We start from the raw sequence: 144,065 nt of genomic DNA on the forward strand, positions 1-144,065 counted from the left end.
CGAAAACCGGGTCACCTTGCCCAATTGACACCCCTATGCTAGTCTAGATTTTCTTTAATCACCAAGAAAGTAAAAGATGAGAGAATTGATTTTTTAGGTGAGTTATAATTTTTTTTATGAGAGATTTTTATTTTTACACAATAGAGGTCTTTGTTTTATACATAAAATATCTAAAAAGACTATTTTCTTCTGATTCATTTTTTAAATGACCAAGACGAAAAAAAAAGGATAGAGGTTTTGAAAACTAAAATAGAGACACCTTTGAGTTGAGTCAACCGATGCAATATTTTTAAGACAAAACATGTGGCAAAATTAATTCCATCCACAAACATAATCTATACTGAACAACATAGCTAAAGGAGGTTTATGATATCACATGTTGATATATATATATATATATATATATATATATATATACATACATACATACATACATAAATTCAAAATGCATCAAAATATTAAATCTGAACATACCTTTAATTATGATTGATAAGTGTCATAGACAATCACCTTTGATCTAGCAACAAATTGTAATCCTGAAAAAAAAAGGTTAAAACCCTAGTATCTTCTAGTATATGCCTTATCACAAAAGGGAGGACGAACTTATAGAGTTAGAAGTGTATTTATAGGTAGGCTAAAAACTCTTCATAAAAAATTTAACCCTAGGGATCATTTCTCCATAAAATATGATTTCCTTAGGGACTCCTAAAATAAAATGTACCTTCCATCAAGAAAACTTTTGGATATTTTTTGCCTTATCATATAATATGTCTAATTTTTACTTAATGTAGAGATAAAGTAATTAAATAATTACTCAATATATCAACCAAGATTGAAATTCAATTAAAACATTTCTTATCAAGTATTTTCTTATACGAAATATGTATGAATTCTTAATACTTAGAACTTTAAAATCTATTTTTAAAAATTCCTTTTTTGGATTGTCTAAGAGGATTATAATTAATTCTTATCCTAATTTTATTGTTAGAACTTTAAATTCAATTAAGATTTTTTCTTTCATCTAAAATATAATTATAATAGAACATGTTAGAGAGAACAATTATTTTGTAACTTTGTCACAATCCAAATCCGGGTGTGATGACAATTATCCTTTTCCACCGGATAAGTCAGCCTAACACCCAATATTTTAAGAAAATAATGCAGAAATAATTTAAATAGATAGATAAATATACAAAACAGGAAGTCTTTCATCCACAATACTCCCAAAGGACTTGTTGTCACATGTACAAGCCTCTAATACAATAGAAATGAAAATAAGTGCAAGTCTCAAAGTCTTTGTCACTCAAATAAAATAAAAACATAATAAAAAGGGACAAGGAGATTGCCGAAATCGAAAAACTACCTCTCAAGTCTCCTCACACGGCCTCGGATGAAGGAATGAAAGCAAGTAATTTTTTGGGCTTGGGACCTACACAAGTGTAGATAGCAAGGAGTGAGTATCAAAAAACACAGTACTCAGCAAGCCAACTAATAAAGCCAAAAATCTAATAGATACTAGAACTCCTTTCCTGCCAACTAATAAAGCCAAGTAAATCTAATAGATAATAGAACTTCTTTCCTCCCAACCGAACCTCCTCAACTACAACCTGAACAAAAATCAACCCAATCTACTCTACACAATTCATATAGCATATAAGACATCAATAGTTCAACAGTATCACCGAATAAGTCATATTAGTTCCTATAGATCAATCACAAAAATACAAGGGGCATATACACAACTTCACGATGATAGATAAGATATAATTCAATGCAATGTGATGTCACATAGAATAATCATTGTCTATCCTAATGATACACATCTGTTGTATAACAGACCAAAATCCATGAGGGCCACACAAGGACCATGTATCTACCACGGACGTGTGGCCTAATCCCTATTTTCTCTCAATATGAATCCTTCGCAACCATTTCTCATCGATATCATTATCAATCTACTGGAACCATTTCCCATCGGTATAAGTGTCAATCGAGTCTCATCATAGTGTTTCAAAATCAATGCAAATAAGTATGTTCGCACAAATAATGAGGGAATGATAGTGTTCACAGTCACAACGCAATTCATAACAATGCAATTCAACATTTTATTACCCCTTTATCACATTTAGAATCAATCGGTGAGCAAGTATATCCAAGTCAATTCCCATAATCAATAATGAGCACAAGACAATTTCATCAATTCATAATCACATTTAGGCTATCATAGCATTTCATCAAGTTCATGCCAATTTCAAGTCATGGAGTTCACATTTTCGATCAACGCCATAGCAAGCATAGTTGTTTTTACTACTCTGACCTTTTATTAGGCATAATTCACATGATTATCATCCCAAAACCTTGTTCCCATTACACCATAACACATAGACGAAAGAAAGTTCAAGTAATCTTCAAGATTTACAAGGTTTTAGAAGTTCACTTGCCTTAATAAATATCTGATCAATCAATTATTCGAGCCTTTCCATTTCAAATAGCCTTCAACTCACCACAATTTAGCCAAAATGAAATTAATGACGCTAAAATCATAAAATTTGGGTAAGAGAGTCAAAATGTCTCAAAAATCCGATTTCAAAATTGGAATTTAAATCCAAGAATTTTTGGAAGAAAATAATCCTCAAAGCATTAGAAATCCATTAGAGAAAACCATTTCAAAAAATAGAATTCAAGATAGCCCATAATCACCATTTTAAGAAATTCAAAGTTTTTGAAGAAAATCCCCAAAATTTGAGATCCAAAACCCTTAAATTGGAAGTCAAAATCATGATATAATAATGGGTAATGTATATTTTTGGCTAATAACACTTACCCAATTGGATAGCCTCAAAAAAAATAATTCACAAATCGCATATACGATCCCCTAAAGTCTGAAAATGGAGAATAAGGCTAAAACCCCAGCTATAAACCACTCAGGTCTCTGTTTCTTGAATCACGAGTCACTTTTGCAGGCTTCACGATCGCAAACCACTGTTCTCTAAAGTGAACCCCAATAAAAATTTCCCCTTCGAGAAAGCGACAGGCCCATCGCAATTGCGATTGCACTAGAACTCATTAGTCAAAAATTCCACAAAGTCAAAGTCTCGAATCGATCCTCGGGATTCATTCGGAATTCCGTACACACAAATTATATATTCTACCATATAAATTCGATGTTCCAGACTTAATGAAATTATCGAAATTCGAATTCGAGGTCTCTTTGATCCGAAATCCAACAAGTCGCAACCAAACTAACTCTAAGCCTCAAAAAGACCAAAACGCCCAGGGAACCTCCAAAGAATACACAGGAACTCTCCCTAGGCCTAAAATCATCCCTTGAATCCAATAGAATCATTGAAATTCAATTTTGAGAATCCAAACTCCAAATATTGACCAAAGTTAACTTAAACTCATAAACTCAATCATTTCCAACTTAGGACCTCAAATCCTCGATATAACCCCAAATTTGATTCTATCAACTCTCTTAGACCAAATTCCACATTATGGAGCTGATGGAATCGACAGAATTCCATTCCGAAACTTGAAACTTCAAATGACACCTAATACCACTATTTCACAATTTAAGCTTTCAAAACTCAAATCTTTCAAAAAATCTCAACTTGTAACAGAATTTCACAAACTGACTTTTAATACTGATCAAACATGACTCAGGACAACTACCTGGTGGGTAAAATGGTCATTTGCAAAAATTACCAAAATAACCTTCAGGGTCATTATGTCATCCACCACTAAAAATCATGTTCGTCCTCAAATATAAAATAAAAGAATGAACCCGAAACCTTGAAAATATGAACATATCGGTACACTTGTCATCCTCTGACTTCCAAGTTGCCTTTCTGACTTAATGGTGTCTCCATTGTACCTTCACTAAATAAATCACCATGGTCCTAAGCTTATGGACCTATATATCCAGAATAGCTATGAGCTCCTCCTCAATTGTCAAATCTAGATCCAATTCTACCGAATCAAAGGAGATCATATGAGACTCACCCGGAATGTACTTTCGGAGCATGAAAACATGAAAAACAGGATATACCGCTGATAAGCTAGGTGGCAAGGCTAATCCATAAGACACTTCTCCCACTTGTCCTAAAATATCAAATAGGCCAATTAACCAAGGGATAAGCTTACCCTTCTTCCCAAACCAAATCACGCCCTTCATAGGTGACACTCGAACCCAAACATGATCGTTCTCCATGAACTCTAATAGTCGAACTCTTCTGTCTCCATAGCTCTTTTGCCTAATCAGGACTGTCAAGAGCCTACACTGAATCATGTAAACCTGCTCCATGGAACCTCTAAACAAGTTCATGTCTAAAGAGTCCATCTTTGTTGAATCAAACCACCCAATAGGAGATCGACACTAGTTACCATATAATGCCTCAAAAGGGGTCATCTGAATACTAGAGTGATAACTGTTGTTGCAGCGAAACTCCACTAAGGGAAAATGCTAATCCCACCTAGCACCAAAATCAATAACATAGGCTCAAAACATATCCTCCAACACCTGAATCATCTGTTCGGATTGTCCATCAGTCCATGAGTGAAAAGTTGTACTCATATCAAGTCTAGTACCCAAACCATTTTGCAATGCCCTCCAAAAATGCAAAGTAAACAATGAAACCCGGTCAAAAACAATAAATATAGGCACTATAAAGCCGGACAATCTGACTAATTTACAACTAGGCTACCTTCTCTATCGTATACTTCACGCGAACTGAAATAAAATGGGCAAACTTGGTCAATATATCAACGACTATACAAATGGAATCATAACCATCCACGATAGTAGGCAAACCCACAAAAAAGTCCATGGTGATCTGATCCCACTTTCAAGTAGGAATGGACATCTTATGAGTCACACCTCTAGGTCGCTGGTGCTCACACTTGACATGTTGACAAGTCAAACACTTGGACACAAAATCTATGATGTTCCTCTTCATCCCACACCACTAATAATGCTGGCTAAGGTCATGATACATCTTTGCTGCATCCGAATGAATAGAATGACGAGAACAATGAGCCTCCTCTAGAATCAATCTGATCAAATCACCCACCTTGCCTCCTCTGGAATCAATATGATCAAATCACCCACCTTAGGAACACAAATCCTACCCGCAATTCTCAAAACACCATCAAAATCAAGTCTAGCCTCCTTGGCTTCACCCCTCAACACCTTGTCTCTAATGAGACATAACTTCTCATCATCAAACCGTCACTCCCAAATCTATTTGTAACTTCTCATCATCAATTGTCGCTCCCGAATCTGCTCAAATAATGAAGAGCAAGACTCAATGAAAGCAATAAAACCTCCACTCTCCTTAGACACCCATAATCGAATGAAGCTATTGGCTAGCCTCAGGACATCCCTAGCCAAGGGCCTCTTATCAACACTAATTGTAGTGAGACTCCCCATACTAGGAGTCTTCCTACTCAAAGCATCGGCCACCATATTGGCCTTCCACAGATGATGTCATAGTCCTTCAGTAGCTCAAGCAACCTACATTACCTCAAGTTCAGATCCTTTTTACTGAAATGTACTGAGACTCCGGTGGTCGGTGAAAACCTTACAACGCACACCGTACAAGTAATAATGCGATATCTTCAATACAAAAACCACCGCTACTAACTCCAAATCGTGAGTAGGGTAGTTCGTCATGAGGTTTCAACTGTCTAGAAGCATAAGCAACTACCTTCCCCTTCTGCATCAACACTCCACCTAAACTGTAACAACCCATTAAGTCATTTTGAGTATTAGAGCTTCTTATTTCATAAAAAACTCGTCCCATAAATTTTTAATGGGTATTTTAGACTATTAGTTAAGGAGTAACTTTAGATAATTAATTTACTTGGTGGGATAAATTGATAATTTGTTTAATATTCTATACCTTTTGTTTTATATTTATTAAAATAAATTAATAGAATTTGTCACTTTTAGTACATAAGAGATATAGAAAAGAAAAGAAAAAAAAAGAACTCACTTCGACGCTGACAAAGAGCAGCCGAAACTGCTTCAGGTAAACAAATTGACAATTGGGCTTTAGTCATTTTATATACAAATGGATGGTTGCAGGGATGTACTAGTAATATTATTAATATTATATAGGGTAGAAGTGATTGGAATTGCAATTTAAATTGGCAATTTGATTGCTGCACTACAGCAATTACATTTACTAATATTATAGTGCTATTGATGGCTAATGATTAGGAAATTATAAGCTAATCATTGGAGGGATGGATAAAATATGGGTAATTGGCAGAATGGGTTTCTTACTATCCTCTTTTACGAGCTGATTCACTGGTTTGGTATAATTTGGGTCGATTTTGGATTTTTTTTTTATAGTTATCACATTATAATTCAAGTTTTGATATATTGAGATTGGTAATTAAATCATAGATGTATTTTATTATACGACTATCATTAGCTTTATGTTATTGGAAGAAATTGAGGTTTAACACTAGGCTCAAGATTGAGGAAATTAATTATAGAGTTATGTGAGTTTTTAGGTCTGAGATAAACATATAGTAATATGGGTGTCTATGGACTCGTTTACTTACAAATATTGTACATTTGATAGGTTGGAAATGCTCTAGGACATTGAAGAAAGGAAATGCATAAGCGACATAGCTTGATTAACTCCAGTCCTTCGGTTGAGGTAGATTATGATTTATTTTATATCATAAATAGACTCTTAATAATGATTCGTAGTCATTGAGTAATGTGTGAAGTTTACTATTTATTTTATTTTTGTGGTTGCATGATTGATATGTTGTGGTGATTGTTCTATAATCCCAAGACCGTGAAATCTATAATCTTTAATTAGCTCTATACCTCGGACTGAGCTTACCTCGTGGATGCATCCTCCAAAACAAACATGTTTCCCTAATTGACTACATGGCCGGTAATGACTAGTGACCAACATGGCCCATTTTGGATCGTGACAAACTTGGTATTAGAGCTTAGGTTTGGTGATCTCATCACACTCGGACAATTCTAGTAGAGTTTTGCGAAATGGTACAAAAATACATTTACTTTTCTTCGAGAGGCTATAGGAATTTAGAAAAACTCCATTCCTTCTTTATTTTATGCTATTACTTAAATCCAGTTGGTATCTAGGTGATACAAATTGGTATATGACCTTTTTTACTCTTTTTTAGCAAATTGTCAGAACTAGAGCAAAAATTGCGCCTGAGCCATCCATTGGGGCTATAGCCAGAAGGGAAGTAGCAACGAGAGGCCGTGATAGAGGTCGCGGGAGAAAGCCCACCAGGGGAGGAAGTCATACGGCATAGGGAAAGAGTAGCAACCAATCCATTTACCAATGAGGTAGCTAGAGAGGATGTTAAGGTGGAGGATGAGCAAATTTATGAGAAGGAAGCACCACCCCAGCCTACTTCTGAGATGATCCACCAGGTCCTCACCTATCTCAATGGGTTATCCAAGCAGGGCCAAGCACCCCCTGCACCTTAGATTCATGGAGTACAACATAATGGCCATAACGGATCTAGAAAGTTGTCTTGGGAATATTTGATAGCTTAATCCTCAACTGATGGTACCCAGATCTCAAGTCAACCTTAAAGAACAAAGCCTCCCCCTAAATCTAATCAAACACATAATCAATATGGGAAAGAGGATACTTGTTCTTGATAGTCACCTTATTCCACTGTCTATAATCAATGCAGATCTTCATAAACCCATCCTTCTTCTTCACGAATAGAACCGGTGCACACCAAGGTGGCATACTAGGGTGAATGAACCCTTTACTCAACAAATCATGCAATTGGTCCTTTAATTCATTTAGCTTAACTGGAGCCATGCAATATAGAAGAATAGAAATAGGTTTAGTCCCTGACTCCAAGTCAATAGCAAAACCAATATCCCTATGCGGAGGAACACCAGTAGTACCCTTCCACTCTATCCTCGGGACACCAGGTATCACTAAGGTAACAGTCTTAGCATAACAATTAAGAATAGCATGATAAGGAGAAAGCCAATCCATACCCAATATCATATCAAATTCTATTCCTAGAATAATCATGTCTACCCAAGTATCATATTCGGCTAAAGAAACAAGACAGGATATATACACTACATCCACCACTAAGGGCTCACCCACGAGTGTAGAAACATAAATTGGCATGGGTATGCAATCACAGGTCAAATCAAATTCATATGCAAAATAGGTAGACACATAGGAGAATGTAGATCCAAGATCAAATAACACAGATGCATGTTGATGGAAAACTCAGACGATACCAATAATAACTGCATTGGAAGCCTCAACCTCAGGTCTCCACAAAAAAGCATAGCACTAAACTCCCCTACCACCACCAGCTTGTACCATACCTCTATCTCGCGGAACCACATCACCACTACCAAAGACTCTACCATCTCTACCTGACTGAGCCCTACCCCAAACCTTAGTGGGAGGTGTCAAATCTCTCTCTAGAGCCACTGAATAAGTGCACTGGGGCTATGAATGAGTCTAAGAAGGCACTGTCTCATTAGATGAATCAAATCCCCACAACTATAACAAGATCTCGAGTAGGAGAACTGTGCCATAAACTTGACGAAAGATCATAACCACCTCTTCCCAAACACTTGGATCCTCAAACTACTTTCGGCCGCTGGCATAGAAGCATAAATGAGTCTAAAGTGCTAAATTGAACTTCTGCCTCTGTTTGAACCTCTGCCTCCAGATGAGGTGTGTGAAAATTGACCACTAGAACAAGCCCTCTTGAGGTCCTCAAACTCCTCTCTGACCATTAACTCTGCCTTTTTTGTGGTGCTCTCTATGGGCCAGAAGGAAGCCCTCTCGCGGGCCAATCAGAACACATATGATCGAATAGAGAAAGCCAATCATCTCACAAACATGCGGACCCTATCTGCCTCATCTGGGATCAATGCCATGGCATGTCTAGACAATTGGCAAAATTGTGCCTCATACTTTACAACAGACATATCACCCTGGGTCATACCCTCAAATCTCAACCTGCTCTTCTCACATATGTTCCATGGAATGAAGCGATCCTCAAAAGCACTATCAAAATCACCCCACTCTACTATAGGAGATCCCACTGGTCTAAACCTCATATATGTCCTCCACTACTGTCTAGCTGACCCACAGAGCTAGAGTGCAACAAAACAAACACCTTGGGCATCAACCGTTTTCACTGCCTTAAGCATCTCGTGGCACAACATCAAAAGCTCATGAGCATCCTCGCTTCTACCACCCTGAAATTGGGTGGTTTTATCTTTTGAAACCTCTTATAACATTGTTGATCGACTACTGTCATGACTATATCTGGACCAACTGGTACATCGATAGTTGGTGTGGGAACCAATGATGAATGACCCATTTAATCTTGAACAACTGGGACTTGATGCTTCTCTGAGGTATATGCCCTGACTCTAGTCTGTGAGCCCTATGGCGTACCTGCAGCATCTTGAGTAAAACTCTCCAACATACCCAGCATCCTCAACAAGGTCTCTTGAAACAATGGTGCCGCAAATCCTGGAGGAGCCTGGTCCTCACCAACCTCAACACGTGGCTCTTGGAAGTCTCTCTAGTACGTCCTCGGGCATGTCCTCTACCTACAACCACTCCACGACCACAGCCTCTAGCTCGGCCCTACCTCTACCCCTAGCCAGGGTCTCAACAACTACCTCGGGGACTACCTCCCCTCTACTAATAGTTGTAGCTCTGGTCCTCGACAGCTTCCAAAATAACATGAGACACTCAGCACTAATTCCAATAGCCACGCATGATAAGAAAGAATAAATAAAAGATGTTTCCTAATAGTCTTCATAGCCTCTCAAAGATAAGTATAAACGTCTCCGTACCAATTCTCGAGACTCTACTTAGACTTGGCTTGTACACGTGAGATTTATGAACCTGGAGCTTTGATACCATTTTGTCACAATCCGAATTCGGGTGTGGTGACACTCATCCTTTTCCACCAGACAAGTCATCCTAAACTCAATATTTGCAGAAAATAAAGTGAAAACAGTTTAAATAGATAGATAAATATACAAAGCAAAAGTCTTAGTCATCTACAATACTCCCAAAGAGTGGTTATCGCATGTACAAGCCTCTAATGCAATAAAAATAAAAGTAAGTACAAGTCTCAATATCTTTGTCACTCGAATAAAACAAAACATAATGAAAAGGGACAAGGAAATCACCGGCATCGAACAACTACCTCTCAAGTTTCCTCACACGACCTTAGATAAAGGAATAAAAGCAAGTCACTGTCCGTCTAGGGACCTACACAAGTGTAGATAGCAAGAATTGAGTATCAAACAGCATGGTACTCAGCACGCCAACTAATAAAGCCAAGTAAATCTAACAAATGCTAGAACTTCTTTTCTCTCAACCGAACCTCTTCAACTACAACCTACACATAAATTAACCCAATCTACTCTACACAGTTCATATAGTGTTGACACCCAATTTTTGCTCTATATGCTCAAAATTAACGTCTTCAAACTTCTTGATCGTTAAAGAACAAAAATTATTATTTTTACACATTTTTTAGTTTTTTTTAAAATTATTAATAAGTATCCTTATTTTAGGATTTTCATGAATTTATTCTCATTTTTTTCCTTTTAATAATTTATGGATGTGCTTTTCTTAGTTTCATAAATAATAGGATTCTTATCCATTTGTTGTCATTGTAAATTTTAATAGTCACAATATTTTTACAGTCATCAAGAAACGTACACAATATAACATTGTAATTTATTCTTTACAACATAGTATATCATTCAAAATATAGATTGTTTTATATATATATCGATACATATTATTTTTACATTAATTATACTTTTAGCACAGTCCACAAATATAGAAAGTCGGAATAGTTGACACCAAATTTTGGCTTGATATTTTTAAAATTCATATTTTTAAGTATTTTATTTGTTAAATAGTTCAAAAGTGCATTTTTATCAGTTTATTTTATTTAGTTTCAATTATAGCTATAATTTATAACAGTTCATTAATTTACATTTTTACATGTCATCTATTATATTTGTTCATATTCATTTTAGTATATTTAGCATAGTCTAGGAATATATTAAAATATAGATAAATATTAAATTTCCCCCCGAATTATAATTACCCTCTAATCACACAAATTTTCCACAATTATACATACCCCACAAATCACACAAAATTTCCACAAAATTTTACCTTCCCCACTAATCACATAAATGTTTCTCACAATTTTACCTACTCCACTAATCACACAAAATTTTTCACACAAATCACCATTTTAAAACTCTCTCTCTCCTCTCTTATTCTTTTTTTTTTAAAAAGCACCACCCATCAACAACTACAACAAAAGTCCAATACCTATACACTATAATTTTCTATACTTATATAACCATTTTCAAACTCTCTCTCCTCTCTTATTCTCCTGAAAAAACACCCATCAACAACTACAACAAAAGTCCAACATATATACACTAATTTTTTACACCTATATATCCATTTTCATACTCTCTCTCTCCTCTCTTATTCTTTTTAAAAAAATACACTCATCAACAACTACAACAAAAATCCAACACTTATACACTATAATTTTTTATACCTATATAATTATTTTCAAACTCTTTCACTCTCCTCTCTTATTCTTCCTAAAAAAACACATCCATTAACAACTACAACAAAAGTTCAACACTTATACACTATAATTTCTTACATCTACACAACTATTTTCAAACTATTTCTCTCTCATCTCTAATTCTTCCTAATAAAACACTCCCATAATATTTATTCTTGCTCTCCACCCTCTCCCTCACTCTCACTATAAATAATAGCAATTTTAACTTTTCTTCACTACTTTATCTATCTCCTTAACATTTCTCCATTAAAACCAACCAACAACCACCAAACCCACCAAAATCTTCTTCTTTTCCAGCCAAACACACTTTATTTTAGGTGAGGTTTGAGCTTTCACTTTCAAATCTAACTAGACATAAATGTTGCTTCACTTTGTTTTTGTTGTTCTTATTGCTATGTTTTGTTGTATTTTCACGTATATTTTGTTCCATTTTTTTTAATTTTTTTAACGGGAACAGACCCTACACGAGGCTCCCACCTCTCGTGCACAGTCAGGGGTTGAGCAGCACCCTCAAGCCTTAACATACATAAAAAATAAAAATATATACGGAGGGGGACATACACCTTACCTCCGAACTTAGAACGGTTCATAAGTCGGCTAACCTAATAAGGTCGGCCAACTCATCCCCGATACTAGAAGGTGCTAAAAAGCGATAAACCTATGGGAGGACTCCTCTCGATACAATGCGACTAAGAAAAACGTAAATGAGAGAGACTCTCCCCTATCATGTAAATACAAGAAATAAACCTACACTAGTCCTATTCAACTAAGCTATATTCAATACATAGCTAAATTGAAGAAGAGCAAGTATACGAAACTTCTAATTTCCATTGATCGAGATCGTTTATGTCATCTTTGTCCTTCTTAATCTTTTCATATCGAGTTTGTCCATGAGATGTGAGTGCATCATATAGAGAAAGTAAGTACATGGTGCTGCAGATTTGGCCATATATAGAGGTATAACACAATGATGAACCTTAAGTCGGCTAACTTTTTCAAGGTCGCTCGACTAACGTCCCCAATTATCCATTTAGGTTGTAACTTCTTGGGCTGTGCAGGTGTTGGAATTCCTACAACCAGCAACTTTTGGAATGGTGTTGCAGGCTGCAGGATACTGAGTGGTGTTGATTGTTGGTTGTTGTGTTTTGCATTTATCAACTGTTGCTGCTGTAAGCCAGTTACTGCAGGTGTTGTTGATTGCTGATTTGTAGGAAGTTGTTGGTGGCTATTGGAGTTGCTCCAGGGTCAGCTGCTGTAGATTCAACACAAGACTTCAAGTTGTTGTAATTTCAACTTCAATTTTGTAGCTCCTTAGTGTACCTGTACAAACAAGTAAACCAGAAGAAACTTCCAAGAGTGTTGTACCTTTCAGTAAATATAGCCTGCTGCAGCTCTGTAGGTTGCTGCAATTCCAAAAACATGTATGGCTGCAGCCTTTGATAATATTTGTAGTTTGCAGCTTATTGCAGCTCTTGATGTGGTTGCATTGTGTTGGATGGATCAAATGTTGTTGTTGCTTAGTAAGGCTAACTGCAACATCTTTCCTTCCTACTGTTGCTACTTTCATGTAGCTGCTACATGAGTTGTTTTGAGGTGTTGTAGGTCTATATGTATTTGCTGGTTCAAGCTATCCAAGATCAGCTGCTGCAACTCCATCACAAGGCTAAAAGTTGCAGGATACCTACACAAAGAGACATACAACAAGGAACAAAAATAGAACACAAGTTTCCTTTTTGATGGTTGCTGAATAAAGTTCCAAGTGTTAGATGTTGTGTTGCTGGTCTGGATTATTGTTCCTGTAGGGTCCTATATATTGTTGTAAGTTGGAGTTCTTGTTCTTTGAAGTTGCAGCTGTGTATAGTACCTTGTTGTCCTTTGCAACTGATGTGCCAAGAAATAATTCTGAGATGGCTTGCAACTGATGGTTGATATTTCCCAGATCTGCAACTACCTACACATCCAAAAAGAAGAAGAAAATGACTATGTGTAACACCCCGAAAATGTTTTTTGCAAAGACTCGAACATTTCTTCACGTGTGTGTATTTTAAGTGTTTTAGATGTGTTTAGGGGTCATAAGGGATCTCTAACACCAAGTCGAGTCCAAAGAATTCCAATCGATTAGGTTTTTGGAGGAGTTAGTATAAGGGTCAACTTCAAACGAACATATCTCTTTGAATATAATGAACTGGGTGGCCCACGACCTACCAAATTAAAGGTCTTTGAGACTTATTTTCAAATCCACCAAGATTGCAATTTTTGGAGTTCGGAGTCAAAAGTTATAACCATTTTACTACAGACTAGTACTGCAGAAATTTCAGGCCTGGGCGACCACTACAAGAATTTTAGGCCTGGCGCTCTAGTGGCGCTCGGCACCACTATAGCGTCAGAAAATAGCCTTAGTAGTTTGTCCCTTGGCGAGATGTGCCACTACTAGATGTGCAGGGTTTTAAGCCTATTTTGGCTTGGCGCTGCAGTGGCGCAACGCGCCACTATAGCGCCAGCAAGATTGTTTGCCCAGTTTTTCAGATTTTGAAGAGAGGCAACTTGGACATTTTCCCTAAACATATATACACTAACATAGGACATTTTAGGCTCATTTTTTTCAACCTCCTCACCTCCAAAGAAACCCTAAACTTCACCCCCTTCTCTCAAATCATCTCCAACAAGATTTTTCCTCAAAAATTCAATGATTCAAGCTTCCCATTGAAGACCCAACAACAAGGTTTCTTCAAAATCTACTCCAAGGTATGTAAGGCTAACCTAAAATATGGATTGAGTTCTTCCATATACCCCATAGATGTGTTGGATAAAAATGGTGAAAAGCTTGAACCTCCCATGGAGGTTTTCTTGAATTTTTCCCAAAATTATAGAAAGATTTTCTTTTTACTATTAATTGATTGATGATTTTCATGACTTGATATACTAAATAATTATCTTTCATATTATTGACTACAAGTGAATTTTTGTATATAAATTCATATGTATTGATGGTGTTCTTGAATTGAGTTTTGTTGAGAATATGGAATCATGTATTCATTTATATGAACCCAAGATTAGATTTCTTTTGTCATAATTGTCTTGAGATTGAGATTGATGGTTTTTGTGTATATGTATTGATTGAAATGAAAAGAATGAATTGGGATAGTTATGAATGTGAATGGTATAAAAATAAATGAAAACTATGGTAGAGCTAGAATGTCATTTTTGTTTCTATGAATGGAGTATAAAATTAAATAAAATTTTTGGAGCGAGGTGTTTGATAATGATGTGAACGATGATTGTGTGAATAATGATGTGAATGGTGGTTATTTAACATATGTAGAATGATTGATGAAGATGTTATGTTGATGGGGATGTTGTGTGATGAAGTGGATTGGGGTCTAATGTGATTATGTGATATGTGAATTGCGTAATTTGATTTGATTGGAGTCTGTGAACATTTTGAAAATAAATGATTTGTGAACATTTTTCATAAACTATTTATACACTATTTTTGAGTTTAAAGAAAGATTATTTTCATCTATGATTTAAAAATAGTTTAAGCATGAGTTGAGTTTTCATCTATTATTTTTGAACATGAGTATTTTGAGTATAAACGAGTTGAGTATTTTTATATAAAAATGTCTATTTTGAGTTTGAGTTGAGGAGTTGAAATTATGTTTTAAATGCATCTAATATTTGCTGCATTCATTGAGTTGAGATGGTATCGAATTCAGAAAGAAGAGTTTGATGATTGAAATGAGTTGTTTGGGAAAGAAGGTCCAATGAGACCAGATGGATTGAGTTTTGAAAAGAGTCCAATGAGACTAAATGAGTTGATTTGAAACTAAGTCCTAAGAGACTAAATGAGTATTTTGAATATTTTACTCACTTGATGGATATGTGAATATTGAGTCTTGGGAGGAGTATCAAGCACCGAATTGGGTAAGAGTATAGTCCATACTCGAACCCCATAAACTACGCCGCCAACGTAAGAAGGGATTGAATCGTTAAAGTCGGATGCTTCCCATGGGATTGAACCGTTAAAGTTGGATGTTTTCCATTATATTGTCCTAAAATGATAGGACTTGACTGATCGATGGAACCCATGATTGGTTGATTCGTTCATGCCCTGTCAAGGCATGAACGGATATGGCAACGACGTGGCTCGTTGTGCATCACCTACTTATAGGTGGTGGGATTGTTGTCGGTTAGAGAAACTCCCAAATTTGAGTGGATTGTGCATGATTTGATTGATCTTGTTGATATTTGAGTTGGATTATATAACATTACATAATTTAATTTGCATATCTATTGAACTGAGTCCTTTGACTTTATGGAGGAGTTGATTGCATATGATTGGATTAGATGATATGTGGTTGGGTTGATTAGAATGGTATGTGATTAAATTTGGACCGGATTGTACCTGATTGAATGGGATCGAATTGTAAATGATTTGATTGAACTGTATTGTACATAATTGGATTGGATTGTATGGTATATGATTGTTCTTTGTCTAAAAATGCATTCTTACTTTAGACTTACGATACTTTGATTGAGTCTCTCGTATCCCATGATTCGAGATATTTGAACCGGTATTATTCTACCTTGAGGTATGTTTCATTCTGCCATATTACATACTCGTATATTCCATGTACTGACATCCATTTGGACCTGCATCATTTCATGATGCAGAGACAGGTTTAAGAGATCGTCAATAGGAGCACCATTGAGGATATATACACACTCAGTATATTGGTGAGTCCTCCTCTACATTCGGAGGACACCGCTTATGTTATTCTTGTGTCGAGTTAGCCCTTTTCATTTTGATTTGAGGTAGCAATGAACATGTCATTGGCACCAATTAGGTAGTAGTGATAGAGGCTTCATGGACTAGATAGTGATGGGTCGATTGAGTATTTTCTTTCCTTGAATTATTCTTGTCAAACTATTTTAATGACAAAGATCGGAGTTTGATTTGTTGGTCCATGGCCTTTCTTTCTTGAGTTAGAATCGTTGATTTGGATTGCTCACTAAATTAGTTCTTTATTTCAAACTTTCCACTGATTGATTGATATTTAATGGATGTGTGATTAGACCTAGTGGTTCACTTGGGGACCAAAAATGGTCTTCGAGTGCCGGCCACGTCTAGGGTACCCTCCCGGGGCATGACAAAATGGTATCAGAGCACAGCGTTCAAGAGTCCTAGGGAGTCTATAAAGCCGTGTCTAGTAGAGTCCTTGTTATTGGTGTGAAGCGCGCCACATCCATAATGGGAAGGCTATATGACATTAGGAAGTGCTGACCTTCTTTTGGTATTCTATTTCGTGCTTTAGAGTTTTAACTCTGTATAATCACTTCTAACTCGTGTGTTTACGCGGTGTTATCAGACCATGCCTTCAAAACACACAGTGAGCCTGAGAGAGGCCGCCAGCACTGAGATTTCCTCTCCAAGCATCCCCTCACAATTTGGAATAGAGTCTATATGTTGTGCTTTATCTAACCTCGATAAAAATAAGGCATAACATATAGCACATAGAAAATCAATAGCTCAATAGTATCACTGAATAAGTCATATTAGTTCCAAATAGATCAATTATAGAAACACTAGGGGCATATACACAACTTCACGATAACAGATAAGATGCAATGCAATGCAATGTGATGTCATATAGAATGATGCATGTCTGTCCTAATAATACACATCTATTGTATAATAGATTGTAACCCATGGGGGCTGTACAAGGACCATGTATCCTCCATAGACGTGTGGCCCGATCCCATTTCTCTAATAGATAACTCCGCCATGGAAGTGTGGCCCGATCCCTATTTCCTCACAATATGAATCCGCCAGAACTATTTTTCATCGGCATAATTATCAATCTGCTAGAGCCATGTCTCATGGGAATAAGTATCAATCGAGTCTCATCACATTATTCCATAACCAATACAAATAAGCATGTTAACACAAATAACGAGAGAATGATATTGTTTTCATTCAGAAGTCACATTATCAATAATATCAACATCAACAAGTACATTATTTACATCATATTAGTCATCAAATCTCCATTTCATTACTCTTTTATTATATTTAGGATCAATCAGTGAGCAAGTATATCCAAGTCAATTTCCATGATCTACAATGAGAAAATGAAAATTTCAACAATTCATACTCACATTTAGGATATCATAGCATTTTATCAAGTTCATGTCAATTTCAAGTCAAGGAGTTCACATTTCTGATCAACATCATAGCACACATAGTTCTTTTTATTACCCTGACCTTTCATTAAGCACAGTTCACATGATTGTCATCGCAAAACCTTATTCTCATTACACCCCACCACATATATGAAAGAAGGTTCAAGTAATCTACAAGATTTATGGGTTTTAGAAGTTCACTTGTCTTAATAAATATCCGATTAATCAAGTACTTAAGCCTTTTCCTTTCGAATAGCCTCCAATTTACCACAATCTAGAAAAATTATGATTCACAATCAAGATATGAAACTAATGACACCAAAATCATGAAATTCGGGAAAAAGGGTCTAAATAGCTCAAAAATCTGATTCCGAAAATAGGGTTTAAATTCGGAATTTTTTGAATGAAACTGATCCTAAAAGAATTAGAAATCCATTAGAGAAAATCATTTCAAAAACAGAGTTCAAAACAACCCATAGTTACCAGTTTAAAAAATTCAAAGTTCTTGAAGAAAATCTCTAAATTTTGGGATCCAAAACCCTTACTTCTAAGTCCAAAAAAAATGGGTAATGTAGATTTTAGGCTAAGAACACTTACCCAAAAACAATTCTTCAAAAATCAATTCACAAATCGCCTATACGAGCTCCCAAAGTCTGAAAATAGGGAATAAGGCTAAAATCAAGACCGTAAATTCCTCAGGCCTCACTTTCGCGAATAACAGGTCGCTTTCGCGGGCTTCGCGATTGTGACCCAGTGTTTGCTTAAGTGAACCCCAATAAAATGTTTCCCTTCGTGAAAGTGAGGGACCTCTGCTAAAGAGGATATCTCGAAAGCGACAGGCCCTTCGCTATCGCGATCACACCAGAACTCAACAGTCAAAAATTCTACAATTCAAAAAATCTCATAATCGACCCTCGGGATTCGTTCGGAATTCCGTACACATAAATTATATATGCTACTATATTAAATTCGCTGTTTTTGACTCAATGGAACCATCAGAATTCGAATTCAAGGTCTTCTTAATCCAAAATTCAACAAGTCGTAACCAAACTAACTCTATGCCTCAAAAAAACCAAAATGCCCTCGGAGCCTCCGAAAAATACACAGGAACTCTCCTTAGGCCTAAAATCATCCCCTGAATTCAAGAGAGTCGTCAAAATTAAATTTCGAGCATCCGAACTCTAAATGTTGACCAAAGTCAACTCTAAACTCAATTATTTCCAACTTAGGACCTCAAATCCTTGATATGACCCCTGATTCCGTCAACTCTCCTAGACCAAATTCCACATTATAGAGTCGATGGAATTGACAAAATTCTATTTCGATACTCGAAACTTTAAATGACACCGAATACCACCATTTCACAACTTAAGCTTTCAAAACTCAAATCTTTCCAAATTTCTCAACTTTTCACAAAATTTCACAAAAACAACTTCAAGTACTGATCAAACATGACTCGGGACAATTACCAAAAGGGATAAAATGATCAATTTTCAAAAATTACCAAAAATAACCTTCAGAATCATTACCAATTTGATCACCATTAAACTCCCTTTAAAAATAAGAAAGGTTACGTTTTGGGAAAGTATTGTGCACTTTTTTAAAATCCTTTTACAATGAACTTTTTCCCACTAACAAAATAGTTATTAATTAGTTTCATAATATTTAGGGCATTGACATCAAATAAATATTTCTTATTATGTCTCCCCGTATACAAAGTATGTATGAATTTATAATACTTAGGACCGTAAAAATTATTTTAAAAATCCTTATTTGGATTGTGGGATAGAAATACAATACCTTCTGATCCTCATTTTATTATCAGAACGTTAAATTCAATTAAGATTTACCCTATTTACTAAATTATAATTATAATAGAACATGTTAGAAAAGAAAATTCTTTTGTAATTTGATCACCATTAAACTTATATTTAAGTAACACCTTTTAATGATCAAAGCATTAATTCTTTTTTGCGTAACAAATTTTATTATTCTAATTCCGAGTTAAGCCTTTTCCCAACATTTGTTGTGATCTTTATTTTTTTGCGCTTTCTTTACTTCTTTCGTTAGAACTTTTTAATCACATAATGCATGAAATTATAATATGATTGATGAAAAAGTCAAATCTGTTGAATTTGAATACACATGTAAATATTATTTTTGACTAATTTCTTTGTGCATGTCTCCTGTCCAAGCTAAGGGTGATACGCCTGCTACATCTGAAGCACCTCCTTTGGTGGAAGTTGTAAATAATTATTTGTATGCTACTCATTATGCTGACATGGAGGTAAGGAAGTATGGCAAGCAAAATAAAGCATGGACTTTTAGGGTATATGGGTTGGCTTTCCCACCTAGCTTATCGGTAGTGTATCCTGTGTTTCATATTTTCATCTTTCGGAAGTATATTCTAGATGAGTTTCATGTGATTTTGTTTGATTACGTGGAGTTGGGTCCAGATTTAATATTCGAGGAGGAGCCCATAGTCCTTCAAGATAGGTAGATATGTAAGCTTAGGACCAAGGAACTAGCTTCAGTGAAGGTACAGTGGAAGAGTCATTCAGTCGGAAAGGCCACTTGGGAGACAGAGGCTAACATGCGTGCCCAATATCTACAACTTTTTGAGGTTTTAGGTACTTTTCTTTACTTTATGTTCGAGGACGACCATCGTATTTAGTAGTGGATAATGTAATGACCCCGTTGGTCATTTTCAAAAATTTGCGTGAAATTATCATTTTACTCCTCCCGATAGTTGCGTCGAGTCATATTTGATAAGTTTATGATGTTGTTTTTGGCCGAGTTTCCTAATTAAATTTAATGGGATAATTTCTTAACTTCATATGTATATAATCGAAAGTCATTTGGCTATTGATTAAATTGCAATCTTAGCCAATTTTAACATTCCACGTACTGACGTCCATTTGGGCTTGCATTATTTCATGATGCAGAGACAGGTACTAGAGATCATCAACAGGCCCATCGTTGAGGATTTATTCGATTCCAGCTAGTTGGTGAGTCCTCCCTGTATTCGGAGGATGCCGCAATTATCTTTTCAACTTTAAGATAGCTTTTCTTTATTTGATTTGTGGTAGCTATGAACCTGTCATTGACACCTCTTAGATTGTTGATAGAAGTTTCATAGATTAGAGTGTTGATGATGTTGATTTATTTCGTTTAGTTTCATTCTTATTAGTTGTTGATTGGATAGATGGTTGTCCCTTGACCTTATTTATGAGTAGTATTCTTGTGGGTTGAGTATTTCATTGATAGAATGTGATTGAATGAACATGTGATTGGATCACGTGGTTTGCTTGAAGACTAGCAATGGTCTTCGAGTGTCGGCCATATCTAGGGTACCCTCCCGGAGTGTGACAGTTTGGTTCGTGTAATGTATCCTCTAAGGAGTAGGAAAAATGTGTAAAAAGTATAGGAAAAGTGTACCCTAAAAATATAACATAAGAGGGTATATATAGAAACCTAAATCTAATCCTAAATGAACTAGGAAACCACCTTGGTTTTGGACTCAGATGGTGCTGGACGGGAGCCACCACGACTAGTGGTCGGTACCACGGTTCGTAGTGGCCTTCCTTGGTCATTTCCTTAGCCTTTTATGGATGTCCATCCCACCATGGGACTCACCACGGCAAGTGGTGAGGACCGAGGCTCGTGGTGAGGCCCTTGGTGGCTACCTTGTCCATGTTGCTCCTTGCTTTGGCTCTTGGTGCTTCCCTTTTCCTTGTCACTTCTTGCCTTGGAATTTTGACGAGTGGAAACACTACCACAGTGCCCACCACGGCTATTGGTGAGGACCACGACTTGTGGTGAGACTTTCTTTGTGTGAGCCTTAGCAAATTTCTTGGCAGCCTTCTTGGGAGCCTTCTTCATGGATGGGGGAGCTTCTTCATGACCAGTATTGAACACCACGGTTTGTGGTGGCTGTGTTGGTGTGCATACTTGTTCAAAACATGGTTATTACACCACCACATGTCCATTATAATGTTTCTCAAGGCCCAGTGAAGTTCGTTCTTTGAGTTCTCCTTTCAAGTTGTCGTGAAACCTTACCAAACTCAAGTCAACCTAGAACTTCTTGCATATTTTGCTTTCCTTTTGACCTCACCTCAACACCAAGCTACGAACATCTTTCAAGATCAATCAAATTTCCACATGAACCATGCCAAATAGCATCAACCCAAATGTGCTTCAATTTTTCTGAAAACTAACTAAAAACACATATCAAACTAACAAAATGTGCTTGAGAACTTACAATAACTCCTTGTTTTGGGCATCGTAAATGTCATATTTTGGCGACACATCAACACCCTCAACTTAGAATTGTTGCTTGTCCTTAAGAAATAACAAAACATAAACCAAGCGATGCACAACTACAAGAACTCATAGGAAACATATAGCATCCCCGCAACATAAAACTCATGTCCAAATACATTCATGGAATGCATTCATGCTCTAACCAACTCGCGAGGATTACTTCATGATATTATACTATCCATAGATTAACCAAATCGATGCAAATAGTGATAGACCAGTCAATGTATCAACAAAACAACACAATCACTGTGCCCTCACTACAAAGACGTCTCTCACACAGTGTATATAAGCAAAATAGAGACTAAAACAAGATTACTCACACTCTCAAAAGAAGTTCAACAATGCACAAGTAAAGACTATAGGCGTGCCCTTATTTTTAACACTTCAACTCTTGAATAACCTTTTTACGATCACAATAGAACTTTTTAGGCTTGTAACATAGGCTAGGGCTCAGGTAGGGTGCATTTATAATAAAAGTGACTACTTTTCCCTTTCAAATGCTACTCTGACTTAGCTACTTGTCTTTAACCCCCCAAACTTTTGTCGTTCCCTTATTTCCTCACTCTTTCTTCTCGGGTGTGGTTTCCACTTTTGTTCAATCTTTTTATTTCTTTATGACTCATTTTTGCACTTATTGTTTTTCATTTACGGCTACAACCTATGCTTTTCTTTTCTTCTCTTCCCACCATTCTTTTCATACCCTAACTTTTCTTCTTTTCTTATGGTAGCCACCCTCAACTTAGGCTTTTAGTCTGTATTGAAGTACATAATCACCTAGGAGGGACCAGGCCAAGATAAAGGTTCACAAAACTGATTCTCATTATAGTAGCCTCCCTCAACTTAGGCTTTTGTCCTAAGTTGAGGTACACATTATCCTTGGAGGTACCAGGGCCAAAATATAGATTCACATACAGTAAGGGAAGGGGAATTTTGGTTAATCAAAGAAAAGGTTCATTAAAGCTCAAACTTTTGGTTCAAAGGGTATAATTTCATTTGGTTGGTTAAATTTAGGCTAAGTGACTCATTATCAACAAAGGCCTATGATCCTTTCCTAATTCAGCTATCCAATTATTTTAGTGAGACTAACCAGACAAGTTCTAAATTACAAATACATCAATCAAACTACCCAAATTTAGCCCACATACACATAGAGCTGATCTTATGCTATTTAACACTAATCAACACAATCATAACTAGAAAATCATCATGTACCATTTTACAAAGATCCTAGAAAATCAGTTATCACATTTGAGATTCAATCCAACAATTATTCACAAATTTTTGAATAGGGGTCATTTTCTTTTTCTTTACTTTGACGGGCTTACTACAAACTCATATAGACACTTGTATTCACACAAATAACCTAAGCATGACAGTTCTACTAGATAATACACCTTCAGATAAAAGAAGCATGGCAAGAAAAACTCCAAAGGGTTTCAGGATGCCCCACTCCCCACTAAAATTTGTGCATTGTCTCCAATGCACTCAAAAACTCCAAAATTGAAATCAAGGGAAGTGATCATACCTGCAATGCCTTAGGCATCAATAGTAGGTTACTTGACTACTCATACTTCATCAAGTATCCACATGGGTTGCCTCCCTGTAAGTACCTGATTTAGTGTCGCGGCACGACGTAATGTACTTAATTACTCAGACTTCATCAAGTTTCCACATGAGCTCTGTAGTAACCACAAATAAAAACAAAAATAAACTATAGAACTAGGAAGTAGAACTACAAATCGAAATAACAACTAATAGATTATTTCAAAGTCGTATTCCCCGGCAACGACGCCATTTTGAAAATACTCAATTAGACCTCTCGAAAGAGATATAGACAATCGTTAGCAGTATATTTTACCCAACTAAGAGTGGGGATCGAACCCACAGGAAATAGGTTGAAACAAGTTCTATTAGCTTTCACTATTCAGTCGTAGTTGCTACTTCTCAAAAATAAACTTGCATAAAGTAAAGAGGGGGGGTTGGTTGTTTTTTAGAAATAAAATAATAATGTGATGACAAATAAATAAGATTGAAGTTGTAAACTATATGAATAATAGACTAGGATTGTGTTCCCTATGACTTGTAAGTTAATAGGCTAATCGTATTCATGATATCGTTCATTGTATTTCATGCAAAATCTAGCGAGTTAGGTAATATCTAATTCACCCCCCGGTCCTTCTTAGATGTATCTCATTCATCTCCTTCTGTCTCAGAATGTATATTTTAATAACCCTCGCCCTGGATGTCAGAGTACTATCTCCTCCCGATCTCAAGTAACTTAGACGAAGTTTATCCATTCTTTCGAAGCCAGACTCTTTGAATTACTGTTGTGATAGTATTTTCCTAATCACTACCTCCCTCCCAGGAAACCAATGAGTACAGGAAAGTTTTTAATGCGTTCACTCACTAAAAAAGACTTTTGAATAAATAAATCACAATACATACAAAAACAATTCACAAATATCAATCCTACATTTGCCTATTCTAGTTAAGTCGTCATGGTTCCCACAACCCTAGTTTTAGGTTTAGCCTTGCATAATTATGATGAATAACTCAATAATAAATGAATAAATCATGTATTAGAAGGCTTAAAAATAAAAATGAATCAAACTTATAATTGAATAAGAAGACTTAGATTCAAATCACAAAACTAGAACTCAAAGAATTCGAGTTGTGTGTTCTTTCTCCCAAATTTGTCCATGTTCGTGTAGTTGATGAAAAGTCCTTTACCAATGGAGTTTGGTTCATGTAATGTATCCTATAAACAGTAGAAAAAACGTGTAAAAGATATAGGAAAAGTGTACCCTAAAAATATAACACAAGAGGGTATTTATAGAAACCTAAAACTAATCCTAAACGAACTATGAAACCAACTTGGTTTGGGACTCGGATGGTACTGGACAGGAGCCACCATGGCCAGTGGTAGGAACCACAGATCGTGGTGGCTTTCCTTCATCATTTCCTTAGCCTTTTATGGCTGGCCATCCCACCACGAGACTCACCACGGCCAGTGGTGAGGCCCAAGACTCGCGGTGAGGCCCTTGGTGGCTGCCTTGGCCATGTTGCTCCTTGCTTTGGATCTTGGTGGTTGCCTTGTCCTTGCCATTTCTTGCCTTGGATTTTTGATGACTGGAGACACCACCACGTCCATTGGTGAGGACCACGGCTCGTGGTGAGGCTTTCTTGGTGTGAGCCGTAGCTAATTTCTTGGCAGCCTTCTTGGGACCCTTCTTCAAGAATGGAGGAGCTTCTTCATGACCAATATTACACACCATGGCCCATGGTGGCTGTCTTGGTGTGCATACTTTGTCAAAACATGGTTCTTCCACCCCCCCCCCCCCCCCATATCCAGTACAATGTTCCTCAAGGCCCGGTGAAGTTCATTCTTTGAGTTCTCCTTTCACATTGTCGCAAAACCTTTTCAAAATCAAGTAGACCTAGAAATTCTTTCATATTTTGCTTTTCTTTTGACCTCACCTCAACACCAAGCTACCAACATTCTTCAAGATCAATTAAACTTCCACATGAATTAAACCAAATACCATCAAGCCAAGTGTGCTTCAATTTTCCTGAAAACTAACAAAATGCGCTTGAGAACTTACAATAACTCCTTGATATAGGTGTCGTAAATGTCATATTTTGGCGACACATCACTTAGTTTCCTGCAAAATAAGCACAACTACCATCAAATATGCTAACAAATACTAAAAAGACATGCACATTCTTCAGTTTAAAGCATTAAAAGTACTGTAAATCGATGGTACATCAGTACCCCATCTCCCCCTTAAAAAAACCTTAATGGATTTTTCGGCAACCGACTTCTTTAATTCAACCAAAATAGGATCATGGTCTTGTATGGCCTTAATATCTGTCACAAGAGACGATTATGAACAATTATGGTCAAGAACACCCCCATCATTTGAATCAACCAACCGCACACCTAAATGTGCCAATATATGGACATCCCTTATCAACTTCTTCTTACCTTCCTTAACATGTTCAACACTATCCATGGTCAATTGACTAAGAGCATCAGCTACAAAATTTGCCTTACCCGAATGGTACAACACAATCATATCATAGTCCTTTAGGAGTTCATGTTACGTCCTCTTCCTAAGGTTCAAGTTCATTTGGATAAACATATATTGCAAGATTTTGTGGTCAGTAAACACATCAACATGCACCCTATAAAAATAATGACGCCAAATTTTCAATGCAAACACAACTGCCGCAAGTTCAACATCATGGGTGTGATAGTTCCATTCATGCACTTTAAATTGCCTAGAGGTATATACTATAACCTTACCATGTTACATCAAGACACAACCCAAACCAATATGTGAGGCATAAAAATAAACAACAAACCTCTCTACACCTTTGGGAAACATCAAAATAGGAGCCAACGTAAGATGATCTTTCAATATTTGAAAACTCTACTCACAATCATCCGACCATTGAAACCTCACCTTCTTTTGGGTCAAACTAGTTAAAGGCGAAGCAATAGAGGAAAATCCTTTAACAAACCTTCTATAGTATCTGACCAAGCCCAAAAAGCTTCTAATATCCAAAGGAGACAATGGTCTAGGTCAATTCTTTACCGCCTCCATTTTTCTTGGATTAACCTTAATCCCATCATCGGACAACACATGGACGAGAAATGCAACTTCCCTTAGCCAAAATTTGCACTTACTAAACTTGGAAAATAGTTGTTTATCTTTCAATGTTTGCAACACAATCCTTAAGTGACTCATATGATCTTTCTCATTTCAAGAGTAAATCAAAATATCATCAATAAACACCACTACAAACATGTCCAAGTATGACTTGAAAATACGATTCATCAAATCCATGAAAATAGCAGAAGAATTAGTTAACCCTAATGACATAACTACAAATTCAAAATAACCATACCTTATCCGAAATGCCATGTTGGGAATATCACACTCCCTTAATCTTAGTTGATGATAACCGAAGCGGAGATCAATCTTTGAGAAGTAACTTGCTCCTTACAATTGATCAAACAAATCATATATCCTCCAAATTGGATACTTGTTCTTTACGGTGACTTATTCAATTATCGATAATCTATACACATTCAGAGCAACCCATCTTTCTTCCTAACAAACAACACGAGTGCACCCAATGGTGAAATACTTGTCCTTATAAAGCCCTTATCCAACAAATCCTTCAATTGTTCTTCAACTCCTTAAGTTTTGCTGGAGCCACACGATAAGGAGGAATAAAAATAGTTTGAGTATCGAGAAGAAGATCAATGCCAAAGTCAATTTTCCTTTTTGGAGGAACACTAGGCAAGTCATCGAGAAACACATCGGAAAACTTCTTAACTATAGGGACCGACTCAAGAGTAGGAGTTTCGAAATCAACATCCCTAACTTGCACTATATAATAAAAATACCCTTTGGAAATTATTTTTGGGGACTTAAGACACTAAATCATTACCCTTCTATTCAAGAATGAGCTTATCTGGAAATTAAAATTTGACCTTACGGGTTATACATTCAATAGATGCGTAAGAGGCATGTAACTAATACATATCAAGAATAATGTCAAAATCAGTCATATCTAATTCAACAAGATCACAAGGAATAACTCGATGAAAAATTGACATGGGACAATCTCTATAAACTCTCTTGGCTAACATTGAATCACTGACGGGAGTATAAATTAAAAAAGGCTCTAACAACACTTTGGGGCACATTAAATCTCATAGCAAGGTAAGGAGTAACAAAAGATAAGTTGGCACCCGGATCAAGCAATGCATAAATATCAAAGTTAAAGACCCGAAACATACTCGTGACCACATCGGGAGTCTCATCCATATCTCTCCTAGCATGAAGGCATAGAATTGGTTGTTGTGTTGGCCACATTTAAGTTGAGCTTGAGTACCTTGTTGCACTTGGCCTCTTTGAGAACGACCTTCTACACCGTTGTTGGCAATATAAGGGCACTCTGATTGCTTATGGCCCATCTTGCCACATCCATAACAAGCACCCTTTTCCATCAAACATCTACCTCCACGATTCTTTCCACATTTAGCATATTTGGGAAATAAAAGAATACTAGCATTCACACCTCCTCCTTGAACTTTAGGATATGGCACTCTATCTCTAACAAACTTCTTTGAACCTTGGCCTTATTGAGAATGGACACTACCACCTCCACCGGTCCTAATATTAAAGAACCCACCTTCATACCGGGCCCTCTAGAATCCCCTATTCTCATCTCTTTGAGTTTCTTTCCCTTAATTTATTTGGATAAAGTCATGATCCGAGATATGTCCATTTCCTTAACAAGCATAATGGTACGACACTCCTTTGCAACTAAGTCATACACCCCAATATAAATTGACTTATTCGGGCACGTGGATCGGCAACTAATGAAGAAGCATACTTTGATAGTTTAGTAAACTTAAGGGGAATAGTCCCTCATACCCATGTTTCCTTGTCGAATATTGATGAACTCCAATACCTTTGCCTCCCTTAGCTCAGGAGGAAAGAAGCGTTCAAGGAAAGCAAACTTGAAGGCTTCCCAATCAATAGGCCTTTCATCCACTCTCTCTATCTTCCATTGAATATCCAAACTTGAGAAACACTCTTGAGTTGGTAGGCCAACAACTCCGCATTTTCTTTCAAAGCCACAACCTCTTGATTGGCCACTACTTGGGCTAGTATGGTAAAAACGGTCTGAAACTCTGTATTAGTCACTTGGTCGATAAAGGACCATTGTCTTCAGGGACCAGAGGAACTTGGTCCTCAATAGCATTGATCCCTCTTTGCATAGGTGCTCTTCTTGGGAGCATTTTCTGAAAATCTCAAAGGACAATCGTTAGGGAAAAGAAAGTCTTAGAGTAAACTCTATAGCATGACATAGATAATGAAAGAAGTGAGAATTTCCTAGAATGCCTTATAGCCTCCTATTCATAGATATGGTGTGTTTCACACCCATGAATAAGACTCTACTTGATGCGGCATGTTGGATACCCTAGGATATCTTAAACCTTGTACTCTGATACCAAATTTTTTATGACCCGACGTAGGTCCTAAAAAGGTAATGTAAATGAGGAAATGTAAATGAGGAAATGTAAATTTTTTATGACCCGACCAAGTCTCTTGACATATCATTAAGCATACATAAGGTAATGTAAATGAGGAAATAACATAAGAAAAGTCTAAACATGATTTATAAATGATAAGAGTTCGACAACATTAATTCTACATAGCTTATCCAATAATGCCTTTAATAAATAGAAGGGTAGGGGATAAGACATTTTCCTATCTCACCCTCAACATGAATATAACCAAAAGTCTTTGAAAGAAAGTAATAACCCATAACTAGTCCTCGATGGATGAGGACTCACCAAAACTCTGCCGAAATAGAAGCTCAACTAGTCATGCGTGATAGGAGCGCAATCCTCAACCCCTACATTATAAGACAATGTAGGTAATAATATGCGTTAGTATGTTTAAAGGTACTGAATATGGGGCATGACATGCAAAGAAAGACATATAATGCAATGATCAAATATCATGTGTGATGAAAGAGAATAAGTAAGTCATGAGGAAATACCATTTGATCAAAGCCTTTAAAGACAGTAGAAATCATAAATAGACATAAAGAGCATATACCTATGGGGGATATGAACCATAACCGATAATAAGACCATGCAAGCTATAACATGAAATCCCATTGTCTCTCCACACAATGAAGAAAAGGGGAATCTACTTGCTAAGGTAGACTCTAACCTTCTAGGTGGCTCATGTACATACACTATATGTGGATCCGCTAGCTAGGACATAAAGGTAAATACTACAGTGGCATGTAGCTCTAAGACAAGAGACTTTATATAAGGACCCCGTAGGTCGATCTCCCACTTCAAGTCATCATTCAATGCTAGGTCAAATCCCACAAAATACATAACATAATAATCATATTTAGCATAAATCATAAACTTGTTCATAAACTTCATAATTCAGAGAATAACTCATTATCATGTCATATTTGCAATGTGAGTATTATCCTTTCAACATTACAATTTCATACCTGCATAATTTATGTCATTAGGTTTCTAGGTCACCACGTAGGGTCCTAGTCACCTTTCTTCATAACTTGCATGAAATTCATAACTTGAACATACTTGTAATCCATGATCATAATTCATACTTGAATTTAGAATAAAACTCATATACATAATCGATTTAGATAAGAACCATGATAATAGTTGAAAATCATTGAGCCTTGATAATCATACTTCATATATATTATCATAGAAAATAGCCTCATGCTTGGGAATTCATAATTTAACTTGAAACAATGCAACTAATATAGAAACATACTTATAATGATCATTGATAATGATTAAAAATGTAATTGAATCAGCCCAACACAATTCATCAATATTAGAGTTTAAAGGTAATGAAATTTCATAAGATTTTTAAGTAAAACCTTGGGACTCCATGGGTGAAAAGAACCCTTGGATCAATACCCACATACCTTGGTAAAATCTACTTAGAATTGAAGAGGAACCTTGATAAATTTGAAACCCTAGATTGAAGACTGAAGAAGAAGCCTTTAGAGGATCTCTTAGTATTGCCTTAGGGAAAATTTAAAGAATGAATTGAATAGGAGGGAAATTTGAAGACTTGAATATATATAGACATTGAACTTGGCTATAAAAGTGTCTAGGTACATTGAACCAAACTTTGGAGAAATATAAGATTAATTCTCATTAAATCTTAATTTTGAACCTACGACTAAGATCCTACGAGTCGTCTTCAAGTCTATGACTCGTAGACTTGAGTCGACATGTAGGTACTGAGAGGACCCTGACATTTAGGCCCTCTGATTTTTTTTGAGTCGTTGTTATGACTTGTGAACTTCATTATAACTCGTCTAAGCCATTCGTCCTGTAGGTTTTCAAAGCTTGCAAATTAAAGGTCTCTGAAGTTTTTAAATGACTCATCCTTACAACTCGTCATTTTTCCTACGAGTCGTCAATTGACTCATCAACCTTGATCCTACCTTAGTCAAATTTCCATCCCTGAGCTCACGTCCACGACTTATTTCTACGACTTGTAAAAGTCTTCATGAGTTGTATACCAACTCATAAACTTGGGGTTAGTTCTAAAATTTAAGAATTTTCTCTTTGGTTCTAACTTTTCGATTTCTGGTGTCTTACATCTAAGAATAAAGAAATCTTGAAGAAGAGACCTGGTCCCAATATTAAAATGAGAAAGAAAAATTTGTCATTCTAGACTAAGAAAGCACTGATTACACCTTTGTATGATTTTTGGGAGCTCAAGCTTAAATAGGTTCCCAAGGCTAACTAGTGATCCTTTATACAGGTGAAGTCTAAATGAAGCAGTCAGTGCTGGTTCATGGACAGTGGATACTCCAAACACATGGCTGAAAGGGCTAAAAATTTCATCTCTCTCAAAGAACTTCAAGGTAGGAGTGTCTCATTTGAAAATGGGAAAATGGGATATATTCTTTTTGTTGGAAGAATTGAAAAATTATTGGAACATTTTATTGAAGATGTGTACTATGTGAATGGTTTAAATATAGCCTACTCAATGTCTTACAAATTTGTGACAAAGGAAATATAGTTAGATTTATGTCTAACAAATGTATTGTTACAAATTTGTTATCTCAAGAAGTAATGTTGATTGTAAGAAAATGTAAAAACATGTATGTAGCTGATTTGGATATTGCTTAGGGAGATAATTTAATATGTCTCAGTGCTTAAGGTGAAAATGCTGACCTTTGGTATCGAAGACTTGGTCATGTTAGTGCCTCTCTCCTAAAAAAACTTCTGACAAAGGACCTTGGTACGTAAGCTGCCAATGATAAAATTTGAAGATGACAAAGCGTGTGATGCGTGTGTCAGAGAAAAGAAGATTAGATCATTTAAACAGAAAAAATAGGTAAGAACTACCAAACCACTTGAAGTAATTCATATGGATTTTTGTGGGCCTTTAAATCTTCAAAGTAGAGGAGGAAAGAAATACATATTTTCATCGTTGATGATTTCTCAAGGGAAATTTAAACAATGTTTCTCAGGTCCAAAGATGAAACTGCTGATATGTTAATAATTTTTTCCAAGATGATCCAGACGAAACTAAATTGTAAGATAGTAGGGATCAGGTCGGACCATGGAACTGAGTTTAAAAATGCTAGAGTTGAAAATTTTGGTGTTGAACATGGAATACATCATAACTTTTCAGATCCTAGAACTCCTCAACAAAATAGTGTGGTAGAGAGGAATATTAAAACCTTGGGTGACATTGCTAGAACCATGCTAATAGATTTTGATCTCCAAAAGAATTTTTGGCATGAAAAAGTGAACATTGCATATTATGTCACCAATCAATTCCTAACAAAACTCCCTATGAGCTATTAAATAATCGAAACCCAAATTGAGCTTATCTTAAAGCTTTTAGTTGCAAATGCTTTGTTCTCAACAATGGAAAGGACGACCTTGGAAAATTAGATTTCAAGAGTAATGAAGGAGTGTATGCAGGTTACTCATCTACCAACAAAGGCTACAAAGTTAATAACGAAAGAACAATGTGCATTGAAAAAAATATCCATGTTATCTTTGATAAATCTAGAAGAACTGAGAATATAAAAGATAGGGATGATTCAAAAATTGAAGAGTTGCTTCAAATTCAGAGGGATAAAATCATTGAAAATGTGGCTAGTAATACTCTGACTTAGGACACTGATGATGTTAAAAAGGCTGATGAAGATAAGGAACCAAATGAAGGACATAGTCAGTTTTACAATGTTAAAAAAAATGATCAAGCTCAACCCGTAGATATAGATTCTGGTGATGAGGCTGATGAGACTTAGTAACACACAAGAAATTCAAGATGGAAGAACAAGTCTTGGATAATCTTATTTCTGCTTTGGATTATAGAATGCACACCAGATCTAAAATAAGAAATTTGGTTGCATTTTTAGTTTCCTATCAACAATTGAGCCCAAAAATGTGAAGAAGGCCCTAAAGGATGTTGACTGGGTAAACTCTATGCAAGAATAATAGCACTAATTTGAGTGTAGTAAGATATGGCACCTGGTCCCAAATCCTCTAACAGAACTATCATAGTAACCAAGTGAGTGTATAGAAACAAGCTGGATGAACATGGTGTTATCACAAAAAATAAATCAAGGTTAGTGGTTCAAAGATATAATCAAGAAGAGGGGATTTATTATGATGAAACTTTTGCCCTCGTAGAAAGGATGGAGGACATTAGAATACTAATTTTATTTATTGCTTACATGGGTTTCAAGCTATTTCAAATGGATGTAAAAAGTGCATTTTTGAATGGGTATCTGAAGGAAAAAGTATATGTCAAACAGCCTCTTGGTTTGAAGATGTTGATCAACCAAATCATGTGCTCAAGTTGGACAAAGGTCTTTATGGACTAAAACATGCTCTTAGAGCTTAATGTGAAATATCATCCAAATTTCTTCTTGATAATGGGTTCAAAAGAAAGAAAATTAACAAAACTTTGTTCTAGAAGTCACGAGGAAAGGACTTGATCATTGTTCAAGTATATGTAGATGACATCATCTTTGGAACAACATCTGATTCTCTTTGCAAAGAGTTTGCTACCCTCATAAGAAGTGAATTTGAGATGAGTATGATGGGTGAACTAAGTTTCTTTTGGGGTTACAGATAAAGCATTCACTACATGGGACCTCCATTTGCCAAGAAAAGTCTATCAAATAGCTTTTGAATAAATTCCATATACTCGATACAAAGCCAATAACTACTCCAATGGGACTAATTCTAAGCTTGATGCCGATGAACCTGGTTAGAAAGTAAATGAAATTATGTACGGGGGAATTATTGGGTCTCTGTTGTATTTGACAGCAAGTAGGCCTAATATTGTGTTTAGTGTTGGGATGTGTTCAAAGTATCAAGCATGTCCTAAAGAGTCTCATTAAAAATCCAAAAAGAACTTTGAGAGACCTAGTCCTATACTATCCTTCTATAGATTCTTTCAACTTAGTTGGATAAACTGATGCAGACTATGTAAGATACCTAGTTGATAGAAAAAACACTTCAGGAATGGCTCATTTTCTTGGTTCATCTCTGATCTCTTGGGGTACAAAGAAGCAAAACTCAGTTACTCTATGCAGAGAGTAGAATATGTGGTTGATGCATCTTATTGTGCTTAGATCTTCTGGATTAAACAACAATTGGAAGATTTAGGAGTTCTCACTGATACCATTTCTCTCTTATGTGACAATACAAGTACTCTCAACACTGTTAAGAATCTAGTTCAACACAAATGGACTAACTATATAGATGTGAAACATCACCTTCTAAGATATTATAATGTTGAGAAGGGAAACATCTATATGCACTTCTTCAAAATGGCGAATCAGATAACTGACATTTTTACGAAGGCTCCAAGCAGGGATCAGTTTGAGAAAAACCACTTGACGTTGGGAATGATCAAACTCAACTAGCTGACTCAACTTGATATATTCAACATTTTTATTAGCTAAAAATACGGAGTAGGTATTCATATTTTATTATGTATCTGTGATCTACATTCATTCCTATACCTTCAATAGGTATACATAGGTGGTAGAATTGCTGAAGCAAAAGAAGAGAGCATGAGAGATCTGAGCAAATGACATTCAACATCCTGAAAGGGACCTAGTCCCTCCTCAAAGATTATCGTTCTTATCAGTGTTTCTGAATTACTTATAAGAACTATTGAGATTTCCATTTGTCACTCATTTATTTTCTAAATTATTGTCTTATCAAATCAATAAACGAAAAAGACGCCTCTCTTCAGGGACCAGACACATTGTTTCATTCTAACTAATACTTAACCGTCTCTCATCTCTCTCTTCATCTCTTCTTACTTTCTAAAATACAAACCAAACATCTCTCTCTCTATCTCTCTTGTTTCCTCTTCTATCTCTTCTCTCAATTGAACGAAATCATGTTTCAAACCCCCACTTCCTCCGAAAAAATTACCAACACTGATATTGGAACTTCAGTTTCCCCCAAAATAGACACTTCTCCTTCTACCCCTCTTCATTCTCCTCGTGTTCCTCAGAATATGAAAACCCCAAATACTGAGGTTTTTATTTCTTCTAGTCACGATCCAATACCGGCTTAAATTTACACAACCCCTCCATCCTCTCCTCTAAAGGATGTATACCAGTTTGCTCTCTAACTCTTGCTTTTGCTCACTCACAAGGGTCTTCACTAAATGCCTCTACTCATTCGCGGGACAATTCTGTGCTTCACCTTATTAATATTGAACCCTCAATCGACCATGCATCTAATTTTCAACCTGGTCCAGTTTCATCTACCATGTCTGAGAGATATTTTGATGGAGATCTAACTAAAGAGCGAGTAATTGGGTCGAATATTCTAGAAATAGGGGATGAGTAGGTTGTAGATATTCTAACTGGGATGAAAGAAGATGGTATTAGGCCACCATGTTTTGATTTGTAGGATACGTCACTATATTCTCCTATTGTATAGTCAAAACCCATCTTTGACCAGACCCCTAGAACTGAGTTAACTTAGGTTCATATTGAGGATGAAGATGAAGTTCCTTTGGTGTTGAGAATCAAGAGAAGTGATAAGGTAAAAGAAGTTGCTACTGGTAAGGGAAAGGAAGTTTTCACTAAGTCCTCTAATATTATCAAATGTTATTCTACATGAGTACTCAAAAGAAACTATTGAGTGATGCCATGACTGCAAACAGACGAAAATAGTGAAGAAAAGGAAGCAAGGAACCAAAGCAGTAATGGATGAAGAGTTCATTCCTCAAGAAAAATTGATTGATGTTTCTAATAAAGGAGATGCAAGTGAAACTGAGTCCGGCGACATTGTGGTGCAGTTGTTAAAAGAAGGAATGTGGCACTAAGCAAAATTTCATGACCCAAGCCTAGGGCTTAGATGTGATGCGGCGATTGACAATCCAAAAGATCTCAACCAAGCCATCTTAGCATACATCGCATACATAGGGTGATTAAAACATAATGAAATATGTGGAAGAAGCAACTCAACATAGGTGTCAAGAGAGAAAGAAAACTCAACTCAATGTCCTAACCTCTAACTCTATACTTGATAAGGGCTTAGAACAAGCTCCTAGCTCACTCGAATCATTAGATAAAGTCAAAGGAATCAACATAAAAGAAAGTCTTTTCCTGATCAATGATGACTCACCAATGACAACTTAAGAGTGCTAAGTCAACTCTAGCCACGAGTAGGATGGACATGGTCGTCGGCCCCTACATTATGAGATAATGTAGGCAAAATATGCATTAGTACATAAAAGGTACTAAGTATGTGAGGTATGCATGAAAAGGTAATAGGACATAAAAACTATGGCATAAGTGCATGACCAAACATAAAAGAACATGAAATAAGCTTCAAGGCATTAAGAAGCATATGAAAACTTATGGTCAATGCATGATAAAACTTCATAGTAAAACTTACATCTTTGTATATAACTTTTGTGGGATAATACCTTTAACCGACATCTAAGCCCAAGAAAGTTATAATATGGAATCTGATGTAACTCCCACATAGAAGAGAGAGAGGCTACTTGCTAAGGTAGACTCCATGCAAACAACTTTAACTTTGTATCTATATATGGATCCACTAGCTAAGCCATAAGGAAACCTATGGTGGAAACGTAGTTTGGGACTTTAGGTTGCTACTAGGATTTCCTTGGGTAACTTAGTACGTTACCAGATTGAACCCTACCTACAAGTCCTCTCAGTGGTTAGTCAATATTCCAATGGAATTCATTAAAAATGTAGAAACATCATCATTAACTTCAACATGAAAACAATCATTTAAGTAGCTCATTTAACTTTAGTGATTCATAGAAATCCTTAACTTTAGTGAGAATTGTCCTTATCATCATCTTAAATCATCATTTGTGTGAGAATTGTCTGTATCACACCACAATAACTTTCTTGGATCACCATTGATCATCATTATAACTTGCATCACTCCAATCATAAATTTCAACTTTTTCATAAAAGCTTTCTTTTGAAAATCATTGAACTTCATAATCAAAATTCATGTAACTCATCTTTGAACTTCATGATCATGATTGAAAAAATTTAATGCATGTGAATTCATAATTGAACTTGAAATCATGCAATTAATGCAAATACATTCTTAGAATGATCATTGACAACAATTAAAAATGTAATTGAAATATTCCAATGCAATTCATCAAAAATAGGGTTAAAAGTAATTGAAATTCAAGAGATCTTTTGAGGTAAACTTGGGACTCCATGGATGAAAGGAACCCATGGATCAATCCTTACATAACTTGGTGAAATCGACCCTAAAATTGAAGAAGAGCCTTGATGAATTTGAAACCCTAACTTGAAATTTGGAGAGGAGCTTGAGAGAACCTTGAGGGAATTTGATTGATCTTGCCTTAGAGATGTTTAAAATAATGAATTAGAATAGAGGGAATTTTGAAGACTTGGGTAGTTATAGGCTTGAACTTGGCCATAATAGTGTCTTGGTTCATTGAACCAAAGTTGAAAAAAGAAATGAATACCCTTTATTAAAACCCAAAACTTGACCCTATAGAATTGGTTCAATGACTCGTAATGAGTCTTACAAGTAGTCCTACAGGTTTTGAGAAGACCCTAATTTTAGGGTCTCTAATCTTTTTCCACAAGTTGTTTCTATGACTCATCCTTTTTTCTACAAGTCATAAACTTCACTTGTACTGCAGGTTCTTGAAAACCTGCGGAATACTGAACCTCTGAACTTTTACTACGAGTGGTCCTTACAACTTGTCATCAAGACTACGAGTTGTAATGTTGAATCTAGGACTTCTCCTGGGAATGGTCCTGAACACGTTTAAGGAATCACCTTTTGACTCATTCCTACGAGTCGTATAATGACTCGTGGACTTGAAGTCAATCCACATTTTTGAGAAATTCATCATTGGTTCCAACTTTGTGACTTCCAAGGTCTTACAATATCTCCCCCTTGAAAATATTCATCCTCGAATAAGATTCAACTAGCATAGAAAAGACACGAAATGAGGACTAGCAACCCAATCATGCATACAATGACACCTTAACATGCATTGAACATGATATTTTCAACTTAACGTAAAACATGACTTAAAATCAATCTTCATGAAAACTCATGCATATGAATAATATAGGTGGAATTGAATACTTAAAAGTTAAATAATTTTGAATAGGAACAACTTACCATCTTAGGCTTGAGTAGAGGAAAAGATATACAGATAACGCTTTATCATGTCCGTTTCCACTTCCCATGTAATATTTTCCAATTATTGATTTCTCCACGACACATTGACGGATGCGACCTCTTTGTTCCTTAACCTCTTCACTTACCGATATAAGATTTCCATCAGAACCTTCTCATAAGTCAATTTCTCTTCAAATATTTATATTCTCTAATGGTACAATAGAGTTTGGATCACCCACAAACTTTCTTAACATGGACACATGAAATATCGGATGAACCATAGCCAACTCAAATGGTAAATCTAACTCATAAGCCACCTTGCCAATATGCCTCAATATCTTATAAGGTCCAACATACCTTGGACTCAACTTCCCTTTCTTACCAAAACGTATTACACTCTTTAGTGTGAAACCTTCAAATAGAACCAATCATCCACATCAAATTCAAGCTCTCTCTTTCTAAGAGCCGAATAGGACCTTTGATGACTTTGGGCCGTCTTCAATCTCTCTCTTTTAAACCCTACCTTTTCCATAGAATCTACCGCCAGATCGGGACTAATCAAGGTCATCTCACCTACTTCAAACCACCCCACCGAGACCTACATCTTCTCCTATAAAATGCTTCAAAATGAGCCATTTAGATGTTATAGTGATAAATATTATTGTAGGAAAACTTAATCAATGGTAGATGCTCGTCCCAACTTCCTTTAAAATCAATAACACATTACCTCGACATATCTTTTAAGGTTTGGATCAAACTTTTGGCTTAACCGTCGGTTTGAGGATGGAAGGTAGTACTTAGCTTAACTTTCGTACCAACACCCTTTTGAAAGGACTTCCAAAAGTGTGAAGTGAATTGAGTATCTCGATCCGATATAATGGTAAATGGAACACCATACAATCTTACCAACTCACTAACATACAACTTAGCATAATCTTCAACTCCATAAGAAGTCTTAACTGGTAGAAAGTGAGCTGACTTAGTCATTCGATCTACAACAACCCAAATAGAATCGTGTTGTTTCTTAGTACGAGGCAAAGCCATTATAAAGTCCATATTCACATCTTCCCACTTCCAAGTAGGAATCCCAATGTCTTGAGCTAAGCCTCCCGGTTTTTGATGTTCAATCTTAACTTGTTGACAATTAGGACACCTTGCCACATATTCTGCTATGTATTTTTTCATGTCATTCCACCAATACACCTTCCTCAAATCGCGATACATCTTGGTGGATATCGGATGAATTGAATATCGTGAACTATGGGCCTCCTCTAATATCAACTCTCTCAAACCATCAACATTAGGCACACACAACCAGCTTTGATAATGAAGCACACTATCTCCCTCTTGGGAGAAAGACTTAATGGCATTTTGGGCAACAGGCTTCTTCAACTCAATCAACATCAGATCATTATCTTACTTAAAATTGACATCCGCTACAAGGGACAATTCCGAACTATTGTGAACAAGAATACTTCCATGATTTGAATCAACCAAACGAACACCTAAATGAGCCAACCTATGAATATCCTTAACTAATTCTTTCTTACCTTCCTCGACATTTGTCAGACTATTCATGGACAATCTACTAAGTGCATCGACGACCACATTAGATTTGCCCAAATGGTACAACACACTCATATTATAATCCTTCAACAATTCAAGCCATCTTCATTGTCGAAGATTCAAGTCCTTTTTCTTAAACACATATTGTCAACTCATGTGATTAGTGAACACATCAACATAGACACTATAAAGATATTGTCTCCAAATCTTCAAAGCAAACACCACCGCCGCTAGTTCCAAGTCATGATTTGGATAATTATTTGGATACACCTTAAGTTACCTAGAAACATAAGCTATAACCTTACCATGTTGAATTAAAACACAACCAAATCCAACCCTTGAGGTATCACAATATACAACAAAACTATCAGACCATTCCGATAAGGTCAAAATAGGAGCGGTAGTAAGAGGATCTTTCAACTCTTGAATACTCTTCTCACAAGCTTCCGACCATTGAAACTTCACCTTCTTTTGAGTCAGCTTAGTCAAAAGAGATAAAATCGAGGAAAATCCTTCCACAAACCTTCTTTAATATTCGACTAGTCCCAAGAAACTTCTAATATCCGATGGAGACAATGGTGTAGGCCAATTCTTAACCACTTCGATTTTCTTAGGATCAAACATAATTCCTTCACTAGAAACAATTGACCAAGAAAAGCAACCTCTCTTAGCCAAAACTCACACTTATTGAACCTGGTAAATAATTGTTTGTCCCTTAGAGTTTGCAACACAATCCTCAAATGATCTACATGTTTTTCCTTATTCCAAGAGTAAACCAAAATATCATTAATAAACACAATCAAAAGCATGTCCAAATATTGCTTGAACACCCTATTCGTCAAGTCCATGAATGTCACGAGAGCATTGGTCAATCCAAATAACATAACTACAAATTCATAATGGCCATAACTTGTACGAAATGCCATTGTGGGAATATCACACTCCCTCACCCTTAGTTGGTGATAACCGGAATGGAGGTCAATTTTAGAAAAGCAACTTTCCCCTTGCAATTGGTCAAACAGATCATCTATCCTCGAAATTAGATATTTATTCTTGATGGTTACTTTGTTCAATTGGCAGTAGTAAATGCACATACGAAGTGAACCATCCTTTTTTCTTATAAAAAAAATGGGAGCACCCTATGGGGATATACTTGGTCAAATGAAACCTTTGTCTAACAAGTCTTTTAATCGATCCTTTAACTCCTTTAGTTCCATCGGATCCATTCGGTAGTGAGGGATAAAAATGGGTTGAGTACCAAAAAAAGGCCTATGTCAAAGTCAATTTCCCTTTTGAGAGGAATACTGGGTAGATCATGGGGAAACTCCTTCGGAAACTCGTTAACTATAGGGACCAACTCTAGAGTAGGGGTCTCAGAATTTGTATCCCTAACCCTCACAAGATGATAGATTCAACCCTTGGAAATTATTTTCCAAGCTTTAAGGCACAAAATGAATTGACCTTTGAACATTAAATTACTACCATTCCATTCTAGGACTGGCTTATTAGGGAATTGAAACTTAACCACTCGAGTTCTACAATCAATAAAAGTATAGCATGCATATAGCCAATACATACCAAGGATAACATAAAAATCAATCATATCAAGCTCAACTAGATCACATAGAGTAACTTTATGGAAAAATAAAATCGGACAATTCCTATAGACCATCTTACCCATAACTGGCTCACCTACGGGAGTATAAATGGAAAAAGGCTCTAACAATATCTCAGTGCTAACGTCAAATCTCATGGCCAAATAAGGAGTAACAAAAGATGAATTTGCACCCGAATCAAGTAAGACATAAACATCATAGTAAAAGACCCGCAACATATCAATAACAACATCGGGAGCCTCTTTCACCTTTTGCCTACCATGAAGAGCATAAAATCGATTGTTACATTTGCCACCCTTTGGTTGAGCTTGGGCACCTTGTTGCACTTGGCCTTCATGAGCAACTTGGCCTTGAGGACGACTATATTTAACCCTACACTCCTTAGCATGGTGACCCGACTTGCCACATCGATAGCACATATTCAAACCCTCTAGACACTCGCCCTAGTGGTTTTTTCCATATTTCTTGCATGCGAGGGAAACTTGGCCAATTAGGGCACCTCCTTGAGGCTTAGGGTTGGGCACCCTATCATTGTCAAACCTTGGAGTAGTGGAATTCAAAAAACCTTGATGGAATACCTTTGACAAAAATGAGGATGCCCACCACTTCCGGACCTAGCCTGAGAGGAATCACCACCATCGATCCTTGCCCTTTAGGACTCCCTAGTTTTCTCCCTTAGCTTTTCATCCTCTATTTTCTCCGCATGGGTCATAAGTCTAGAGATGTCCATCTTCCGAATCAATATGGCCATCTTACATTACTTGGAAACCAAATCTGACACACCCAACACAAACTTACTCATACGAGCTCTTAGGTCAGCGACCATAAATGGAGCATATTTTTAAAGTAGGGTGAACTTGAGGGCATACTCCCTCACACTCATACCTCCTTGCTTAAGATTGATAAACTCTTGTATTTTGGCCTCCCTCCATTCCAATGGGAAATATAGATCAAGAAATGCTCTATTGAATTCTTCCCAAGTCACGAAATTTTCCTCTCTAGGCCTCTCACTCTTCCATTGATCAAACCAAATTCTAGCATCACCTTACGTAGCCAACTCTACTCTTTCAACCGGGATAGTCCCCATAACCTCTAAAATCTTGTGAATACTATCAACAAACTCTTGCGGATCCTCTTCCACCTTAGAACCCCAAAACTCCAGAGGATTTATCCTCATGAAGTCATAAACCCTTGTTGTCGTCGTACCCATACTTGGTTTACGGGAGAAATTACCTCACGATTGGCTTGTGTCATCACAGCTTGAGCAACTTGAAAGGCTGCTCAGAATTTGACATTAGTCACTTGGTAATTAACGGGATCATTAGGAGCTTGTTGCTCTTCTTCAACCATATTTCTTAGAGCAGGGTATCTTCTGGAGGAATTTTCTGAAAATTACAATGAAAAGCGTTAGAGGGAAAGACTTAGAGTACCACTCTACCACACGATACAGATCATGAAAGAAGTGAGATTTTTCCTAAGATATTTTATAGCCTCCTATTCATAGATGTGGCGCGCTTCACACCAATGAATAAGACTCTACTTCACACGGCATGTTAGACTCTCTAGGACACTCCTAAATCTTGTACTCTGATACTAAGTTTGTCACGACTTTAGCCTAGGGCCTAGACGTGACACGATGATCGAGTACCCAAAGGATCCCAACCAAACTATCTTAGCATATATCACATACATAGGGTGATTTAAACATAATGAAATACGCGAAAGAAGCAACTCAACATAGGTGTCAAGAGAGGAAGCAAACTCAACTCAGTGTCCAAATTAAACTAAGCTACAACCCTTTTATCATCTAAAACATACCTCTAAGTCTATACTTAATGGGGGCTTAGGACAAGCTCCTAGCTTACCCAAATCATAAGAGAAAGTCAAAGAAATCAACATAAAATAAAGTCCCTTCCTCGATCTATGAGGACCCGCCAATGACAACTTGAGAGTGCTAAGTCAACTCTTGCCACAAGTAGGATGTTGTTGGCCCCTATATTACGAGATAAGGTAGGCAAAATAAGCATAATACATAAAAGGTACTACGTATGTGAAGTATTCATAAATAAGTAATAGGACATGAGCAATATGGCATAAGATGGATGATCAAACATAAATGAGCATAAAATAAGCTTAAAGGCATTTAGAAGCATATGAAAATATATGGTCATTGCATCATAAAACTTCATAGTAAAACTTACAATTTTGCATATAACTTGTGTGGGATAAGACCTTTAACCGACATCTAAGATCATGCGAGCTATAACATGGAATTCGATGTAACTCCCGCTGTGAGAAGAGAAAGGCTACTTGCCAAGGTAGACTCCATGCGAACAATTTTAAAGCCGTGAGCTATGTGGATCCACTACCTAAGCCATATGGCAACCTATGGTGGCAATGTAGTTTGATACTTTAGGTTGCTAGTAGGATTCCCATGGGTAACTTAGTACGTTACCTAATCGAACCCCACATACAAGTCCTTTCGGTCTTCGTAAATATCCCAAAAGAATTTATTGAAAACATAGAAATGTCATCATGAAAATAATCATTTGACTAGCTCATTAACTTTAGTCATTCATAGGAATTCATAACTTTGGTGATAATTATCCTTATCACCATCTTAAATCATCATTTGTGTGAGAATTGTCTTATCACACCACAATAACTTTCTTGGATTATCATTGATCTTCATTATAAATTTCATCATTTAGATCATAAATCTCAACTCTTTCATAAAAGCTTTATTTTGAAAATCATTGAACTTCATAATCAAAATCCATGTAACTCATATTTGAACTTCACGATCATGATTGAAAGTGCTTAATACATGGGCATTCATAATTCAAATTCAAATCATACAATTAATGCAAATACATGCTTAGAATGATCATTGAAAACAACTAAAACCCTAATTGAAACAGCTCAATGCAATTAATCAAAAATAGGGTTAAAAGTAATAGAAATTCAAAAGATCTTTGGAGGAAAACTTGGGACTGCATGGATGAAAGGAACCCATGGATTAATCTCAACATACCTTGGTGAAATCGACCCTAAAATTGAAGAAGATCCTTGATGAATTTGAAACCCTAACTTGAAATTTGGAGAGCAGCTTGAGAGAACCTTGAGGGAATTTGATTGATCTTGCCTAAGAGATTTGTAAAATAATGAATTAGAATAGAGGGAATTTCTAAGAGTTGGGTAGTTATAGGCTTGAAATTGGGCATAATAGTGTCTAGGTTCATTGAATCGAACATGGGAAAATACATGAATAGCCTTCATTAAAACCCAAAACTTGACCCTATGGAATGGGTTCAACGACTCGTAATGAGTCCTACGAGTCATCTTCAAGAGTCATCATGCAGGTTTTGAGAAGATCTTGATTTCACGGTCTCTGATCTTTTCCCACGAGTCGTGTCTATGACTCGCCCTTTTTTCTACGAGTCATAAACTTCACTCGGCCTACAGGTTCTTGAAAACTTGCAAAATATTGAGCCTCTGAACTTTTCCTACGAGTGGTCCTTATGAATCGTCATCAAGACTATGAGCCATTATGTTGAGTCGTAGGACTTTTCTTGGTAATGGTCCTGAACAGTTTCAAGGACTCACCCTATGAGTCGTAGAAAGCACTACGAGTCATATAATGACTCGTGGACTTGAATGTCATGCCCCAGGATGGTACCCTAGACGTAGCCGGCACTCGAAAGCCATTTCTGACCTTCAAGCAAACCACTTGGTCTAGTCACGCTTTCATTCAATCACATTCTATCGACGGAAGACTCTATTATAAGAATACTATTCATAATTTTAGGGCCAAAGGCCAAACAAATACCCAATCAGTAACTAACTAAAATAAAACTAGTCAAAACGGACAATTCAACACTTTCACACTCTAGTCTATGAAGCCTCCATCAATAATCCAGGAGGTGCCAATGACAAGTCCATGGCTACCAACATACAAATAAACGACATAAAACAAAACTATAAGGATAATCTCGATATCCTTCGAAAACTGGGAGGACTCACCAACTAGATGGAAGTGAGAAGATCTTCAATGGTGCGTCAGTTGATGATCTCTAGTACCTGTCTCTACATCATGAAATGATGCAGGGCAAATGACGTCAGTACATGAAATGTACGAGTATGTAAAATGGCCGAATAAAACAAACATCAAGGAAGAATCAAATCAACTCGAAATCTCAACTCAAGAGAAAGAACAACTCAATCAAGTGTCCTAAGCCTAAACATGAATACGATTTAGAAGGGACCATTCACATACAATTCAACCCAATCCGACTCAGAGTACTATCAAGACCTCTATGGGAGTTTCTCTTATCCGACAACCATCACTTATGAACCAGTGATAGTACAACAAACCGACGTTGTTGCTGTGTCCGTTCATACTTTGCCAGGGTATGAATGAATCAACCAATCATGGATCCAATCCAACCAAGTCCTATAATGTCATGATAATAATTTTGAGGAAGCATCCGACTTTAACGGTCCAATCCCCTCCTATGTTTGGCGACGTAGTTATTGGATTCGAGTTATTACTTACTCTTACCCAATTCGGTGCTCGATACTCCTCCCAAAACTCAACGCTCATAAAACTCCATCCAATTAACTCAATCAAATCATATCGACAAGTCTTATTTAGAACCTTGTCAACTCATCAACTCTATCACAATCAAACCTCTCCCAATCATACTATCCGATCAACCCCAATCATATCTTTCAAGAGTAGATTAAATATGCATTTATAACAACATACAAACCTATCCAATCGTTCCCCTATTTATTTAACAAATCTTTTGGGACTCATCACAACTCCAAGGTTTTAAATCAACAATTCAAGATAAGCAACATATTTAAGAAAATTAACATTCTTTATCATAATCAACATAGTTAGGAAATTAACAATATATGTTCGACCTCTCATCTCATTCAACTCATACCAACATGTAGCACATCACTTTCTTGACCCCACAACATCAACATAATAGAAATTAGGGTAATAGATGAAAAGGACCTATTTGGACCTAACTCTATCAATAACTTCATTCTTATGAACAATAAATCTCAAAGAAGACGTAGGGCACATGGGTGGACTCAACCCATGCTTTGAGTAGCCTTACATACCTTGGTGATGAATTTGAAGAAACCTTGATGTTAGGTCTTCAATGGAAGGCTTGAATCTTTGAAGTTCTTGAAGGCAATCTTTGTTGGAGAAAGATTTGAAGGAAAAGAGAGGGAATTTCTAGGGCTTTTAGAGAGAGAGTGGAACTCAAAAATGGTCCAAAAACATCTAATATATAATTTGGGAAATGCCCAATTTGCTCTTTCTTCGAAAATCTAGAAAAAACGGGCTAAACTCCTCTTGGCGCGATAGTGGCGTGTCACGCCACTGCGGCGCCAAGTCGATTATAGGCTTAAAAGCTGCACATCTGATAGTGGCGCGCCGCGCCAGGGAATAAACAACTGAGGGTTGTTCCTGGCGCGATAGTGGCGCATCGCGCCACTGCGGTGCCAAGCCCAGGTTTCCAACAGTTGTCATCCAGGCCTGAAATTCATGCAGTACTAGTCCGTCTTAGGATAGTTATAACTTTTGACTCCGAACTCCAAAAATTACAATCTTGGCGGAGTTGAAAAGAAGACACGAAGACCTTTAATTTAATAGGTAATAGGCCACCCAAATCGTCATATTTCAAAAGGTATGGTTGTTAGAAGTCGACCCTTTATACGGACTCATTCTAAAACTTAGCCAACACGAATTCTTTGGACTTAGCTTAGTTCTAGGAATCCTTTGTGACCCAACATCACCTCTAACACTTTTTAATTACTTGGAAACTCATCCTAACTCATGCATACACTTCACAAAAGTCGGGTTTGATCCTACACGTATACGAAGAAGGGTCCAAATCTTAGTGAAGAATTTTTTGGGGGGGAGGTATTACTTTATCTCCCCCTTGGGATCATTCGTCTTCGAATGAGAGTAAACCAAAGATGGACTCGGGGTACAAATCACAATTAGAATAAAGTCATTCAACCAATCAAATTCTCAAAATAATTACTATCCAAACTCAAAATGCACAAACGAATTCAAGTCAAGAAAATGGACATTACCTTCAACATTCTCATCGGTGGGCACGAATAGATGCGGATATTTAGCTTTCATATCTTTCTCCGCTTCCCATATGGCTTCCTCGACAAATTGATTTCTCCACAAGACTTTGACTAAGGCAATCTCTTTGTTCCTCAATTTGCGAATTTGGCGATCAAGGATTTGGATCGGAACCTCTTCATAGGACAAGCTATCCTTAACTCCAATACTATAAATGGGGACTACCAATGAGTGATCGCCCAAGCATTTCTTCAACATCGAAATATGAAATACCGAATAAATGGCAGCTAGCTCCGAGGGTAACTCCAATTCATAAGCGACACTCCCTATCCTCCGCACAACCTGGTAAGGACCAATGTATCAAGGACTAAGCTTTCCCTTCCTTCCAAACCTCATGACTCCCTTCATGGGTGACACTTTCAAGTACACCCAATCATCCACCTCAAAATCCAAGTCTCTCCTCCTCACATCGGTGTAAGATTTTTGATGGCTTTTGACTGTCTTTAGCCTATCTTGAATAACTCTCACCTTCTCCATAGCTTGGTGAATCAATCAAGCCCAATCAACTCAGCTTCACCAACTTCAAACCACCCAATTGGTGATCTACACCTCCTCCCATACAAAGCTTCATAAGGAGCCATTTGAATGCTTGCATGATAGCTATTATTATATGCAAACTCTATGAGAGGTAAGTTATCATCCCAATTTCCTTTGAAGTCAAGTACACATGCCCTCAACATATCCTCCAATGCCTGGATAGTGCGCTCTGCTTGCCATCTACCTGGGGGTGAAAGGTCGTACTAAGATTCACTTTTGAACCCAGTCCCTTCTTGAAGGATTTCCAAAATTAGGAAGTGAACTGAGCTCCTCTATCTAAAATGATAGACAAGGGAACCCTATGCAATTTGACGATCTCCTGAATGTATAATTTTGCATAATCTTTTGCGGTGTCAGTAGTCTTAAATGCCAAGAAGTGAGCTGATTTCGTCATTCTATCAACAATCACCCAAATCGAATTATGTTGCTTTTAGGACCTCGGCAAACCCATGATAAAGTCCATGTTGATCATTTCCTACTTTCATTACGGAATCTCTATATTTTGAGCTAACCCACATGGCCTTTGATGCTCAACTTTAACCTGTTGGCAATTCGGGCACTTGGAAACAAATTCCGTGATATCTCTCTTCATTCCACTCCACCAATAAACTTTCCTCAAGTCATGGTACATCTTTGTAGAGCCAGGATGAATAGAATATCTGGAACTATGTGCTTCAGCCATAATCTTTTCTCGAACATCATCGACGTCTGGTACACACAATCTATTTTGGTACCTCAACACACCATCTCCCCCTTTGGTAAAAACCATCACCTCTTGCTTGTGAACAACTTCCTTCAACTGGAGAAGGACGGGATCTTGGTCTTGCTTCTCTTTTACCTCTTCCACGAGTGAGGATGTAGACCCATCCTGAACATTAACTGCACCTTCATTGTTCTCTTCAAGATGAACTCCCAATCGAGCTAACCTATGTACTTCCTTCGCCAATTCTTTCCTTCCCTCCTCTATATGGGCAGTGCTACCCATAGACAACCTGCTAAGGGCATCAGCAACAATGTTAACTTTACCTGAATGGTAGAGGATGCTCATATCATAGTCTTTGAGTAGCTCGAGCCATCTCCTTTGCCTCAGATTGAGTTTTTTCTGGCTGAAGACGTATTGTAAACTCTTATGATCGGTGAACACGTCAACATGCACTCCATACAAATAGTGGCGCCAAATTTTAAGAGCAAATACCACAGCTGCCAGCTCAAGGTCATGAGTTGGGTAATTTCTCTCATGAATCTTAAGATGTCTTGAAGCATAGGCTATCACATTTCCCCTCTGCATCAACACACATCCCAAACCAACTCTAGACGCATCACAATAGATCACAAAATCCTCTGTTCCCTCAGGCAAAGTTAGAACAGGAGCAGTGGTTAGCTTGGACTTCAAATTCTGGAAACTCTCCTCACAAGCATTGGACCATTAAAACTTAGCCTTCTTTTGGGTCAGCTTGGTCAATGGTGATGATATGGATGAGAATCCCTCTACAAACCTTCGATAATAGTCAGCCAAACCCAAGAAGCTTCTTATATCTGTTGGGGATGTGGGTCTGGGCCAATTTCTCGCTGCCTCAATCTTCTGAGCATCAACCTGAATACCATTTCTAGATATAATGTGGCCTAGAAAAGCCATTGATGCAAGCCAAAATTCACATTTGGAGAACTTTGCATGCAATACCTGGTCTTTTAAAGTTTCCAAGATGACTCTAAGATGATAGGCGTGTTCCTCCTTATTCTTGAAGTAAACCAAAATATCCTCTATGAATACAATCACAAACATATCAAGATATGGTTTAAATACTCGGTTTATAAGATCCATAAAAGCTGTGGGGGCATTGTCAACCCAAAGGACATAACCAAGAACTCAAAATGGCCATAACGGGTCTGAAATGCTATCCTTGGGATGTCACACTCCCTCCCCTTCAACTGATGGTAACCCGATCTCAGGTCTATCTTTGAGAAACAAGTGGCACCCTGAAGTTGATCAAATAAGTCATCTATTCTGGGGAGAGGGTATTTGTTCTTTATGGTGACCTTGTTTAGCTGTCTGTAATCAATACACATTTTAAGGGACCTATCTTTGTTTCGCACGAATAGGACGGGAGAACCCCATGGTGAGACACTCGGCCTAATAAATCCCTTATCTAACAAGTCTTTCAACTGTTCTTTCAACTCTTTCAACTCAGCCGGAGCCATTCTATATGGAGGGATAGAGATAGGTTGGGTATCAGGAAGAACATCAATCCCAAAGTCGATCTCCCTATCAGGAGGGACTCCGGGCAGGTCTTGAGGAAAAACTTTGGGAAACTCATTGACAATCGGAACCGACTCAAGGGATGGGGACTCAACATTGTCATCTTTCACTCGGACGATGTGATAAATACACCCTTTCAAGATTAGTTTTCTGGCCCTAAGTTAGGAAATAAACTTACCCTTAGGCATGATAGGACTACCCTTCCACTCTATGACAACCTCATTTGAGAATTTAAACTTGACAATCTGAGTCCTACAATCAATAGAGGCATAACAGACATAAAGCCAGTTCATGCCAAGGATCACATCAAAGTCAACCATGTCCAACTCAACTAAGTCAGCCAAGGTATTCTTATGATGGATTGACACAGTGCAATCTCTATAGACTTTCTCAGCTAAAACAGAATCACCGACAGGAGTAGCTACGCAGAAAGGCTCACAAAGACATTCAGGAATTCTATTGAATTTACTTGCCACGTAAGGAGTCATAAAAGACAGTGTGGCACCCGGATCCATCAAAATATAACAGTCAAGAGAAAAGACTCGAACCATACCTGTCACGACGTTTGGGGAGTCCTCCTGATCTTGGCGACTACCCATGGCATATAGAAGGTTTGTACCTCCGCTCGTACCTGAAGTAGTGCCCCTCTGATTACCTCTAACTGGTGGTGTGGTGGTAGAATAGTGGGCTCTGTTCCCCAATGTTGGACACTCCTTCTGAAAATGGTCCATTTGGCCACATTTATAACAACCAACCCTTCCCACTCTGTACTCTCCCAAGTGGAGCTTACCGCACTTGCCGCATAGTGGCTTCCCTTGCGAACCTTGAACCACGCTAGCCTGGGATTAAGAACATTAGAGTTTGAAATTCTGGTGACTCTATCCCTACCGATCGTACCTGTTCTGCGGCATAGGTGCACTGGCGGTAGATGAGGCATAGTTGGAAGACCTCTTCTGGAAGAAAGACCTGTTGCCCTTGTTTTGCCTCTGTTCATTCTCATGCCTCGATGATTTTGCCTTCTTACTCAGATGCTCCTTTCTATCTTTCCTCTTCTCATCCTCCACCTGTTGAGCGTACACTATTAATCTTGAAATATCCATGTTGGAGATTAACAATGCCGCTTTGCACTACTTCTTCACATGTCTTTCCAAACCGGAGACAAATTTCCTCATCTTCGACCTCATATCTGGGATCATCTCTGGAGCATATCTGGACAGTTGGATGAACTTTAGACTATACTCCTTAACGGTCATACTTTCTTGTTTCAGATTCACAAACTCTTCCACCTTCGCTTCCCTCAATTCTCTGGGAAAGAAATGATCGAGAAAGGCTCCCTCAAATTCATCCCACATAGAAGGTTCAGCATCCTCACCTCTACCTTATTCCCATTGGTTATACCAAATATTTGCCACATCTTTGAGTTGATAAAACACCAATTCAACCCCCTTGATCTCTGTAGCATGCATAGCTTTTAGGATCTTCCACAGCTCATCAATAAAATTCTGGGGGTCTTCATCAACCTTAGAACCCGTGAATGCCAGCGGATTCATTCTCAGAAAATCTCTAATTCTGGTGGCAGCAAACGGCTCTTGGGAACTAGAGCTAAGAATTGGCGAACTCTGGTTACCATTTCGAGCAGCCACTAGTTGAGTGAGCATAGCGATCGCTCCTCAAAAATCTGCTTCCGAAGTTGGTGTAGGCGGAGTAGTAGGCACTTGAGGTGCCTCGGCATACCTAGCAGGTCGTCCCCTAGCCCTCGATGGGCGTACCTCTGACTGTGGCATCTCTACGTCATCAGCATTCCTCTGGCTAGCAGTATGTTTAGGAGGCATTATTTGTAACGTATAAACGCACGAATTAGAAAGGAAGTTTTATAGAGTTTAACTATATCGCACGAATTCAGAGTATGAAAGAAGTGAAACAATTCTTAATGTCTTATAGCCTCCTGATTATAAGGGTGGTGCACAACACACCCATAAGCAAGACTCTACTAGACACGACTTCATAGACTCCCTAGGACTCTTGAACTTTGTGCTCTGATACCATGTTTGTCATGTCCCGAGAGGGTACCCTAAACGTGGCCGGCACTCGAAAGTCATTTCTAGCCTTCAAGAAAACCACTTACTCCAGTCACACTTTCATTCAATCACATTCTATCGACGGAAGACTCTATTATAAGAATACTATTCATAATTTTAGGGCCAAAGGCCAAACAAATACCCAATCAGTAACTAATTAGAATAAAACTAGTCAAAACGGATAATTCAACACTCTACACTCTAGTCTATGAAGTCTCCATCAACAATCCAAGAGGTGTCAATGACAAGTCCATAGCTACCAATAATCAAATAAACGACATTAAACAAAACTACAAGAATAATCTCGGTATCCTCCGGAAACTAGGAGGACTCACCAACTAGTTGGAAGTGAGAAGATCTTCAACAGTTCGTTGGTTGATGATCTCTAGTACCTATCTCTGCATCATGAAATGATGCAGGCCAAATGGCGTCAGTACATAGAATGTACGAGTATGTAAAATGGCCGAATGAAACAAACATCAAGGAAGAATCAAATCAACTCGAAATCTCAACTCAAGAGAAAGAACAACTCAATCAAGTGTCCTAAGCCTAAACATGAATACGATTTAGACGGGATCATTCACATACAATTCAACCCAATCCGACTCAGAGTAATATCAAGACCTCTATGGGAGTTTCTCTTATCCGACAACCATCACTTATGAGCCAGTGATAGTACAACAAACCGACGTTGTTGCCGCATCTGTTCATACTTTGCCAGGGTATGAACGAATCAACCAATCATGGATCCAATCCAACCAAGTCCTATAATGTCATGACAATAATTTTGAGGAAGCATCCGACTTTAACGGTTCAATTCCCTTTTATATTTGGTGACGTAGTTATTGGATTCGAGTTATTACTTACTCTTACCCAATTCAGTGCTCGATACTCCTCCTAAGACTCAACGCTCATAAAACTCCATCCAATCAACTCAATCAAATCATATCGACAAGTCTCACTTAGAACCTTGTCAACTCATCAACTCTATCACAATCAAACCTCTCCCAATCATACTATCTGATCAACCTCAATCATATCTTTCAAGAGTAGATTAAATATGCATTTATAAAAACATACAAACCTATCCAATCGTTCCCCCATTCATTTAACAAATCTTTTGGGACTCATCACAACTCCAAGGTTTTAAATCAACAATTCAAGATAAGCAACATATTTAAGAAAATTAACATTCTTTATCATAATCAACATAGTTAGGAAATTAACAATATATGTTCGACCTCTCATCTCAATCAACTCATACCAACATGTAGCACATCACTTTCTTGACTCCACAACATCAACATAATAGAAATTAGGGTAATAGATGAAAAGGACTTATTTGGACCTAACTCTATCAATAACTTCATTCTTATGAACAATAAATCTCAAAGAAGACGTAGGGCACATGGGTGAACTCAACCCATGCTTTGAGTAGCCTTACATACCTTGGTGATGACTTTGAAGAAACCTTGATGTTAGGTCTTCAATGGAAAGCTTGACTCTTTGAAGTTCTTGAAGGCAATCTTTGTTGGAGAAAGATTTGAAGGAGAAGAGAGGGAATTTCTAAGGCTTTTAGAGAGAGAGTGGAACTCAAAAATGGTCCAAAAATGTCCAAGGCTAGTGTGTAGATATAATTTGGGAAATGCCCAATTTGCCCTTTCTTCGAAAATCTGGAAAAACGGGCTAAAATCCTCCTGACGCGATAGTAGCGCATCGCGCCACTGCGGCGCCAAGTCGAATATAGGCTTAAAACCTGCACATCTGATAGTGGCGCGCCGCGCCAGGGACCAAACTACTGAGGCTTGTTCCTGGTGCGATAGTGGCGCGTCGTGCCACTGCGGTGCCAAGCCCAGATTTCCAGCAGTTGTCACTCAGGTCTGAAATTCCTGCAGTACTAGTCCGTCTTAGGATAGTTATAACTTTTGACTCCAAACTTCAAAAATTACAATCTTGGCGGCGTTGGATAGAAGACTCGAAGATCTTTAATTTAATAGGTCATGGGCCACCCAAATCGTCATATTTCAAAAGGTATGGTCATTAGAAGTCGACCCTTTATACGGACTCATTCTAAAACTTAGCCAAGACGAATTCTTTGGACTTAGCTTGGTTCTAGGGATCCTTTGTGACCCCACATCACCTCTAACACTTTTCAATTACTTGGGAACTCATCTTAACTCATGCATACACTTCACAAAAGTCGGGTTCGATCCTACATGTATACGAAGAAGGGTCCGAATCTTAGTGAAGAATTTTTGGGGGGTGTTACATTGAAGACAGATCATATTTTTGAGAAATTCATCGTTGGTTCCAACTCTCCGACTTCTGGGTCTTACACAAAAAGTCTGTGAAAGGGAAAAGAAAGGAAAAACCAAGGATTGAAAAGAAGTAAAAAAACAAAGTGGTAAAAGAAAAAGGCAGTAACTGTTGAACCTATTCCATTTTCTAATGTGGACTAGGTCCAGTTTCTAAGAAAGGGAAATTTGATAAGGCGTTGAGTAAAGATGAAAGTGTACAAGCTCTGAAAACCCAAAAGGTTCTCATTGAAAAAGTGTTCTACCTTGGTACCAGAGCAAAACTAGGTATGAAGGACTGGTTGATATGGTCAAAATTCAAGGTTGGACTCACCTTTTTGAGTGGCATGTTGCCATTCTTCATGAGATGGAAATGTGTAAATTCTATTATAACATTGATTTCACTTAGGATGGTATTTTGACCACTAAAGTGGGTGGGATTATGTTTCATTTGAGTGGGCAGATCATGGGGGAGATTCTAAGGGTGCCTCGAGAAGGAATTGCCTCTGTTAATAAATCATCTCAAATTCATCTTGGAAGCAGGTAAACTTTCTGACCTAAACTGTGATGATATTCCAAAGAAGTTCCTAAAAGGTCAATACCAGTTACACTTTGAATTCATCAACAAAGTACTTCTGCCAAGGTCGAAAAAGAGGACATTGGCTTCATCTGCAGACATGTTCCACATGGAGTTGTTATGTCCGGAAACGACAGTTTAAAATTGATTTTAACTTTTTTTAAAAAAAATTAATTTTAAAAAAGAAGTCGCCACTTAATTTTTTAAAGAAATTAAGAAAACATAATTTAAAAGACCCTAACAAATTTACGTCTAAAAAAATTTAAAAAAAAGGATAAAAATTCAAATTTTCACTTTGAGTAGATGTTAGCATTCAAAACAACCGCTAACATGTGGTTGTCCGATGATTTGAAAAACTAATTAACTAACTTCAAGAAAAATTTATTAAGATAAAAGAAAGGCATTTTGAGTTACTTGAAAAAAGGGAAATTTTGGACAATTGAAAACGGTTGAAAATGAGATAAACTTAGCCAAATGACTAATTGAGTAAAAATTATTTGATTAATAAAATCATTAAATCATCACAAAACAAAATTGGTTCATCTTTAGGGGAATCTAATTTAAGTTAAACCAAAGCTAAAGTTAGAATTTAACAAATAACAATTAAATAAATTAAGAAATAAATATCTAAATTTAACAAATGTCCAAAGTGGACTATTTTGGGCCCAAAAGTCAGGTTCTATTCTCCTGGATTGAGTTAGGCCTTTCAGCTGCTAATCATTTTGGGCTTTGGTCCATTTTCCTCCTTGTATCACTATGTATACAATCACTATATATCATGTATATTGTTGTATGTAATGTATATCCAATGTATACTGAGGTATAAAACTCAATTCTTGCCTCCCAAAACCTGTCATTTGGCTTCCTTTGCATGCATATCAGCTTCCTTTTGCTTCGGATGATTGATGAGCCTGGCTCGATGAAAAAGTGTTGATTTTCAACCCAACAAAATGCAAAGAGGAAGTCCTGAATAGACTTGGATTGATGTCACATGTAGCAGAGGAAAAAGATAAGAATTAATATATATATAAAAGACTCTTTGAATGATTAAACAAAAATGAGACAGTAAGCTTAGATCATTTAGAGAAAACAAGTTAATTACATATAAAAGAAGCATTGCCATGATGAAATGAAATTAGCCAAACAAGGATGATAGACCAGTCCATAAGTTCATTGCATTTATAAAACAAAATCACCAGCAATTATGCCATAGTTGTGGTAGAACAATAAATCAGAATCATTTGAAAAAAGAATACATTCCAAATTTTCACATTAATTCATAATCAAAGTAAAAGCTCGATCATGAAACAAGCAGAGCATGTATACGAAGTGAACTTAAACACTCGCATATCTGTACCAAGGAAATTTTTTAAAGAAGTTGTTCATGCTTCTCAAATTCAATCCTTGAGTTGACCAAAATAAAGACATGTTTAAATAAATGGACAAGGAACTTGAGCACTAAAACACACTACAGGAAAAGTAACAAAACAAAACAATTATCTCCAAGATGACATCAATAATTAAGTTATTAAGATGAGCTTAAAGAACGAAACAGTTAGAAAAGGATGGCTTGGATTTAAATTGGGGACATGACCCTAAAATAACACTTCAGAGAGCAAACTACAAGAGCTCAACACTGAAAAAATTTCTCTTTTCAATACATGAAGCAATGCTTGGATTTAAATTGAGGACTTGAATCCTAAATAACACTTCAGAGAGCAAACTTGAGCTACAAGAGCTCACACTGAAAATCAAACTCTTTTCAACATATGAAGCAATGAATTTCACGGGATTGAACCAAACACAAAACGAAAAAATAAAAAAACTAAAATAAACTTTGGGCATGAAGACATGTTAAGCAGTGAATAAACATATGCAGTAGGGGTATGTAATATGAAGCAAATTGGTTCAAACAAATGAATAACCGCTTTCTAAATCAAGGTTTAACAAATAAATAGGACTCGTATTCATCAAATTTAGAAGACAAATAGGTCAGTAGCTATTCTAGTAGACAAAGCTTTAAACTTCGAAAGTTTGAATAAAGTAGGAAAAATCTAACTACTTTTCTCAAAGGATTAACATCTAGACAATCCCAAAATACTTACAGGGAAAAACTAAAGCACGTGAATAGATTCCAAACAAACACTACAACGTATTTTCGAGCAAAATAAACAGAGAATCGTATACATAACCTGAAATCTAGTCTAGATAAAGGAGATAAATCAAGTAAACTAATGTTCCACTGTAAAGAAATCTGGAATATACGATATAACAAGATGCATAGCTACTCAACTAAATGCTGAATCAGCCCATAAATGAAGGAAGAAAGGAGAAAAGGTTACCTTTTTCGGAGCAGTGACACTGGATGACGACGAGCTTGGAAGCCTTCCACCATTGTGAGCCAAATTTAATGAGCTCCGGCGATCAATCAAAAGAGATTTGAATTCAAGGAAAAGAAATAGAAAACTACTCTGTTTTAGAGAATGAATCCTTGTATTTCGGATGAGAAAATCCTATTTTTTAGGTGATGGAACCGTGTGCCCTTAAAGAGTCCTCCAGCTGTCCCCAAAATAGTGAATACAGGGGAATTTATATGGGAAAATTAGGTCAAAATTGGAGGGGAAATCTGATAAAAATTCAAAATTCAAATTCGAACCAAGGAATATGCCGAATCGAGTTCCAATTGGAACAAATTCTTAATGGATTTGAGAATGGGATCCATCAATTTCAAGATGAAGGGAGAGCGAAGTAGGAGATTGCAACATCTGGACACCTTCGAGAACCATCCTACGGAGGATAAGGGATGGAAGAGAGAAGAGGAACACGCTAGCTGCTAGGGCTCGTTGGGTTTGTTCTGGATGAAGACAAGTACGGGGTGTGCTGGTCGTATACTCGGAGGTGTACGCGTATGATGAGTGTACATGGTGAATTATTTTGTTTGGGAGGAAGATGGGTAAAGGGTTGCTGGGTCAGTGGGTCGGTGTTGTTGTTGTATTTGTTAAAAAAGGGAAATGGGTTTTTGGGTGTTGTTCGTAGTAAATTTTACCTAAATTTTATAGTCATGCGCATAGCGGAAGCTTAATTGCATTGGACTGCCATTTTTTTATTCCTCTTGATTACACTTTATTTCTACTCTTTTAAAAGTTACACAAATTTCCTTTTTTGGATACAACATGTACATCCTGATACATCACATGAAGTGATGTATTCGACCAATACATCATGTAAAGTGATGTATCCGACATCTCTATATATCACAAAAATGATGTATCCAACATCTCTATATATCACGAAAATGATGTATCCATGTAACGACCTACTTTTGTCGTTACGGATAAGCCAATAAGAAAGGAATTTGACCCAGAAAAGCTTGGGTAGTGATTTCGAAAAACTAGAGCCTAGGCTAGACATGGATGAATACTGAGTCAAGGAAAGTCTAGGGTGTTATGGATTTGGATGGGGGATTACCCTTTAATTTGATTAGGTCACTTGATAACCAAGTTGATTTGGAGCCTGAACGGCTTTACAGAATTGCATTCGGGTGAGTAAACCTCCCGAAATCGATCTTAGCGTGAAAGGTATATTTTAAGGCATCTTGAGAAGAGAGTGTGTTGTAAAAGGTGGATCTTGGAGACTCTTTACGAGCTCTCTCTCTTCGCCTATCCCACCAGGGCTGGGCCGCCAGAGAGAGATGGTCATGCTGTGGTGGGATAGGGGTGACTAAAAGTCGGGATAAAGTCCCAAAACAGCTTTTAGTCATTCTATTTCGTTCTTAAGAGACCAGAAGCAACCTATGGTGAATTCTTGCTGGTTTCCACCACAATTAGTGCCAAAGGTAAGTTAATTACTCCCTAAATTTATAATTTGTTTCTTAGAACCCATAATCTATGGTGGGTATTGGGGAGGGTTTTGAACGAAAACTAATAGTGGGAAATAGTCCTAGATGGGGGTTAGGGTCATGGGTTGGTATAACAGGGGAATTATGTTATAATTCATGTAAATTAGGCCATTATATTGACCTTTTGTATGTATTTACTGTCTTTAGATCAAGAACAAGCTGAACGAACCAGGAAAGGGAAAGCTCATGCACTTAAGAGTTACCAAATTTTGATTTCGAGGTAGGTGATGGTTTGTTTCCTGTATGTTATTCATGTACTTGCTAAAGTACTCCACTATATGCATATGTATATATGAATAAAGAAGCATGCAATAATCTGTGTGGAACGATTACTTACGGGCTAAGATGTGTAATGAACTTGTTCTTGATAGCCATGATATTTTGTCTATTCATTGTGATTGTGGTTAAATTGTATGCTTGGATTGGATGTCATGTTCTGACATGCATTTGGATTAGGTTTCAGTTTTGACACATATTTAGATCGGGTGTCATATTCCAACACAACCTTGGATCGGGTGCCACATTCCAACACATAGACTTGTGATTGCAAGTCCCATGAGAGGACCTTTATGTGAATTTACATGATATTAAGAATGATGAATTGTGATAATGCTAAGTACTAGTTGGGAGATGATATAGGTTGGGTCTGTTTTGTATATATGTGCTTATGGTGCAGTATTTACTTGTCCATGACTCACTTACTAGCTAGTCGCGTGATCCTACTAGTACACTCTTGATTTTGTATACTGATATTACACTTGCTCTGCCTTTGTTGAGTGCAGGGCATATTCAGACGGCTGCTGAGAGATAGAATAGAAGACTGTTAGTTGCCAGAGTCTAAAGTGAGAAAATTCCTTCAGATTGTCGTGGACTCTTCCTACTCTAGTCCTTCTTCTAGGACTTGTTTTTAAACATTGTTTATTTTATGACTTATTGGGATTGCATCCCCTTCCTAAACTTGATATTTTTCTAGAGTTTTGGTACATTCAACTTTCAATTCCTATGAGTTAATTCCATATAATTGAGGTTGATAACTAGATATTTCTGAGTTTATGGGAACTCAACCATTTATTTATTATAAACCTGCTTCCGCATCTTTAAATGTCTCATGTCTTGCGAGTGTGGTTAGTTTAGGGATTTAATAATGGCTCTCCCACCAGAGGGTTAGTAGGGGTGCGAATGACAACAGGTCAGGGTTATGACATAGTTGGTATCACAGCCTTAGGTTCGATGATCTCGTTGCACTAAAATGAGTCTAGTAAAGTCTTACAGAACTATACAGAGATGTATGTGCTTTTATTCGAGAGGCTACAGGACTTTAGGAAAATTTCTCTATCTTCTTTTCCCTCGTGCTATGACTTGATTCCAATTAGAATTGGTAATCCAAATTGGTATATAACCTCTTTCACTCCCTTGTCCGCAGATAGTAAACAATCGCTATAATGGTGTTCGGCCCGTGGCTCCTATTGAACCAAAAGAGAAACCCACTGTGAGAGGATGCAATTGAGGCAGGGGAAGGAGAGGGAGATGTGGTAGAGGCTATTGAAGAGATGCACCAGTTAGGGGAGAGGCTCCAGTAAAGAAGTAGTAGGAGATAAGGTCCCTCCCACAACCTAGGATGTATCAGTGGAAAACTTAGAGGAGGAAGGGGAGACTGTTGAACAGGTGGAGGATGCCTAAGTCGGGGCAGCCGATTTTCCCCCTTTGGACTCGATATTAGCCCAGCAGATTACGGCATTCTTAAGTGGGTTGGCTGGCACTATAGCCCTTCCCACCATGCTCGCAGCACCAGCTCCTATTGTTTTCCCATTTGTTGCTGCAGCACCATTGGTAGGTGAGGTGGTAGGCACTAATGCCTTCTTCAGACTACTTATTGGTCCAGTTATGACTAGCACTTAGCATGACATGCTCACAAAGTTCCTAAAACTTAAGCTTCTAGTCTTCCATGGTTCTAATAGTGAGGATGCCCACAAGTTCATCCTTGATTGTTATGAAAGGCTACAAAAACAAAGGATAGTACATCAGCATAGAGTGGAATTTGTGACCTTCCAGCTTCAGGGTGAGGGAAAGTAGTGATGGAAGGCTTATGTGGAGTGTCGCTCGCCAATGTTTCCCCCACTTACTTGGGTCTACTTTTATACCTTGTTTATGGATAAATATGTGTCACCTACTTGAGGGACCGCAAAAATGATGAGTTCATGGCATTGAAAGGGTGGTACGTCAGTGGTCGCTTATGAAGTGAAATTTCATCCATTCTAGGTACGCTACTCAGTTGGTAACTACAGACAAGGAGGGAATCTGGTCATTTGTAAAAGGGTTAAACCTTGAGTTGCAGGTTTTGTCAGTTCATATGACTTCATCGGGCAGATATTTCAATGAAGTCACTGATTTTTTGAAGAAGGTAAAGGGTGTAAGGCGAGATGGGCAGGCCAAAGCTTTGGCTAAGAAGCCCAAGAGTATAGGTAACTTTCAGGGATCTTATTCTAAAGGGTTAGGCAGGCCAGCAATTGCAGCTTGTCCGATTCAATCAGCACTGCCCACTTTTAGTAGCAGTTTTTCAAGTACTCCATAATAGCATCTTGTTTAAGAGGGCCAAGGAGCATCTTTTTCAGGCAGTAGGCCGTCCCTTGAGAGCGATTGTTTTAATTATGGAATGTTAGGACACATCAGGAGTTAGGGTCCCCACCCTCGCAGTACAGATTCATCACCCCAATAGGCCAGGGTAATGGTACCCACGGGCGAAGGTGGAAGCAGTAGAAGACGTCCACAAGCTAGGCGAGGAGAAAATTTAAGAGGCCATGGAGGTCGAGATAATGGTAGTGTAGGTGGAGGACTAGCGCATCCAGCCAGGGAGATAGCCTATTAGGATAACGAGTCTCTATTTTATGACTTTCTATTAAGATCAAGGCTGAGGCGTCTAATGCCGTGATTACAGGTACTATTCTTGTCTGTAACCAGATGGCTATTATCTTGTTTGATTCAGGTTCTACTTATTCATATGTGTCAGTGAGATATGCCTTAAGTTTTGATGTACTTTATGATGTACTTGATTCCCCCATCCATGTTTCTATCCTTATTGGAGAGTCTGTCATAGTCACCCATGTTTATCATGCTTGTTCCGTTATGTTTATGGGTTTCCAAAGTTGGGTTGACTTACTAATTTTGATGTGATCCTAGGCATGACTTGGTTGTCCCCCTATTATGTTGTGCTTAACCATAATGCTAAGACTTTGACTCTAGAGATCCCGGGGAGGGAAAGGTTAAAGTGGGAAGGGGTGTACAAGTCTAAACCAGCTAAGGTCATATCATTTCTCCAGGATAGAAAAATGGTAGGGAAAGGGTGTTTGGCCTATTTGGCCCATATTCGGAATGTTGATATAGAATCTTCCTCTATATAGTCTATTCTGATTGTGTGTGAATTTTCAGATGTGCTCCCTGCAGACTTGCCTTGTATGCCTTCTGATAGAGACATAGATTTTTGTATTGATTTGGAGCCAGGCACTCGCCCAATTTCTATTCCTCCATACTGCATGGGTCCAATAGAATTGTGAGAGCTTAAGGCTCAAATCCAAGAACTTCTAGACAAGGGATTTATCCATCCTCGTGCTTCTCTCTAGGGTGCTTCTGTGTTGTTTGTTAAAAAAAAGATAGTATTATGAAAATGCGCATATATTACCAATAACTGAATAAGGTCACTATTCAGAATAAGTACCCATTGCTATGTATTAATGACCTTTTTGATCAATTGCAATGTGCATCAGTCTTTACAAAAATTGATCTCGGGTCTGGGTATCATTATTTGAAGATTAGGCTTGAGGATGTGCCCAAAACAACTTTTAGAACAAGACATAGGCACTATGAGTTTTTAGTGCTATCTTTTGGACTGACCAATACACCTGCAACCTTCATGAGTTTGATGAATGGAGTTTTCAATTCATTCTTATATTCTTTTGTAATTGTGTTTATAAATGATATTCTGGTATGTTCGAAGAGTGAACAAGAACATGCAGTCCATCTTCATATTGTTCTAGGTGTTTTGGGGAAGCAGAAACTGTATGCAAAATTCTCCAAGTATGAATTTTGGTTGCCTTTAGTTGCCTTTTTGGGTCATGCTATTTTAAAGGAAGGGGTAATGGTAGACTAACAAAAGATTGAAGCGGTTAAGAACTAGGTTCAGCGTAGCTATGTGACTGAGTGAGGAGTTTTGTGGGACTTTCTACAACACCTATCTTGACCTTGCTGGTTGAAGGTCAAGACTTTATTATTTATTGTGATGCTTCACATTCAGGTTTGGATGTTATGTTCATGCAGGACAAGAATTTTATAGCCTATGCTTTATGATAGTTGAAGATGCATGAGAGGAACCACCTGACTCGTGACTTAGAGTTTGCAGATGTAGTGTTTGCTCTAAAAATCTGGAGGTATTATCTTTATGGTGTCAAGTGTGAGGTATATACTGACCACTGCAGTTTGTAGCATGTATTCACCCAAAAATATTTGAACTTGAGACATCGAAGATGGATAGAGTTGCTCAAATACTATGATGTTGTCATTCAGTATCATCCAAGTAAGGCTAATGTTATGGCAGCCGCATTAAGCTGAAAATCGATTAGCATAGGCATTCTGGCTTATTTGGGAGCCTACAATGGCCTGAGATTCAAGCCTTGGAGGCCAAATTTATGAGACTAGGCATCTTAGTAAAGGGTGGGGTGATGGCCAACGTTGATCTAAGACCCACCTTTATTGAGGAGATTAAGGCCAAATAGTTTGAACATATGAACTTGAATGAGATTAGAGAGAAAGTATTGATGGGAAAGTCCCAGGATGCAGTCCTTGATGCAAGTGGGGTGCTCAACTTCATGGGAAGGATTTATGTTCCTTTGTTAAATGGTTTAATCTAGAAAGTATTGACCGAGTCTTATGGTTCGAGGTACTCTATTCATCCTGGAGTGACCAAGATATATCAAGACTTGAAGCGTCTATATTGGTGGTCGGCTATGAAGAAAGACATAGCTGAATATATAGCTAAGTTCCAGAATTGCCAGCAGGTAAAATATGAGCACCAAAGACCTGTAGGTTTGCTCCAAAGGATGCCCATTCCTGAATGGAAGTGGGAAAGGATAGTTATGGACTTCGTGGTGGGAATCCCCAAGACCTTAGGGAAGTATGATTCCATTTGGGTGGTGGTTGACAGATTGACAAAGTCATCCCACTTCACTCTGGTTAGAGTGGACTACAATGCACAACAGTTGGGAAGAACTTATATGAAAGAGATAGTGAGGCTGCACGGGGTGTCCCTTTCTATCATTTCAGACTGTGGTACGCAGTTCACCTTTATATTTTGGGGAAATTTGCATGAAGAGTTGGGCACTCAACTCACTTTCAGCACAACCTTCCATCCAAAGATATATGGACAGTCAGAGAGGAGCATTCAAGAGCAGGAAAATATTTTGAGAGCATCTGTGATAGATTTTAGGAGATATTGGGATAATTTTTTGCCTTTATGTGAGTTCTCCTACAATAATAATTACCGCTCCAGAATCGAGATGGCACCATTTGAAGCCCTTTATGGGAGGGGATATAGGGCCTCCCATAGGATGGTTTCAAACTAGAGAACTGAAGCCTTTGGGGGTGGACTTAGTAAAGGATGCTCAGGAAAAGGTAAACAGCATCCAAGCTAAGCTTCTAGCGGCTCAAAGTAGCCAAAATGAATATGTTGACCGTAGGATAAGGGAAATGGCATTTCAGGATGGTGATCAAGTGTTGCTAAAAGTGTCACCCACTAAGGGGGTAATGAGATTTGGTAAGAAGGGCAAGCTCAATCCTCATTATATTGGTCCTTTTGAGATTCTTGACTGTATAGGCCAGTGTCTTGCAGATTGGCTTTACTGCCTATCTTGTTGGGAGTAATCTAGTATTTCATGTATCAATGTTGAAGAAATATTATAAGGATGGGGATTACATCATTAAATGGGACTCAGTTTTGTTAGACAAGAATCTTCAATACGAAGAAGAGCTAATGGCAATCTTGGATCGTGATATTCGGAAGCTGAGGAACAAAGAAATTAAGTCTGTGAAAGTTCAAAGGAATTATCGTCTAGTAGAGGAAGCTACTTGGGATACCAAAAAGGATATGCGAGACAAGTATCCCCAGTTGTTCATCGAATCAGGTACACTCTATCTCTATCTTAGCTTGTTTTTCCTAGTTGGTCACTCGAGGATGAGTGATGGGTAAATGGGTATCTATTGTAACGGCCTACCTCGTTCGTTACATGTGAGCCAATAGGAAAGGAATTTAGGCCAGAAAAGCTTGGGTAATGCTTTTGGAAAAATTTAATCTAGGCCAGACTTGGACAAATTCTGAGCCAGAGAAAGTCTAGGGTTAATCAGATTTGGATGGGGGATTGAGTATTTAATTTGATTAGGTTTGCTGATAGCGAAGACGATATGGAGCATGTACATTTTTATAGAGTTGCATTCGAGTGAGTAAAACTCTTGGAATCGATCTTGCCGTGAAAAGTATATTTTATGGCGTCTTGAAAAGAGGGTGTGTTGTAAAAGGTGGGACTTGGAGACTCTTTAAGAGATATCTATCTCTTCCTATCCCACCAGAGCGAGTTTAATCCCACCAGGGTGGGGCTGACAGAGTGAGATGGTCCCGCTGTGGCTGGAATAACATGATTTAATGTCGGAAAAAAGTCCCAGAATGGTTTCTAGTCATCCTTTTCGTTCTTAAGAGACTAGAAGTGACCTAGGGCGAATTCTTATTGGTTTCCACCACAATTAGTGCAAAAGGTAAGTATATTAGTCCCTAAACATGTAATTTGATTCCTAGAAACCATAATCTATGGTGGGTGATCATTGGAGGAGGGTTTTAGACTGAAACTAATGGTGGTAAATATCCCTAGATGAGGGTTAGGGTCAGGGTTTGTCTAAGAGGGAATTATATTATAATTCATGTAAATTAGGCCATTATATTGACCCTTTGTATGTATTTACTGTCTTTAGAACAACTGCAAGCTGAACGAACCCAGAAAGGGAAAGCTTTAGAGTTGCCAAAGTTTGATTTTGTTATAGGTGATAGTTTGTTTCCTGTATGTTATTCATGTACGTGCTAAATTACTCAATTGTATGCATATTTGTATATGAATAGGGAAGCATGCAATAATCTGTTTGAAATGATTACTTATGAGCTATGATGTGTAATGAACCTATTCTTGGTAGCCATGATAGTTGTCACGACCCAAAATGAGCCATAAGTCGCACCCACACTTAACCTCCTTGGTGGGCGAACCAACAATACAAATTCTAATTTATATTAGTTGTTCAACTTATGAAATAAGATAATAATGCATAAGATCAATCTTATGAAAGTAAGATATAACAAAACCACTAAAGTTTATTACATACGTTCCCAAAAATTTGAAAGTACAAGGACATCTAATTCTAAAATACTAAGTCTTGAAATATCGAACACTAGAATAAATAAATAACATAATGTGTTCGAAAATAAAGGACATCATGCCCTGATTGAGATAATCCAACACGAGTTAGAAGGAATAGCTCATCCTGAAACCTGATATGCTGGATACTAATTATAGCTAAGGTCAAGTCAAAGTCAAGGTACACTCGCTGCACTTCACAAAATAAAGAAAAGAAAAATACAAGTAGGGGTTAGTACGGGGCAACATATAATGAGTAGGTATCATCAGCCGACTTGAAATAGAAATCAATAGGCATAAAGTAATAGCATAAAATCAACTATAACACTTAATAGGTGGCAAACAAAAAGATCAAGATCAAGTGACAACACAATGAAATAGTTACGTAATCAGTCAATAATATCTAAAGTATATGTGAGGACTCAAGCCTCCACACCACGCTCTTTTGGAAAATGACTTATTTGAGATTGGGTAGTAATAAGTCATTTTAATATGTTTTTCTTTAATATTACCATGTTGGAATATGACACCCAATCCAATAATATCGTATCAACTCGTGACACTCGATCCAAATATATTATGTCGGAACGTGACACCCGATCCAAATTTACAGATTCAAATGTGACACCCGATCCAAATATATCATGTCTGAATGCGACATCTGATCCAAATATACCCTGTCGGAATGTAACACCCAATTCAAATATACCATGTCCGCTCGTGATATCTGATCCAAATATAATTAATTTATCATTCTTTATTATCACATACCTCTTCATTAACAATATTTCATCAAGTATTCTTTATTCAAGGCATCACTTTTGATAGAACAAGTTCAAGATTATGGATTTCACGATCTTAGGATTGCAGACAAATCACAACAATATATCAACCATTCAAACCATAACAATTAAAGGAACAGTAAACTTCACACATTATTCAATAATTATCAATCTCTATTAAGAGTCTATCTATGATATAGAATAAACCATAACCTACCTCAATCGAAGAACCGAAGTAAAGCAAGTTAATCCACCAATGCCTTTCCTTTGTTCAATACCTCACGTTTACAATCTATCAAGTATACAATATTCATAAGCAAACGAGCCCGTAGATACCCATATTACTATATGTCTAGTCTTCACCTAAAACTCACCTAATTCTATAATCAATTTCTTAAATCTCAAGCCTAAGGTTAAGTCTTAATTTCTACAAATAACATAATTCTAATGATTTTCATATAATAAAATACACCTAATATTTAATTACTTATCTCAATATATTAAAACTTGAATTAAAACTTGATAATCAAATATTTTTTTTAGAAAATCAAACCCACGTACATACTCTACATGTTACAATGAACCAATTGTGAATGTTTCTCTTTTCTTTTGATTTTTCTCCTAACTCAAATCCTATCACATCTAATCATTATCCAATGATGGTAATCATTAATCCATCATTGGCAACTATTGCAACTTTTCAATCGTATGCCATACATCCACTAACTCATATTCCAATTCTAATTCAATATAATGTAAAACAAGCTCTAGTCAATTTTAATTCAATATAATATAAAACCAACATATTAAAGTTTACTCAAGTTCTTATTTGAAGCAGTTTAGTGGTTGCTCTTCGGTCGTCCGCAAGTAAGATTTCGCCCAACTCCTCTTCTTTTTTTTATTTTCTTTTCTCAATTAATCATGTACTAAACTATCACTTTAGCCTACTAATTAAATTAATTATCTAAACTTAATCCTAAATAAATAATTGTAGTTATCAAATAGTCCAAAATACCCATTAAAAATTTATGGGATGAGTCTTTTATGAAATAAAAAGCTCTCGTACTCAAAATAACCTAATGGGTCTTATAACAGATACCAATTTACCCACCGTTCGTCCCCAAACGATCAATAAAAGAGCGAGGCTAGAAAAGGGTACCTGACTTGACAAACAGATGTGGATATCTTCCATGCATATCGGCCTCAATCTCTCAAGTGGACTCTGACGATTCCTCCACTGGACCTTCACAAAAGCAATCTCTTTAGACCTCATCTTATGAACCTCCATGTCTAGAATAGCTACAAGCTTCTCCTCATAGGACAAATTCTCATCAAGTAAAACCAAATCCCAACGAATAATACAGTTCTATCACCATAATATTTCTTTAGCATAGACAAATGAAAAACTGAGTGTAGTCCGAATAAATCTGGAGATAAATCCAATTCATAGGTCATATCTCCAACACACTTAGGAACTTTAAACGGCCGAATATACTTTGGACTGAGCTTACCTCGCTTACCAAATCTCACTACACCCTTCATGGGTGAAACCTTCAACAACTTGCTCTTCCTTCATAAACTCCATGTCCCTGACCGTTCGGTTTGCATACTCTTTCTGCCTACTCTGAGCTGCTAGAATCTCTCTTGAATAAATTTCACCTTCTCTAACGACTCCCTCAAAATATCATTACCCCAAGGTCTCACCTCAAATGTATCAAACCAACCAATGAGGGACCTATATCTCCTCCCATACAATGCCTTAAAAGGAGTCATACCAATAATCGAGTGGTAGCTATTATTGTATGAAAACTCTGCCAAGGATAGGAACTGATCTTAATGACCACCAAAATCTATCATGCATGCATAAATCACATCCTCAAGCACTTGAATTGTCTGCTCGAACTGCCTATCGATTTGAGGATGAAATGCGATACAAAGATCCAATCTAGTACCTAACTCAACCTGCATGGTCTTCCAAAAGTTAGAAATAAATTGCGTACCTCTATCTGATATGGTGGAAATCAAAACTCTGCAATCAAACAATCTCGCGATCATGGAGTTTGGCTAACTTTTCTTCATTATAAGTCACCTTAATTGGAATGAAGTGTGCAGACTTAGTTAACCTGTCAACAATCACCCATAGTGAATCAAACTTACCCAATATTTTTGGAAAACCATCCACAAAATCTATTACACTCCTTTCTCACTTCCATTCATAAATGGGCATTCTCTGAAGTGTCCCTCCGAGCAACAATGTCACGCTTCATTCCAATAATATTGTCTCAGGTCACGATACATCTTAATTTTACCAGTATGTATAGAGTAACTCAAACTATGAGCCTCTGTAAGAATACTCTAAATCAAGTCGTCAACACAAGACACACATACCCGCCCCTTAATCCTCGAACACCTTCCTCATCGATCACAACCTCCTTGGCCTCTCCCTGCAAGACCATATCATGAATCCGGCTCAACTTCTCATCATAAAACTGCTTTCTTTTAATCTTGCCTAGAAAAGAAGATTTTCCCTCCACAGTTATCGAGAATCCTCCTTTCTCTATTACTTTCAGCCTCATAAAGTCATCTATCATAATTGAAACAATCCAAACCAACATAAAAATGCAGCATCTTCTACACATCACTGCTTGTCACTTAAATCAAAACCCAAATTTTGTAAAAGTCATTGATAAACCCCTAGTAAGTTTGTGCCAAACTAGTTCATATTGCATGGTCATATCTGAACTCAAAGGCAAAAATCTATATGACCTTCCACTCCGAACCAAGGGTCTATGCGATATGTCTTATTCCTTCACCCTCTTAGATTCTTTCCATGATACAAATTTCAAATACCTTGAACTCTTTAATATACCAAACTCTTATTCCTTTCGCTAACTTGTTTACCAATTCTATCCTTTTACCAACAACGTATGATATTTTATCTCATTCTCTAAATCAAAACTTTAAGTGAAACCCTCCTTTAGGTCTTTTATCAATCAAAAATAACTAAATTTATGATCTAAGTCATGCACAAGTCCTTCTAAATGCTCAATACCCAATGAAATCGATCATTTCTTACCTTATCAATCCATACCTTGACAAAACATAGTACCACAAACGTAGACTCACAATGAAAAACTTGAATTATGATTCCAACTATATCACCTAATTCCCTTATCTATTACTATTAACTCATACCTTGTAAATCTTTATGAATTCATGTATCTTAGCTTGTCATTGATCGCTTCTCCATCGACCTTACTATATCCTTTGTTAAAAAGCCAACTGTACCAGTTACCAAACTCGAAATCACAAAAGAACTTATCACCACACTCAAGCCGAACGCCTGTAGACTTCTTTCTTAAATCTTATCCAACAGTTTTTAACCAATATAAATGACACATAACACAATCATCATAAATAGAACAGATGGAACCATGTGTCTCTAAATCCAATTATCCACTCTTTCTGATACATCTCTGGCCTTGTAATTAGAGTAATTATCCTTGTTCTCGCCTCCTTTCGAAGGTTAAACTACATCTCACTAATTCCTTCCATTTATGACTTTAGCTCCTTTCAATTCTATTCTAGCGATTTTTCAACACATCCTATAACTTTTCATATGACCACACTACTCACCAAATTGTAGCAAACCACAACCTTAGATACTCGCAAGTTGTTATTAATATACCAAATCTAACCAAAGATTCTTATCATATAGTTGCATCACAATCACAATCTATCACGAACTCCTATTACCATCATGCTCTCTATCCTTTGCCATCACCACAAGTCAACCTTGTCATCGATATGACACCTCAAACCCATCTATACCAATCAAATCCGAAGGACTAACCCAATTTTATATGCACGTTCTTACTTAAATCTTCAATTGCCTTTACTCAAGTTTACTCATTGGGTATTTCTTTACCAATAATCTTGTCATTCCTATATCGATCCACTCCCTTGGAACTAATGATGAAATCACCAATATCTTCAAAATACATTCAATAACCTAAACACATTAATCGTATCAAGGACCCACCACTAAAATCTTCCTTTATAAAAATGCTTAACCTAAGTGCCCGTAGTAACAAACTAGTTGGTTTCGCAACTATGAATGCAACATCTAATCTCATTATACAGGCATATGATACAACTGTTAACTCCTTAAGTAGTTAGTATTCGCACTTGACAATTGACGTATCTATTTCCATAAACCACTAGTACCACACTATGAAAGTTCGTTAGATCCACCACTAGAACACATTATACCTATTGAGAAAATCATACCCAAATGGTCTGCACATTTCTACCTATTGAATAACTAAAGAACATTACCAAATCTGATATGTTTCATATCTAGCCCAAACGATATACATTCTTTCATAGATTAGGTCGCTAGCATAAGTAACACAATCCATAACTCTAACCAAGAAAGCATCAATATCGTTGTAGTAGTTGTATCATGACCCTCTTTCATATACACTCGGTCTATGAAACCGCAGTAGAGATTTTGACCTCAATCCTTTCACAAAGCTGTGAAATGTGCTCTTTTGGACTAAAGCAAAGTTGAGTAGCATAATTTGATAAGGCACGAAACCTAGCCTCATAGGCTATAACAGACATCTTCCCTTGATCTATATTGAGGAACTCATCTCTCCTCTTGTCTCTCAAGGTCTGGGAGATATACTTTTCCATAAAAAAAGTTAGACGATGCTGCCTAAGTCATACGATACCTCTAACAACACTATCAAAATTGTTAGATCAGTAGTTATAATACTAAACAACCCTTAAGAAAGATAGAACTAGACTCAATGACCCCCACATTCAATCATGCATAGTCAAGATATGACCCCGATGACCAAATGAATCTAAAGACCGTCGGACAACTGTAAGTATTAATGGTAGCTCTTCTATATATTCCCATAAGAAAAGTGGTACCTATAGAACATTAGTACACTTCAACAATCCCAAACAACACCAAATCTGTCATAACTCAAATGACCAAGTCTGCCCAAGGATGTCACCCTACCAAGATGACAATCACATGATCGGTACATCTGGTCCACCTCTAAGGAATCACCTATAGATATGGAAACACACGTTGGCATGTGTAGTGAATCATACTCCAAGCCATATCCAAACTAAAGTAGGTGGTCACATAAGATTATATGGAACCAAGGTCGAATAACACAAGATACTCCTTTCATATTGCCCATATCAAACATTTTCATTCATCTGACTCCACCTCATTAATTTTAGCCACCCACAATCAACTAGTCTGGTCCCTATTACAATAGTACACATACTCGATTTATCAAATCCCACATACTCCTTACAGTTCTCCACTTTAGTACCATCTCTAACGAATGGCTCAGGCGATGTTGTTTCTCTAGTTTTGATCATTTGCAAATATAAAGTGAAGAAGAACATATACTAATTTGTATCGACTAGATACCAATTGGATTCAAGTAATATCACAAAAGAAAGAAGGAATGGATTTTTGCTAAGGTTTCGTAGTCTCTCAAAGAAAAGTAAAGGGTCCCCATACAATTCCGCAAGAGTTTACTAGACCTATCCTTCTGTGATGAGATCACCGAACCAAAGGCTCTGATATCAAATTTGTCACGACCCAAAATGGATCATGAGTGGCACCCATACTTAACCTCCTAGGTGGACGAATCAATAATACAAATCCCAATTTATATTAGTTGTTCAACTTATGAAATACGATAATAATGCGAAAGTTCAAACTTATGAAAGTAAGATATAACAAAACCACTAAAGTGTCCGAAATACTAAGTTTAATTCTAAAATACTAAGTCTAGAAATATCCAACACTAGAATAAATAAATAACATAATATGTCCTAAAACTAAGGACATCATGCCATGACCGAGATAATCCAACATGAGCTAGAAGGAATAGCTCACCCTAAAATCTGATTTACTGGACACTGACTATAGCTGAGGTCGAGTCAAAGTCAAGGTACACTCATTGCACTCCACAAAATAAAGAAAAGTAAAAATACAAGTAGGGGTCAATATGGGGTAACATGTAATGAGTAGGTATCATCGTCCGACTCGAAATAGAAATCAATATGCATAAAGTCATAGCACAAAATCAACTATAACATTTAATAGGTGATAAACAACAAGATCAAGATTAAGTGACAATACAATGAAACAATTACGTAATCAGTCAACAATATCCAAAGTATATGTGAGGACTCAAGCATCCACACCACGTTCTTTTGAGAAATGAGTTATTTGAGATTGTGTAGTATTAAGTCATTTTAATATGTTTTCCTTTAATATTACCATGTTGGAATGTAAGATCCGATCCAATAATATCATGTCAGCACATGACACCTGATCCAAATATACCATAACAAAATGTTACACTCGATCTAAATATACACTGTCGGAATGTTACACCCGATCCAAATATACCGTGTCGGAATGTGACACCCGATCCAAATATATCGTGTCCAAATATGACATCCGATCCAAATATACTATGTCGGAATATGAAACCTAATCCAAATATACCATATCAGCTCGTGACACCCGATTCAAATATAATTAATTTATCATTCTTTATTATCATATTCCACTTTATTAATAATATTTCATCAAGTCTTCTTTATTTAAAGGCAACACTTTTGATAGAATAAGTTCAAGATTATAGATTTCATGATCGTGGGATTGCAGACTAATCACAACATATCAACCGTTCAAACCATATCAATTAAATGCATAGCAAACTTCACACATTACTAATGACTATCAATCTCTATTAAGAGTCTATCTATGATATAGAATAAACCATAACATATCCCAACCGAAGAACCAAAGTAAAGCAAGTTAATCCATCAATGCATTTCCTTTCTTCAATGCCTCACATTTCAAATCTATCAAGTATACAATATTCGTAAGCAAACGAGTCTGTGGATACTCATATTACTATATGTCTAGTCTAAACCCAAAACTCACCTATTTATATAATCAATTTCTTAAATCTCAAGCCTAGGATTAAGTCTTAATTTATACAAATAACATAATTCTAAGGATTTTCATATAATAAAATACACTTAATATTTAATTATCTACCCCAATATATTAAAACTTGAATTAAAACGTGATAATCAAATAATTTTTTACAAAATCAAATCCACACGCATACTCTGCATGTTATAGTGAACCAATTGTGAATGCTTCTCTTTTCTTTTTATTTTTCTCCTAACCCAAATCCTATCTCATCTAATCATTAGCCAATGATGGTAATCATTAACCCATCATTGGCAACTATTGCAACTTTCCAATCGTATGTCATACTTTCACTAACTCAATGTAAAACAAGCTCTAGCCAATTCTAATTCAGTATAATATAAAACTAACATATTAAAGTTTACTCAAATTCTTACCTGAAGCAGTTTGGTGGCTGCTATTCGATCGTCCACAGGTAAATTTTCCCCCAACCCTTCTCTTCTTCTTTTTATTTTCTTTTCTTAATTAATCATACAAATAATAAATTCCACTCTTTTATTTTAATAAATATGAAACAAGTGGTATAATGTAGTAACTAAACTATCACTTTAGCCCACTAATTAAATTAATTATCTAAAGTTACCCCCAAATAAATAACAGTAGTTATCGAATAGTCCAAATACCCGTTAAAAATTTATGAAATGAGTCTTTTATGAAATAAAAAGCTCTCGTACTCAAAACGATGTAATGGGTCATTATAATAGTTTGCCAATTTAATATGATTGTGATTGGATTGTATTCTTGGATCGGGTGTCATGTTCCAACATACATTTGGATCAGGTGTCACATTCCAACACAACCTTATACTAGGTGTCACGTTTTGACACATAAACTTGTGATTGCAGGTCTCATGAGCGGACCCTTATGTGAATTTGCATGATATTGAGAATGATGAACTTTGATAATGCTGAGTACTGGTTAGGATATGATATTGGTTGAGTCTATTCTATATATGTGTGCTTATTGTGTAGTATTTACTTGTCCATGACTCGCTTACTCGATAGTCGCGTGATCCTATCAATACAATCTTGATTTTTTGTACTGATAATACACTTGATCTGTCTTTGTTAAGTATAGGGAAAATTCAGACGACTGCTGAGAGACTTAGAATAAAAATTTGTTAGCTACCAGAGTCTATGGGTGAGCCTTTCCTTTAAGCGGTCGTGGACTCTTCCTACTCTAGTCCTTCTTCCAGGACTTGATTTTCAACACTGTTTATTTTATGACTTGTTGGAATTGCATCCCTTTCCTAAACTTGATGTTTTTCTAGAGTTTAGGCACATTCGACTTTCAGTTCCTACAAGCTAATTCCACATAATTGAGGTTAATAACTAGATATTTTTAAGTTTATGGGAACTCAGCCATTTATTTATTATTAAACCCACTTTCGAACCTTTAAAGGTCTCATATCTTGCAAGTGTGGTTAGTTCGGGCTGTAATAATGGTTCTCCCACCCGAGGGTTAGTGTGAGTGTCAATTACGGGGAGTCGGGGTCATGACAATCGAATTGAAACATTGCGTAAAGTGATGTATCTGTCATCCTGATACATCACATAAAGTGATATATCCGACCGATATACTGCATACAGTGATACATTAGATAATAGGAGAGAGTAGGAATTTTTGTAATTTTTTCAGATGGTAGGAAATATTAGAGAATTTGATAAAATAAGTTGTATATTTAGGTAATTTTTTCTTGTTTGTATTATTGTTGTATCGTTGTTGGGCTAGGAGTTTAGTAATTGAGTGAGTTGTTGTGATGTAGTAATGGGTTGGGAGTTAGGTATAGATTGGATTGAAAGTTAAGTTTAGGACAGGGTTAAATGGCTAGATTTGTAATAAAAAAAATTGGCCATATGGTTTCAATTATAGCTAAAATGAGTTAAGAATTTAGCAAAACTAATTGAGTTTAATTAGTGAATTCAGCTAAAAATTAAATAAAATGAATTAACACTAATTAATTAACAAGCTTCTTAATCCTAAAAAAATAAATTAATTAGCTTAATTATATATTAATTAATTCAAAAAATATAAACTACTAATTTATGAAATAATTAATTAAAAACAAATTCCTTTTGTGATCATTTTTCGAACATTTATAAAAGCTAACATTTAAAAATTATAAAAACGATAAAATTACTCAAAAATAACTTGAAAATATTTCAAATTTTACAAAAGCTAAATATGTTTTTGAAATTGAAGAAGCACGATGATTAGCGTTGTGGATGGTCAAAATTGGGTCTCAACAAGAGTCTTGAGCAAATTTGAGTCCATAAATCTTCCTCCCATTATGATGGAATGTATGTTGAAAACAATGACTTCTAAGGATGGTAAACATGGGATGGGATACGGCTATGTTCTAAATTGGGTGTTTGATCATTTTGGGGTCAAGCTAGGAAAGGGCGTGAAGGGAACCATCAAACAAGCCTTGTCTCAAATCACCCTTCTTGAATTTGAATGTGTTGAGGGTAGAACCGACAATAAGGCCAAATCACAAGTCTCTGATCTCCTGGAGCAGCAAGAGAAATTGAGACAAGAGCTTGAGGAAATGATTGTGACGTTGGCTATAAAGCACGAAAAGATTGTTAGACCTAAGGCGCAATTGTTGCAGGCACAAGAAGAGGGACCTGGTGCAGATGAAATTTTGACTCTGAAGGATAAGAATGAAATCTAACTGGTGAAGTCAAGAATCTCACCCAACAATTACTTCAGGCTGATGAGGAAGGAAATGCTAGAATGACCCTTCTTCTCCAATCCTTAGCTCCCAAGCGCCCACCTTCTTAATTTTCTCAAATTTTTCGGTCCCTGTTCGTACTTCCTTGTTTCAGTTGACAGTATTAATGATTTTTACTTGTAATCTTTTGCAGTGTATTAAATTTCTATTCAATCTTATCAATGAATGCATATGCTTTGTATTTACTGTCTTTTTCTTCTCTTTGTGCATTTTTGCTAATGTTAAGTGTTGCTCCTGTGGCTACGGATTTTTTCCATATTGCATAATTTTGGATTGATTTAATTTTTTATTTTTTTATAATACCAAAATGGGGAAGACATGTGTTAACATTGGGTTAGATAGTCTAATCATGCATGGAACCTAGTCCCATTGATAAGGGAAAGATAATTGACAAGGGGAATCTTGTTGATAGAGGGACCAGAGTATATATAGTTTGTCATCATCAAAGGGACAAAATGTTACATTTAGGTTTTGATGATTTACCAAACTACGGGACCTGGTAGACGGACTTGGTCTCAAAAGCAAATTATCACAAAGATGGAATGGGGACCTGCTGTAAAAGCGTACACCACCTGTTGTGGTTGGGAGACACAGTAGAGGTCTGTCTACCACGTCCCGCAGTTTGGTAAATCATCAAAACCTGAATATAATATTTTCTCCCTTTTGATGATGGCAAACTATATATGCTCTAGTCCATCTATCAACAAGATTCCCCTTGTCAGTTATCTCTCCCCTATCAATGGGACTAGGTCTCATACATGATTAGACTATCTAACCCAATGTTAACACATATCTTCCCCTTTTTGGCATTATAAGAAAAATAAAATATTAAATCAAGACAAAATTATGCAATATAGAAAAAATCCGTAGCCAGAGGAGCAACACTTAACATTAGCAGAAACAACTTAGGACTTTTCTCGAATAACTCTATCAGGTCCTTTGCAGTCATAGTGAAGTTGTTCTTGATTGAGAGAGGACTTTTACTTATAACATGATGCAAAAACTAGGTTGTTTCTTATCAATGAGTGAGTATTATTTAATGATGGAAATTTACGGATGGACTGGTCTGGCCTGCAGAATGGTAAAGGAAACGGGGCTCACCCTTCGGTATCTTCGTATGTAACAGAGCCTAAGCCGAAAAATGATGGACAAATCAAGAGGAACGTGGAGAAAGATAACGAAGGTCCTGTGTGCCTTTATCCCTTTGGTCCTGTCCATCATTTTCTACCTTAGACTCCGCTGCATACGAAGATTACAAAGAAAGATAACCATATTTTCTTTATCATTCTGCAAGCCAGACTAGTCCATTCGTAAATTTCCATCACGAATAAATTTTAATAAGAATCCAAAGTTGATCGCTACTTAAAGCATCAACCAGTGTCATACTACAAGTAGCATAGTCTGATTTTTAATTTTCTTAGCACCAACAACTCTAAAAGACATTCTTTTTCCAATAAAGATAATGAAAAATAGAGTGGAAGGAGAGAAGTGGCATATATATATATCCATTCACTGTATTTTTCATATACATCTTTGTTGAAAGAGTTAAGCCTTCTAGAGTTGTTGGTGCTAAGAAAATTAAAGACCAAGTCATGCCTTTTCCAGTAGGGCACTAATTGATGCTTTTAATAGCGATAATCATTGGCTTCTTTTTAAAGCTTATTCATGATAGAAATTTACGGATGGATTGGTCTGGCTTGCAGAATGGTAAATTAAATGGGGCTCACCTTTCTTCGTTATCTTCGTATGCAGCAGAGCCTAAGGCAGAAAATGATGGAAAATGCAGAGAAACGTGGAGAAGGATAACAAAAGGCCTGTGTGCCTTTGCCTCTTTGATTTTGTCTATCATTTTTTGGCTAAGACTACACTGCATACGAAGATAACGAAGAAAGATGAACTATATTTTCTTTACCATTTTGCAAGCCAGAACATTCCATTCGTAAATTTCCATCATGAATAAAATTTAATAAGACGACAATGTTGATCGCTACTTAAATCATCAATCAGTGCCATACTACAAGCAGTACATTTTAGACTTTAATATTTTTAGCACCAACAACTCTAAAAGACATTCTTTTTTCAATAAAGATTATGAAAAATACAGTAAACGGAGAGAAGTGATATATCTTGTCTCCTTCCACTCTATTTTTTTATACATCTTTGTTAAAAACATAAATGGCTTCTAGAGTTGTTGGTGCTAAGAAGATTAAAGATTGGGTTGTGCTTCTTCCAGTAGGGCATTGTTGATGCTTTCAGTAGCGATAATCATTGGATTCTAATTAAAGCTTATTCGTAATGGAAATTTACGGATGGATTGGTCTGGCCTGCAGAATGGTAAAGAAAATGGGGTTCACCTTTTTTCGTTATCTTCGTATGCAGCAGAGCCTAAGTCAGAAAATGATGGAAAATACAAAGGAACATGGAGAAAGATAACAAAGGGCCCGTGTGTCTTTGCCTTTTTGGTTTTGTCCATTATTTTCTGGCTTAGACTCCGCTGCATAAAGAAAGATGAACCACATTTTCATTATTACTCTATAAGCCTAACCAGTCCCTTTGTAAATTTTTGTCATGATTAAACTTTAATAAGAAGCCAATGTTGATCGCAACTTAAAGCATCAACCAGTGCCCTACTAGAAGCAGCACATTCCGGTCTTTAATTTTCTTAGAACCAGCAACTCTAAAAGACATTCTTTTTTCAACAAAGATTATAAAAAACACAGTGAATGGAGAAAAGTTATATATATATATATAACTTCTCTCGTTTCACTCTATTTTTCATATACATCTTTGTTGAAAAAGTAAATGCCTTCTAGATTTGTTGGTGCTAAGAAAATTAAAGATCGGGTTGTGCTTCTTCTAGTAGGGCATTGGTTGATGCTTTCAGTAGCGATAATCATTGGCTTCTTGTTAAAGCTTATTTATGATGGAAATTTACGGATGGATTGGTCTAGCCTACAAAATGGTAAAGAAAATGGGTCTCACCTTTCTTCGTTATCTTTGTATGCAACGAAGCCTAAGCCAGAAAATGATGGGCAAATCCAAAGGAACGTGGAGAAAGATAATGAAGGGCCCATGTGCCTTTGCCCCTTTGGTTTTGTCCATCGTTTTCTAGCTTAGATCTGCTGCATACGAAGATAACGAAGAAAGATGAACCATATTTTCTTTACCATTCTGCAAGCCTAACCAATCCATTCGTAAATTTCCATCATCAATAAACTTTAATAAGAAGCCAACGTTGATCGCTACTTAAAGTATCAACCAGTGCCCTACTACAAGCATCACAGTCTGTTCTTTAATTTTCTTAGTACCAACAACTCTAAAAAGACATTTTTTTTCAACAGAAATTATGAAAAATACAGTGAATAAAGAGTTATATATATATATAGTATAAATGGTGGAATCAACAATCTCGGGACTAGCTAATACTCGTAACTAAATGTTGGGTAAAATAATTATGCATTTCATCCCAAAATTATTATCGCAAATGATTTCTTAGAGAATAAAGCAAGACCAAAATAAGCTAGTGAGCTTCATATGGCGTACATACGCCTTGAAAACTTTAGTTGGTAAATCTTTAGTCAAAGGATCAATATCATCAAAAGTAATACTATCAGACTCAAAACTCAATCTTGCCTTTTTAGCACATTTTCTAACCATGAAAATCAGAGTTACTTTGATATCTGCTATTCCTATCGGAAAGACAATATCTAATCTACTGCAGATATATGCATATATAAGGCTCCCAACAAGTGAAGCATATGTGATGTTTTTTCATTTGCTTTTATTTTCATGCATCTTGTGGACATTGATTCAATAAGAACTTATCACATTTGATAATGGGTGCTGCTATACGTGAACAATTCTTCATTTGATATTTTTCAACTAAAGTTTAAAAATTTAAATTTTTGAAGTTGCGATTCTTAAAATTTAATGTTTTGTTTGGACATGCATTTTATATGAAAAAATTTAAAGTTTCACCGGTGAATGTTTCAAAAATCTAAAAACTGGTCAATTTGGAGAGAAACTTTAATATATTTCAAAATTATAGAAAAAAAATTAAAATCATACAGCCAAACACTACCTTCGTAAAATATGAAAAAGGTAAACGGAAGTGCAATAATTTCAGAACCATGACTTAATTAAATAATATAAACAAAATCGTGATAACCAAAAGTACTTTTGTGCTCAACACACTTGTTAGTGCAAACAAATATGGCATGTAATAAATATCAATTTGAACCATGTGGACGGCTCAATGGAGTTCGTGATATATATATATATATAAGGCTTCTTTGGTACCAAATGGGCCACTTCAAATAGGTTCATTGCTTCGGCCCATTTTTTGCCTTTTGAGACAAGCCAATTATTGTATATATTTTCAGCCCACTTTTGAGATTTGTACTCGTCTTTTATTTTGTAGCAGTTTTGCACTTGTGACTTTCAGGTTCTAGGAAGGATCTTTAGTTGTTTATATCATGTTTTGGTTTACTTCCGCTTATTCTTTCTACTTATCTTTATAATTCGTCATTCTTGTTTGGTTTCTGCCCTCAAACCCATTACTTGAAGTTCCAGGTCCCAACTATGGAAAAGCCTCCTTAAAGGTGGGTTAGGTTAGTCAATCCGTCCCGAGACGCGTTCATTGACAAAACTGCCATAGGAATTCCTACTGTGCTGGCATTTGAGTTCTCTCCCTTCCTCTTTCAATCAAAACACTCGACCCAGATAACTTTGGTGGCCCCCGCTTCTGCCTCTATCAGGCGGCAACACTTTCTAGACTAGGGAGGGGCCCTTTCTTCAAGCTTTCACTCATAGATTCTGACTTTGATCTTTAGACGAAATCAAACTCCTTTCGTCCATGAACTCGTACTCTCTTCCGTCACTCCACATATATATATTCTTTAACTTTTTTCATATGTGACATTATTAAAAGTTGGTTATATATAATTGATTTTCTCTTTAAAAAATCATTTCCAATTAGTAATATATATTTATCAATTTTAATTCCGAATACTTCTTTCTTAATGAGCAGCTTATAGAAATTGTTAACATTATTCAATAAGCAATCTATGCATTTGAAAGTAATCAAGTCTTTTTCTGATTTATTATATTAAAATATTATTTTATGTTTATGTCATATTTCTTAACACTTTAATTTGAAAATTAATCTAAGTTATTATATCTGAGTAACATTATATTTTAAGAAGTTTTTGTGGTTAAGAAAATATTATTTCACGCTCCTATCACCTAATGATCTCAATTCTTTACCACTAATTAGCAAAAAAAGAAAATCATATGCTTCGAGTTGTTCAAGTATATTTTGAAGTTTTCTTTTTTTATTATTATTAAAAACTTATACTTTTTAATTTAAATACTTAATTTTTATTAAAATTATAATAATTTAAAAATGTACTATTATTGAAAAATGAGGCTCCAAAATGCTTTTGCTTTACCTGCATCACCCAAGAGCCGACACTAGAACCACATCTATTGATACCACCACAGTTAAAACTTCTATGAAAACGGTAATATATCTGGGTGTGTTCGGTATTCAGAAAATATTTTAAACTTTTTATGTTCTTTTTTTTTTGGCAATAAACAGTGAACTATTACCATACCAACAAACAAAAAAATACACCTAAGAGCCTTTATAATCTAGTTACCAATACCCTGTTACCAGATTGATAGATCTCAAGCACCATCTAGTTATAAATTCTCTGAACTAAATCTTGCCATTTACTCGTATGCCTTACATTTTGTATATTTGTGACTCTTTTCCTGATGATGTATTTCACCTGTTGAACTATGAACATGCTATTCGTTTTTGCCTTCTTGAAGATCATTTGGTTTCGGGTCAGCAATGTGTAGTAGATCACAGCTTTCTAAGTTGCAGTAATCACTTTCTTCCTTTCTCTTATCCAGTGTTTATTCTTGATCAACATTAGCTCTCCTTAACCTCTTTACATGGTAAGTTCGTCCCCAACCACTGTTGTATCTTCATCCATACCTATGTACTCCATATGCATTGACTAAACAAATGTTCAGCATTTTCAAGTGTTGCATTTCTACACAAATTGCATTCATTGTCTCCTGTCCCTATTCCCATCATTTGCATTCTGTCTTTAGTAAGCAGTCCACCCCATAAAGCAAGCCAATTGACGAATTGATGCTTGGATACTGAGATTTTATTCCACAACAGCTTGGCTATTTCCAATTTAGGTTCATTACCTATTAGATTTTCATATCCCAATGTTATATAATACACTCCATTTCCTGATAGACAGTAGTGATCACTGTTATACCATGTCCTCATCTTCATCTTTAGTTTATGTAGTGTTTTCCAGTACCAACTTCAGTCCCCAGGGGGTTTGCTAGTCCAAAAATCCTGATCGTGCTGCATATACAATCCATTTACCCATTTCACCCATAATACATCCTTCTTCTCCATTAATAACCAAATGTATTTTCCAACTAATGCCATGTTCCAATATTTACAGCTTTTGATGTTTAACCCCCCTTGCAGTTTGGGTCTACAAATGTTTTCCCACGCAACTAGAGCAGTTTTCTTCTTGCCTTTAATGCTTCCCCACAGGTATTTTCTGCACTTTCTATCTTTTTAACCACACTTTGAGGCAAAATAAAGACAGCCCCCCCCCCCCCCTCCCCAAAATAAAAAGTTGTGAAAGGAAAACAAATAGATGGATAACTTGCAACCACCCAGCATAAGACGAGTGCCTATTTGCTACTGAACTGATTCTCTCTGTGATCTTTAGGCATGGCTGATTACATTCTAACTTAGACCATCTCTTTGGGTACAGTGGGAGTTCTAGGTATCTGATTGGAAACTTACCTTCAACATATCCAGTTATTTCTAACAATCTTTCTTTAACAGCATCTTTAACCCCAGCTATAAACATACTGGATTTATCAATATCAGCTTCCAGTCCTATTACTCTAGAGAAGTGGTTTAAAGCTTTTGTAATCCTTTGTGTACTAATCCCTCATGTCCTTTACTGAAAATTATCACATCATAAGCAAATATGTGATAATTAAGACCTTGTTTTTTGCACATTGGGAGAAATCTGAGAGCTGTCCTCAAGAATCTAGTTAGGTACTCCATTACAAGAACAAAGAGTAGGAGTGAAATAGGGTCCCCTTGTCTCAAACCCCTCTTTCCTTCAAAGTAGACATAACTATTCCCATTAAGTCTTACTGAAAATTTAGTAGAATTTATACAAACCATTATCAGTTGGCAAAACTTTGGTGGGAAACCATATCTATATAGAAGTTCCTCCGAGAATTCCGAGCTTACCATGTCATATGCTTTCCTCAGGTCTATTTTCGTCATACATTTGGGGTGGTTTTCCTCTTATACTGTCTCAGTGAGTCATGACATATAAGAACAGTGTGTACTAGGGACCTACCCTCTACAAAAGCTATTTGAGTTTGATTAACCAGATATGGCAATTTCTTCAATCTGCTACATAACAGTTTAGATATCACTTTATATATCACATTACAGCAGGAAATTGGTCTATATTGATTTGCAGAATCTAGTCTTTTAACTTTAGGAATCAAAGAAATGATAGTTGCATTAACTTGTCATAATAGCTTCCCTGTTTTCATGAACTCCATCACAATAGTTGAAACATCCCACCCTACAATCTCCTATGCATCCCTAAATAAACCACTACTATAGCCATCAGGACCTGGATTTTTTGTGATTTTTATGCTAAACACTGCATCTTTTACCTCCTTCTTAGTAATAGGTTCAAGTAATTGCACTTGTTAGTGTACATATAAGAGATTTTCATTCTTTAAGAACACCTCTACAGCCTTTTGTCTTTGCCCATCCTCCTTTTCCCCTAGTAATTTAGAGAAGTACCTGACAAATATAGCAGCAACTTGTTCTGGTTCAGTCTACAGCTGCATGTTCTCATCCTTCAACCGAGTGATGGTTTGGTGAAGCCTTTTCTGTTTGAGAATTGAATGAAAATATTGATTATTATCATCCCCTAATCTCAACCATGTTTCTTTGCTTCTCTGAATCATCAACATTTCTGCCAAGTAGATCACCCTTTTAAATTCCTTACCTATTTCCAATTCCTCCTGATGTTTTATCCTGTTTACAGGGTCTGCTTTTTAACTGATCTTGAGCCTCACTTAACTTCCCTCTAAGTTGATTAACCTCCTCTAGCAAAATTTCTGAAATGTTGGGTATGTAGCTTCCTTAATTTTGTTTTTAGAATTTTCATTCTCTGGATTAATTGATACATTTTATGTTCAGGTATTTGCCTTTGCCAACAATTCTTTACTATAGCCTTGAAATTATCATGAGAGCTCCACATATTGCAATACTTAAATGTTGTCATTTTTCTTGGCATTGCATCCACGACTTTAACATGTATTGGACTGTGATCACTCACCCCTTCATTCATGAAAGTTGTTCTGCAGTCAGCAATTTCATCTACCCATTCTCCATTGATAAATGACAATCTATTTTAGAGAAAGCTCTACTAGTAGTTCCTTTATCATTCCATGTATAGGCCCTACCATTATTCCCCATTTCCTCCATCTTACATGTGTCCAGGCAGTTTTGGAAATCACATACTTCTGAAAAAGTGACCTGTGTCCCATCAATTCTATCTGTAATGTGTAATATATTATTGAAATCACCCGGTGTAATCCATGGTTTATCTATTCCCGTACCTATTTGTGTCAAATAGTTCCAGAGCCCTTTCGTTTCTTCCCTCCCGTTATGTGCACGTACAAAAGTACTATAGAATTCCTTCTGCAAAGGTAGATATTTAACCAAACAAGTTACAGCTTGATCAGTTTCACTACATATAGTAACATCACATACATCTTCCTTCCATACCACTATAATCCTCCCATTATGATGAGAATTATGGTTAGAGTAGCATTTCCACCCTCCAAACATAGATGCTGCAACCCTGTCTATACTCTTTTGCTTAATTTTGGTCTCTAATAGTCAAATCATATTTACATTTAGGTGTTTACAGAGGTACATCACTTCCCTCTGTTTATTGAGGCATTTAGGCCTCTTACCTTCCAATATAAGAGATTAACCATTCCCCAAAGGGGTTGGTCCAGTGTTCCCCTCCTTTCCCACATTTAAAACTTGTTCATTCTCATCTTTAATAGTAAGAGGTTTAAAGGCATTTGTTGTGTTGACCTGCTGAGCCTCTACCACACTTCTCCCCTGCTGGTATCTTCTGTTATTGCGACCATATTTTCTAGTCTCCTACATTTTCTCCTTCCCCTTAACTACCTGGATATCCATTTACATTTTATCTTGCTCCTTTACTTCCTTCAGTGCATCCACTTTTTGTTGAGTTGGATGCAATTTCCTACAATTATCTTTATCATGACTATATTTATGGCAATGATCACACAAAGAAGGCCTTCAGTCATACGTCACAGATTGTGTAATCACCACCCCTTTTCATTCCTACACAGCACCTCATCAGGTAATATCTTTTCCATATTCACCTCAACCAGAAGTTGAGCATATCTTTAGCCCAGTTTCTTCTCTGTCTTTTTATTTACCATTAATGGTTTGCTTATTAGACTCCCTATCTTTCTCTGTCCCCTAGCGCTCAAATATTTGAAATCAAGTCCAGTTAACTTGATCCATATTGGTATAGTTAGAAATTCCTCTTTGGAGACCTCCATTTTCGGAGTCCATACTTTAACTATCAGCGGCTTATTATTAAAATGATAAATACCCCCTGTAATACCTCCAATTTTCCCTCTTTACTGTCAAATCTTACCATGAAAATTTTATTTCTCATCATTGCCACTTTATTGATTCCATACTTACTCCACACCCTTTGAATAAATCCATTCAGAACTGTAATGGTGGATTTGCACCCAAAACACAACACACTATAGCATTCTGCCAGTGCTCTATCTTAGAGCAAATATTCCCCAATTCAATTTTGCCAATTAATTGATTTTCGAGTTCCCAGGATTTACATACTCCAATTTGAACCCCACATTAGCAATTTTTAATATATCAAAATTCTCCTAAATAGATTTTCCCTTAGCATGTGTTTCCTTATTGTTACTAGTAGCAGTGGAATTCATCTCCTACTCAACTGTGTGTGCCCACAAGATTCGTGAACTCCCACCAGATACTATCTCGGTCCATAATTGAAGCCTTTCCTTCACTGGAATGGATACATTCGTTGGATTTTCATCCCTCAACTGATGATTCTGCGTTAATTTCGTCACTTCTTCAACCCTAATCTGCGTTTTTCCCCCATTATCAGGTTGCTTGTTCTTCTTTATGTTTTCTAGCCTGCTTATTCCAGCTAGGTTTGAGTTCTTTGGCCTCCTGCCCATGGCGAGCGCACGTTAGTTAACGTGCACCGGGAGAGCTTTTAAAGCTTCAACCCTTTTATGTTCGGTTGATCAAATATTTTTTGAGGAAAACATGTGGAAAATGAGTTTCCTAATGACACTAGGGAAAACAAGCTCAACTAGTGACATTCTACATTGATTGTATCCTTCCCACCCTGCAATACACCTCATCTTCATCCCCACCCCCAATACTCCTCATCTCCACCATCTCACACCCCTACCTTCCATCCCCACCTCACATAGTATTTCTCTAAATTATATATATATGTTTTATCATTACAATTTTGATTATTTATCAAACACAAAAACACAAGTAAGAAATTCACTTATTTTCTAGAAAATATTTTCCTTCATACCGTACACACCCCTAATTTAAAGAATTCAACTTTGATACCAAACCACTTGAAACAGAGACTTAAAAATAAATTAATGAAGTTGGCATGTTAGTCTAGATTTTCTCTAATCACCAAGACATTCAAAGAGGGGAGAATTGATATTTTTGGCGACTTACAATTTTTTCATCATCTATGATTGAGTTGCGAAAACTTCTGGATAGGTAATCTACAATCTGAACCAAATTCTTTCTGGTTAAAGAATCTCTTTCTAGTTGCTCTGGAACGATTAGAAGTCCTAGTTGATCCTGATTCGACATTTAGAAGTATATTAATTTTTCTCCAATAATTGAATACTTTTATTTTTAAAATTTACAACTTTTTTATGAGAGATCTTCATTTTTTCACATAACAAATCTTGAAAAAACTATTTTCTTCTATTCATTTTATAAATGAATAAGAGATCTTAATTCTTTAGGAGAATAAAAAGACTGAGGTTTTGAAAACTAAACTAGAAAGACTTACCAGAGGCTAGTGAAGATGATAGACAGAGCCAAAATAAACCAAACCAAGGATGGATCTTGACGATAACCTAAAGGAGGAACAAGATAAAGTGGTGATTCTAGAACAACGAAAATATTTCTCTAGGCGGCGATGGCAAAGATGGCACAAGGCGGCGAGGGCATAGAGGGCAAGAGTACAAGAGTACTCTTTGGGACAAGTTCACATAGATTTAGAGAATTAGGAAACCTTTTAAGCTTCCTTTGATGGACCGGGTCTACTTTGGGGCTGGGCTTTATAGTTTCTGAATTGATTGTCTTATTTGGGTCTGGTTATTAATAAAATTGGTCTAGCAAAGGACCTAAAATTTATTTTTATAAAATATAGTGACCCCATGGAGTTTTGTCTAACATATGTAATGTTTTTAAGATAAAATTTGGAGCAAAATTAACTTCATCCACAGTCATAATCTATACTAAACAATATAGATAAAGGCCGTCTCAGATACCACATGTTGATATTCATACACATACACAAAGCCAAAATGCATCAAAACATTAAATCGGAACATACCTTTAACTACAATTGTTAAGTGTCGTAGAGAAACATCTTTAATCTAGCATCAACTTGTAATCCAAAAAAGAAAGTTTAAAACCCTAGAATTTTCTAGTCTATGCCTATCACAAAGGGGAGGCCACACTTATGGAGTTAAAAGTGTATTTATAAGTACGCTAAGAACTCTAAGCCAAAAACTTTAACCGTAAGGATCACTTATCAATAAATATGATTTCCTTAGGGACTCCTAATAAAATATTTCCTTCCATCAATAAAATTTTTAGATAATTTTTGCCTTATCATATAATATTATTTGATTCTTTACTTAATTTGGAGACAAAATAATTTATTGATTAATTACTCAATTTAAGAGCAAGTACTTTGAAATTAAATTATTTTAAAAATAATATTAAGTCTTTCCTTATATAAAATAGTATGAATTCTTAATGTCTAGGACTTTAAAATCTATTTTAAAAATTCCATTTTTGGATTGTCTAGTAGGATTATAATTCCTTCTTATGCTAATTTTATTATTAGAATTTTAAATTTAATTAATATTTTCCCTATGTACTATAATTATATTCTACTTATTTTGAGGTGGGAGTTTGAGTGTACTAATACTGCAATCTTGAATTGTATAAAATGCAATGTAAGTTGTACTTAATTTTAAGATCTACCTCATTGATAATTAACAGGTGCACTTCATATATGGAAAATTTGTGATTTAGCATGTTTTTTTAAAGAGACACTATAAGACATATTCAATCTTTACTAAAAATATATGCGGTAAAGGTATACGAATCGCATTCATCATAAGATTAGGATCAATTCCTTGGTATGCGAGTGCATTAGTTGTGAATTAAGGTCGTACAATACCCCTATTCAAAAGGTTAAGTTGAAAGCGTCTTTTCGATTTAGTTTCAGACTTGATTTTAAACTAAGGTCAACTTCAAATGACCATAGATCTCGTCTTATAACTCATTAGGTGGCTACGACCTATCAAATTAAAGGTCTGTGTGTCTTTTTTCTAACGTCACCGAGTTTGCCTCATTTGAAGTCTGGAGTAAAAGGTTATGCTCATCTTACTGAACAGTATAGGAGCTGAGGCTCCATGGCGGGATTAAACGGGCCAGAATTTAAACTTAGATCATCTTGTGCCTGCCCCTTCATCCATGTTGTCATTTGGGGATGAACGAGGGTAAATTGGTACCTATTATAATAATTCTATCATTATTAAAAATATTTGCGATAAAGGTATATGAATCTCATTCATCAAATTATGAGGATCAATTTCTTGGTATGCGAGTGAATTAATTATGAAATAAGGTGGTACAATGCCCCTATTCAAAAAGTCAAGTTGAAAGTGGCTTTTTGATTTAGTTTCTAACTTGAGTTTAAACTAAGGTCAACTTCAAAAAATATAGCTCTTATATTATAATTAATTAGGTGTCTCATCAGCTATCAAATTAAATTTCTATGCGTCTTCTTTCCAACGCCACCGAGTTTGCCCATTTGGAGTTCCGAGTAAAATGTTATGTCCATTTTACAAAACATTGTCCAGGCTGAGGAGCCATGGTGGGATTGGACCCGCCATGGCGAGATTTGATGGGCAAGAATTAAAAAGGGGCGAATTTTTATTATCTCCTTCTTTCCTTAAGTGTCAAAATAGATGAGGTTTATCCTAGAAACCCCCAAAAATTAGCTCTAGGCTTGGAGAAAAGGGAGGAAGGGAACTCTAGTGCAAGAAAGGCTACAACCCACAGATTTCATGCCTCTCTCCATTGTTTCTCCTTCCAAAAGTCAAAGATCGTGCTATAATCCTTCTTCAACTGCTTGGCACCCAGGTAGGCTAGGTTTTCTAATTGAGTATATTAAATTTACTCCCATAACTTAATATAATATAGATTGATGGGGGATTCCATATCTAGACGTTCGGGCATGGATTCTGGATGGTTAAATGATTGTCAATTATTGTTTAGAGTGGAAATGTACAATGTGGATCATGATTATCATGTGACTAGTGATAAAGGTCCAATCTTTGAATGTTAATCTTGGTGAAACTATTTAGAAGGCCAATGACTCTTGTGAGATTAAATGTAGACAATAGTTGGATCACGACGAAATTGAGAGACTTGGGGGTTATGACTATTGGGGTACATATAGGGATAGACTTATACAATAATTGTGTGTGTTCTTTATGTTTATTCCCTGTGAATTACTTGAGTAATGCGTATCTATTATATCCTGTGTGTTTGAAAGTTGAAATATGATATATAAAGGTAAGCATTCCAAAAATGGTCTCGGTGAATTTTTAGGACCGGTATATTGAAAGATAAATTTTTCAAGCAATTGCACAAAACAGTAAGTTGTGCGGGAATTCCACGTCTCCCAGTTGCTCCCACACAGTGCAATTTTTCTCCGAGTCAAAATCTGACCAAAATCTCATGTGCTTGAAATTGGCCTATATTGGAGAACATCCGCATTACGGACTTCGTGTGGTTTTTCTGTCCGAATTCAGTTTTTAAGTGGGGACAATTTAGACATTTCCCTAATTGTTAGTTAATGAACCTAGATATTTTTAGAACCTAATTTGGCTCTATAAACTATCCTAAACCTCTAAAATTCATTCATTCTTCTATAATTCATTTATTCAAAAAATTCTCTCTACAAAAGCTCTCAAGGACTCCATTGAAGACTTCCAAGAAATTCGCTCAAGCTCTCCATCAAAACTCCCAAGTTCTTTCAAATTTTTTGGTCTTCTCACTCAATGTATGTGGGTATTTAATCTTAGGGTACTTTCACCCATGGAGCCCAATAAATTTCCTACTTTTTCAATCAATTAAAGTGTGTATTTTTATGGATTTTATGATCTCTATTTCAATTGCATGAATTATGATTCTAATTATGATTTTGAATCTATTTTTATATAAAATGAGGATTTTCTCATGAAATTGAAGAGTTTTTCTATTAATTTTCTTACATTGATCTTTAGGGTTTATGATATGGATTATGGGTATTTTCAATTATACTTCCAATTGATGTTATCTTCATGAATTATGTATGAGTTGATATAAAATATATGATCACTCATGTTTTCAATCCAACTTCATGATTTCCAAGTAAATTGATCAAGTATTCATGTTTCTACCCTAATTTTAAGTATAAGCTATGATCATGACTTTCAAGTATGCAAGAAAATTTTATAGAATAAGGGTGACTTACGACTCTAATGATGTTTTATGAAAAGGATTCATAATAATAGAAGGTCGACACCCATATTACATGAATCACATGACAATGGGCTATTCCTATGACCAAATGTTATGAAGTATGATTATGAAAAACTTATGATGTATGACAAGTATGATTTATAATTATCATATGATATGTATTTCGTGGGATGTTCAATTAGCACCAAGAGGACGTTGAGGTAGGGGCTCGACCTAAGCTGTAATGACCTCCAAGGTCATTTTTATTTTTTGTGTAATTTTACCATTTTACCCCTTTCCGTAGCTTTTTTATAGCTCATATGTAATGTTGGGATGGATGGCATGCTTCCCAAGATGTTCGTTTGAGTTTTTAGGTGGTTTAGCCATTTTTGAGGCTTAAGGTTTGAAAGAGTTGACTTTAGTCAACATTCGGAGATTCGAGCGTTGTATGAGAATCCGACGGTTCTATCAGCTCCGGAAGGTCCATCTTGGTCTAGAAAAAAGGTTTATTTCGATTTTGGAGTCTTTGTCAGTCACTATTTTGAGTAAAGGTTCTTGGATAAAAAATTTATCAGCGTGGTTAGCTCTAAAATGCCGAGTTTGGTCTAGAATGACCTTTGGTTCAGTTTTGGAGGTGCTCGGAATGCGTTTTAGACCGTTTGTGCATTTTGATATACTTTCTTTGGAAAGTATTGACTTTGGTCAATATTCCAACAAAATGACCTCCATTGGAAAATCTGTTGATTCCATTGAGTCCAGAATGTTGTTTCTGGTTGGGTAGCACAATCCACTTACATTCACGGGGTTTCGAATGAATTTCAGACCCCCATTAAAGAAAATCTCAATTCTCCAAAGTTCAGCACCAGTTGAATTACTGGTGCAGGAACTTTTGCTCTTCGCGTTCGCGACACAAGGGTTTACGATCACTAAGGTCTGAGACCCTGAGCATCGCGATCGCATGATTGACCATCGCGATGGGTTCATTGGTTTCAATAAATTAAAAGGGTCGTTTCCAGCAGCTAAGTCCAATTTTAGGACTTAGTAATTTTGAGAGCTTCTCTAGGCCATTTTTTATCATTCTTGCTCCGGTGGGTTGGGAATTCTTGTGGGGATATTTCAAAACCCTTTTTTGTCCTAAAAACCTTGTAAGTTTCACTTAAATTTGTAGTTTCTTTGCATTTTTTGCTAATCTAGGGCTTGAAATTGGTGGGGTTATTTTGAGCTCTTTCAGTGCTCAGAATATTCCCATTATTGGGGCACAAGTTCTTTGAGTTATTTGGGCTCTTGTGACGGAGTTGATTTTTTAATTTCGTGCGTGGGTCCCCTTGTCAAATTTTGACCCAATTTCAGTTTCATTTTTAATTATAGCAATATGGGTATTGTTGGCCTTATTTTAACGTTTTCATTAAAAATTTAATAGAGTGGCATCGTTTGGAGGTGGTCCAAAAAGGAAAGACTTAAGTTTAGTGGTTCAGATTTGGTTCCGACTTGGAGGTAGGTTATGGCTTACTCTTGTTAGACTTGGCTTGGTTAGAATTGTTATATTTTTAGTAGTATCGCATGATTAGGTTGGTGATCTAGGGATTGATACCCCATTGAGAAATTTAGAGTCGATGATCATCGTTAGTGACTAGTTTGGTGTGTTAGTCATTGGATACTTAGTCTAGGTGATATATTGACTTGTTTACACCAATTAGAATCCTTAGAGTTTGCTCCTACGTGGATTAAACTTAGGATGACGTTTGTTTGACTTGCTTTGTTTTGGTTGGCGTTTGATGAAATTTCGGTTTATGCCTATGTCTTGCATAATTTTTATATTGAAATGTTGGGCCCGAGGGCGCGCTTTCGGTACACCGGAGTCTCAGGTAAGTGTTATATGATTCTTTGATATGCTATTTATCTTAGTTACCTTGCCGGAGTTAAAAACCCTTTTTCGAAGAGAGAATAAAATAATGAGATTAAGACTTTTGAATGATGGATTATGTATGAACTTCGCCTTCTTATGTCATTAATTATGTATTTAAATTGAGGTTTGAACTTCGCATCAGTTGGGTTTGTCTTTCCTACTCGGAGGTTATAGTAGGTGTCATCATGGCTCGAATTTGGGTCATGAAAAAGTGGTATCAGAGCCTAGGTTCACCTGTCTCACCATTACAGGATCAAGTATCTAGTAGAGTTTCGCGAACCGGTATGATGGTGTCCGTATTCAATCTTTGGGAGGTTATAGGATATTGTTAGGAATTAAGTCACTATTCTTGTTTTTAATGGTGTGCGCTAATTGTTTCATTCTTTCTCAGATGGCGAGGATGAGATCTACTCGGGGTGGACGAGGATCCCCTACGCCTATAGATAGAGCCCTAGCTCGAGGTAGGGATAGAGGTCAACACAGAGGTCGGGGTAGAGCTCAGGCCACAGCACCTGTGTCGGAGTCAGACATTGAGGTTGAGCAGTTTGAGCATAAGCTAGTGGAGGAAGATTCAGTCCAGCTCCCACCCAAATTCGTGGCCACACCACTGTTACAGGATAGTCTGGCCCCGATCCTCAGCTTCATGTAGGGTATGTTTCGAGCAGGGACCTACCTAGAACATCAACTGGACCTCAGATCTGAGAGGAGGCACAGACTTCAGGCCAATCCAGGGCACAGTATGATCAGACCCTAGTTCTAAAGCCTACTAGTATAGCTTGTTCGGTGATTCAGCCTATTCCTATAGTTGTTCAGCACATGGCAGCTAGGTCGGTTATGACCGCAGAGGAGTACTAGATGTTGGGCAGATTTATCAAATTGGCCCTTCCTAGGTTCTTAGGTGTCACGGGCGAGGATGCCTAAGAGTTTCTGATTAGTTGCCAGGAGAGGTTGAATAACCTTAAGTTGGTGGAGTCCCAAATGATCAATTGCACTAATTTCTACATGGATGGACCAGTGAAGCAGTGGTAGAGGTCATATCTTAGCTGCAGACCTACGAGATTGCCATCGATGACATGGACCCAATTCTTCGAGGCCTTCCTAGAGAAGTATGCACCCCGTATCTCGAGGGAGAGACTAAGAGATGAGTTCACAATGTTGGTGGAGGGATCGATGATGGTCATAGAGTATGAGTCTTGATTCCATGAGCTTTAGAGGCCACCATGATTATCCCAACATAGGAGGAGCGGGTACGCTAATTTGTCAGAGGGTTATCTGCTCCTTTGAGTTTGGCTATAAATCAGATGATGTCTTTGGGCTATTTATTCTTGCAAATAGTAGACCATGCCCATACTATTAAGTCTATACGTCGTGAGGCCTATAGAGGCAATGACAAGAGGCCTCATCGCCAGGACAGTTTCAGTGGGCGCTAGTCACATGGTATGAGTTTATTTGGTAGAGGCCATCAGCAACAGTATCCACCTAGAAGATCGGTACAGGCAGCCTTACAACTTATCGATGGTGGATCAGTAGGTATTGGTGGTTAGAGTGGCTAGACTTTAGGCCAGTCTTCTCAGGGTCAGACTTCTGTGTATTCAGGTCGTGGTGGCCATTCAGGTTCAACTGGGACATCATAGAAAAGTTCATTTAGAGGATCATGCTATGAGTGTGATATGATAGGTCACTTCGCTAGGGAGTGTCCTATTATTAGCCATCACAGAAGCGAGATGCAGCAGAATCAGCAGGTTCAGGCCCTAGGGTGCCAGTTCATCCACTTAGAGAGAGTGTGCAGGGTAGTAGAGGTGAGTCTCAGGGTACTAGGGGTGGCCTCCAGGCAGGAAGAATAGGTGGTAGAGGTAGACGCAGTCACATGTATGCTTTTTCGGGTAGGCCCGAGGCGGAGACATCGAATGCCATTATAACAGGTATGATCTGTGTCTCTCGCCAGCCTATCTATACTTTATTTGATCCAGAGTCCATTTACTTGTATCTGTCTGCTCGTTATGCTACTTGATGGAATGTTTTATGTGAGCCATTTCTTGTGCCTATATGTGTAGCTACCCCCGTAGGTGATTCTTTAGTAATAAAGCAAGTTTATCAATCCTATGTGGTGAATATCATGGGGTATGATACTAGAATGGACCTGATTATGCTAGATATGGTAGACTTTGACTTGATTCTATGCATGGATTGGTTGTCTACTCATTATGCAGTTTTGGATTGCTTCTCCAAAACCGTTACCTTGTGTATGCCTGGTATTCCTCCGGTTGTATGGCTAAGTGCAGTTAATCATGTACCATGTGGTGTGATATCCTTCCTCAAGGCTCAGCAATTAGTGGGTAAGTGGTGCCTACCTATCTTGCTTATGTTCGTGACACTAGTGCTGATGCTCCTTTTGTTGATCCTGTTTCGATGGTCCAAGAGTTCCTTGATGTACTTCCCACAGATCTTCCACCCGAGTATGATATTAATGTCGACATTGATACTAAGCTGGGTATATAGCCACTCTCCATTCCACCATATCGTATGGCTCTAGTTGAGTTGAGGAGCTTAAGGTATAGGTCTAGAAACTCTTGAGTAAGGGGTTTATTACGCATTGTGCATCTCCCTAGGGTGCTCCTATTCTCATGAAAAAGAAGGATGGTACCTTGCGTATGTGTATTGATTACAAGCAGCCGAATAAGGTGACCATCAAGAATAAGTACCCAATGTCGTGGATTGATGACTTATTTGAACAGCTCCAGGATGCAGTAGTGTTCTCTAAGATAGACTTGAGGTCAGGGTATCACCAATTAAGTATTAGGGAGTCAGATATCCCTAAGACTACTTTCAGGACTCGATACGGGGATTATAAGTTATTAGTCATGTCTTTCGGGCTAACTAGTGCCCCCACAACATTCATGGATTTGACAAATCATGTGTTCAGGCCCTACTTGGACTCCTTTGTCATTGTGTTCATTAATGACATTCTAGTCTACTCTGAAACTAGAGAACAACATGAGCAGCACCTGAGGACAGTACTTTAGACCTTGCAGGATCAGCAGTTGTATACCAAATTCACTAAATGTGAATTTTGGCTTGATTCTGTGGCATTCCTAGGGCACATGATATCCAATGATGGGATTATGGTAGATCCAACAAAGATAGCGACAATTCGTGATTGGGCTAGGCCTATTTCTCCTATCGAGGTTCACAGTTTAGTCGGGTTGGTAGGGTATTACAGACGATTTGTGGAGGGGTTCTCTTCTATTGCAGCGCTTTTGACCAGATTGACTCAAAAGAATGTCCCTTTCTAGTGGTCTGACGAGTGTGAGGCGAGCTTCCTGAAGCTCCAAGCCTTGCTGACTTCAGCTCCAATTCTTTCTCTTCCTATCGAGGACCAGGGATTTCTAATGTATTGTGATACTTCAGGTGTTATCCTATGGTGTGTTCTGATGTATTAGGGTAGAGTTATTGCATGTGCTTCCAAGTAGCTGAAAGTGCATGAGCGGAACTACTCCACACATGATTTAGAGTTAGTAGCGGTAGTCTTTGCATTAAAAAATTAGAGGTATTACTTGTATGGAGCTCATTGTAAGATCTACACTAACTACCCTAGTATGCAATATATATTCAGCCAGAAAAACCTTAATTTGAGACAGCGTAGGTGGTTGGAGTGCTGAAGGACTATGATGTCACTATTCTTGATCACCCGGGCAAAGCAAATGTAGTAGCATATGCTTTGAGCTGGAAGGCGGTGAGTATGGGGAGTTTGGAATTCTTATCAGTTAAGGAGCGGCCTTTAGCTTTGGACATTCAGTCCTTAGCTAACCAGATGGTTTGTCTTGATATTTCTGAGCCGGGCAAGGTACCTGCTTATGTAGAGGCTAGGTCTTCCTTGATGGAGTAGATTCGGGCACAGCAGTTTGAGGACCCACAACTGAGGGTGATTTGTGATAAGGTACTCAGTGGGGAGACTAGGAAAGAGACCTTAGATCCGGAGGGCATTTTGAGGATTGAGGGTGGTATCTGTGTTCCTAGAGTTGGAGATCTAGTCAAGTTCATCCTTGAGGAGGCCCATTGTTCTAGATACTCCATTCATCCCAATGCGGCGAAGATGTATCGTAATCTATGGAAACATAACTGGTGGTATGGGATAAAGCGGGACATTGCAGCTTTTAGAGGCCAAGAGATTTGACTCAGTGACTACCCATTCCAGAGTGGAAGTGGGAGCGAATAGATATGGACTTTATAGTGGGTTTACCACATACCTCCTGAGGTTTTAATTCAAAATGGTTCATCGTAGATCGATTGACCAAGCCTTCTCACTTCTTAATAGTCCAAACTATATACACTTCACAGATGTTGGCTCAGATTTACATCCGATTGCACGGGTTGCCAGTATCTATCATTTCAGACCATGATACTTACTTCACTTTGCATTTCTGGGGGGTCTATACATAAAGAGTTGGGAACCTGATTGAGCTCAACACAGCTTTCCACCCCCAGATCGATGGCCAGTCAGAGAGAAATATTCAGGTCTTGGAGGACACACTACGGACCTGTGTTATTGATTTTGGGGGTTAGTGGGATCAATCCTTGGCTTTGGCAGAGTTTACATATAACAATTGTTACCATTCGAGCATCGAGATGGCACTTTTTGAAGCCCAATACACCGGCAACTCCCATCATATGAAAGGGGTTCAAGGTCCAATTATGAAACCCTTGAAAAAAGAGGATGAATCGAAATATAGCTGCTACACCAAAACTAGGTGCAAAGAACCCAACTTCAAAGTGGATTTGTTGTGCGAAGAGTGCGTTATGACCCGTGAAGCATTGTATGGTAGGAGTTGTCTTTCCTTAGTAGTTTGGATTAATGCTTTTAAGGTTAGGCCTTGGGCACCAATTTGCTGCGTGAATTAATAGACAGAGTTCATATGATTCAAGAGAGGCTACGTATTGCCCAGAGTAGGCATAAGAGTTAAGATGATCAGAGGGTGCGGCCTTTGGAGTTTACGATTAAAAATCGAGTATTCTTACGAGTTTCGCCCAGGAAGGGCATGATGAGATTTGGGAGAAGGGGTAAGCTCAGGCCCAAATTTATTGGCCCTTTTGATATCGTGAGGTAGGTAGGGGAGGTAGCTTATTAGTTGGACTTACTCCAGCACTTTCAAGTATTCACCCTGTGTTCCATGTTTCTATGCTATGGCGGTACATACCAGATGAGTCTCACGTGCTTCATTTGGATTCAGTTTATTTTGATGAATCCTTGGTATTCTGTTGAGTCTCACGTGCTTCCCAAGGTATTCTGTTGAGTTTTGATGTGGTTTGGCCATTTTTTAGGCTTAAGGTTTGAAAGAGTTGACTTTAATCAACAATCGGAAATTCATCGTATGAGAATTCTAACGGCTCCATCAGTTCCATAAGGTCCATTTTGGTCTAGAAGAAAGGTTGGTTTGGGTTTTGGAGTCTTCGTTATGAGTTTGTGCGATTTGTCATTTTAACTTTAAAGTTTTAGCCAAGTTTGACTTCGGTCAATATTTTGAGAAAATGCGCTCAGATTAAAATTCCATCAGCACGATTAGCTCCATAACACTGATTTTGGCCTATAAAGACCTTTGATTCAGTTCTGTAGATGCTCAAAATGAGTTTTAGGCCGTTTGTGCATTTTGATATACTTTTTTTAAAAAGTGTTAATTTTGGTCAATATTTCACAAAATGACCTCCGTTGGAAAATACGTTATTCCATTGAGTCCGAAATACCATTTCTAGTTGGGTAGCATAGTCCATTTGTGTTCATAGGGTTTCGAATGAATTTCATACCCATATCGAAGAAAATCTTAATTCTCCAAATTTCAGCACCAGCTGAACTGCTGGTGCAGGAACTTTTGCTCTTTACTTTCCTGACCCAAGGGTCCGCGATCGCAAAGATCTGAGACCCTGAACATCGCGATCGCATGATTTTCCATCTCGATCGTGATGGGTTAACTAGATCAGACCTCGCGATCGCAAGGCCCAGCTCGCGATCGCGAGGAACAAATTCACTTGTTTCAATGAATTAAAAGGCCCATTTCCAGTAGTGGGACTTAGTAATTTTGTGATTTTCAGAGATTATCTTGGACATTTTCGATCATTCTTGCTCCGGTGGGTTGGTAATTCTTGCGGGGCCTTTTTGAAACCCTTTTCCATCCTAAGAACCTTCCAAGTTTTGCTTAAATTCATCATTTCTTTGCATTTTTGGCCAATCTAGGGCTTGAAATTGGTGGGGTTGTTTTGAGCTCTTACGTTGCTTGGATTGTGCCCATTATTAGGCAAAAGTTTTTTGAGTTATTTGAGACCTTGTGATGGAGTTGTTTTTTTATTTTATGCGCGGGTTCCAATGTCGAATTTTGATTCGATTTTTGTTTCTCTTTTAAGTATTGCAATATGGCATTGTTGTCCTTATTTTAATATGTTCATCACCAATTTGCTAAAGTGGCATCGTTTGGAGGCGACTCACAAAGAAAAGACTCAAGTTTAGTAGTTTGGGTGTGATTGTAGCTTAGAGGTAGGTTATGGCTTACTCTTGTTAGACTTGGCTTGGTTAGAATTGGTATATTTTGAGTAGTAGCGCATGATTAGGTTTGTGATCTAGGGGTTGATACCCCATTGAGAAATTTAGAGTCGATGATCATCATTAGTGACTAGTTTGGGGTGTTAGTCGTTGTATCCTTAGTCTAGGTAATATCTTGACTTGTTTACATTGATTAGAATTCTTAGAGTTTGCTCTTAGGTGGATTGAACATAGGATGTTGTTTGTTTGACTTGCTTGGTTTTAGTTGCCGTTTGATGAAATTTCGGTATATGCCTATGTCTTACCTAATTTTGATATTTTAAATGTTGGGCCCAAGGCCGTGCTTTCGATACACCAGAGTCTCGGGTAAGTTTTATATGATTCTTTGACATGCTATTTGTCTTATTTACCCCGCCGGAGATAAAAACTCCTTTCAAAGAAAGAATAAAATGATGAGATTAAGACTTTTGAATGATGGATAAGGGTAAGGTTCTTATTGAAGAAATACCGGTGATATCTATTTAACTATGACATTTCATATTGTGAAGCTCAAGGTGTGAATTTCAGGTGGCCCGTTGATACATACCCGGGTTACTATTATTACTATTATTAGTGAGAAGCTCGAAGTGTGAATTTTGAGCGGTTTGTTGATACATACTCGGGTTACTATTATTACTATTATTATTGAGAAGCTCGAGGTGTGAATTCTGAGTGCCCCGTTGATACATATTCGAGTTTTTATTATTATTTATTATTGAGAAGCTCGAGGTGTAAATTCTGGGTGCCCCATCGCACTTTTGAGGAGGTATAGATCTATATCTACTATTTTATATGCTTTCCTCCGGTATTTTGTGGGTTGAGATTATTAATATAATTACCTGTTTGGTTAGAATTTACTTGTTTACCATATGATTCTTCCCATACCCATTTTCCCATAACTGCAGTTTTATGCTTCTCTCTTATTACTAGTGTTATCACCGTGCTGCTTATTATATATTTATTCTTTCTGAGCTCGTTCGGCCTATGATGTCTATTAAGTACCCCTGTGTTTTGGTACTCATACTGTACTTTTGCATTTTTTGATGCAACTCTCAATTTTATCCACCCCCAGTGTGCGCCTGATCATCGTAGTGGTGCCAGATCTGAATTGTGGTGAGCTCCCGCATTTGGAGACTTGCTACATTTCCTCTTTTGCTCAGACTTGTATTTTGTATTTTTGATAGTCAGTTCTACGTTGTATTTATACATATTGTCAAATTTTGTGCTTAGAAGGTCCTGTATATGTGACACCAGGTCCGGGGTATGGTCTAGTGTCAGTTCATTATTTTTGGTCTTTATCGGGCCTTTTGTATATTTTGTATCGTATTTACATAGCTATAACCTGGCTCGACTTTTCTTTTATTATGTTCTTTTTTCTTCTGCCTTTTTATGTCATTAATTATGTATTTAAATTGAGGATTGAACTTTGTATCAGTTGGGCTTGCTTTGCCTACTCTGGGTTATAGTAGGTGTCATTATGGCTCAAATTTGGGTCACGACATAAGCCTTAGCAGCAACGTCTAGTCCCTTAAACTATGTTGCCACTATAGATTTGACAATATGGCCTAACTAGTGGATCCACACATAGCATTTCATGATGATAATGTTGGACGGAGTCTACCTTGGAAAGTAGTCTCCCCCCTTCTCGATTGGTGGGGATCATCGGATTACATGTAATAGCTCGCATGGTCTTATAGTTGGTTAAGGTTATCTCCCACATATGTATGGTTCTTATGATGCTTTACAATACTACTCCTATCCTTTACTTTATGTGATATTCTTATGGTTTAAAGTGTTTTGACCTTTCTTATGCCTACTTTCACACATGATACTCACAAGGTCCATGCATCCGTCGAAATCATTTTTCTTCTGTATATCACACTTGCAGGAATTATTTCCCTTCAGTATAATAAGGATACGAGGTTCATAATGGTGCCTCTGAACCAAAGCAAATAGGCATAATCTTAAGCATGAGGAAAGTATGATAAATTTCACATCAATAAGCAATCGCAATGAAACACTGGCATACCAACAATAATGGAGTCAAACGAATCACCAAAGGTCATCTATGGCAAACACACATCAATATTTCAAGTAATACCTTTTATCCCACTTAACCATTATTAGCATTCGGTCAATAATTGATACCAAAGAATGTGTATTAACCTTCACCGCATTCCATTACTCCCAAACACTCAAGGTATTCAAGTTTCAACATACTTTACAAAAGGTCAAGAGGACCACTTGCTTTAAAAGAGAATGAAATCAATCTCACTTGAGCCTTACCCTTACATTGAATCTCCGAATCCACACAATCTAATCACATATAGAATCCACAAAAGAAATCATGAACATCGATATCCATAAAGATGGTTTTGGAAATCGGGTCCAAATCGGCCTAAAAATGTCAAATCCGAGGGCTAAGGGAAAATTTGGAATTTTTATAGAAAATCCTAATACCCAAATATTTTGGATCTCACATGTGAAATTGAATTGAAAAATAAGTTGAAATCAAGCTTAAACTCCAGCTTTTCTAAAAGTTCAAGTTCAGGAAAAAACCCTAAAGTTTTGAAATTGAAATCACTAATTTTGATGCTAAAATCATGAAATAATAAATGGGTTATGAAGGATTGAAGTTAAAAACACTTATCCAACACTTTATCTTAAAAATTCCTCTTTGAAATTGCCTAGACCAAGCTATAAAGGTTAAAAAATGGTGAAATGGGGAAGAAATCATATTTTTTAGAATTTCATTAAACTGTCAGGTCTTTTGGTCTCTGCGAACGTAGAGGCCAAACAACATTGTTCTCCACAAATGTGGCCAAGGATCCGAGAATACAGAGATCAAATAAAATTACTCTCGGTGATCACTACCAAGGCTCCACAAATGCGGAGAAGAAAACCTGCTCTCAGACATCAATAAAACATCAAGACTCAATTTTAATTAGGAATCCCACTTACACTGACCATATATTCTACCATACTAAATTTGACGTTCTAGATTCATTGAAATCATGAAAACACGAATCCAAGATCTCCTTGACCTGGCACCTGTTAAAGCCACTTCTAAATAACTTCCACTAGAAAAAAACAAAAAAGCCCTTGGAACCTCTAAAAATAAATCAAAACTCTACCTAGGCCTAAAATTGCATCCTAAATTCAATGGAATTGATGAAATTCAAAGTCGAGTGTCCAAACTCTGAATGTTAACCAAAGTCTAACTTTGGCATTCACTTCCACTAAAACACAACTCAATGGTCTAAATCACCATAAAAACTTTGGAACTGAAAACGATAAATCTTCTAGTCCAAATTCCACATTCTGAAGCTGATGGAATTAACAAAATTCCATTTCGAGACTTGCAACCTCGGATGATGACTAAATTGTAATGACTCTGAAGGATATTTTTAAAAATTTTAAAACAAAACTACCATTTTACCCATCCTAATAGTTACCCTGATTCATGTTTGATCATTTTAAAAAGTTAGTTTAGGAGTTTTATTGAAAAGTTGGGAAATTTGGAAGTTTTAGAGTCACAAAGCCTTAAGTTGTTAAAAAGTAATTTTTGATAACAACCGGGGCTATGGCCATCATAATGGAATTCCATTAGTTCCATCAACTCTAAAATATGAAATTAGGTCTAGAAGTGTCATCGGCTTCAATTTTGGAGCATTAATGAAGGATTGAGCCCTTGAGTAGGAAGTTTAAATGAAATTTGACCAAGAGTTGACTTTGATCAACACTAGGAGTTTGGACACTTGGGATGGATTTTCAAAAAATTCATTACATTCAGAGGATCATTTTAGGGCTAGGTGAGGTCTTAGTTAAATTTTCAGAGGCTCCGATGTCAGTTTGATATTTTGAGCGTTAAGTTAGTTTTATTGCGACTAAACAGGTTTCGAATCAAGTAGACCTTGAATCTCTGTTCTAGCTGTTCTATTTAGTCTGTAACGTCAAATTTTATTGGATAGTATAAATGGTTTGTATGCTCGAGATTCTGAATAAATCTCAAAGATTCTTTTGGTGAATTCTTGTGTGGATAGTTTGTTGAGTTCTGTTGTCTTTTGAAACCTTCTTCATGATCGTGTGGATGTTGGCCACAATCTCATGGGTTAAATTTCCTGTACTTCGCGATCGCATGACCCTTAGTCGCGATAGTATTCTGATTATCATGATCACGTAGGGGCAACTCACGATCGCAATGGTCAATTTAAGTGAGTTGACCCATTCCTCTTCACGATCACATGGAAGGGGCCGACGATCACAATGATATTTTTACCTAAACAGTGATTACTTCCCAAAAGTCAGGGTTTCAACTCCATTTCTCAATTTTTCAACTTTGAGAGCTCGGTATTGGCAATTTTTAAGAGATTTTTCAAGATTCATTGATTGGGTAACGATTTTTAGCTCCTTGACTCTTTTTCCCATTAATTAGTTCATGATTTTGATGATTAAATATGGGTTTTGATCCCAACTTGAAAAACTTTTGAAAGAATTTATGGTTTTTGATAAAGTGATGATTACAGACTCATTTCAACTTCATTTTTGAAATAGTTTTACCATGGGTTTTCAAATGCTTTGGGCGATGTATTTATGTATTAATTTCCAAATTTACCCTTCATTTCTTGAATTTGAATTTTGGGTCAATTTGACCCCGTTTTCAAAAATATTGATATGGGTTATGAAGTGATTGTGTGCTTGAATTAAGGCAAGTAAATTACTAGACCTTTGTTAAGTATTTATAATCTTGTATTTCCTTGCTATGTGTGTTGGAAAGTAAGGGAAATTGGTTATAGGTCCCATCGTTCACAATGTTTGATCTTAACGATAAAAAGGGGTAATGAAAAAGGCAATATGATGGTAATTTTATTTGTGCAATGTTGTGAATGAATGGAGTGATAATATCGATACCTTATTGATAAAATATTATGATTGAGTTATTGTGAATCATGAATTGTTGTGAAAGTTGACATCTCCTCATTATTATGTGAATATGCTTATTTGAATCAATTTTAAAACATTGTGGCAATATCTATTATGATGATACCGAGGTTTCTTCCAGCGGGATATGTTGATACCGAGGTTCCTTTTGGCGAGTGGTATTAATGCTGAGGTTTCTTTCGGTGGGTACACAAACCTTGTGCATCTCTTTTGGGTTCTAGCCTGATATTCAGCAAATGTGTATTATTAGGATAGACATGAATCACTTTACTTGGCATTTTATTTTATTACATTTTCACATTATTAGCATCTGTGAAACTTTTGAGTATTTTTGTGAAGTTTATACTACATGATTTAATTTGTGGCATTGATGATTAGTATATGGTGAAGTGTTAGTAATCGTACTATGTGCCAAAAGTGTGAATTGTTATGTTAGACTGATTTTTGTGTAGGTTGTAGCTGAGGAGGTTTGGTGGGAGTGATAGGAGTACTCGTATTATATATTTCTTTACTTTGTGTTTAGGAGATTTCTTGTTGGACATCATTTTTTTGGGTACTCGCTCCTCGATTCTACACTTGTGTATGTTACGAGTTCGGATCAGTGTGATATCCTCTCTTCTCTTCTTCATTGAGGCTTTTCTATAAAGACTATAAGAAAGCAGCTTGTCACCTCGGCAGACCCTCTTTCTTTTCTATGGAGATTGTGAGGAAGTTGCTTGTCACCTCGGGGGACCCTCTTTCTCTTACTTATGATTTTGTCTTACTCTAGAAACAATGTCATTGAGATATGTATTTTCTTTACGTTTTTTGTAATACACTAGTGTCTTGTACATGTGATAAACATACTTTAGAGGTATTAAGAGATTGATTAAGTTATCCGCATGTTTCATTATATTGATATTTCATTTCTGCTTTATTTCTACAATTATCTATATAATCGACTTTTAGGCTGACTTGTCTTGGTAGGATAAGGTAAGTGTCATCACATCTCAGAGTCTCAAGTTCATAGACATCATGTGTGAACAATCCCATTCTAATAGAGTCTCAAGGATCGGTGTGCAAATGTTTGTTGCTTATTTTCGAGGGGATATGAAGATTGTTAGGAAAATTTCTTTTATCCTTTCAATTCTTATCATGCATGCATACTTTCGCTAGTGCTGAGTTATTACATGTACTTTTTGAAAGATGACTGGGATGTGAGCTACTACTAATGGCAAAGGATGGGAGGATATCCTCGAGTAGGTTATTAAGACACTAGCTAAGGGTAGGAGTAGAGCCTCATCTAGGGCCAAAGTCGTGGCATCAGTGAGAGGTCATGGTAGAGATGCCTCTCCCGATAAGAAATTAATGCTATAGAGGACCGAGTTCCTCCATAAAGTTGTATCATTGCTTCAGGACACTTTATTGAGGGTGTTGGGTGTACTCGTGAGCTTCACTCAGGATGGTGGTGCGACAAGCACACCAGAGGACTCTTAGACTAGAGTGGGGGGCTAGGCCCTAGAGCAGCGTCAGGCTCCAATGGTTTAGAGTCCGATAGGACAGCCATCGACAGGTCTTATAGTTAATAGTATTGGTTTATCGAGGGGTAAATTTTAGGGTGCCTTTACTTTTATTGACCAATGGTAAGCAGCGCAGTTATGAGAAGTTTAGAAAGATAGATCCACCTTAGTTTTAGGGTGAAAAGAATAAGGATGTGCATAAGTTTCTAACTATATGTTAGAGCTACAAGAGATAGTTGGGTTAACCGATTCACAGATATTTTTTTATGCTACACTACAGTTGTTTTTTTAGGTAGTGGTGGAGAGTTTACTTGGGATGCGCTTGCTAGCACCTTCTATGTCCGCTTTATCCCCTAGATTAGGAGGAAGGAGAGTCGGTTGATATTCGAGAGTCTAAGGTAGTAAAAGCTTTCTTTTCTGAGTATGAGACTTGATTCTACCAGTTATCTAGACATGTATTATCTATGATCTTGAATGAGACAGAGAGGATTCACATATTTGTGAGAGAGTTGTCTTATTCCATTTGTCTGACTGTGTTCAAATACATCCGTGAAGGGGCTTTCTTTCAATCCATTGTAGGTGATTCCAAGGAGGTAGAGTTGATGGAGAGAGAGGAGTTTGGGTACCCTAAGAGGGCCTGACCATTTGGTCAATTTTGTAATGGCTCATCTAGAGGCAAGGGGTCCTATAGGGGGAGTGGATCTTTTCAATAATGAGGACCAGTTCACGCATCTATGCTAGAATTTGAAAGTGGTTAGGCATATTGTGGATCCTATAGTACTAGTTAGGGTTCATTTAGTTCATAGTAGAGGCCTGCGAGGTGGGGAAGTTATAGTAATTCATTAGGTCCACTGTAATAATCTTCCACACCAAGGTCTTATTTTTATTATGGGAATCCCGGTCACTTGTTACGGAAGTTCCCTATGCAGACTCAGATAGAGCCTCAGCGTGGTTGTACTGCTCCATCTAGAAGGTCAGCACCTTCGGTCAAAGGTAGAGACAGAGCTGAGACAGATAATAATGGTCGTACTTCGGGAGGAGGTGTCAGTGGTGCTATAGTTCAAAAATGGGAGGTAGAGTTTTCATGCATACTAGTGGTTGAAGAGATATACAGTGTTATGCATTCTTGGGGAGACCCAAGGCAGAGGCTTCTGATGCAATTATTATAGGTATGGTCCCAGTCTGCCATCGATATGTGTTTGTGTTGTTTGATATAGAATCTACATTCTCCTATGTGTCTACCTATTTTTCTTCTGGGTTTTATTTTATATGTGATTGAATTCATGTGCCTATTCATATTTTTACACCCATGGCTAAGCCCTTAATGGTGGATCGAGTGTATCGATCATGTGTTGTTTCTTTCACGAGGTATGACACTTGGGTAAACATGATTATATTGGGAATGGTAGATTTTGATGTTATTTTGTCCATGGATTAGATCTCTCATTGTCATTCTATTCTTGATTGTTATGCTAAGACTATGACCTTAGCAATATCTGGTGTTTTGAGGATTGAGTGGACAGGCACTAGCGGTTCTTACCCTAGTACGTTTATTTTCTTTATCCACATTCGGAGATTGATTGATAGAGGGTGGTTGTCTTATTTAGCTTTCATGTGAGACACTAGTGTTGAGCCTCCTTCCATGGAGTCTATTCTTGTGGTTCAGGAGTTTGCAGATATATTCCTTACTAAACTTGTAGGTGGTCCTATAGATAGGGATACTGATTTTGTTATTAATTTGGTGTCAGGAACTAAGATCATTTCTATTGCCTCGTATTATATGGCTCTGGCTGAGTTGAAGGAGTGTTATAATATTTATTGAGCAAAGGGTTTATTTGCCCTAGTGTGTCACCTTGGGGTGTACCGGTCCTATTAGTGAAAAAAAAGATAGGTTTCAGAGAATGTGTATCGATTATAGACAGTTGAACAAGATGACTGCCAAGAACAAGTATCATTTTCCCCGCATTGATAATTTGATTAACCAAATTCACAGAGTGGAATTGTTTTCCAAGATAGATTTAAGGTCGATTATCATTAGTTGCATATTAGAGCATCAACCTAAGATAGCCTTTAAGACCCGTTATCGCCACTATGAATTCATGGTGATGTCCTTTGAGTTAACTAACATCCCTGCAGCATTCATGGAATTTATGAATGAGGTATTTCGCCCGTACTTGGATTCCTTCCTGATCGTGTTCATTGATGATATCTTGGTGTATTCCAAGACTGAGGAGTATCATGTTCACCACTTGAAGTTGGTACTTCAAAAGTTGAGGAAGGAGAAGTTGTATGAAAATTTCCCCAAGTGCGAGTTTAGGCTTGATTTAATGATATTATTAGGATACATGGTGTCCAAGAAGGGTATTAGAGTGATCCAACCAAGATTGAGGCAGATAGAGGTTGAACAAAGTTTACTTCCCCTACTAAGATTCATAGTTTTATGGGGTTAGTCTGTTATTACAAGAGATTCGTGCAGGTTTTCTATTCTATTGCAACTTTATTGACTATATTGACTCAGAAGAGTGTAAGTGTCCATTAGTCCGATTAGTGTGAGGCTATCTTTCAAAAGTTCAAGATTTTGTTGACTTCAACTATTATTTTGACATATCCGATGAGAGAGTGGGTTTTATCATGTATTGTGATGCTTTGGGAGTCGGCTTAGGTGGTTTTTTGATGAAAAAGGGGAAAGTAATTGCCTATGCTTCTAAACAGTAGAAGTCTCATAAGAAGAGCTACCCTACTCACGATTTAGAGATGGTGGCAAAGGTATTTATATTGAAGCTATAGGCCACTACTTGTATGGTGTGTATCGCAAGGTCTTTACCGATCATAGAAGCCTTTAGTAGATATCAGTCATAGGAATCTCAACTTGAGACAACATAGATGGCTTGAGCTGTTGAAAAACTATGACTTGACTATCATATATAACCCAGGAAAGGACAATGTGGTGGTGGATGCCTTGAGTAGGAAGACTTCTAGCATGGGGAGTCTTGCCGCTATTCGAGTTAAGGAGAGACCGCTGGCTAGAGATGTTAAAAGGCTAGCTAATAGCCTTGTTCGATTGCAGATTTTAGAGGATGGTGGTGTTCTTGCTTTTTTAGAGGAACGTTTTTCCTTGGTTGAGCAGATTAAAAGGAGGTGATTTCAAAATGAGAAGTTGTGTATCATTGGATAAAAAGTGTTGATCGATGAGGCTGTAAAGATATATTTCCATCATTATGGATAAGTCAATGGGAAAGGAATTTGGGTAGTAACCTGGAAATATTGAGCCTAGGCCATACTTGGACAAAATATGAGTCAGGTGAGGTTTGGGAAATATAGTAATGGATGGGTGCTAAATTATGAGTTTGATAGTTTCAGTTGATGTCCAAGATATTAAGAACCATGTACAGTTTTACGAATCAAATTTAGGCGAGTAAAACTTCCGTAATTGATCTTGGCGTAAAATGGTTGTTTTGGAACGTCAAGAATTGAGGGGGGTATTCCAAAATAGGGGCTTGGGACTCATTTCTGGAGTTTCTGTATAAGTACAACCCTCCACGGTGAGATTATTCCCTTTATGGTGGGATGCTCCCACTATGGTTGGCCAGTCTCAAACAAAGATGGGGAAAAGTCCCAAAAATATTATTTTCTACAAAATTAATTTTTGGAGAGAAAAAGGCAACCTAACAGACCCCATGTTGTGGGATTTCACTGGGTTGTTGTTGTTGTAAAAAGGCGACCTAGGACAGTTTCTTCTCAATTTTTCAGCAATTCTCATGCTAAAGGTAAGTTAAATAGTACCCTAACTTGTATTTGATTGGCCTAAATTTAATGGTGGGAAAAAGTCCTATTTGGGTGATAGGATCATAAATGTGGCTAAGGGTTAGTATTTTGATATAAATTGGGTAAATTGGGTCATTATTCATTGATTGTTTGTATTCATTGTTTGTTTTAGACCAAGAACAAGCTAAGAGACTTCAAAAAGAGAATGTTCAAGTTCTACAAGAGTATTCACACTTAGTTTCAAGATAGGTAATGGTTTATTTTCTCATCTGCGTTATATGTGCCTGCGAACTACATTGATGGTAATGCGTGCATGTATGTGAATAGAAAAAGATGGAATGAACCTAATGAAATGACTATTATGACTAATTGCATGCAATGAACTTGTTACTTTATTATGGAAGTGTGTGAACTATTCATTGTAGTTGTGATCGTGATTGTGGTTGTGATGGTGATTGTAAATATTGGATCGGGTGTCATGCCGACACATACTAAATATTGGATTAGGTGTCACGCTGACACATATTAATAATTTGGGTGTGGGTTCCATGAGAGGATCATTGTTAACTGTTGTATTTGAGATTGACACTATAAGACTGTATATTGCCTATGAAATGATAATTGGTAATGCGTTTCTATATATGCCTATCTTTACTATGTTGTAGTTACTGTGTTTATTGCACTTATTGGACTGGTCGCACGAACCTACTAGTACACTATTGTTTTGGGTACTAATACTACACTTGATCTTTATTTGTTAAGTACAAGGCATCTTTAGGCAGCTACTAACAGAGCTTAGTTAGGAGATCTTTGATTTTGTAGAGTTAAAGGGTGAGCTAGTTCTTTTGGGCTACCGTGCATTCTTCTCACTCATAATCCTTTTCCTTCGAACTTAGACCATTCAAACTTTGTTTTATATTATTATTTTTAGGGTTGCACCCCCTTATCTTAGACCTTTTACTTAGTAGTTTTGGTACAATGACTTTCAGGTTCTAGGGATTAATTTCTGCATGTTAATTTTTATTTATTAATTAATTTCCAGAGTTTATGGGAACTCAGTGTAAACTGTTATTTAAGTGCATGTCTTTTCTAGTAATGCTTAGTTAGGTTGTAGTAATGGCTCTCCCACCGGAAGATTAGTGTGAGCGTCACTCATGGCCTGATTTGGGTCGTGATAAAATTGGTATCAGAGCACTAGGTTTGTTGATCTCGTTGAACCAAAATAATTCTAGTAGAGTCTAGCAGAACAGTACCGAGACGTCTATGCTTTTCTTCGAGTTGCTACAAGACCTTAGGAAATCTCTCTATCTTCTCCTCCTTTCATGTTATAACTTGATTCCAATTGGTATTTGGTGATCTAAAATGGTATCTAATATATTTCATTCTCTTGTTCGCAAATATTAACACATGATACAACGATGTCAAGCCAATAGCTCCAATCAATGAGTTAGAAGAGAAGCCAGCAGTGAGAGGATGTGGCTGAGGCAAGGGTAGGAGAAAAGTACAAGGTAGAGGTCCAGGAAGGACAGGACAAGTCAGGAGTGAAGCTCAAGCTGAGGATGTTCCGAGAGAAGATGCCTCTCTCGCACCCTAGGTCGAGGTGGAAAAGAATGTAGAAGTTGAGGTTAAGGAGGATACTGAACCATAGAAGGATGCAGAGGCTGAGACTGCAGGACTTCCCCCTTTGGATCCATCTATAGCTCAGCAGTTTATGACTTTTTTGAGTGGGTTGGTTGACTCTTAAGAAATTCCCATGATGCAATCCACTCAAGCTCCAATCGCTCATCTCTTTGCTGCTATAGTCCCTAAGATGGATGGAACATTGGGCATTGATGGCTTCTTCCATCCACTTCTAGGCCCAGTGGTGACTGGCACTGAGCACAAAATGCTGACCAAATTTTTGAAGCTGAAGTCTTTAATGTTCTAGGGTTCCAGGAGTGAGGATGCCTACAAGTTCATCTTGGATTGTTATGAAAGACTTCACAAGTTGGGCATCGTACACCAGCACAGAGTTGAGTTTATGACTTTTCAGCTTTAAGGTGAGGCTAAGCAGTGGTGGAGAGCCTTTGTGGAATGTCGATCGCCAGTTTTGCCTCCACTCAAGTAAAATACATGATAAGATGAGATAAGTCATGAGAAAATCATAATGACCAAAGCATTTGAAAAGCATAATTGAAATCATAAAAATACATATGAGGTCATACATATGTGGTATAGAAACCATAACCGACAATAACATGGAATCCCGATGTTACCCCTACACCGAAAAAAGAGGAATCTACTTGCCAAGGTAGACTCTACCCTGCTAGGCGGGTTATACATATGCTATATGTGTATTCACTAGCTAGACCAAAAATGGAAATCCTACGGTGGCACGTAGTTATGGAAAAAGAGACTTTATATAAGGACTCCTTATTTCGAGCCCCCACCTCAAGTCCACATTTGGTGCTAAGTCAAATCCCACGGAATACATACATAGCATATAAATAGTAATGAACATATATCATAGTCATAATCATAGGTTTGAAATCATAGAGTAGCTTATTTTCATAACATAAGTGCAATGCGAGTATTGCCCTTCCACATTACAAATCATGCATACATAATTCGTTTCATTAGGCCTTAAGTTGCCCTTTTCCATAATTTGTATGAAGAAAGCATAATTTGAAACATACTTGAAAATCATACTAGAATAGTCATGCTTGAAAGTAATTTCATGTAATGGAGGAGTAATTCATGCTTAGTTGAAAGGTTAAATCATAAATGAAATGTAACTCATGCACTTGAAAGAGTAGTTGATGAGAAGTAAGGATCAGCAAAACAAAACAAAAGGATTTTATCACATACGTCGCATTTGGTGAATGTATTTTATAGGAGACTGGGAGATGGTGCTATAGTGGCGTGTCGCGCCAAGGTGTAAAAAATGCTCTGCAAGCGCTATAGTGGCGAGTCGTGCTAGAAGGCAAACTACAGAGACCCATTCCTGGTGCAATAATAGCGCGCTGCCCCAATGTTTTCCCAGCAAATTCCTAGATTTTTCATCATTTTTCATGAGTCTTCATCCCCTATAATGATATCCTAACCCCTAATTAACAATATAATAAATATATATGAAGGATATACTAATCCCAAGCAATTACCAATCAATTTATTCCAAAATAGATTTGAATTCACAAGACTCATCAGAGCTCATGCAATTGAACTTAAAATTAAGAAGATTCAAAGTTTTAATTGAACTCATGGAAGATTTAAGAAATTCTTTGAGTGAAAGGTACCCATGTATGAATCCCACATACCTTGAATACAAATTATGAAGAAAACTTGAAGAAGAACTTGAAGATCAATGGAGAATTTAAGAAGATTCTTACTAGGTCTTCAATGGAGGTCTAGAGAGCCTTTTGTAAAGAGAAGATTTTTAGGATGGGTGATTAGTGAATGAATGAGGAAAACTTTAGAGATTTGGGGATTAAATAGATTAGGAACCCAGTCCAAAAACTGTCTAGATTCATTTTTCCTATAAAAATAGGGAAAAGACTGCTTTTCCCTTAATCAAAATCGCCCTTAACCTACCAATGGATTCACCAAGGCTAATTATTCATCATATTATGTCATACTCTATCTTTATCACACCCGGGATATTACACTGAAAGACCATAAGAAGGACATTTATGGCTCTTGAGTATGGTGGCATCATTGTAGCCGCATATGAGGCTAAGTTCCATGCCTTGTCCAGATATGCTACAGTTGGTGACCACAGAGAAGGAGAGGATCCGTTTGTTCGTCAAGGGATTAAATTCTAAGTTGCAGGTATTTTTTGTTCACATGGCCTCTACAAGTAAAAGTTTTAATAAAGTGACATACTTATTGAAGAAGGTAGAAAGAGTTCGGCAAGATGGGCAGGCCAAGGCTTTGGCTAAGAAGCCCAAGAATACAGGTAGCTTCAAAAGTTCTTACTCTAGAGGTTCAGGTAGGCCGGCATTTGCAGGCCGACCAATTTAGTCGGCTATGCCCGCTTCTACTGGTGGTTACCTTATGACTCTACAGCAGAATCCTACTAAGGATGGTCAGGGAGCTTCTTTCCTACCAGGCAGGAAGTCGTCCCTTAATCGCAGTTGTTATAATTATGGGGAAATCGGACATATGAGGAGAGGTTGTCCCTACTCTCATATAATTGATCCCATAAAGCATTAGACTAGAGAAGTGGTACCGATAGGCAGAGGTAATAATGATAGAGAACGTCCACAACATAGGCAATGAGGGAATTAGAGAGGTTATCGAGGTCTGGGAAATGGCAATTCAGGTAGAAGAGCAGTGCAGCCAAGCAGAGAGGTTTCTTTTTGGATTATAGGGCAAAATTTTATGCTTTTCCATGCAGGACAGAAGATGAAGGTGTCTGATATAGTAATCACAGGTATTATTCTTGTCTGTGACCGGATGGCTATTATCTTGTTTGATCCTGGTTCTACTTACTCTTATGTGTTAGTACAGTTTGCCTTGGATTTTGATGTGATTTGTGATATGCTTGATGCCCTCATCCATTTTTCTACCCAATTAGAGAGTCTGTTGTAGTCACTCATGTGTATTGTGCTTGTTCTGTCATGCTTATGAGTTTTCAGACTGGGCTTGATTTGGTGATTTTGAATATGACTAATATTTATGTGATCTTAAGTATGAATTGGTTTTCCCCCCTACTATGTTGTGCTTAACTGTAATGCTAAGACTGACTCTAGAGATCTGGGGTAGGAAAACGTTAGAGTGGGAAGGGGTGTACAAGCCTAAGCCCGCTAAGATCATATCTTTTATCCGAGCTAGGGTATTGGTACGGAAGGGTTTCATGGCATACTTGGCTCATATCCGGGATGTCAAAGTAGAGTCCCCATCTATTGAGTCTATTCCGGTGGTATCCGAGTTTAAGGAGGTGTTACCTACTAATTTGTCTGGTATGCTTCCGGATAGGGATATAGATTTTTGAATTGACTTAGAGCCAGGCACTCATCCAATCTTTATCCCTCCTTATCGCATGGCTCCGGAAGAATTAAGAGAGCCTAAGGCTCAAATTCAAGAGCTTCTTGATAAAGGTTCCATATGTCTTAGCGCTTCCTTGTGGGGTGCTCTGGTCTTATTTATTAAGAAGAACGATGGTAGTATGAGGATGTGCATAAATTATTGACAGTTGAATAGTCTCACCATCCAAAATAGGTACCCGTTGCCTCATATATATGATCTCTTCAACTAGTTATAGGGTGCATCAATATTTTCTAAAATCGATTTAAGGTCTGGTTAGCATCAACTAGAGATTAGGCATGAGGATGTACTTAAAATGGCATTCAGAACTCTGTATGGGCCTTATGAGTTCTTGGTAATGTTGTTTGGATTGACCAATGCACTTACAGCCTTTATAAGTTTGATGAATGAGGTGTTCAAACCTTTCTTAGATTTTTTTGTAATTGTGTTCATTGATGACATTCTGGCCTATTTGAAGAGTAATGAAGAACATACAGACCATCTTAGTATTATTTTGGGTATCCTGGAGAAACAAAAATTGTATGTAAAATTTTTCAAGTGTGAATTATGGTTGTCTTCAGTTTCCATTTTGAGGCATGTGGTTTCAAAAAAAGGGATGATGGTAGATCCCCATAATATTGAAGCAGTCAAAAACTGGATCGGCCTAGTTCTGTGACTGAGTTTAGGAGTTTTGTAGGGCTTGCCAGCTATTACCAACGGTTCATAAAAAAAATTGCTTTTATTGCCACACACTTGACAAGGCTGGCTCAGAAGGAAGTACCTTTTGAGTGGACCAACAAATGTACAGAAAGCTTCCAAAAGCTCAAGACTCTTCTAATCACGACACCTATTTTGACATTATTAGTAAAAGGTAAGGATTTCATTGTTTATTGTGATGCTTCACATTTAGGATTAGGTGTTGTGTTGATACGGGATAAGAATGTCATAGCTTATGCCTCAAGGCAGTTGAAGGTTTATTAGAGGAACTATCCAACACATGATTTGGAGTTGGCAACGATAGTATTTTCTCTCAAGATTTGGCGACTTTATCTGTTTGGTGTCAAGTGCAAAGTTTTTACTAATAATCGCAGTCTACAGTATGTGTTTACTCAGAAAGACTTGAATATGAGACAGTGAAGATGGATGGATTTGCTTAAAGATTATGATGGCACCATTCAGTATCATCCGGGTAAGGCTAATATAGTGGCAGACACATTAAGCCGAAAACTAGTAGCAAGGGCAGTCTAGCTTATTTGGGTGTTTTTAAGCGACCCTTGTCTAGGGAGATTTAGGCGTTGGAGACCAAATTCATGAAGCTAGGTATCTCAGAGAAAGGGGGTGTTGGCCAGTATTGAGGTTAGGCCCACTTTTATTGAGGAGATCAAAACCAATAAGTTTGAAGATAAGAGTTTGAATGAGCTTAGAAGGAAGAAGGTGTCTGAAAAACACAAGATACGGCTCTTGATACAGGTGGGGTGTTAAGTTTAAGGGGAAGGATTTGTTCTCCCTGAGTAAATGACTTGATTCAAAAGGTGTTGACAGTGTCTCTGGTTGGCAGTACTCTATCCATCCAGGTGTGACCAAGATGTATCAGGATTTGAAGCGGCTTTATTGGTGGTCTGGCATGAAGAAGGACATAGCCGAGTTTGTGGTTAAGTGTCAAAACTATCAGCAAGTGAAGCATGAGCATCAAAGGCCTGCAAGTTTGCTTCAGAGGATGCCCATTCCTCAAAAAAGTGGGAACGGATAGCTATGGATTTCGTGGAGGGTCTTCCTAAGACCTTGGGGAAGTTTGACTGCATCTGGGTGTTGGTTGACAAACTAACGAATTCAGCCCACTTCATTGCGTTTAGAGTGGATTATAATGCTCAGCAGTTGGCAAAGATTTATGTGAATGATATAGTAAGGTTTCACGGGGTGCCTCTTTCATGCTAATTGTTGGATCGGGTGTCACACCAACACATACTAAATATTGGATCGGGTGTCATGCCGACATATACTAAATATTGAATCGGGTGTCATGTCGACATATACTAAATATTAAATCGAGTGTCACGCCGAACATACTACAGTTTGGATGTGGGTTCCATGAGAGGGCCATTGTTGACTGTTGTAATTAAGTTTGACACTGTAAAACTGTATATTTCTCATAAAATGATAATAAGTAATGTGTTTTTGTATATGCATGTCTTTACTATGTTGTAGTTACTTGTGTATATTGTACTTATTGGACTTGTCGTGTGATCCCACGAGTACACTGTTATTGTGTACTGTTACTGCACTTGCTCTTTCTTTGTTGAGTACAGGGCATCTTCAGGCGGCTACCGACAGACCTCGATTAGGTAATGCTTAGTTGGGTTGTAGTAATGGTTTTTTCATCGGAGGGTTAGTGTGGGTGCCGCTCATAGCCCGATTTGGATCGTGAAAGAGGCTAAGGAAGTGGTACTTGATTTGAAGGGTGTATTGAGGATTGGAGGTAAGATTTGTCTATCTAAGGTAGGTGATTTGACTAGGCTGATTCTGGAGGAGGCCCATTGTTTGAGGTACGTTATTTACCCGAGAGCGGCTAAGATGTACCATGATTTGATCATCATTATTGGTGGTGCGGCATGAAGAAGGACATTGTGAAGTTTATGGATAGGTGCTTGACTTGCCAACAGGTCAAGTGTGAGCATCAGCAATCTGGTGGTGTGACTTAGAGGATGTCCATTCCTACTTGAAAGTGGGAGCGTATCACCATAGATTTCATGGTGGGTTTGCCTACTACCATTGGTGGTTATGCCTCTATTTGGGTGGTTGTTGATAGATTGACCAAGTCCGTCCATTTCATTCCGATCAAGGTGAAGTACACGGCCGAGAAGTTGTCTTAGATTTATATTAGTTAGATAGTTCAGTTGCATGCATGTTTCTATTGTGGCCGATAAGTTGTCTTAGATTTATATTAGTTAGATAGTTCAGTTGCATGCATGTTTCTATTGTTTCTGACCGAGGTTCCCTTTTCACTTCATACTTCTGGAGTGCTCTACAACATGATTTGGGCACACATGAGTGCAACTTTTCATCCCTAGATTGATGGACAGTCTGAGCGGATCATTCAGATATTGGAGGACATGCTTCGGATATATGTGATTAATTTTGGTGCTCGTTGGGATCAGCATTTGCCTTTAGTGAAGTTTGCCTACAACAATAGTTATCACTCCAACATCCAGATGGCTCCATTTGAGGCATTGTAAAGTAGGAGATGTAAATCTCTGATTGTTTGGTTCGATGTTGTTGAGGTGGATGCATTGGACACCAACTTGCTTAGAGATGTTATGGAGAAGGTTCGCTTGATTCAAAGTCAGTTGTTGACAGCCCATAGCCAAAAGGAGTTATGCCGATAGGAGGGTTCGAGCCTTAGAGTTTATGTTGGGTGATTATGTTTGGCTTAAGGTATCACCCATGAAGGGTGTGATGAGATTTGGAAAGAAGGGGCAAGCTTAGCCCTAGATTCATTAGCCCTTTTGAGATTTTGAGTTGAATCGGAGATGTGGCCTATAAGTTGGCCTTGCCACCTAGCTTGTCAGTAGTGCACCCAGTTTTCCACATTTTCATAAGTATATATCGGACGAGTCTCACGTGATTTCACTTGATTCAATGGAGATGGGTTCGGACTTTACAAAGATTGCATGAATATGCTAATACTCCAATCGGAACGGAGCTCTAAACTCCCACTCGCTAAAGACATGAATAGACTAGTAATAAGAACAACTTTCAAGTACCTACTAATCTTCTACCCTTATTCCCAACTTTCATACCCTCTTATCTCAACTCAAGGGTGCTATAACCATTTAAATGTTAAGTTTACACTTAGAGTGAGATGGTCATTCAATTTTTAGTATCATTCAATTTTTATCCTTCAAATAAACTAACTTTAATTTTTGTCCTGAAGCATGAGTTATTTAAGTCGCAAAGCATAACTTGAGGACCAAAAATTAAAGACCAACTCAATACAATAGGAGCAGAAGCACAACGGACCCTCCTATGAAGCTATAACATTATACATGGTATGACAGCACAGTGGATAAAGAGTTTATATTGAAGGGATCTTCGTTCCGGCAATGGCAAGGGCTCAATTGTTTGCTGCATTTAAAGTAGAAAACCCTACAATATATTCTACTCTTTTTGCTCAGGAAGATTTGGAAGGACACATTTAGTCAAAACTCTTAAAACAGCGCAAAATCCAAAATTAGAAACTTCTGTTTAATACATTTCTTTCTACTAGAAGGTAACCACAAATTGCAGAAAAATAAGATAGGCCAGTACTACAAGCCAAATACTCCAAACACTAAGATAGTTCGCACTTGGCTCACTCTTCATCCTCTTCATCTCCATCACCACCAGCAGCCTTCTTGGCTGCAGCCTTTTGGTTCTTTCGCTTGACTCGTCCAGGACGCCCACCGCCAAACGGACTAGTGAGGGAGAAGTCAATGTGCTTCTGGGAGTCCACTCTCACCATGAAGGAAGCAACATTCACCACCTGCCTACCAACTCTGCAATGCAAAGATATTGCAAACCAGAACTGAGATCCAAGTTTCACGGCACCAAATAAATAGCAGATCCATTACTATACACGGGAAGACGCTTAAAAAACAAAAATCACACACTACCCTGTAGGTGTTGTATAGATGTGCTTCTTTAGTACATTCACAGAGGATTCTGCACGGTGTAAACAAAACTAATGCTTACATGCAGCATACTTCTTTCTTCTGATAAATAAATAAAAGAAATGAATACTCATGCAGCAGACATTATTTTCATGTCATGTCTCGTATGGTATCACAAATTCACTACAATAATACAATCTATTTGCACAGAAATGACAATCGCAGTATAAAGTGCATTTGAAAATGCCTCCGGAATAAAAATAAAGTGTTCCTTTCTTGGCTAATATTGATTGACAAAAGAAAAATTTGATTGATGAAACAATCTTTCATAATCTGAAACTTTGATCTAGTTAGCCAATGCTAGATTAAAAAAACTCTTGTTTAACTGTTGATGGATCTTTGTGGCATTTGTAGGGAGCTTTTAAACATTTGTGTGAAAGCACTTCTCTACAATAAACAGGGACTTCCAGAAACGCCAATAATTCAGGAAGATTTTGAAGAAAAGAAAGTGGTTAAACCCAAAAATGCTATTTCTTTGACTTAAAAAAAAACATTGTTTCTAAACATAATATTTTGGGAGAATCTTTTCAGATATATTGACATATCCTCCTTTTGACTCTTTAGGACTTCCAAAATAAAACATCCCATCAAGAAGATTGATTACAAGGGTCAATAATGTGTCAACATAGTGATATTAGTGAATTATGAATCTTCACAAATCCAGCAGAGAGAATATGCACATCAGTGGAAAAAATTGATAAACAACAAAATTAAAACAAAAACAAGCAAGACTGAAATTATTTATTTCCATTTGCCAATAAGGCAACTAATTGTACCTGATATGCCTTTGCCTGATGAGCACTCTAGCATGATGAATTGACTTTGCCATGCCAGTCTTGAACACGAGTGTTTGGAGACGACGCTCAAGAAAGTTCTCCACGGTGAGTGCCAAGACATAATCAAGCTTGTTTTGGCTCTCATCCAATAATCCATACCTGTTCATCCTCCTCAAGAGAGCTTCACCTTCAAAAATACGTCGTGGGTCCTTCTCATCCAATGTCAGAAGCATTCTAGCAGCATTCCTGATACGGCTCAAAGCATACTGAACTCTCCAAAGCTCTCTCTTGCACCTTAGTCCATACTCTCCTACAAGCTTCAATTCTGCATCCAATCGCTCCTTCTCGTAGGGCCTTCGAGGCTTCTTAAAGGTCTTCCCATCTGAATTACATATAACAATTATGTAAGAGAGACTCAACAATTATGTAAGAGAGACTTACTTAACATGTGTATATACTAAACAATAGTCTGAATTTATGAGCTTCGCACATCACAGGGAAATTGAAGATACAGACTATAAGACATAAGGACTTATAACTGATGGCGTTCTACTAAAATATCAGCCAATCAACCTTCCTACTAATGATTAAATTACACATCAGATATGATCAGCTAAACAACCCAAAGAATGGTACTACCTCCATCAAAATTTAAATTTATGTGGCTAACTTCCATTTTAAGGTTCATTCAATAAAGAATATCACCTTTATATTATTAGAAACAACTTAACCTTTAAAATTCACTTTTTTACACTTAATGAAACGATTTACAGGCACATAAGGTAAATAAATAAGGAGTGTCTCAAAACACAATGGCTCTATAACATCATCCTTAACCCAATGATAACATAAAAGTCTTCAATCGCACTGAAACACGAAAATGAAAAGTCACCCAATTTCAAATTCAAGCAATACAATTGAAATTTACATTCCAAACCAACTGAGCATACAATTATAACGTTCAAGGTTTTCCAATAATGAAAAAAAACTTATATAAACCAGGAAAATTAACAGGTCTCAACAATAATGGTACAAAAGTAGCTACAAAACTGGAACTTAACAATATATTTATATTCATATTAATTCTCAACTAATCAAAGATTATTATTCTCCAAGAGAAAAAGATACACTACACAGAAAAGGAGAAAAAAGATGGGATGGTAAGACTCACAGTTGCGATAAAAAGAGACGTGCACCATGTTTGTTCGTCCCCTTCACTGTCGAGGGATCGGAGAGAAGGTGAAGGATACTCTTATATACTCATCTAACCCTAATAGGCCTTTGAATGGAGTTGGGCCCAAACTTTGTTTGCGTAGTAAATTGAAATTTTGACCCAAAACATGATGGACTTACAATTGGGTCAAGAATCAAGATTATCTCAAATCTGTCTATTAAAGAGGACAAACAATAGAAATCTCATAAGTTTAGGCCTAACTACGTGTTTTTTCTTAGAAAAATTATAAGAGAGAGTACTTTTTTTATAAATAATCACTGATTTTAGCGATACATTTTATTTATTACTATCTATAGCAATACATAGCAATATTATGATATATTTGTAATGTATTAAAAGTGAATTATGCATGCAATATAAATGTATTATAAGTGTTTTAAAATATATTATACTTGTTTGGTAAGAAATTGACACAATGTATTATAAGTGTATTAAAGTGTGTGATATATATATTATGCATGAATAAAACTTATGTTATATGAGTTTTTATAAATTATTATCGCTAATATATATTAAATTTGTATTAAAACTGTATTATAAATTTATTATAAGTGTCCAGCAAAAAGAAAATATTATTGCTATAAATGGTAAATATTTTTTTAATATAGTATATTTATGTAAGTTGAGTTTTTGAAATTACCATTTGTGTCAAATTATAGTCCTCAAATACATGTATCTGGCGCATTCATATTCATAAATCTCAAATATTTAGGATTAAAATTATATGTAATTTATTTCAGATACACTATATCCAAGTGGACTTACATGTATCTGGAATACAGTGACTCTCGCTCGCCTCTCTCTTATCTCGCTCACCTCTCTTCCTATATATTTATATTTTAGAATATATCTATATTTTAGAATATATCTGGAATGTATCTGATATCTCAAATACATGTATTTAGTGTGATTTAAGTGTATTTAGGATACATTGACTTTTTCACTTACCTCCCTTTTATCTTGCTCATTTATATTCCTCTATCTCTCGCCTCTTTTCTTCTGTAGAGTGTATCTGATAGCAAAAATACATATATATAGCTATATGTAACTTAAAATCTGATATGAAATTGTTAATAAATAAGACAATATGTAATTATTTTAAACTATAGGAAGAATTAAGCCTATTTAATTGCACTTAATGGAGGTCTGAATCTAAATGGTTCAGACTTCATGCATTAGGCATTTCTTTTCATTAATATTTGAAGCGCCTAATTGATCTGAATAGGTCTTAATCATTAAGATCTAGAATAAAGTTGTAAATATGATATGAATTTTTATGTAATTAGGTAGTTTTTTTTATTAAATAAATTTACGCAAAATTATATTCTTCTTAGTTGTTGTATAATAATATTTGGCAAAAATACATATTATTTATATTTTATGTATTAATTCAATCTATACTTTCAAATAGTTATCTACCATTCTATTATTTAATATTTTATACCAAATTTGAAGTGAGATATATTGAAATACCCACTCTTTCAAACTAGACCAAAATAGAGTACCTATTTATCTAGGGAAAATTATGAGAAATGGTCGTTTGGCTATTTCCATTACCAATATATATATATATATATATATTACTATGATACATACTTCATGAAGTTGTTCAGATACATTTAATATCATATACAATAACAATGCAGCAAGCACATGCTATAGATGCTATAGATTTATATATATATACTATGATACATACTTCATGAAGTTGTTCAGATACATTTAATATCATATACAATAACTATGCAGCAAGCACATGCTATAGATGCTATAGATTAATTTATCCTTTTTATAAAGTCTAATCCAGATATATTTTTGTAATGATGAGTAAACACTTAATAACATTCAGATAAGTTATATCAGTTCCAGATACATGCTAAAGTGTATAATTCATATACATTTTAATTAAGTCTAGTCAAGGTACAATAATACTAACACTTTGATCATATATATTATTGAAAAATTATTATTGTTTCAATAAAAGATATAACTTAAAAAATGGTAAGCTGTTAGATGTGTGATTTACTCCTAAAATTTAGTGTTTCAATCACATTCCATTTTTAAGTTAACATAATTAAATGTAACTAGTTTGCATGTATTTGAATGTGCCAGATACATGTATCTAATGAACTAAAGATGGTACAAACTATAATTTTGAAAATACAAGGAAAGACACATAATTAGGCCCTAAACCAGTAGAATTTGTATTGTTTGCTCGTCTCATTTTTTAAATTTTTAAAAATTAAAATATAATGCTTTGAAAATATTTCAAATATAGAAATGAGTTTAAATTAAATGGGTCTTAAAATTAATGGTAAAACATCATTATTTTAAAAATGAGTTTGTTGGATTTATTATTGTCTTGATAAATTGATAATTGGGGATTGTTCTTTATGATATATGCACTTATATTTTAATTTCAAGCTTATTTAGAGTAGATTTGAGTAATGAATCGTGTGTTGAATTGTTGACATTTGAAAAATAAATTTTATTTCATTTTTTTTTGTTAAAATTTTTAGACATATATGTGATTGAAAAATTAAGGGATGAGGCATAAGAATTATCAGTTACACACCTAAATATGCGAGGGTCTTATTACCCTCTTATACTTGATGATTTTATATTATTTACACCCCTAAACTATGTGAAAGTTCTATTACCTCTAAAGTTAATTGGTCAAGATCATTGTGGATCATCACTTATTTTGATATCTATAATATTATTCTGGATCTTTTGGACATATTTTTTTTCATAAAATTGTCATGCTTGTAAAGTTTGTATTTTGCAAAAACTTTTTTCATTTACTAGGTGTAAAACTTGCAAGATTTTTTAAAGATTATTGGGTTGCCTATAAACTATGAATAAACTATGAAACCTATTTTAAAGATTGTTGGGTTGCCTTTCAACAAAAGCTTGATTTAATGTTACATCACAATTCTAGATGCCTTATCACTTTCCCTCCACTTGGATGATAGGAATTGAGCACTTGAATGAGATTTAGTTTTGTGCTCATGAGTGATAGGAGGCGATACATACATGAACATGTCAAACATTGATCTGCTTACCTCACTCTTGTTTTTCCTTTTAGCAGTTTGAATTAAATTTATAATGGATGAAGTTGTTTATCACTAAACAGATCTAATATCGCTTTCTCTCTCTAAAACTTCTATCTAGCAAGAGCTCTCAAGGAAGGGCATTTTAGTCATAAAACAAAAATGCCGGTGGACCCACCATCGGACATCGGAAAATTTCGATCCAAAGATGGGATCGAAGATCCCGTCAATACGAATCCAACGCAAGTTATTACAGCTTCTAATTCCAAGTATAGCTCCTCTAATCAGCAAAACAATGAAGCGATCAATACTTGTGTCACTGTTGAGGAGCTAAAAAAATTTTAAAAAATCAACTATCTTCAAAGTCGTGGATTGATTCAACTAAAAGGAATTGGAGGAAATGAATCCTCATCAAAAGGACAACATACAGTCCAAATTTCACAAGAAAAAATTGATATCAGTGCGCACAATGAAGAGGCGCAATCTGCAAGAACAGCCGCAGCACCTTCGTCGGTGCGCCTTCAAATTCGAACCAACTCCGGCGAGATTCGACCCATTGCACCATCTGGGGTTTGTTCGCAAACACCTGAAGCAGCTATAGGAACAAAGTTCACCGGAGAAATCATCTCCGGCGAAGAAATTGTGGTCGTCGTCGGAGCTCCGGCGTCCCAAATGGAACAAAAACATTGCCAAGTTGTTCAGCATGGTGAGGAGCACCACTCAAGCACCAAGCTTCAGTTCGAATCATTACCAGCAACTTCGAATTTCCATTCAACCACTAACAACAATGGTGTCGCCTGAGCTCCGGTAACCCAAATTGATCAAATTGAATGCCAAAATGTTCCTTATGTAGAGGTGCATCTTCCAGGCCCGGAGTGCCATTTCGAATCAACACCAGGAGCTTCGAATTTACCTTCCAACACTGACAATCATGGAGTTGTTGGAGCCGCGGCGATCCAATGGAGGCACAATCAATGTCAATAGGTAGGCAACAATGTAGAGAGGATTCCCAGCCATACTGAATGTCTCGAATTACAACCAAAAAGCTCAAATTCGAAAAGTCGTCAAGACGACTGTCAAAGTGGGCTTGCCGGAGTACTACTGAATCAATTGCAGCAACAAACAAACCAAAATGTTCATATTGGTGTTACAATTCCAACAAAGTATCCAGGTTATATTGAAACTTCCCCAAAAAGCTCAAATTTGAAAAGTCGTCAAGACGACCAAAGGAGGGAAGAACACTGTGCTGCAGATGAGGAAGTGAACCTGCCTCAGGACAAGGCTCAACAACATGGACTTGTCTCTCAATCTACAAATGATGAACATAATCAGGAACATGTGAGAAATAATTTGATTACAAGTCACAAGGCTACAGGAAGTGACCACAGCTTCCAGAACTTCAGACTGTTTGCACAAGGAGCAACAGGTAAGTCTCTTAACTTGACTAATCATAATACTCATGATATTATTCATAACAACTCTGTGCTGCAGCATATAGAATTGGATAATATTCATGATTGTGTTGAGCTGAACTTGGCTAAAGTTGGTATAAATGATCAACCCCCTGGTACTCAAACAGCTGCTGCTGAGATAACTAAGTTAAAGGGCAAGGGCCAAGTTCAAGAACACCATGATATTGTCCAACAGCAGTCTCATAACCAAGCCAAACATACTCCCTACATTCCCAATAACCAACCTTTGGTAGTTTCCAACAACTTTGAACCTGTGAAAACCAAGGTTGGTAGAATTGATCCCACTAGAACCCAAGTTAATAGAACCAACCTAACTGTCCCTAATCCTATTAATCATGTGATGCCTCAAGCCTGGGCTAACATTAGAAACAAGCCGCCTAGCCACACAAATCCTAACCTGGCCCCTCCTAACCCTGTCATCCCCCACACTTTAGCTACCAGGTTGAGAGCACAGGAGGCTATGAAAGCTGATGATATTGATATTACTCCTCCAAAAATCACAACAAAATAGGGATATCTTGCTGTGGTGTTTACAAAAGAAGACTTCATGGTGAATCTAGCCACTGACTGTAGGTATACACTAATTGGTAAATTCACCAACACCATGCCTAAGATGGAAATCATCAGAAAGGAATTCATCATTCAAACTGAACTTAGAGGAGGAGTGAAACTTACTCACTTTAACTCTAGACACATCTACATAGACTTGGACAATGAATATGACCATTCTACTGTATGGTCCAAAGGGAAAATGCATATCAATGGGCAGCTGATGAGACTTCAATTATGGACTCCCACCTTCAAGCCAGAAGAAGAAACCCCTCTGGTCCCTATTTAGGCTATATTACCTAAGCTACCATGGCATTGCTATAGGCTTAAAGTAGTAACCCCTTTACTATCCCCTATTGGCAAGGTTTTGTTCTTGGACTTGGCCACATACAAAAAAACTAGGGGTAGTGTGGCCAAAGTCAAAATCCAAATTGATCTAACTAAACAAAGACCCCAGCACATCTGGATGGGCTTTGATGAAGATGAAAATAGAGATGGCAGGTGGCAATCCATTCAATATGAGGGAGTGCCAGACTACTGTCCTTACTGCAAGCATCAAGGTCACACCTTACAAGTTTGTACTGTTAAAAAAAGAGATGAGGAGAATAAGAAAAAGAATGATCAAGAAGAGGAGGTCAGGAACACAGACAGAATCATCACTGATAAGAGAAAGGCTCTGCAACCTGCTACTGATCAGCACAAGGAAACTCAGCACCAAGAAGACCAACACATTAAGGAACAACAAAATACTAACAGGGCTGAAACTGAAAAAAGAAATCAAGAGCATACAGGGTGGCAAATCCAAAGGAGAAGAGGCAAGAAAGATGGACAACACCAACAGCATCAAACACAGCAGCATAAAACACAAGTATACAGGTCAAAAGGGGAAGGTTCAGTACCTCACCAACACAATGGCACCAACAGCAATGATGAAAGAAACCAACAGCAGTCAGGTATGCCTAATAACTCCAAAGTTAATAGTTGTAATGTCCAAACTTGTAATTTTGAATCTGGAGTCCAGATTCAACCCCTCCTTCTCCAAAAAACAGTACATTCCACTCCCCATAATCCCACTCAGCAGGTTGGAACTAGCAGACCTGCAGACAAGGAAAAAGATCAAAATATTACTGCCAGAGAAGAACCAAGTTCTGGCTTGAATACTGTTGAAGGCAACAATGTCAAAAGCACAGGTATTGACTTACCAATCCCACACCCCCATGGCTCCCCCAATAATTTAAATGTGTTAAACAATTTTATTGTGCTGGCTGAAGAAGTCTGTGGGGTTGAGGAAGGGGAAAGTCAGGAGAAAATTACTAACATGCAGGAAGGGGCTACCAGGGGGAGGGAACCTCTGTTGGTTGACCCTAGGAAAGACTAAAAAGCCCCTGCAACCACTCATCCAAATACTAGCAGGTCCAGGGTACAAGAACATCAAATTGATACCCAACAAGAAGATGAGATCAGAAGGAACAATCCTAATGATACAGTACAGGGTAATGTGGCTAATATTCAGGCCAATAAGGGTCAGAGGCAACAAACTAAGGTGCAGGCTGCTGAACCAAATATGGGAAAGGATCAAACTCCTAATATCAGTAAAACAAACCACAGTACACATTCTCAGACCCTCAACAACAAGGCCACATTATCTCTAAGGAAGAAGAAAAGGGATGCTATTAACAAGAAATTTATCCAGGAGAGACAATCAGAGCAAACAAGTGTGAACTATATTCTGGTACCAGAACAAGCAGGAATCCAGATGCAGTCTGCAGAATAGAGTAAGCTTAGTCAAAAAACCATATCAGATGGTTTTGAAGAGGAGTACACAGCTACTGACCAAGCCACACCTCTGTAAATTTATGATGTATCCAATGAGAGGCAGGTGCTTAGTAAAGAAGACAGTGCAGAAGACTTATCTGATGAATATAGGGTCACTCATTCTGAAGATGAGGAAGACCCTGACCAATGGGAGGATGAACAACACGAAAACCAATTAGAGACATTCAGATCCAATATGGCAGCCTTATTGCAGAAGGAAACTCAGCAAGAAAAAGAGAAGAAAGAGCCACCTTCCAAAAGTAAGCAGGAAAGGAAGAGGAGTAAACAAAGCTTAATCAGCAGCTCAGATAATGTTGCAGTCAAAAGCAACATCAACACAAGGTCTAAATCCCACAAGTTATGATGATCAATACACTTTGTTGGAATGCAAAGAGTATTGATACTCAAGGAGCCTTAGACAGACTACAAAGGTTGAAAGACTATTACAAACTCTCTATGATTGCAGTGCTGGAACCTTTCTCCAATAAATCTCAACTCTACTTCTACAGAATTCAGTTGGGAATGGATAATGCCATGTCCAATCCCAACAACAAAATATGGCTATTTTGGAACAAAGACTGTGTGTGCAATCTTGTGGATCAGGATGAACAACAACTTACCTGTAAGATCAGCCATGCAGCTTGGCCTAAACATTATCTCATTACCTTTGTATATGCCAAATGCAAAGACTACATGAGAAGAGAACTATGGGACAAGATGCTTCAATTCTCTGATAGGGAAGAACCTTGGTGCACCATTGGAGACTTCAATGTAATTACTCATGTTGAAGAGAAGATGGGGGGTCTACCTTACAACATGAACAAGAGCTTTGAGTTCATTAGTGTCATAGAAGCTTGTGGACTCACTGATCTTGGTTTTCATGGACAACAATTCACATGGTGCAACAAGAGAGATGCAGATGCCAGAATATGGAAAAGACTTGACAGGGCCATGGTCAATGATGCTTGGTTGGAGGTCATGCCAGTGAGCACTCTTAATCACCTGGCCTCTATAGGTTCTGATCATTGTCCTCTCCTGCTAGAATGTACTGAAAGACAAAGTCATGCTATCAAATATTTCAAGTTCTTACACTGTTGGGTTGATAATGAAAACTTCTTTGATACTGTAAGATCTTGCTGGGAAAGACCTGTGGATGGAAATCCAATGAGGATCTTCCATCAAAAACTGAAAAGAATGTCTAATACCCTTAGCCACTGGTCTAGAAATCAATATGGTGATATATTTGCTTCAGTCAAACAATTCGAGGAACAGGTGATGCAAGCTGAAGAAAATATCATCAATGACAATTCTGAAGATAATAGAGCCAAGCTAAGTCAGATAAATACCAGTATATCAGATATTTGAAAATAGAGCAGTCCATTTTGAAACAAAAAACTCAATTGCACTGGTTCAAAGATGGAGATGCTAATACCAATTATTTCCATGCCATCATCAGAGGGAGAAGAAGAAGGCTGTTCATCCATCAGATCAGTGATGAACAAGGAAACTCTATCCAGGGTGATGACAATATTACAAGTGCAGCTTGTGCACACTTTGAGAGAATCTTTACTGCTGAGGAGAAACAAATCAATGAAGATGTGATTAAATGCATCCTAAAGATAGTTACTGATCAGCAGAATGAACTACTACAATCCATACCTACAAAGGAGGAGCTAAAGGAGGTAGTATTTTCTATGAGTCCTACTTCAGCTGCAGGGCCAAATGGCATGAGTGGCAAGTTCTTTCAATCATGTTGGGATATTATTAGTGATGATCTGCTGAAGCTAGTGCAACACTTCTTCAATGGTCATTGTATTCCCAGGTACATATCTCATGCATGTTTGGTTCTACTTCCTAAAACTGAACACCCCAACAAACTGTCAGAGTACAGGCCCATCTCCCTCAGCAATTTTACTAGCAAGATCATATCCAAACTACTCTGTCTCAGACTTGCTCCCATTCTACCTCAGCTCATTTCAGACAATCAGTCAGGATTTGTTAAAGGTAGGAGCATATCAGAAAATATAATGCTGGCACAGGAAATTATTCACAACATTCAGAAACCCAATGTAGGGGACAATGTAGTGATCAAGTTGGATATGGCTAAGGCATATGACAGAGTTTCTTGGTCCTTCACTTGTATGGTCATGAGAAGGATGGGATTTGGAGAAATCTTTATTGATATAGTGTGGAGGATCATGTCCAACAACTGGTATTCAGTCATCATCAATGGGGTAAGGCATGGATTTTTTCATTCCATAAGAGGTCTCAAGCAAGGAGACCCCTTGTCACCTGCCTTATTCATTATAGGAGCAGAAGTACTATCCAGGATGCTGAATAATCTTAACCAACACTACCTATATACTGGATTCCACATAGAAAGAAAGGGACCCCAAGTGAACCACTTGAGCTTTGCAGATGATGTGATCATCTTCACTGCTACCAACAACTTGTCCATGACTCTTATTACCAAGACTTTGAAGGTTTATGAAACAACTTCAGGCCAGCTAATCAACAAGGACAAGAGCCAGTTCATGCTTCCTCTTAATACCAATCCAGATGTTATTGATAGGATAAGCAGAATCACAGGCTTCAAGTGTACACATGGTCCCATTACTTACCTGGGCTGTCCACTCTACATTGGAAGGCAGAGAATCATTTACTATACAAGTATGGTGTCCAAAGTTCTAAGCAAAATCAGAGGATGGCAGACTAAAGTGTTGAGCTATGGAGGCAGAGCAACATTGGTGAAATCAGTGCTGCAATCACTACCAATCCACTTGTTGTTTGCAATCAGACCTACTGCTACCACTATGAATCAGATCAGAGGCCTCATAGCTGACTTTTTCTGGGGGTGGGACAAGGAGAAGAAGAAATATCACTGGGCATCATGGGAGACCCTCAGCTATCCTGTGGAGGAAGGGGGTATTGGTATGAAGAAAATACAAGATGTGTGCTTAGCTTTGCAATACAAACAATGGTGGACCTTCAGGTCTAAGAAGACTTTATGGGGAGAATTTCTAAAGGCTAAGTACTGCCAGAGGGCTCATCCTGTGATAAAAAAATGGCACACAGGTCAGTCTATTATGTGGAAGCACATGATGGCTAATAAAATTGATATTGAGCCACATATACACTGGCACATCAACTCAGGTACAAGTAGTTTTTGGTGGGATGATTGGTTGGGTATTGGCCCCCTAGCTTATCTAACAACCATCTACCTAGACTCAACAATACTAGAGTATCTGAATATATTGAGAATGAGGAGTGGAATGTGCAGAAAATCAGAAAATATGCCCTACCTCAGCTGGTGCCGCAGATACTAGACACTGAGATAGACTATCACCCTAACACAGCTGATCAAGCATGCTGGAAGTTGACTTCACATGGCAACTTCACTTCTAAATCAGCCTGGGAACTAGTTAGGAAGAAAAGAGCCAAGACCCTGACTGATGGGTGCACTTGGCACACTAACATTCCCTTCAAAGTGTCTTTTCTACTATGGAGAGCTCTGAGACAGAAACTCCCTACTAATGATAAACTTGTCCAATTTGGAGTAGTACCAGCAGCATGTTCTTGTTGTTACAGACCAGGATTGGACAATGTAGATCACATATTTGCTTCAGAAAATTTTGCCAAACATATTTGGCAACACTTCTCTAGCTCATGGGGGATAATGCAAGGGACCTGCTCACTGAGAAGCATACTGATGAAGTGGTGGACTGCCAAGTCCAGTAATGAGGCTCAGAAGCTCATGTTTCAGGCCACTCCTATCTTTGTATGTTGGCATATATGGAAGAATAGATATGCAAGTAAGTATGGAGGAAATAAATCTAGTACTACTAGAGTTAAATTCTCCATAGTCAAGGACCTTTACATGCTGATACACACTGCTTTCCCCTACATTAAGTGGCCACAGAGCTGGAAGGAACTGGTTACTATGATAGAACAGTGTCAACAAGACATGAGAGTGACCAAAGTTATGTGGATCAGACCTCCATCTTCCATTGTGAAATTGAATACTGATGGGAGTGCATTAGACAACCCTGGGAAAATTGGAGCAGGGGGAATATTAAGAGACCACAATGGTAACTTAATATATGTCTTTGCAACTCCATTGGGAATGGGTACTAATAACCAAGCAGAGGTGCATGCAGCAACTATTGGCCTCACTTGGTGTATTCAACATGGACATAATAGAGTGATATTGGAAGTTGACTCTGAATTATTGACTAAGTGGTTGAAACAAGACCTTAAGCCACCTTGGAGCATTCACAGATATGTTACAAAGTTACAATCCCTGGTCCAACAATTGGAATTCTTTCAGTGCAAACATATATTCAGAGAAGCAAACCATCCTGCAGATACCTTATCAAAATGCAGCCACATGTTCAATGATACACAACACTTCTACAACCTCCAGCAGCTACCACAAGAAACAAAAGGTTACATCAAGATGGACAAGCTAGGAATGGCAAGTTTCAGAAGGAAAACTCTGAAAAGAATCAAACTACCCTCTTGACTGATCTCATTCCCAATGTGTAATAGACTATTTACCTGTATTTTGGTTTACTTCTTCTTATTCCACCTAGTTATTTCCTATTATAAGGGGAGAGTCTCCCTTGTTTATTGCTTCAGTAGAAATAATAACACAATGCTAGAAGTAAAAGATAGAGTAGGAGTGCCCTCTTGTGTGGAAGCCTTGTGCAGGTACTCTATACATCTGCACCCTCCAAGAACAAGAACCTCCACCTATCACAACACTCAAGAGCATACAACAACAACAATCCAGACCAGCAACACAACATCACACACATGGATCCACACTCAACAGCCATCAAAAAGGAAGCTTAAGTTCCAATTCTGTTTACTGTTGGGTGTCTCATTGTTCAGGTATCATGCAACTTTGAGCCATGTGGTGGTGTTGCAGCAGCTGAGCCTGGAATTCATGCATCATCTACCATCTATATACATACAACAACTCCACAATAGCACATGGAGCAACTACAGTACATCAACAGCAGGTGGAGGCTCATTCAACTCTAGGAGTTCCCTTCTTGTGGGTTTAAATTATGCAGGAACAATGGTTAAGGACCAACAACCCACCATAGACCTGCATCAACTCAACAACATCAATTGCAAAAGCTCCATTACATCAGCAGAAGTGAATGCCACTAATCATCATCAGCAGCAACCTAACAGCAACAGCAGAAGCAGGATGCAACATGCCACAACTAGGAGCTTGCCTAACTCACCTGATGCAGGCCCTCTTTGGATTTACTCTAAGGGTTGCAGTAACACAAGATCCTATTCTGGGACTCTTTTGTATAGCAACTTCAGCCTGCATCTTACCTCTATCAATAACAACATCCTCCAGCAGCAGTTCCACCATCATGCAATTCTCAGGGAACACCTACAAGTCATTTTGCAGAATTGTTTGTTTGTGGGTTTTTCTGTTTTTGTTTGTGGGTGCAGGTACTCCTTACCAATTGTCTTTACAGGTTCAAAGCACCTCAGTAGAAGAGAAGCTACAGCAGGGCATGCTAGGACCTCTCTACAGCCTCCCATTTAAGCCAACCTCTTCCCTGCAACATCTATAACTAAGCTACAGCAGGGTATGATGTGCAGGGTGAGTTGCACCAGGTGGAACTGTCCAAAGGCCTCCAAACTTTGCAGGATTGCAGCAAATACTATAGGGATAAGGCACAAGAAGTTTCATCACAAACGGACAATTGGAGACGTTAGGCGAGCGACCTTGAAAAAGTCAGATGCCTTAAGCCTAAAGAAGGTGCCTTTTTTCCAACTTGTGCAAAAAGCCTCCAAATCTTGCAGAACTAAAGAAAGGGATGTTTGGGTATATCTCAAGAAGTTTCAACTCAATCGAATAATTGGAGATGTTAGTCGAGCGACGTTGAAAATCCTAACAGACCCCAAAGCACTCTTGGAGGTCCTTTCCTTTTTGCTAGCTGGTGCAAGTTCTTTCTTGCCTTTGGTTGTTTGTTGTATTGTTGCAGGTTGCTGGATTGATTCATCAACATGCACTGACAACAACTACATAGAAGACATCACAGATACAACTATCAAATCAAATAGAATCTCCAAGACCCCTGCACAAGGCCCAGCCTGGTTTTTCTGTCTGGTTGGCTATTTGTTTTTCTGTGATGGTTTTTATGCAGGTACAATAACTGACGAGGAACCTTGGCAAATGAAAGGCATCAACATAGAGACTACAGCCTTCCAAGATAGGACCTCACCAACACACCAGCCCTACACCCATACATATTCCATCCCTGCAACACCTGCAGCAGATCCACTGCTTCCCAAAACTCTTGAACCTCCTTGCTCCTTTAATTATTATGTGCAGGCACATAAGATACCTTCAAAGGAGCTACTCAATTCTCCTTTGGAGGCAACAAGAAGCTGCCTACAGGTTTGCAACAGCCCCCGCAACTATCACACTTGTTTGTTTCTTTGTTTGCTTATTTATGCAGGTAAACAAAGTCACAGACAAAGGGACATAACAACCACAATTGCAAGGGCCTCACCTACTCCCATCAACTATCCATGCATACCTGTTGTAGTCCTTCAACACCTACAGCAGCCCCCTTTCATCCAAGTCTTTTGGAACTCCTTGACTGTTTTCATTGAGGAGAAGACAAGAAGATGGAGCTCCAACAAACACAATGCTAATTATACAACACCCACCTGGAACTCTTTGCTTGTTTACTTGCTGATGTGCAGGCATATCAAACAGCAACAATGGACCCTTCCAAAGTGCAAGGCACCTTCAGTCAAACATTTAAGCCAGGGCTGCACCCTAGGAGCTCCTTCTTGGTTTATTTGTGGATGTGCAGGTACATCCCTGATCAGTCGACAACAATGGAACCATGCAAAGTTCAAGGCACACACTGATAGACTTCTGACCAGCTGTTCAAGTCAGGGCTGCACCACATACAAAATGCATGTTACACCTACTCTGTCCCTCAGCTTCCTTAACAACAACCCCAAGGTTGCTGGCTGCTATGACTCCATTTACATCATTTCCTTTCACCCCTCTTAGCTGCTATTGTTGTGTTGCATACTTCCTTGGGATCTACTTGGTATGACATGACTAAAAAAGGCAAAGATGAAAAGAATTTTCCCACCCCATGCGAGATAGAAGGTTCATATACTTGTTCTTCTTCAATTTAGCTATGTATGGTACGTAGCATAGTTGAATAAGACTAGTGTAGGTTACTTTCTTGTTTTCTCATGGAAGGGGAGAGTCTCCCTCATTTATGCTTTCTTAGTCGATTTGTACCGGAGGAGTCCTCTCATAGGTTTACTGCTTTCTAGTTATAGTTAGTCTCCTTTTTGTATCGGGGATGAGTTAGCCGACCTTAATAGGTTAGCCGACTTATGAACCACCATAGGATCGGAGGTAAGGTTTACGTCCCCCTTCTTGTATTTTTTACTTTATTTATTTATGTTAAGGCTTGGGGGTGATGCTCAACCCCTGACTGTGCACGAGAGGTGGGAGTCTCGTGTAGGGTCTGTTCCCATAAAAAAAAACTATACAGATCTAATGTAGAAAAAAGCTTGGAATGCGACTTCAAACATCTAATTTACAATTTGTTCTCGAGTTCGACATCCTCAACTTTCTTTACCTTAACCACTTCTTCATTCTCACATTTTTCATGAGTAACAATTTTTTTTGATTTACTAGTTATATTTTTGCTGTCATTTTTTTCCTTCTTCTCATAGTTTTTCAAGACAGATTAATTGACATGATCTCTCTTGGTCTCCACAACAACCTCTCACTCTCAAAATTTTTGGATTATTATACGAATACTATCAAATTTGACATTTTTCATTCTTTTTGCCTTCTTGTTTTACTCCAAGACAACTTGGTGGATGCGGTTTATCTTTGTTTCCACAACAATTATTTGCTCCCAAAATTTTTGAATTAATTCTTGAACGCCATCAAATTCGACATTCTTTTCCTTGATTTCCTAGTGCATTTGTCAACTTAAAAAAGCATGATTTACAAATTGATTAGGGCTAATAAGAGGAGGAGCAAAATAATTTTCACACAATTACCTCAATGTTTACTTTGACCTCTATAGATTCGAAACCATTAAAATTCAAACCTTCATTAAGTCAAAACAAATTAGGACTAGCCTGTTTGGATTAACTTTAGTTTTTGACTTATAAGGTAAAAATCATAAGTTAAAAATTTAACTTATGACTTTTGGTTTATTTGTATCATTTTAGCTTAAAATCAAGTAACTATAAACACTTTTGAAATTTACCCAAATATTTCAAAAATACTTAAAATGTTATAAATACATTGAATGTGGATTGTTCATTTAGTTAATACATGAACCTCTTACATTCATTTATACATATTCCCTAGGTTCTATGAACCATTTTGGATAAGAATGTATCCATTAATTGAGCATTTAATATAGTGACTTTTGGAGTGATTTATCAACCTTAAATATGATTGTCATTCACTATTGTATGACACTTGAATAGAAGAAAAGTTCTCTCCTTCATCTCATGTAGCTTGTCTTATACTCTTTATAGCTATATTGTTCTAAGCTTGATTTACAACATGTTATCAGCACGAGACTCTAATATGTTTTCAAGTTGAGTTTTTCACCTTTAACATGTCGGTATACATATTAGATGCACCACTTTTAAATTTGAAGGTAAATATGTCAGGTAAATTGAAAGTTGCATTACTACATATAAAATAGCTCATATATATTAGTATATTGTTTCTAGTGAAGCATGTTTGGGGACATTTTGAATATACATGTTAATTGATTATGCTTTACTTCTAAATTTATTGGAGTTGGAACACGAGCCTCTTATATCTATTTACTCTATCTCTGAATCAGTTGAAATGTAAAATAAATCTATCTTTTTAGGCAAAATATGATTAGTTCGACATAATCAAAATGCTAATTGGGTTCACTATCATATTCAACTATTTGGCATCATCTTATATATTGATATATGGGCAACATTCGATTCTCTCTCTATGTTTAATTTGTGATACTTACTTTCTGTTACTATTAATTTTTAAAGGCCCGAGGATCTCGTTATATTCTGATTTATTATGTCGCTAATTGATTGAGGGTAAGATGGTGGAATTAAGTTTTATTGCACCAAAATGATAAAATATTGGGTTAAAGTTTCAATGTATCATGATGATAAGATGTTGGATTCATATCCCATCAATTTATGCCTTAAGACACATTTATATGGGTAAGACGTTGGGTTTAAGTTCTAATGCACCATAGTGATGATATAATGATGACTAAGGTAAAATAATGTATTTTCGATGAAAAGTCATAAACCCGTCTAATTGATTTGCTCCATTCTCTTATGTGAATATAGTAGCAGTGCATAATATGTTTGAAAGATGACAAGTGCTTGAATGTATGAATATGGGCGTTGTAAAATGATAATGACTATCATTGTGAGGTATTGAATAGTCCTTAAAAGGGTGAAGATAATAATTATCTTCAATTTGATTTGAAAGGTATTGAGCATGCGGTTGTCATGTGACCTAATAATTTGATAAGTTTATAAATTCTTCGTAAAAAAAAGGAAAATAAAGTGGTAATACACTTGACCTTTCAGAATTAATGATGTTGAGGTATGTCATGTAAACATGATAAACATTAAAGGCATGACATTGAGCATATAGTGCAAATTTATGAAGCACATACATAAGATTATGGCGGAACCCATCGATGGCCCCCTAAAACTAGCACCAACTTTCACTTAGACACTTCAACTAGACTTTGTTCATTTTAGACACCTCATTTCATGATCCGCTATGTCATTTTGACACATTCTTGCAAATCAACTAAAATTACAAAATATGTGTAATCCACTAGCGGATGACGTGGCATGCTGATTAATAAAAGGAGGACATGTCGGTTTGGTTCACAAAAAAATATTAATTTTTTATTTTTCAGCTTATACACCTAAATTAAAAAAATAACAAAAAGACAAAAAAGAAAAAAAAAGGGTCTTCTTCCCCAGTTCAATGTTTCCCCTCACTACAACCATGTCTCTTTACACACACACACACACCCTAGCCCTCACCTCTTTATCTCTTTTTTTTTCTCACCCTTTCCAAATTTTTTTCCTGTTTTTTCCTTCTTTCATTTTTTTAATTATTATATAGATCTAAGTCTTAAATTTTTCAGCAAAGCTCTATTTTTATGATGAAAATAATATGAATTGATTATTTTTTTGGCAAAATTCATTATTATTTTTTATAATTATGATGAAAGATTATTAGTGGAAGAAAATGAAGGCAATGAGTGGAAAATTTTGATGCTATCAAAATGAAAGGGAATGAATTTTTTAGCTTGGATACGCAACAATGGTACTATCTGCGCCAATGAAAGGTGTAAGGTTCAGTGGAGAAGAATAAAAAGGTGGGGGAGAGTTTATTAGAACTGGTTGCGGCGCGCCGCCAGTGAAAGGGTAAATGGGATTGAAGAAGAAGAATAAGAACGAGGGTGGGGGTGGGTTGGGTTAATTCAAAAATAAGTTTTATTTTTTAAAAATTCTTTTTGAATTATCTAAATGAACTTTTTATTTTGTTCAAAATCAGAGTATTGTTATGCTTTTACAAGATTTGTCCAAATTATTGTGGTGGTCATTTGATGAATGGTGGTGGAAGGTGGAAGGAGAAAGATGGAAGAAGAAGAAGAAAGGAAAAAAAGATATTTTTTCACCAAAAAAATGCTTTTCACGCGCTCAAAATAAGTGCAATACACGCACTCTGACAACTCAGCAAAAAGTGTCAAAATAACACAGCGGAGCCTAAAATAAACAAAACCTAGTTAAGGTATCTAAGTCAAAGTTGGTGTCAAGTTTAGAGGATCATCGTGGAATTAGCCTAAGATTATTGTCCATTCCTTGAAGAGAATGTGATTTGCGATAAGCATTGTGGTTGCTTGATCATTTTTGAAAGTGAATGTGTCAAGATGTGATAAAAAAATTATCAATAAGGACATACTCATGTATGGTTGGATAAATGCCACAACTCACCTCTATGGGAGGTTTGAGAAAAATAAGTAAAATTTATTTTGTCCTAAAAGGCCATTGGTCGTGTATTTTTTGTACGTCATAAATATTATACTATGTTTTAAACTACCGAAAGGGTAAAATAAAGAAATAATTCTTGTCTATAAAGGTTGTTGGCCAGGACCAAAATAATATTATTGTGTAGCAACACAAATTTGTCATTGGTTATGTGTAAAGCAAGAAACATATTTTGCTTATAATAATTTTGACCATAACAATAATACATATGGTGTCATGAAATATGTGATAGTACATAAAATTAATTGTAAGCTCCAAAAGAGCTATTATGTTACTATTAGAGGAATGCTATGGGTTGTAGTAAATCTCAAAAGAAACCTTTTAAGTTTCAGAGGAATTTAAAAGGAATTTTATTATATTGAGATTATAAATTACAAGAACATTTAATATCTTTAGATTACTATAACTGTAGCGGATTGTAAATATTTACGTAAAAAGTTATTCACTTTTTTTCTTATTTATTTTATACTAAAATGGGCATGGTGATGAAATCACATGCAAAAGTAAATCAGAAGTTTACTGAAATAAAGATCAGTTGACATGATTAGTTGGCCATTCCGGTTCAAATGTGATGCAAAAGCAATTGAGAATTCACGTGGCTACATGTTGAAGAAAGAAAAGATTTTTCCAGAATTCTCCTATGTTGCTTATTCTAATAATGAAATGATTATTAAGGTTGGGATTGTATTCCTTTGAAATTTTCGAAACATAAAAAGGTGAATATAGGCTCGTTCACCTGTCATGTGGACCGTTTGCAACTATATAATTTTAATAGTTGTATCTATGAGATGGTCACATGTGTTTTGATTTTTGTAAGGTTGTTTGCTTGAATTGTTAAATTAAGAGCACAATTCCAAATTATAAATTATGTTGATAATGTTGATTGGTTTAGCAGAAATCGTATGCCTCCAATTATAACTAAACCATGGTCATGAGAACAAAACTCTCAAATAAATTTTAGTATGACATGAATTTATTTAACATGAAGCAACACATGTACGCATCAAGCCAACTAGGTTCTCTATCACAATTGGTTCAAGGTGAGGAACCAAATAAGTTCCATCTGAAAATTTAAATATGTGGTATCTAATTTAGTTTCTCCACCACGCACAAAGATGAATCACCAAAATAAGATTGGGATAAATGTTATATTTTCTAACATTTAGAGAAACAAAATGATTAGCAACTGAAAATTATATGTGGAATGAATTATCTAGTTCCTCATTTAAAAAAATGTGACTTTGAAGTTCTAGAGATAATTCTAATTGTAAAATATTGCAAGTCAATTGTCAGACACATTTACTGACCTTATGATATAATTCAGCTGTAAATGCTCCAATGAGAAGTCCTTAAAAGGACAGAGTATATGGTATGCCTGAAGCGCTATAGACCAATCAGTTCTAAATGTAAAACTGCTTAAGGAAGGAGATCAACAAATGATCATAATGATTGTGATAATGAAGCAAGTGCTATAAAAGAGCACCATGGCATAACACTTCATAAAGCCTTAGCAAGGGTTCAGGTACATGAAAATGATGAAAAAATGAAGAGAGCTCGATAAATTTTATTGTATTGAAACTGATATCAAATAACTATCGATGGTATTTTTGATATAATGTAGCGTTCAATATTATAAATTAATGAGGAGGATCTTGTTTTAAGTCTATCAAATGATATGAACAGATAAATGATTGGCCAAATAAATATGCAATTCAAGTATATTTAATTTCACTTTTAAAAAAAGGTGATGTTTTGGACTTATAGTTCATAGATGAAGGTATAATGTCAGTTGGGGTACAAATGAATTATTGTGCGAACGTATAACCATAAGATATCAAGTACAACTTGTGCCTTGGGCATAAAGATTTTTTCACAAAAGTCCTGACATTATTGTGTGGAGATATATGTTATTCTGTGGTGGATGCAATGAGGTTTGTTCTGGTCTGACAATATACGAAAAATTCAAATGCGTATAATTAATAATTATCATGTCTAGCTAGACGATGAAGGTTATATGAAAATCCTTGAAGCATTCAAGGTGTCTGAAGCATATAAAAGTTTGAAAAAACTTGTTCAATAAAGTTTCAAGAATCCTTATGTGGATTGAAACAATCATGTAAGAAAGGGTACAAAAATGACCCTATTTGTCTTGCATTTTTATAAGAAGGTCGGGATCTAAAGTTGGTATAATAATTGTGTATGTTGGTGATTTGAACCTCATTGACACTCTTAAAGAGCTTTTAAAAGCTATTGAGTGTTTGAAAAGAAAATTTGAAACTAAAGATCTTGGTAGGACAAAATTTTGTCTTGACCTACAAAATTTGACAAATGAAATATTTGTCCATCAATCAACATATACACAGAAAATTTTTGAAGCGATTTAACATGGATAAATTACATCCATTGAGTACCCCAATAATTGTGAGATCGTTTGACATAATTAAAGATTCATTTTGACCTCAAGAGAAGGATGAAGAGTTTCTTGGTGATGAAACTCCATATAACAATACAATTGGAACACTAATATACTTTGCTAATAATACTCGACCATATATCTATTTTGCAGTGAGTTTATTAACAAGATTCTGCTCCTCCCCAACGAGAAGATGTTGGAATAACGTCAAGCACTATCTTCGGAGAATCATGAACATGAGTTATTTTGACTCCAATGATTCCAAGTAGGAAATTATTGATTAAGTGCATGTAGGGTATTCATCCGATTTGCATAAAATTCGGTCTCAAATGAGTTATTTGTTTACATGTGAAGGCATAATGATATCTTGGCGTTTAATGAAGCAAACATTAACTAATAACCACTTTTTCAAATCATGCAGAAATAATAGTCATTCATAAAATAAGTTGGGAGTGTGTTTGGTTGAGATGAACGACTCATTATAATCATGAAGTATGTGGTTTTTCTTTGAAAAAATATATTTCAATCACCATGTACGAAGATAATACAACATGTATAGCTCGATTGAAGGGATGATACATCAAAGAAAACCGGACAAATCACAATTCACCAAAGTTTTTTTTAACACATGATCTTCAACAATTTGGTGAAATATAAGTTCAACATATATGTTCAAGTGATAATCTTGAAGACTTTTTCACTAAGACATTTCTTACATCAACATTTGAGAAGTTGAGACATTAAGATTGGAATGCGTCGTCTCCGAGATATCAAATGAAACTTTAATCAGTGGGAATAAAATACGCGTTGTACTCTTTTTCTTAACCATGAGATTTGCCCAATTGAATTTTTCTGATAAGGTTT

General features: G+C 37.0%; 1 protein-coding gene and 2 long non-coding RNA genes across 4 annotated transcripts; all 3 read right to left on the minus strand.

Moving 5' to 3' along the window:
* Positions 1–56,083: 56,083 nt before the first annotated feature.
* Positions 56,084–58,471, minus strand: LOC129871340 (uncharacterized). Its single transcript, XR_008762240.1, has 2 exons — positions 57,844–58,471; positions 56,084–56,467 (listed from the first exon to the last, which is right to left on the minus strand). It is a non-coding gene; the product is annotated as an uncharacterized LOC129871340 (long non-coding RNA).
* Positions 58,472–66,704: 8,233 nt separating this feature from the next.
* LOC129904914 (uncharacterized) lies at positions 66,705–88,828 on the minus strand. 2 transcript variants are annotated; one of them, XR_008770527.1, is made up of 3 exons: positions 88,646–88,828; positions 88,300–88,428; positions 66,705–67,036 (listed from the first exon to the last, which is right to left on the minus strand). It is a non-coding gene; the product is annotated as an uncharacterized LOC129904914 (long non-coding RNA). The 2 variants fall into 2 exon arrangements; XR_008770526.1 differs by having other exon boundaries at positions 66,707–67,031.
* A 31,443-nt stretch (positions 88,829–120,271) lies between these two features.
* Positions 120,272–122,836, minus strand: LOC129870587 (40S ribosomal protein S9-2). The gene is made up of 3 exons (XM_055945403.1): positions 122,722–122,836; positions 121,551–121,932; positions 120,272–120,600 (listed from the first exon to the last, which is right to left on the minus strand). The coding sequence occupies exons 1-3, from the start codon at positions 122,747–122,749 to the stop codon at positions 120,417–120,419; spliced, it is 594 nt and encodes a 197-aa protein (XP_055801378.1). The 5' UTR covers positions 122,750–122,836; the 3' UTR covers positions 120,272–120,416.
* Between the last annotated feature and the right edge of the window lie 21,229 nt (positions 122,837–144,065).

Source organism: Solanum dulcamara, chromosome 10 (genome assembly GCF_947179165.1).
Source record: "Solanum dulcamara chromosome 10, daSolDulc1.2, whole genome shotgun sequence".
NCBI lineage: Eukaryota > Viridiplantae > Streptophyta > Magnoliopsida > Solanales > Solanaceae > Solanum > Solanum dulcamara.

Excerpts from the sequence above, each read along its gene's own strand:
- LOC129870587 (XM_055945403.1), bottom strand. The coding sequence starts at position 122,749 with ATGGTGCACGTCTCTTTTTATCGCAACT. Across the intron at positions 121,933-122,721 it reads CGTCTCTTTTTATCGCAACT|ATGGGAAGACCTTTAAGAAG; the intron begins GTGAGTCTTACC and ends TATGTAATTCAG. Across the intron at positions 120,601-121,550 it reads ATCAGGCAAAGGCATATCAG|AGTTGGTAGGCAGGTGGTGA; the intron begins GTACAATTAGTT and ends TTTGCATTGCAG.